The sequence below is a fragment of the Phaseolus vulgaris genome, chromosome 5 (assembly GCF_000499845.2).
Source record: "Phaseolus vulgaris cultivar G19833 chromosome 5, P. vulgaris v2.0, whole genome shotgun sequence".
NCBI lineage: Eukaryota > Viridiplantae > Streptophyta > Magnoliopsida > Fabales > Fabaceae > Phaseolus > Phaseolus vulgaris.
The window spans coordinates 22,066,344-22,210,522 of NC_023755.2; the positions used below are offsets into that span (position 1 = coordinate 22,066,344).

Below are 144,179 nucleotides of genomic sequence, written 5' to 3' on the forward strand. Positions count from 1 at the left end.
CTTGAAAAATTAAACTTTAAGTTTTCTATCAAGTCATAGTGTTGGAATCTAAATTTAAAAAGAAAACTATTTTTACAATTCTTACATTGTGACGCTTTCTGAAAAATTCCATTTAAATCTCTTAAAGATCAACTTCAAGATTTCAAATGGTTAAAATTGATTTTGTCTAAGTGAAGTTACTGCGAAATTACAATCTGTTTGTAATTACACTCTGGTTAAGAGATTTGAATATGTTGTTTCTTGAAACAGTTTGTTCTTTACTGTCAACATTGCTTAAAGTTTGTCTTAGCGAAAATTATCCTAAGTACAATCCCCCTCCCCTGCTCTTGAACTTAGACTCCCATAAATTCAACAACCTCACCCTCCCATAGCCTCACAACGACATGATTCGTGGAACTTACTAGGAGAGAAAGGTTTGAAGGTCCTCCAAGGAATCCTTCATGCATATCATGTTGGGTCTTCCTGTGCATCCATCATATTAACACCAGTATGATCACGTGCTTGTTGATGATCTCCTCTACCGACTGATGTCACACCTATGCATTACCTCTCGTCCTAGTCATAACTCAATCCACAACATCATCCTTACATTAGTAAAAACCAAAATGTAATATAAATTTTAAGACATACTTACATCATGCTAGACGATCCAATCCAAAAGGTATTTCTGGATCCATAAGTAGTTTCAATGAGTAGAAAAGAAATTTTTGAAGGTTCATGAAAAAAAATCAACCATAGTTCATCACTAAAACCCTAAAACAAACATTGATTTTCATATAGGCTCGTCATTTTACCATAACACCATGAAAAAGGTCAACAAAAATATGTTATAGCTTTAATTTAAAGAAAATTCTTTCTGAACCTCCATATATTTCTCCTCCATCCTTATTAGCATAAAAGTTTCGATTTTATTCTTTTTGGATTATACATTTCAAAAATCATTTTTTCTCTAAGAAACAATTTTTATATTACATAATTTGAAAAACAAATTTTAAAAAAAATCTTATAAATTGAAGAATTTGAAAGTCATTTTTAACTTATGGATTGAAATTGTTCCATCTGAAAGCCTTTTATAAAATAGAAGTTATCTTCTAAATTCTATAATCTCAAAGTTAAAAATAACTTTTGTGCAATCTAAAAGTCTTTTTAAGAAAAAATATTTTGATTGTGTAATCCAAAAACTAAAAGTAACTTTTATATTATTTTAAATTGTGAAATTCATAAGTCTTTTTTAAAGAAAAAGTAGGGATGGCAAAGCGGGGCGGGCCATGCGGGTCGGCCCGCGGCCTGCTGTTAAAAAACGCGGGGCAGGCTGATCTTTTCAACCCGCTAACCCGCATTAGCCCACGGCCCGCTCTTATGCGGGGCGTGTCGGGAATTCTAGCCCGCAATAACTTTGCGGAGCGGACCAACCCGACCAACATTTTTGCGGGCCAAGCGCGGGGCGGGTCAATGCGGGGCAGGCTGACCCGCTTTGCCACCTCTAAGAAAAAGTTCATTCAAATTATAAAATCTGAAAGTTAAAATCGATTTTTATATTATATAATTTTAAATTTTTAAATGACTTTTGGACTATGAAATGTACAAATCAAAAATAATTTTCGGATGGTATAATTTAATTTTTTTTAATTGCACAATTTTTTTTTTAAATTACACAAATTAAAATGATATTTTTGAGATGTCGGAAAAATGTGAAGGACGATTAGGCCTTAATTTCATAATGCACCAGAAACTGAAAAGCATATTAAAGCTAGTGGCCCAAGTCACCCATATATATTATGCTTCTACAAACCCTTCAATATTTTACCGTAACACATCTCAAATTTATGAACAACTCTTCGTGTCTATTCATCCTTCTAAGTAGGGATGGCAAAGGGGGCGGGCCGTGCGGGTCGGCCCACGGTCCGCAGGTAAAAAACGCGGGGCGGGATGACCTTTTCAACCCGCAAACCCGCATTAGCCCGCAACCCGCGCGAGCCAGTAGCGGGGCGGGGCGGGCTGGCCCGCAAACCCGCAAGAAAAAAATATTGGCACTTAGTAGCAGCTGGGCAACCTAAATTGGGTCATGCCAATTAAATCGATTTCAAACACGATAAAGGAGCAAGACACCAGTCAGAGAAGGAGAAGTAAGCAGAGTGTATTTTAGAAGTTACCCATGACCAAGCTTTCAATTGAGCCAAAAGTTATCTTATTTTTATTGTATTATTTTTATGAAAAATTAATTAATTAATTGTCATTGTTTTAATATATGTAGATGACGGGGAAGATTATAATTATGAAAAAATGGATGAAGGTTCTACTAGGTGACATCCAATGTTATTGAAATGGAAGAATGTCAATAATGTTTATATTTAATGTTTTTGAATTAATGTTTATGTTTAATGTTTTGGAATTAGGTATTTTTAATGTTTTGGAAGTGGAAGAATAGTGATATTTGATATTTATCTTAATGTTTTGATGTTTGACTATATTTGAAAAGGAAGGAAAAAAAAATTAGATTTGATAATAACAAATATATAGGTTTAATTTGACAATTTTTTAATAAAAAAATATAAAAAAATAAATATTTAATTTTAAAAAAAAGAACGCGGGCTGGCCCGCAAACCTGCGGGCCAGTTCTTATGCGGGGCGGGTCGAGAATTCTAGCCCGCAATAACTTTGTGGGGTGGGCCAACCCGTCCCGCATTTTTGCGGGTCAAGCGCAGGGCGGGCTGGTCCGCTTTGCCATCCCTACTTCTAAGCTTTCCCCAGCGCTTAATCCCGCGCCAAATGGTACTTTTGTTTTTTATTCCATTTTTTTAATACATTTACATTTTTTTACAGAAAGGAAAAGTAAATGTTGTTATATTTGAAAAAAAAAAACTTTCTAAACAATTTTTTCCAAATGTTTTTGAGTTGTTCTCAGGTTAAACTATAATAATAATTCTGAGACTTAAACGCCCGTGTGAAATAAACGAATTTTAGTTTTGGTCTCAACAGTTTTTTAATATTTTTATTAGTCCTAAAATAAATGCGAAAGATCGAAAATAGTAATTTCAATTTATGGAGGGAGAATAAAACAATATTTTATAGTGAATAAAATGAAAAAAATTATTATTTTAGAAGGGTTAAAAAATAATTTCAAATTTTACAAGAATGAAAAACTGAAAAAGTTATAGAAATAAAAAAAATCGTTCATTTTCCAGTAACTAAGAAACATATTTAAGTTTAACTTTAAAATTAGATCATTTCTAGAACCCACAACACCATTTTCAAAGAAATGAATGGTACATGTTTTGAAATTGTTTCTATTGCAACAGCAACTACAGATTCTACAGAAGCAGTAGAATATATACGATGATATAATTGAAGATCGCATGCATCTTCACGTTTGAAGAAAAAGATAAGGTGATTATGTGATTAAAAAAAACAGTTTCCCATGATAGATCTGTAGCAGTAAAAAATGAGTAACATCATGGAAATAAACTTCTTAAAAGCTTTGAAGAAACCTATGTGCGTTAATATTATGAGAAATAAAGAAATGAATTGGTCAAAATGAACCTAATATATATATATATATATATATATATATATATATATATATATCCATATATACATGATGAAATGATGAGTTTATTTACCAAAAAATGGATGTAGGAAGTTAACCTAGTGCGTGTGAGTAATGAGAAGCTATATAGACGGTAGCAGCTAGGTATATCCAATAAGGTTAAGGATGTGATTTAAAAGCAGAGCAGGCATATTATACATGCATATAAAATATATTTAAGGAGCTAGAGACCCTAATCTTGGTAATTAATAGAGAGGAAGAAAAGGAAAAAAGTTTGAATGCAAATACAGAAAAAATAAGATGACATTGTTCTGAGTTCACATGATAATTTTGATGGTTAAGACATAGTAGCTTAATTTGTGGCCATGTTTGGTTGTGTTTCCTGTTTATAGATTTGTCTTGTTCCAGAAAATGGCAAGTGATCGGCATTTGCAAACAATGTGAGCAAAATTTGACTTAAAAACAGCTACCAGTGAAAGCAACCCTTAAACAATTGCATTTTCTCTCACATTCTATATAAAGGGTAGGCAGAACCATGCCCTAATGCACCCTTGATTGCCTTTCTCAAGCTCTACTTGGTGAGTCACCACTCACCCTTTGTTCTTCTGTTCAACTGTATCTTTCGGATATGAAAGCGAAATGCAATTCAAATTTTCATGCCATGGAATTAATAATTATGTGGTACCAAATTAATAATAGTGGGATTCCATGTTTTATTTGAATGGAGAAAAAATGTTGTTATCTAAATCACCCCGTACTAAAGGGGAGTCAAAAAGGATTATCAAAAGATTAAAGATGATGTGATCACGTATAAAGAATGTAATTAAATCAATGGTTATTATTTCATGCTATTTGCTTTGGCCACGTGTGTTTTACACTTGGTCGTCATTCAACCTAGATAAATTCAGAAACTCATGATCATCATCTACATGCACAAGAAAATAAGAGAGTGGTGCTTCTGATTTTTCAATTTGATCTCTTTTTCAAGTGGTAATCTATAATGCATGAAAGGAGCACACATGAAGCATTTATTACGAAAAGAAAAGAAAATATGCAAGTTTGTAGAGGGAAAGTTAATAGGAAAAATAAGAATGCGTTTTTGTTTGTAAGTGTATTTTAGAATAGATTACATTCTTTAATATTTTACATTTCGATATCCTATTACCCTTTTATGCGTACAAGCATCATTTTGGGGCCTTTTATCTTCAACTCCACGTGCACAACAAATCCCACTTCAACTTTTTAATACGGAAAATTATTAAATTTAATATCAATTCACTTTTTTTTCATCCTCACACTATTACTATTTTTATTTAATATTCTTTTTTTAATTTCACTTCTTCTATGCAGACAATTTCAGGTGCAAAGATCACAAATTAATTAACGCTGTTTTCTTTAATCTTTTCCTTTCTTTCACCCACTTCTACCTTAGTCTTAGTGCAATTCTACGTTTGTTTCTGGAAAGAGATTGAACAAAATAAAATAAATCACTTGCTTGATAAAGAGAAAAGAACAGAAAAAACCATAATAAAAAACTTCACAAGATTTTTTGTACCGATCGACCATCGAATGGGAGTGCTTGATTTTATTCCTTTTCTTCTTCTTTTGGTTCTCTTTTTTTTATTCAACACAGGAATATACCGTGCCAAAAGACTGCAACTTCTTATTCTATCTTGCAAATTTATGATGATATAAACAGATTCTTTTGTAAAATGTAATTCTTTTATAAATTAAAATATATTTTTATTAAAAATATTTTTTTCTTAAATAATTAACACAACATAAATTTGTAACTACCCATTAAATTCAAATAAAATAACATTTTGTGATCACTACCAAAAAAAAATATCTTTCAACGGCACCAAAATCATTCCCTATGATTTAAAGATCAATCGCTAACTTGATTTGCGATCAAAATAGCGACCAAACACAGGTGATAGTAAAAATCTTAGTCACAAACCATTAAGCAACCACTTTTTTTGTCGATTGCGATTTTATTATCGAAAAAACTGGTCGTGTTATTGTAGTCGTTGAGGGTTGGTCACCCCAATTTAGCAACAAAAAATTAATAACAAATTCGGCCGCTAAATCAAGGGTAAATTTCTTATCTAGCACCATTTACACTTTTATTTCCCTCTCTAGCACCCTTTTGTTTTTATTTCTCTATCTAGCACCCTTTTGTTTTCATTTCCCTATCTAGCACCCTTTTATTTTTTATTTCCCTATCTAACATCATTTCAAAAATAAATAATAAATTTAAAAAAAAATGATAATCTTAATTTTGAATGCATTAAAAAATAAATATTTTTAATGTTTAAAATAATTAGAAATATAATTAATGAATAAATAAATGAGTTTTTACAAAATAAAAATAAAAAAGTAATAAATTTGAAATGTTTAATTTAAAATTGTTTTTTTTTAGAATGAAGAAAATAAAAAATTAAACTTTTTATTATTATTGATGATGTAATCATGTTAATTTCAAGTAAAACATACAGGACATAATTATAAAAAAACCAAAGTCAATTAGTATTAATTAACAGTGGACACACAAATAATATTGAAGTGTTTACCTTAAATGCAAAATCCTAAAAAAAACTAATGCAAATGTTACACTTAATGCTTAAAAATGAGAAGAAAAAGAATGCAAAAATAAATAAGTCTAGAAAATAAAAACAACAACAATAAAATAAAAACAAAAAACAGAAATAAATAAAGAATGACAAAAAAAAACTAAAAACATAAAAGATATAAAATAAAGGCAAAACAAAATAAAATAAAGATAAAAGATATAAAAAAATCCAAATAAGATAAATATAAGGCGATACTAAATAAGTATATGTTGATCATAAAAAGGAAAATAAATGAAAGATGATCATTCATTTAATATTTTCTTCAATGGTATATTAAATAGTTTGTGCGAAATAAAACATAATTAATGACGAGAAGTGCACAATCTAATAATGTTACGACATGTTCTTTATGTGTGTCCTGGTGTTTGATAATATGAACATTTTTTGTTCGATCATGTTGTTCTCTTATGTCCATATCAGTCCTTATTCAACTTGTTTTTTTTATAATTACGTCTTGTATTTTTACTCGAAATTAACATAATTACATCATCAATAATAATAAAAATAAATACTAACTTATGTTCATAGATTCAACTTTTATGTTGTTGTAAAGTTTAATTTTTTATTTTCTTCATTTAAAAAAAAAAATTAAAACTAAACATTTTAAAATTATTACTTTTTTATTTTGTAAAAACTCATTTCTTTATTCATTAATTATATTTTTATCTATTTTAAACATTAAAAATATCAAAAAAATAATAATTTATTATTTATTTATTTATTTTTGAAATGGTGCTAGATAGGGAAATAAAAAATAAAAGGGTGTTAGATAGGAAAATAAAAAATAAAAGGTGCTAGATAGGGAAATAAAAACAAAATGGTGCTATATGAGGAAATAAAAGTGTAAATGGTGTTAGATAGGGAATTTACCCCTAAATCAGTCTCTAATGGAGTTAAATTTAATAATCAAAATTAAAAAAATTTTAATGACTAATTTGAGACTATTATTATTAATATTAATAATGTGTTAGAGAGAATCGAACTCAAGTGCTATGAGTAGACATAAAACCTATAACCACTAACTAAAGAATCATTGTAATCATATTATGACTATTATTACTATTACTAATTATAATTATTCTTATTATGTTTATTATTATAATTAGTATATATTTATTATAATTATAATTATTATATTAATATTATTAATTTTATTATTATTAAAATTAATATTATTACTATATTAATAATAATCGAAACAATAATCATATTAATAAATATAAAAATAAAAGTAAATTAATTATAATTATAATAATAAAATATTTATAATTTGCTCACTAATTTATAGTGATATATTTGTATTTATTAATCAATTTGATTTTAGTCACTAAATCAGTGTAAATTAGTGTCAATTTAATCTCGGTACTAAATTAGTGTTAACAACATAAATCAAATATAATTGCTGCTTTGTATTAATTTAACGATCGAAATCAAATCAATCGCTACTTTTTAGTGATACATTTATATTTAGATTCCAATTTGATATCAGTTGCTAAATCAATGTAAATTAGTGATGAAAACCACGTTAAATTGTGATTTTTAGGAATTTAACAACCAAAACAAATCAATCGCTAATTTATTGTGGTAGATTTGAATTTAACAATCAATTTGATTTCGGTTGAAGTTAAAAATATTTTTTTAAATAGTTACTTAATACATTATAATGAAAATATTATAATAAAAAATATTAACATTTTAATGATAAATGTGGATTATATCACAACAACAAGTAGCTTATATAATAGGCACGGTATCTTTATTGTTTTGTAACTAGAACTCGGGTGAATTTTTTTGGTGCAAGTTCAGGAGAGATGGAACAAACTGAGAAACGATTTCATTTTGTGTAAATATGTTATTCTTTAATTTTAATTTTTTATATGGATTAAAATATTTCAATTTATTTAATTGTATTATTGTGGATAAAAAAAAAATTATAATTGACATAGGAGTGATGATTAAACTAACAGTTATGGTGAAAATGAAAATGATGAAGTGATGTAGGTTGGTTATGGGAAAGGCACAAGTTCCATGTTTTAGGTCATTGAGATATTAGAGGATTTATATTAGGTAGGTGAAGAAGAGATTAAAGTAAGCAATTTCATAGTTTTATAAATTTGTTTAGCATCTCATTGCTTAATTTATTCCTTTTGACAACGATGGTAAACATGATTTGATAAATGAAGAGTTGTTTTGATTGATTTCCCCGTTGTTAAAGGTGTGTTTTTTCTGATTTAGAGAGTCTGAGAAAGAACTTTGGCCTGCCACAGAATGATGTTTAAGATGCCAAACTTATGGGTTATCTTAGAAAGATGGATAGAAGCGCAAGCCAACCGAATGAAAAGGTCCCAATCACATGTGAAAGGGTCATGCAATAGAGCTTCTCTTCAAATCAGTTACAATGAAGGATGGTATTAGGCATTATTTGGTGCCATTCTCCAAAGATGCTTCTCTCATACTCTTTATTGCTATCCAAAACAACCAATCACCAACAAAAGGAGTAAATAAAAAGGTTATGTAAGTGAAAGTCACTGAATTAAGTCATCACAAATAGTAAAGTAACGTGCTCAAGGTACCTTGCAATTAAGGGGTGACCCTTATAAATATATTTTCAATGCAAGAGAGGGAAATGTCATAAAAAACATAACAAGTATATATGCTTACTATATATCACATTTTTCTTTTGTACTTTATTTTTTTTCCTTGTTAATGCACGAGCTAGCTCCATAATTTCTCTACTTACCTTCTCCTACATGATTGAAAAACTTCCATGTGTTATCTCTTAATATAGGTAAAATGGTTGAGGGGCATCTACAATATTTAACCATACGAATGAAGCATTAATGAAAGATGGGGATGGCACACATATAATGACATAAATCTACTATCTATTCTAATAAGTTCGTACGTGTTAGGTGAATTTATTACATCTTATTATTCACTCCATGAACCGTATCCAATAGTTATGTATCCGTGACTATCTAAGTGCCACTAGGAGAAAACTCAAGTAAAGTTACAAAAAATAAATAAATGAATGTTATGGGAAATAAAAGGAGAAGAGGAAAATGCAGTTCCTATCTAGGGTTCACACACAATGTTTTTACCCTTTTTTCTGTTTTATGCACCCATAAAATAAAGGAGAGGTTGCGTTTACCACAAGAGATGGATAATGATTGATACATGATACACATGTAACATGCTATATTGTTATGGACTGCATGCATGCTTATGTAATTCACATGCATAACAACTATACAAACCATGATATATATATATATATATATGTTAAATTCATAGTTAATTAAGTAATTCAAAAATCTTTTACTCCTTTCATTTTTTGGTGTATTAACTATGGATAACACCTATTGCTATAAGGGTAAAACAACTAGTTTTTTTTAATTCAAACACTTGCTTCAAAAAATCTACCTATATATTTCCTAAACAAATATAAAATTGAATATATATATATATATATGTGGGAGATGCTGGTTTATTTTTGTAAAATTAGGCAGTAATTTAAATTGGAGGAGGAAAACTCTATAAAATTGAAGAAGGAGTTTAAACTATTTTCTAATTTTTGTAAGCTATAATGTGTTTTGTTTAGTCAAACTTGAATATTTTGTTTAATGTTATTATTATCTTTTGGATAAAAAAAAATAACATTGTTGTTATTGAGATTATTTTTAATGGTTAAGAGTTTGTCTAATATATAAAAAATAGACTATAATGCAATCCCTACATACTAATTAATAAAGTAAAATTTTTGGTATAGAAGTTGATACATATATACACACATTGACAGATAAGTTTGTAAGCATGTTTGTTCTAAGATAATTTTTGAAAGGAATACATTATGGGCTTATAATTATGATTTTTTGAAAGTACATTATTATGTGAAGGTTCCTTTCTACTTGGAGATGCATTTGGGGATAACATGGACATAGACGTGCTCCAACATACATACAGCAAACACTCGTTACTATTCTTTTCACCAATTGAAGACAAAGAGTAGTGGAAATTAATGTTTATAACCACCATAATAAACCTTCCTCTTTATTCCAAACTTCTACACCCATGTTAATAAAAATTATCACTCTCTGGAAGTTTTACTGTGGCTGAGGAGGATATTCCAGAAAAGAAAGGTGATAAAAAGTAAAGATCTTTTGGGTAAGAATATATACTTCATAAGAAAGAGTGAAAGTTTTGTGGGTGACCAAAATAACCTAAATGGATAAACAAAGTGGGAAATAAGATCTGATACATGCCGGAGAATCTTTCATGAACATATCTCTCAGCTACAACATTCAAATGGTATCAAGTCAATCGTCAACATCATCTTAAGCTTTTTCTTCTCGACTTCAAATAAATACTTCCTTCCTTTTACTTTTTTTCAAACATCAATAACATATGCCTTTTCTCTACTTAATTACTATTTTTCCATCATTTACTTCAATTAAAGATTATAATATAAATTTATTTGCTAATGTAATATTAAATTACTCTATTCTATTAACATTACTTGAATTATTTTCTATCCAATAATTGAATTATTGCGTCATCATTTGCAAATATTTAATACTATTTGTTGGAGATATATATCTCTTATTTGATGTTGACGTGTAAGGGAAATCCATATCATATAATTAAGCTTTAATGTTTTGACATTTATGGACTAGTTATTTGAAAGAAAAAATATATAAAACAGAAATTATTTTTCTGATAAATTAAATAATTATAATTATAATTTAACTTTAATCTATATTTTTTTTTGAATTTCTTATTAAAAAACTTACATTTTATTCTCTTATCATATGTTTCTCTGCCCACAACTTGTTTATGAGGTGAAATGTGAATGCTGCGTAGAACAGAAAAAGTTAGATGGCTTTACGGCTATAAGGATCTGTCACACACATGCATGTACATGTTTCTTTTGAAAAATTTAAAATCTCTTTTTCTAACAGTTATAGAAAATTTCCTAAAAAATTATACTTTTTGCATTCATTTCCTACCAAATACATCAATTACCTAAATCTCAAAAAACTTCAAGAGTATACCAACAAAAAATAGTATAATAAAAAGAAGTAAGATATTTGTTCCAAATCATTCTCGCCTTTTTTTTTCAAATTTGTGTTCAACACAATTTGTATGTATTTGTATGTGTGAGTAGTTTTTTTTTTTTTTAAATAAAATAAAATATATTTTGTATAAAAAGTATTCTTCAATAAATGATTAAGAGAGTCTCTTTTACTGGTTTAATAAGTTTTTTTTTGTTATTATGTTTATTTATATAATTTTGATAAACTTTTTTTATTGTTGAACCGAAATTAACGTAAGTACTACAATTAATACTGTATTATATAGTTTTTAGTACAATTTAATATATGTTAATATATTTTAACTTTTAACACATTTTCTTTTATAGGTAGTCATCGATATCACAGGTGTCTAAGAACCGTCTAAATGTAATGGTATACAATTTTTTCAATATTTATTAATCAGTGAGTATATATTGATGGCATTTTCATGTGTTCTTCTTGAATCAAAGTAGAAAATAAGGTGCGGAAACAATGGGTGAGATGATCAAGACCCTCCTAGGAGTTGTGTTGGCCTTGTAGGTGCATGATGAGTATGGTGTTTGAGTGGTTCGGCCAGCTCAAGGGAGAAGGTGAAAGGATTGAAGTTTAGAGCCTAGATTTCTAGGAGAAGGTGAAAGGATTGAAGTTTAGAGCCTAGATTTCTAGGAGAAGTAAAGCTTGTGCACAAAAATGGCAGCATAACCTTACTCAATTAAACTTGAAAATACAAGGTGTAGGCTCCTCCTTTTATAGGCTAAGGAGGACCATAATGCAACCCTAATGCTAGCCAAATGAAACGTAAATGTGAAGCACATGGGTGCACATGGCACATGGGTGCACATGGGGAGGGGTGTGTCTAGTTTTTATGCTCACCCCCTCCATGGTCTTTCTAGAATGTTTCACACAAATATGCTTTCTACACTACTCTAATTACTAAGCACCCCTAATGGGCCTTTATGTAACAATTACAAAGGTCTTCTCTTCCCAAAACCGTAGCTTTGACCCATGTGTATGTGAAGCTAGACGGTCTAGAAGGAATCCTCATCATGGCCTAGACGCTCCTTATGTAGCCGCTCCTCATCATGGCCTAGACGCTCCTCTTCATGGGCTAGACGCTCCTTTTTGAGTCTAGACGCTCCTCATTATAGGCTAGACCGTCTAGTCTTGGAGGCTTGGCTTTCATCGTGTGGTGAGCTTGGGCCCTCCTCCATCATCCCCTCCCTCTTGGAAAGGATTTGTCCTCAAATCCAAAGCTTTTGCTTTTGAGGGGGCTTGTTGTGGCTGGATGGTGTGCATCATCTCCTCCTTCGGGAAAAGATCTATCCTCAGATTTGCTAACTTGATCTCGGATAGCAGCCTCTTGCTTCGTCAAGGTGTGTCCTCCCGGATCAAATATCAACCTATGAGAATCTTGAAACAAAGCAAAGGAGTTAGAATGAGTATTTGGAGAACAATTAATTGTGTGAAGTTGCCATCTTTGTTTTTCTCTTGTTTTGGTCAACTTCTCACAATGCTTCCCTTTTGATGGTTGTAGGTGCCTTCTAATCCTCTTATGTTTTCTAAAATTTCCAAAAGTAGTTACTTTTTCCTTAGGCATAATCCCTTTAGGAAAAGGTGACAACTTTAAAAAGGCAAGAGGACTGTGTTCACATACAACTTCAAATGGAGAGATATGAGTAGTTTTGTGGACTACTCCATTGTATGCATGCATAAAAGGAAAAGGATTCTTATCCCAAGAATTGTGGGTGTCCCTCATGATTTCGTGAAACATAGAAGGGAGAGCTATGTTTTCAAATTTTGGAGCTCTATCCCTTATTTTTGAAAATAAATCATGGAGGCTTGTCACTTTTCTTAAGAAGAGTTTATCCACTTCCATGAAGAAAGAATCAAGACCTTTTGTCGTCCTAGGAAGCTCTAATTTGAAATGTGTGTCTTCCCATGGATCTTTTGTAAAAGGTGAATGAGTATAGAGTTCATGAGACATCGCCTTAGATGTATTTTTAAAACACGGAATGTATCTAGGGTAATGTCTTTGAACATCTTTTCTCATGGGTGACAATAATTTTCCTTTTAAAAGCTCTAGAGTTTTATCAACTCTAATTTGACCCATGAGTTCTCCTTGATGAAGAATTTCTCTTTTATGTGTGAAGGTAGTCTCGTTGATACAACCTTTGTTCATGGAAATTTCAATTTGTTGCAAAGGTTGTCTCCATAAGACATGACAAGTTTCTTTAGGCACTGCTTCACATAAAAAATTGTCTTTGTAGATGCCTATAGATGACTTGACCTTCACTTGGTGATATCTTGGCATGTATGTAAAATAATCTACTATATTTTTATCTATGCAAGCCTTTTTTAAGGATTCTTCTTTTTTTTCTAGACTTGCAAGTGTTCCTTTACAAAAGGTAAGGCTAGGTTGTTCAACAAGAGGTATATTTTCAAATGTATTTTCAACTTTTCCTTCTTGTTGAATGACCTTGTGGGAAGGAACACTCTTCTCCCACGCCTTTTGTTTCCCAAGGGTTTTCTCTTGCTTTTCTATTTTTACATTTTCTTCACTCTCACTAGCTTCTTTTTCTTGGCTACTATTCTCATCTTTGTCCCTTAAGATCAAAGATCTTTCATTGAAACATTGAGATGCTAATTGATCATTGCCAAGGTATTCTAAACATGGAATTTCTCTAGCTTGAGTGTGAGAGATATGCTTGGTTAGGTTTTCTTGTCTCTCTTTCCTAGCTCTCCTAGGGAATTGTTGATGATATTCATTTTTCCTAAGACTTTCTTCCCCAAGATAATCATGATGTTTAGAGCTAGATGCATGAGAATGTAATTTTTTTGAAAATTGAGACTTCTCATTCTTTGCTTTAGTCAAAACATTAAGTTTAGTCTCACTCTCCAATTGTCTATAAGCAATTGATTGCACAGTTTGTGAAACTTCTTTCAAAAGAGTTTTTAAAGATTTTAATTCACTTCCAATAGACTTTGTAGAATGAGAAGAAGAAGGCATGGCTAAAGCTTTGTGTATACAAATATTTTACCTTGAGAAAACTTAGGAAAGTCAAAGAAGGTAGTTTTCCAGGTAAGGGAGGTGAGTCACAAAGGACTACTTAAATACCAAGCCTTTGCCTTAGCCAAAAACTATCCCTCAATGTCTTCACACAAAACTTTCTCTTAGTAAACCACTTAGAACACAATTAAGTTGAGAAATCAAATTTTCAATGAAAGAAAACAATGCAAGCTACTAATCAACAAAGCTAGTCGGTTTAACACAAACTTAAAAAAATAACCATGCAAAGCGTCACTAACTAAGCAAAAGAAAAGGCAATTACAAACAATTAACAATTGCTAATTAAGAATTCTATACTAGTCGGCCCTAGGTGAGGCTTCTTGGACACTTTGAGCCCTTGAAGACACACTCACCGTCTAAAAACGTAATTAAGAGGTAATTAACAATAAACCGAGTTGCAAAGGAAATAAGAGAACTCCCTTTGTTGATCCTCTTTTTGGGTTAGTGCACTTCCTTGTTGTCTTTGCTTGTTGATCTTCCAAGTGTTTGTAGTGTTTGTTTCAAGAAAGCTTGTTTCGGCTTTGGCTTTGTCTCCTCCTTAGAATGTTGGCTTTAATTCTCCAATTTCCAGCACCTATTCACAAGGGCTAAACCTTAAACCAAGTCAAATTCCATGCACATAAGCACCAAGGGAGAAATTAAATTCCAGCACCCAAAAAGAGAGGTCAAGGAACAAAAGCAAGAAACAAATTTAATTGAAAGAAAACAGTACCACCAAAAGGATTTATAATATGACAACTTAGAAAGAGATTCAAGAAATTAAAGCAAACAATTAAAGGTACTCAATAAAAGGTTGGCACACAAAAGAATTCCTAAAGAGAAGCACTAGATTAGATGACCAAATAAAAAAAACAGCACCACTAGAAAATGTTGTGGGCCAGAAAACGTGTTTGTTCCCCGATTTATGCTGAGCTGTAATTGTAAAATTTGTTTCTGAAATTTGGATGCAAGAAAATTCAGGATCTTATCTAAATTTTGGCTTTGGAATCACCTAAAACGCATGCACCATTTTTTTTTAATAATTTTTGCAAATTTGGTGTGCAGTTAGGCCAGCTGGAGCGCTCAAGATTTGCACTCTGATTTTGTAAGATTTATCATTTTTTTTCTGTTGCTTCTTTTGACCTCATTCTTTTTTTTGTCTTTTCTATAACAGTTTAAACTTGCATTTTCCAGAAAATCAGAATTTTCCTATGGGTGGAAATATTTTTTTAAAACAAAACAGCCCAGAACAGAGAGATGATACAGGGGAAATCTGGAAAACTGGAAGAAAACAGCAAGGTAACCAAAATTAACACAATGGAAATGTAAGAAAGGAAATTGTGTAAGAACTAAGACACAATTATGAACTCAAACTAAAAATAAAAAGCACCAAAGGATCAAAATAACAGCAGATTAAAGCAATATAAAGAGACCCAAAAACAAGAAACAATCAAGCCAAAAAATAGGACTACTAAGAATTGTTGACAAATATGGATTCACATGACTTGACACAACATTTATAGATTCAGAAAATAAAGACTCAAAGCATAAAATGAAGCAAAATTAAGAAAGCAATAAGGACTCAAATTCCTAAAAGAAAACAGCCACACAATGGTGTAAGGAATCCTATCACAAGCTGCACAGAATTTGTTCAAGATCAATTGAACAATTGTGCTTTGGTTGGATCTTCCATAAGCACACCAAGAACAATTTAAAATATAAAAACAGCAAGACAAGTAAGGAATTGAAATGACAAAGATGAAATAAAGAAGAACTGAAATTAAAAGACCAAGCTACTCATCTTGAAGAACCAAAAGCTCATGATACCAAATGATGGCATTTTCATGTGTTCTTCTTGAATCAAAGTAGAAAATAAGGTGCGGAAGCAATGGGTGAGATGATCAAGACCCTCCTAGGAGTTGTGTTGGCCTTGTAGGTGCATGATGAGTATGGTGTTTGAGTGGTTCAGCCAGCTCAAGGGAGAAGGTGAAAGGATTGAAGTTTAGAGCCTAGATTTCTAGGAGAAGTAAAGCTTGTGCACAAAAATGGCAGCATAACCTTACTCAATTAAACTTGAAAATACAAGGTGTAGGCTCCTCCTTTTATAGGCTAAGGAGGACCATAATGCAACCCTAATGCTAGCCAAATGAAATGTAAATGTGAAGCACATGGGTGCACATGGCACATGGGTGCACATGGGGAGGGGTGTGTCTAGTTTTTATGCTCACCCCCTCCATGGTCTTTCTAGAATGTTTCACACAAATATGCTTTCTACACTACTCTAATTACTAAGCACCCCTAATGGGCCTTTATGTAACAATTACAAAGGTCTTCTCTTCCCAAAACCGTAGCTTTGACCCATGTGTATGTGAAGCTAGACGGTCTAGAAGGAATCCTCATCATGGCCTAGACGCTCCTTATGTAGCCGCTCCTCATCATGGCCTAGACGCTCCTCTTCATGGGCTAGACGCTCCTTTTTGAGTCTAGACGCTCCTCATTATAGGCTAGACTGTCTAGTCTTGGAGGCTTGGCTTTCATCGTGTGGTGAGCTTGGGCCCTCCTCCATCATATATAAGATTAAAAAATGTTTTATTGTTATGGGAGAATATCACCAAGCTTACTTTTTTTTTTTTTTGCTTTCTTGTTTTTGTATTTTGTTGTATAATTTTTAAAGCAGGAATAATTGCCCAAATAAAATTTCTAGACTTTTGTTTTAAAAAAATTAAAATATTTTTATAAAACTATAATCAAATAAGACCTTAATTCCGAAAAAAATGAACTATACTCCTTCTAATATTAATTACGTTGTTTTAGGTTTTATTAAAAAATTATATAAATTTTACTTTTTTCACCCCCAACAAATAATTGAAATGGGTGTTTTCTTTTAAAATATACATATATCGTTTTGAATAACCAATATCAATAATAAGTAAAATCGTTTCATCCTATAATGATTTCTATATTGCTATTTATATTATTTTTTTCGAAAAGAAATCTAGAAAATTGAAAAAAAGACAATACTAAAGATAAAAGAGGAGTGCATTAATGAGTTTTTATTAATTCACATCATAGTCTAAATCAGAGTTGTTGTGAAGAAAAAGAATGGATTATGCGGGATAATTAGACAAACACCAATGGTGAGCAAATCAAATCATGTTACCACAACAATATCCCTACTAATATATGGTCTAGATATTAAAGAGGCGAGGTAATATCATGTTACAAAATTTGTTTTCAACCACCATGAACAACACCACCTCAAAAAGAAAAAAAGAAAAGAAAAAAAGAGTATTCTTATTACTAGAAATTAAATAGTTGATATTGTAAAAATTTTAAGTTTTATAAATTAAGTTATGGATTGTAGTGAGAAAATTCAATATTATATATAAGATATTTAAGTTACATATTTATATTAAAAATATGGGTATCTATACAAGTTCTCTAAATTTGAAATTAAAAAAAAAAAGTTCTTAAGTAGTGTTTTTGTTAAACTAAAAAACATTTTTTTTAAAAGAGAGAAATATGATAAACACATATGATGATAATACTAATTGCACCATTAAAGAGGTCAAGTATTGTTATAAGTTTATGTTCTTTGGTCTTAAAAATGTTGGAACAACTTACTCATATTCATTGGATGAAGTCTTCAAAAAAAATATAGTTGGAAACATTTTTTAGGTGTATGTTAATAGTTGAAATCACGTAATATCGAGAACCATCCATAAAATTTTGAGAACATCTTTGTGGAGGTCAATAAACATAACATGTGCTTGAATCTTGTGAAATGTGTGTTCAAAATTTGAGAATAACATTTTCTAAGCTTTATGATCACCCTAAGGGAGATTAAGATGAATCCTAACAAGTGCCATGCCATTATTTCCATGTGGAATCCCCATGATATCAAAGAGTTCCAATGACTAAACAAAAAACTAACTTCCTTAGATTATTTTCTCTCAAAGTTAGTCGAGGAGCTGATGAGAAAACAAGAGAAATCGTTCTGATATTCAGTTTAGGAAAGGATATTGGTGTCACACACAAGAAAGATGAGATGGTAAGTGATAAGTCGTGATGTTGATCATCATAGGTTACCCTAATAAGATTATATTTGAGTTTTTATAACTCAAAACTCCATAAAGTTATCACAAAAGAGAAAACTCAATTTTCTTCTAAATTCATATTTTTTTTTTCATGATTCCTCTTTCCTTTCAATTTCTTCTCTTTTTATTTCTTTCTCTTTTAACTCCCTCTCTTTAATTTCTTTCTCTCTCAATTCCTTCTCTTTAATTTATGTTTCTCTTAACTCCTCTTTTATTTCTTTTTTCTCTCAACTCCTTTTTTCTTCACTAATTTTCTTTTCTACTAACTCTATGTTTTCCTTTTTCTCCATCTCTCTCTCATCACAATTACAACATGTCTTTTTCAATACCCATAAAACATTTTTTCCTTATTTACCTTTGCTCTTTCTTTTCTTTCCTTTTTTTCTCCTTGAAAATTTTCCTTTCAACTTTTAAAACAAATTCATCAACAAAAAATTGTGACATGCATTGAGTTAAGGAACACTTTTAGCACTAGTTATTGGGTTTATTAGTATCTAAGTTCAAGAGGGGGTCTGAATTGGACTTATAAATTTTTTGCAAATAAAACTGTTCAATAGATTCCATAAAGATTTTCATTCTAATTTCCCAGAATGCATAATTCACTCCACCAAACATGGGAGGTCTATTTATAGACCCACCCTCAGCAAAAGGCAATTTAAACTCAGACATATTGAAAAAAAAAAACTTGAATAAGTTCAAAGTCCTAGTTCTTAATACCAATCGTTGGGTTTATCAATGTCTAAGTTCATGGGGGAGGGGGAAGGGGTGAATTGGACTTATAAAATTTTCACAAATTGTTTTAAGAAAACATGGCAGAAAAGAACATATTGATTTAGGGAAGAACAATTTTTTTTATTTATTTAAAAGTTCTAAACACACGCAAATTAAAAACAATCCGTAATAGAGATATTAAGTGCAAACCTTAATTCTGAAAAGCAATTTTCAAAACCTTTTAAAAGTAGTTTCAAAACGATAAGGATCCTGAAAAGATTGCTTAGTTGATCTTTAACACTTGTATTACTCAGTCAAAGATTACAGATACTAAGAATGTTAAGCAAGATCAAAGCCTTATCAGAATCTTGAAAACCAAAATATGATTTAACCCAACAGTAGTTAAAACAACAGATTCAATTTTAAAACAAGAAATTCATTTTATCACAGATTACCAGATTTTAGATTTAAAGAAGTGATCAAGAAGAGATAAAGGCACATACAATTTTATACTGGTTCACTCAACAAGAGCTACATCCAGTCCCACCCTATACAAAGATGAATTTCACTAATGCAAAACAATCTTTACAAACACTTCTTGGTTCTTGAACTGTCCAAGAACAAGATTACAAGCTGAAAAACTCTATTTCAGCATCATACACACTTCTAGAAACACTATGAAGAGACAAAAATACAACCACTATTACAAAAGAAAAATATAGGAAGCAAAACACCTGAACTGCAAATACAGAAAGTTCAAAACAGGACTCTCACAGCTGCAGCACAAGATTGAACCTTGAATCTTAAACTAAAGGCACCAACACAAGAGCACTTGAAGTTTTTTAGAAAAAACTTTCAAAACTAAAACTCACTTTAAAATCTCAATGAAAGCACTTGGAAACTATATGCAAATCGTAATTGCAAGGTGTGTTTTGACCTGAGATCAACCCTTCCTTTTACAGGTTTAAGATCAAAACAGATTTACAAAAAGCAGTTAAGAACTGTTATAAAAATAACAGATTGAAGTTCCAAAGAACAATTTTTTTTTTAAATACTCATGGTGGTAACATAACTACTTTTGGATAAGTTGAAAACTGAAATGTGAACAAAATAGAATTTGAAATAAAAACTGAATTTCGAAAAGAGTCAGGCAATTTTGATCCAGTACCAAAAGAATCCATTATTTTGTCAAATAACATATTAAAATTTGTGCAGAAAACCAATTTTGAAAAACTAAAAACAAATTTTTGAAAACACTTTTTAGGAGACCCTTGTGCTTGAGCTGATTACTGTGGCAATGAGATATAAGATAGAATCACAGTGCAAAATGCTATTTAAACAAAATTCTAACCTAATAAGGACCATGAATTACAAAGTACTTAAACCTTCAAGCATATTTTCTTCATCAAACACTTCCTTATCTAAGTTGAGCAAAGTCTTCAACTATCTTCAACACTAGTAATTGCCATAAGTCTAAAAAAAATGAAAATAAAAATAAAATGAAAGTAAAATAATCTCATTAAATATCAAGAGTTGAAACTATGATACATTATCTGATGAGAAAATCGGGGAGTCGTTTTGATATTTAGTTTGGAGAAGGATATTGACGTCACGATCAATATAGATAAAAAGGTGAGTGATAAGTTATAAGGTTGATTGTCATATGTTACCTTGATAAAATAAGATTTGGGTTCTTATAATCAAAACACCATAAAGTTTTTAGAAAAGAAAAAAAATCAAATTTCTTTCAAAATTCATCTATATTTTTTCTTGATTTTTCTTTTCATTAAACTTTTTCTCTTTTATTTCTTTCTCTCTTAACTCCTTCTATTTAATTTATTTTTCTCTCAACTCTTTATTTTTAATTTCTTTTCCTCTGAACTTGGTAACAAAGCTTTGACTCTTGATATTAAGTGATTTTTTTAATTTCAATTTTATTTTATTTTAATTTTTTTGGGACGTATGGCAGGGGCTCGTGCTAAAAGTGTTTCTCAACTAATTGCATCTCACAAATTGTTTGTTGATGATTTTGTTTCACAAATAAAAAAGAAATTGAAAGGGAATTTTGAGAGAAAAATGAAAGAAAAGAAATGGAAAATGTATTAGATAAAAAGAAAATGTTTGATGAGTATTGGAAAAGACATACAATAATTGTTAACCTAGGACATCTTAAAAGACATTTGAAATTTTTTAGTAAAAGGAAATACAAAAATCACATTAAAAATGACAAAAATGAGCTTAAGAAATTATTTAGCCCAACTACTTAAACTCTTGCTCATCAATCATTTTTCTACATTATTTGGATTTGTACTTCATATGTCAAAGAGGAATTCCAAGCTAAAGAATGTCTACTACAAGAGTATTATCATGTTGCAAAAAAAATAAAATATTACATGTTCCCATATGGTAGAGTGATGAAGTCGACATTCTCCCTAAGTTGGATAGTACAAATAACTTGGACAACATCACACACTTATTCAAGAAACCTTGACTTCATCAAGTTTTGACCATGATGACATGTTCCATATGAGCTTAGCCAAACGAACATGAATGAAATTACTTATCTTGTAATATTTCCCAATTACTTATCACACATCCCATTTGTTCACACGCTTTGATTTGTATTGTTCGAATTGTAGAAGTATTTTTAGAGTACATCCAAGAGCAAGAAATGTAGTTGCTTGGGTACTTTGCACAAGGTTGGTATTATTTGTTGAACAATGTGCTTTGATGTTTCAAAATCTACTTTGAAGACTTGAAGAACCTATTGCAGTGTTTGTGTGCGTTGTTTAGTAGAGTTTGTATTCTCAATTCACATTTAGTATTGATCCAAGCTCACTTGACTCTTTATGTCCTTTGAAAGAAGTATTTTTCTAAAAATTTGTGAAATTTTTAGTCAGTTGTTTTTCAAATCAATTTATTGAAAAAAGCTGTTGTTCAGGATCGTGTGACTACAACAAGTTTTTTTATCTAGTTGATTTGTCGAAACAACTGGTTGTTTGACACTTAGTGTTTTTCAAAGGTTTTGAAAATCTTTGTTCTCTTTTTTATTTTCTATCAAGAAGAAACAATTGGCTATTTTGATAAAAGAAATGGTTGTTTTATATGAAATCCTTAACAGAAAAATAAATTCAATCATTTGTTTCTTAAAACAATATGTTGTTTTTCTTACATAATTCTGTTAAGAGTTCCAAACAGTTTTGAAATGTTTCTAACTACTTTTGATATATGATATAATAGTTTTAACCACTTTTTTGAGTCTATATAAAGATTGTTTTTTTATTTTTTCAAGTACCTAAAAGAGAGCTTATTAAAAATGTTTTCAAGAGAATTAAACCTTTGGATCATGGCTTGTGTGTGAAATAGGAACTGGGTTTTCTATCCACTTGTACTACTTCTTTATAAAGCCAAGGTGTATTCTATTTCTTTCCTTGAATATTGTAAATATGTGTAAACCAGTTTCAGAAAGGGTTTCTGGAAACTAAGATGTTGCCAAAGAGTGTTGTGTGTTCTTAAGGGGTTCAAAATCAATATTCTTGGTGTGGTTTTGGCTAAGAAGTGTTGTGTTTTCTTGAGGGGTTCAAGATCAACATTCTTAGTGTGTTTTATAATCTAGATTTGATTTCATTATGAATTCTCAGTGGTTAGATGAGGCTTGGATGTAGCTCTTGGTTAAGAGCGAACCAATATAAATATCTTTGTGTGAATCTCTCTATCCCTACTCTTATTCACTGCTTTGTAAATCGTTCTTTGTTCTCTAGTATAAACAATTTGTTGTTTCGAGAAAACAACTGGTTGATATTGTATAAAGAACTATAAAACTAAAATTTTATCTAGTTGAACAGAAAACAATTGGTTGATTTTTCAGAAATTTTCACTCTACTTCAATCTTTGTGAAAATCTTGTGAAAATTATTCAATCCCCTCTTGTGTTGGCCACACATTCTTAAATTATTGGACTACCTTAAGGCAATAATGTCAGAGCATTTTACCCTAAAGGAAGATAGTGAAAAAAAATTGGTCATATAAATTAATTACCTTGTGAATAATTGTGTAACACAACTACACCTTTTTCATTTACCATTTTGGAATATGCACATCCTTAGACCCTTTTTTATACAAACCACCTAAACAAGCAAATGACTAAGGACACAACGGACGCTTCAGAATTAGGTCAGTCATCTCAGCATACAAGACCAGGCCCCACCAAACATCAGAAGGACCTCAACAAAAGAAGAACTGGACATAGGCCAGAGCATCAAATATTCTTTCTTCTGGTCTTCTTACAAGACAAGTTTTGTAAATAATTTTGGCTCTTTTGGGGGGTCCAAATAGAAGAATAAGCTATAGTAAGGTTAAGTGACTATCATTTTCCTTATGTTGTTCTTATTTCAAAAAATTTGCAATATTTTGAAATCGACCTTGAAGAAGAATTGTTTGAGGTGGTGAAGCCATCTCATGAAGTTAATAATTGATCTCTTAGCAAAATGGGATTCATTAAGGTTGGCGGAAAATGGGTAAGTAAAGATGAAGAACAAGTTGGTCCTTCTTGTGGAAATAGAGCTGAAGCAGATGATGAAGATCAAACTGCCCCAAATACTGGATTGGATGATTAAGGCAATGAGATTCCAAGTGAACATGCTCCAGGTGAAGCCTATGGAGTTTGTCCTAGTACTGGAAATGTAGATGATTATGCTGCTTCTATGTCACCTTTTGAGAGGTTGATGATCAATCACTTGGATAATATGGCCCATGCATCAATTTATATTTTTGTTTAAGCTGTTGTACTAGTTCTTTATTCTGTTTCTAGTGTTTCTTTTTAATTTTGTTTTTGTCCATTCTCTTAGCCTATTTGTGAAGAAAAATAGGGCAAGAAATTGGGATTTATGTATTGTAATCTCTAATACTCTATGGTGCTTTAAATGGTTTAATTCTGCTATTGCTATAACTCTGCTACACATCATAGTTCTACTGCACACAACACTGATTTTTCTATCACTGGTTTGAGGGTTTTATTACTGGTTTCCTACAAATGAGTTATGCAGAAAATTGGATTCGTGTGTGCCTTGTTATCTTGTTGGTATACTTGCTTTGTATGTGTACACATTTTGTTTTGCAGGACTTTTCAAGTTCAAAAACTACAACACAAGAAAATCAGAGATTTGTCTTCATCTTGTTGAACAATATGTTTTGATGTCTCCAAATCCATGAGGAAAACTTAAAGACCTTGTTGTTTGGTGTGTGTGTGTGGTGTCTTGTAGTTTTTAACTAGTTAATTTACTCCTTAAGATGATCCAAGTTCATTTGAATCTTTATCTTTTTGAAAAGATGGGTTTTCTAAAAGGCTGTGAAATTTCAACCTGTTGAAATGTCGAATCAACCTGTTGTTTGACACTTAATGGTTTTTAAAATGGTTTGGAAAAACTTAACTTTGTTGTGGCTTTGCTGTCAAACAAAATCAACCAGTTGTTTTGATAAATCAACTAGCTGCTTTTTGTGAAAACCTTAACAAAATTCTGTTAAGTGGTTTAAACTGTTTTAAATGATTTCAACTGCTTTTGGTTTTTGATTTAACTACTTTGACCAATTGATTGAGGTCATATAAAGATTGTTTAACACTCCTTAGCATTAAATATGAAAGAGAGATTAATAAAAAACGTATTCAAGATTTAAAAGTTTTGGATAATCTTAAGTGTGTGGAATAAGATTGGGTATTGTACTTCTGAATTTTAAGCTTTGATTTACCCAGGTGTCTTCTATTCCCTTCTTCCTTGAACATTGAATTTTTATGTGTTCTTCTGTAAGTCAGTTTCAAAAGGTGTTTATGGAAACTGTGTTGTTTGCCATAGAGTGTTGTGTTCTGGAAGGGTTCAAGATCATCACTCTTGGTGTGTGTTTTTTAATCTAAGGTTGATTACATAGTGAATTCTTAGTGATTAGCTGAGGTTTAGATGTAGCTCTTGGTTAAGAGTGAACCAGTATAAACATCTTGTGTGATTCTCTCTATCCCTACACACATAAACTTTTTTAAAATTGTTTTTCAATTCTGCTGTTATAAATAATCGATTGTTTCGTGAAAACAACTGGTTGATTTTCTGGAATCAAACTTAAAACAGTTTTTTATTGGTTGAACAAAATTTTAAATTGATTAATTCTTCATAACTTTTCACTCTACCTTCTATCCTTTCGAAAATCTTTCAAAAATAATTTACCCCCCTCTTGTTTATCCTCTAATTCAAACAATTTTGAATTTCTCGCCTTAGCCCACTCACAAATCTAGCTACCTTTGACTCTTCACTTTCATGCATATTAATTTTAGTCAAAGTAACTTCTAGATCTTTAAAATATTCATCCATCGTCATCGATCTTTGATGAAGTTGTTGGAGCTTCAACAACACTTCTTTCCTATAATGAGGAACAAACCGCGCACGCATTCAAACCTTTAAATCATTCTAAAATACCACAGTTAGCCTCTAATTTAGGCAAAGGTACATTACAAGTTGATGTCATCATTGCATGGAATAATCCTCAAACTTTAGGAAGCTATTTTTTTTCCATATATAATTTTACTCATATTTGCTAATATATTATGCATGCAATATCTAATTAACATATAAACATATATTGTTTTCTCATATTTGTATCTCAAAACAAAAGATATCCCTCTTCATAGGGATTTAATATATACATAAAAAAGTTTAAAAATAAAACAAAGCAAAACATTTAATTTAAATCTATCTAATCCTTCTACTGCTCACTGAGGAGCTCTATTACCTGCAATCTCATTTGTTCTTGTGTAAAACACGATCATCACAGATAAAGAAACAAACACAAACAAATAACAAGGTAAGCTAGATAAAATTATATAGTTTCAATTTCAAAATAATCAACATCATTCATCAAGTCACATAAAAGTTCTCAACCATCTAATTTCTATTAAATCTTTGCAATTCATCTTTCATATATCACACTTCTATTGACTCATATCACATAGACACTTGACTCTACTTCCGAAAGACTCGTGCGTTGACTTAGACTCAGAGATCGACACCTGTCATACTATATCACTGTGAAATTCACACAGTTATGCGCATATATAATTTCAATATCATATCTCTCCTAGTATGACAGGGTTAACTCATATAACAGGTCTAGTTAGTTATCTTTCAAACAACTTACCCATTCATATGAACCTCCTTCGACTCTCACCATCTGAATAACTTCATCTATATGATTCCATTATCTCAGTAGAGTAAGGATATCTCCTTCTAGACGAATCCCTAATCAATGCATATCCTAAACAATCTTAACATGGTATTTTTTTTCCTGAAAATACTATGTCTTGATCTTACTTTCACAACATTGTACACTTCATTTAACACATCAATACACCATAAAATCATAACATATAATTTAACTTTCTAATAATGTAAAATAAACTATACTAAAATAATAATAATAGTAATATCCATATATGTATACAAAATTTTTGGATTGATCGGAAATATTTTAGGTTGATCTAAATGACACCAGAGAGCACCCAAAATTTTGGATTGATCGAAAATATTTTAGGTTGATCTAAATGACACCAGAGAGCACCATAAATTTTGGATTGATCGAAAATATTTTAGGTTGATCTAAATGATACCAGAGAGCACCAAAATTTTTGGGTTGATCGAAAATATTTTAGGTTGATCTAAATGACACCAGAGAGCACCATAAAATTTGGGTAGATCGAAAATATTTTAGGTTGATCTAAATGACACCAGAGATGATGTGATTCCAATAGCAAAGAAGAGAATGATTCTTGACATTCTTAGGAATCAACTTGAGTTGGACAATTGTTAGGCACTTTTTCTTAGAATTGGATCAATGTTCTAAGTCAAGAGCTCACCAAAACTAGCACCAAATCCAAACTCATATGGAAGTTCCTCATATTGTCAAATTGAACCAACAAAAAGAGGTAAAAATCAAAAGCACCAAATAGAATTGAACAAGAACTAAAATGAATCGAACAAAATGAATTAAAAGGCAAGTGAACTGAAAAGGAGTGCTGGAAACAGAAATGCACCGAACCAAAAACAGAGAAGAAGAAGAACAACTGCTGGAAACATAAAATAACCGAACCAAAACTCAAGAACACAAGCTAAACTTGAACAATTGAAAGAGAAGGAAGGAAGGAGAAAAAAATGCTCATGAAGATGGATGTAAGGTTGGATGATCACGCCACTAGAAGGATGGATGAGTGTACTGCTGCCACTTGAGGACACCATGAATCCTTCAAGATAAGACTAGAGAAGAAGGCTCAAAAGCTCTCCAATGCTCACTCAAAAATTGAGTATAGTTTCTTTAGTCTAAATTCAAATCTGAAATGTACAAGGGCAGCACCTATATTTATAGCTTAAAGGTGTTGAAATGCAAGCTAAATAAATTCAAAAACTCCCCCCAAATTCAAATGAAAATGGCGCCTAAACAAGTCATGAGGAAGGTGTGATCCCTTCTCTCACTTTGGCACCTCCTTGTTTACTCCTACACCTATCTACTAACGCATCCCCCCTAATACTCCTAACTAAGGAACTAAAGATGCTTTAACAAAAGAGGTTTCTTATGTTTTCCTCTAAACACCTTCAAACAATATTCTTTATTATTTAAAACTTGGCCTTGCCCTTCATAGGATGCACTTGGGCTTGGGCTTGGGCTTGGGCCTCTCTTTATTTTATGTCTTCTTTTAATTTTGAGAAGACTAGAAGGAAGAACTTCAAGTGTGATGGTGAATGGCCTCTTCCTTCCTCAATAAAAACCTCCTTTTCTTGATTCTCATCAAGAGAGCACCAAAAATTTTGGGTTGATCGAAAATATTTTATGTTGATCTAAATGACACCAGAGAGCACTAGAATTTTGGGTTGATCGAAAATATTTTAGGTTGATCTAAATGACACCAGAGAGCACCATAAATTACAAAGTCCATGCTATAGCTGAAAATTACTCTAAATCAACTTCAAACAACCAAAAATCAACAACATTATAATTTTATAACAGCAATCATATCAAATTTCACATTCAAATATGAGTCAATTACTAATATACTTAAAACAAACAACCATGGAAGAAAGTTTGAGACTGGTGACCACATCACCCTCACATCCAGATCTTCTAGCCTAGTGTTCTATTGGAAATTAAGGCTAGCTTCCCTTACCTGAAATTTAGTAGATATTCACTAAGAGCTCCAAAACCACCAAGAACTCAAAGGTAACTTAACCTGCACCACAGAATCCTAATAAAAAATCTAACTATATCACTAGAACCCTGAGCTAACAGAGATTGACCCTGAAGCTAAAAGGGTCACATGCAAAGCAAGGACAAAAACAACCTAACAAGTTCAAAATTTGACTCAAAGAGAAGAGCAAAAATGAACTTACTCTTTTAGAGATTCTGATCGGGCAGTCTTGCAGTACTCACTGCCAGGAGTCTGATGGTGGACTCTGATCGTCGAACTGATGAACGAGGAAGTCATAATTGTAGAGAGAAGGGAGAGGAAAGGAAAAGAACTTTCTAGAGAGATGGTGATTCTTTTTAAAATGAAACCTGAATAACTGAATTTCTATTTATATGCCCTTTTCATTTAAAAATTATTCAGGAGTCATTTAAAATATACCACTTCTACTCTAAAGTAATTTTCTAGATCCTTACATTCTCCCCAATAGGAAAAATTTTCGTCCCCGAAAATTGACTTACCAGAAAAGAGATAGGGATAGGTTTTCCTAATGGTTTCTTCTAATTCCCAAGTGGAATCACCAGATCTATCATCCCACACCACTTTCACCATACTGATGGTCTTGCCCCTAAGTTGTTTACTCTGTTGATCTTCAATCCTAACTAGTTTTGCTTGAAAAGACAAGTTATCCTTGATTTGCACATTATCCACTTCCAACATGTGACTAGGGTCTGGAATATATTTTCTTAGCTGTGATACATGAAAAGCATTGTGCAGGTCGGCTAAATGAGGAGGTAGAGCAATCTCATAAGCCACTGGACCTATCTTCCTTAAGATTTGATATGGTCCATTAAACTCAGGAGATAACTTCCTTGATCTGATAGCTCGTCCTACACCCTTGGTTGGTGTCACTCTCATGAATACATGGTCTCCAGCTGCAAACTCCAAAGGTATTCTCCTCTTATCTACATAGGATTTTTGCCTACTTTGAGAAGCTTTCATTTTATCTTGTATCTGCTTCACTTTCTCAGTGGTCTGTTGAATTAACTCTGGCCCAACCAAAACTGTTTCACCATCCTGATACAAACATAAAGGAGTTATGCACTTCCTCCCATATAGAGCTTCATATGGTGTCATCTCAGTACTGGCATGATAACTATTATTATAAGTGAACTCCACTAGAGGTAACATCTCATTCCAACTTCCCAGATGTTCCAAAATACATGTCCTTAACAGATCTTCTAAAGACCATCTGTTTGAGGATGATATGCATAGCTCATTCTCAACCTAGTTCCCAAAGATTCTTGTAGAGTTTTCCAAAACCGTGAAGTAAACCTGGGATCTTTATCCGAAACAATACTGGAAGGCACTCCATGCAATCTCACAATCTCTTTGATGTACAACTGTGCCAACTTGGCCATAGATATCCTTAAATTAAATGGAAGAAAGTGAACACTCTTTGTCAGTTGATCAACTATTACCCAGACTGCATCATGACCTCTTACTGATCTTGGTAAATGAGTAACAAATTCCATAGCAATGCTATCCCATTTCCACTCAGGAATATCCAACTGCTGTAACAAATCACCAGGTCTCTGATGCTCTACTTTTGCCTTCTGACATGTCAAGCATGTACCAACATACTGAGCTATTTCTTTCTTCATGCCTAACCACCAAAAGGACTCCTTCAAATCTTGGTACATCTTATTCATACCGGGATGTAGACTAAGATGACTCTTATGACCCTCTTCTAGGATCATTCTCTTTAGCTCTTCATTTTATGGTATGCAAATCCTGTCATTAAATCTCAAGATCTCATGTTCTCCCATCACAAAGTCCTTAACTTGATTTGTACCTAGTAACTCCACAATACGCTTCAGACTAGGATCCTCTAACTACTTTTCCTTTATTATTCCAAGGAATTCATTAGTTATAGTTAACTTACTACAACTAATATGATTAATATGGAATTTCACTCCCAAATTTAAATCCCTGAACTGCTCAATCAATTTCTGCTCTTCAATCATCATAACTAACACATGTACTGACTTTCTACTCAAAGCATCTGCCACCACATTAGCCTTCCCTAGATGATACATTAGTTGAAAATCATAATCCTTCAGAAACTCCATCCATCTTCTTTGTCTCATATTCAACTCTTTTTTATCAAACAAATATTTTAAACTTTTATGGTCACTGAACACTTGAAATTGAGCTCCATACAAATATTGCCTCCAAATCTTCAAAGCAAACACTACGACTGCCAACTCTAAGTCACAAGTAGGATAATTTCTCTCATGAACTTTGAGTTGCCTCGAAGCACATGCAACTGCTCTTTTTTCTTGCATCAAGACACAACCCAAACCCTGATAGGAAGCATCACAGTAAACCTCAAAAGGTTTTCCTGTATCAGGAATCACTAACACCAGAGCACTAGTTAACCTTTTCTTCAGCTCTATGAAACTCTGCTCACATCTGTCAGTCCAAGCAAAAGGTTGATCTTTGCGAGTTAACTATGTCAAAGGAGCTACTACCCTAGAAAAATCATCAATGAACCTCCGATAGTAGCTAGCTAGACCCACAAAACTTCTTATCTCAGTGACTGTCTTAGGGTGTTCCCACTGAAGCACTGCCTCCACCTTGGCTGGATCCACTGAGATCCCCTGAGCTGATATTACATGCCCTAAGAAATTGACTTCCTCCAGCCAGAACTCACACTTAGAAAACTTAGCATATACTTGTTTTTCCCTCAAAATTTCCAACACCATCTTCAGATGTTCTTCATTTTCTTTCTCGGTCCTTGAATAAATAAGTATGTCGTCTATAAAGACTACAACAAACTTATCCAAGAAAGGATGGAAAATTCTATTCATGTAATCCATGAAAAGAGCTGGAGCCTTTGTTACTCCAAACGGCATCACCACATACTCATAGTGTCCATAACGAGACCTAAAAGCTGTCTTCTGAACATCTTTAGCTTTTACTAAAATCTGATGGTATCCAGATCTCAGATCAATCTTTGAGAACACTGAGGCTCCATGTAACTGATCCATCAAATCATCAATTCTGGGCAGAGGATACTTGTTCTTGATGGTCAACTTATTCAACTGCCGGTAATCCACACACAACCGAGACCCTCCATCCTTCTTTTTAACTAGAAGCACCGGAGCCCCCCATGGAGATACACTGAGCCTGATGAATTGTTTCTCCAATAAGTCTTCAACTTGCTTCTTTAGTTCAATTAATCAGCTGGAGCCATTCTGTAAGGTCTCATTGACACTGGTCCAACTCCAAGTACCAAATCAATAGAGAATTCTACTTCTCTCTTGGGAGGTAATCCATGTATTTCTTCTGGAAATACATCCATGAAATCCTTCACCACATGTATACTACTTATTTCTTTATCATTCTTAACTCCCATATGAGTTAAGATTACAAAGCACCTTGATCCTTCTTTCAATTCCGACCACACATGCTGAGCAGACATCACATATGACTCCTTGGAATCTGAAAATACTATTTTCTGTTGACTACAATCTATGAGAATGTGATTGGCAGATAGTCAATTCATTCATAGAATAACATCCAGGTCTTGAAGAGGTAGACAGATCAAATTTATTTTGAACTTGCGTCCCTCTACTATTAATGGACATTCTAAGCAAATTATAGAGGTCAATACTTTTCCTGATGCAGGTGTAGAGACCAGCAGTTCAAACGACAACTCTTTCACTAAAAGACCCAACTCATCTACACACAAACTTGATACAAAAGAATATATCACTCCTGAATCAAACAAAACTTTCACACATCTACCAGCTATATAACATAGACTTTGTACCAAGTTACCTGACTAAGATGCTTCAATTCTTGACATAGCAAAAACTCTCCTTGTTGCATGAGGTCTACTGCCTTCACTCCTAAATTGTTGAAAACTGCCTGATGGAGTCATCCTATTCTTGTTAGGACAATCTCTAGCAAAATGTCCCATCTTTTGGCATGTAAAACATCTTTTCTCTGGAGTTCCCTTGGTGCACATATTGGTGGTATGTGGTCCACCACAATGGAAACATCTAGGTTTCCATGATTGTTGTTGTTGAAACTGAGGTGGAATTGCTCCTGCCCTGTGTCGTGGAGGTCTAGCATAAGGCTTGTGTTGTTGATGTTGTACCTTGGCCTTCCCACTATAAGACCCTCCTGATTGTGATCTCATTACCATGGAATCACCCTTTTCCAAGGTCTCCACCATCTTCGCCTTCTCCACTAAGGCAGGAAACTGCCTGATGCACATAGGTGATATGGTCTTCTTCAACTCATGTTTTAAACCTTCTTAAAACTTCCTACACCTCCAAGCCTCAGAGGTAGCTTGGGTGTAGAATTTGGCTAGGTACTCAAATCTAGCAGCATATGCATTCACTGACATCTCTCTCTGCTCTAACCTGAGGAATTCAGCTTCCTTTGCAAACCTTGCACTATCTGGAAAATATTTCTCCAGAAACTTCACTCTAAAACACTTCCAGTCCAAAACTTCAGCTCTGGCTTCCATCATCTGTTGAGCTCCCATCCACAAGAACTCTACTTCTCCAGACAACAAATATATAGCAAAAACCAATTTCTTATCCTCAAGGCAGGAGGTTGCCCTAAAGATCTTCTCTAGCTCTCTTATCCATTGGTCTGCTTGATCAGGAGTGGCATTCCCACTAAACTTAGGTGGGAGACCCATATGCTCCTGGGACAAACTGACATGGGAAGTTTTTGCAACAAATCTAGCATTCTCCCAATGATGCATTGTTGCCTGGTGATTCTGAGCCATTGCCATATTCTGTTGTTGGATAGCATTTGCCATCATCTCAATAGTCCTGGCAATCTGGTTCATCTCAAAAGAAGGTTGGGGAGGGGTAGGAGGTCTAGGAGTCATTCTATAAAACACACAAGAAAGATTTATGATAAATCTTTAGAATTTTAAACTATGTAGTTTTTACTAACAAACCAATTAAAGAACACAAAAACAACCCCATAACCCTTAGGTCTCCTAAGGTTCGAACAACTCTAATACCATAATGTAACATCCCTAATTTTACTCATATTTGTTAATATATTATGCATGCAATATCTAATTAACATATAAACATATATTGTTTTCTCATATTTGTATCTCAAAACAAAAGATATCCCTCTTCATAGGGATTTAATATATACATCAAAAAGTTTAAAAATAAAACAAAGCAAAGCATTCAATTTCAATCTATCTAATCCTTCTGCTACTCACTGAGGAGCTCTATTACCTGCAATCTCATTTGTTCCTGTGTAAAACACGATCATCACATATAAAGAAACAAACACAAACAAATAACAGGGTAAGCTAGATAAAATTATATAGTTTCAATTTCAAAATAATCATTCATCAAGTCTCATAAAAGTTCTCAACCATTAAATATCTATTAAATCTTTGTAATTCATCTTTCATATATCACACTTCTACTAACTCATATCACATAGACACTTGACTCTACTTCCGAAAGACTCGTGCGTTGACTTAGACTCAGAGATCGGCACCTGTCATACTATATCACTGAGAAATTCACACAGCTATGCGCATATATAATCTCAATATCATCTCTCTCCTAGTATGACAGGGTTAACTTATATAACAGGTCAAGTTAGTTATCTTTCAAACAACTTACCCATTCATATGAACCTCCTTCGACTCTCACCACCTGAATAACTTCATCTATATGATTCCATTATCTCAGTAGAGTCAGAATATCTCCTTCTAGAAGAATCCCTAGTCAATGCACATCCTAAACAATCTTAACATGGTATTTTCATTCCTGAAAATACTATGTCTTGATATTACTTTCACATCATTGCACACTTCATTTAACACATCAATACACCATACAATCATAACATATAATTTAAGTTTCTAATAATCTAAAATAAACTATACTAAAATAATAATAATAGTAATATCCATATATGTATACAAAATTTTGGATTGATCGAAAATATTTTAGGTTGATCTAAATGACACTAGAGAGCACCAAAATTTTTGGATTGATCGAGAATATTTTAGGTTGATCTAAATGACACCAGAGAGCACAAATTTTTTTGGATTGATCGAAAATATTTTAGGTTGATCTAAATAACACCAAAGAGCATAAAAAATTTTGGATTGATCGAAAATATTTTAGGTTGATCTAAATGACACTAGAGAGCACCAAAATTTTTGGATTGATCGATAATATTTTAGGTTGATCTAAATGACACCAGAGAGCACAAATTTTTTTGGATTGATCGAAAATATTTTAGGTTGATCTAAATGACACCAGAGAGCACCAAAAATTTTGGATTGGTCGAAAATATTTTAGGTTGATCTAAATGACACTAGAGAGCACCAAAATTTTTGGATTGATCGATAATATTTTAGGTTGATCTAAATGACACCAGAGAGCACCCGAATTTTTGGATTGATTGAAAATAGTTTAGGTTGATCTAAATGACACCAGAGAGCACCAGAAATTTTGGGTTGATCGAAAATATTTTAGGTTGATCTAAATGACACCAGAGAGCACCAAAAATTGTGGGTTGATCGAAAATATTTTAGGTTGATCTAAATGACACCAGAGAGCACCAGAAATTTTGGGTTGATCAAAAATATTTTAGGTTGATCTAAATGACACGAGAGAGCACCAGAAATTTTTGGTTGATCGAAAATATTTTAGGTTGTTCTAAATGACACCAGAGAGCACCAGAAAGTTTTGGTTGATCGAAAATATTTTAGGTTGATCTAAATGACACTAGAGAGCACCTGAAATTACAAAGTCCATTCTATAGCTAAAAATTACTCTAAATCATCTTCAAACAACCAAAAATCAACAACATTATAATTTTATAACAACAATCATATCAAATTTCACATTCAAAACTCAGTCAATTACTAATATACTTAAAACAAACAACCCTGGAAGAAAGTTTGAGACTGGTGACCACATCACCCTCACATCCAGATCTTCTAGCCTAGTGTTCTATTGGAAATTAAGGCTAGCTTCCCTTACCTGAAATTTAGTAGATATTCACTAAGAGCTCCAAAACCACCAAGAACTCAAAGGTAACTTAACCCGCACCACAGAATCCTAATAAAAAATCTAACTATATCACTAGAACCCTGAGCTAACAGATATTGAACCTGAAGCTAAAAGGGTCACATGCAAAGCAAGGACAAAAACAACCTAACAAGTTCAAAATTTGACTCAAAGAGAAGAGCAAAAATGAACTTACTATATCAGAGATTATGATCGGGCAGTCTTGCACTACTCACTGCCAGGTGTCTGATGGTGGACTCTGATCGTCGAACTGATGAACGAGGAAGTCAGAATTGTAGAGAGAAGGGAGAGGAAAGGAAAAGAACTTTCTAGAGAGATGGTGATTCTTTTTAAAATGAAACCTGAATAATTGAATTTCTATTTATATGTCCTTTTCATTTAAAAATTATTCAGGAGTCATTTAAAATATACCACTTCTACTCTAAAGTAATTTTCTAGATCCTTACAGAAGCTTAAAATGGTAACATTATATCTGGGTTTTTGAGTAAAGTTGTCATCATTCTATTGAAATTTGAGTATTTCTTGACAACCATGAAATCTATATGATTGACTTTGACGATAATTTAAGTGTAATGTTTTTCCCTAAAAATAAATACTTATAAGAAAATATTTTTAATTATTTGATTTAGACCTGTTAAAATAATATTAATAGGGTCAATTATCATATTTAAGGTGTTGTCCTCTTTGAAATTTAATACTTTTGTCATAAATTCTTCATTAAAAGACATTTTTGTAAGTTAAGACAAAAGTATCTAAATAAACTATCATTAAATTGAACTAAAAGTCAAAATATTGATGTTATTTGTGAAAACAAAAAGGAAGGTTTGAAGTCCTAATAATGCTTAGTACTCTAATGTTTTAGTATACCCAAAGATCTTACATTTGAATTACTAATGATTTATATACATCATTTTCTCTTAATCTAGTATATTATTTCCTTATAATAATTTGTAACAAAATAGAAGTATTAAAATTCTAAATAGAGAATACCTTAAATATAATAATTATATAATAATATTATTTAAACTAATTTAAAGTTAAAAGAATTAATATTATAAATATTTCATGTGAAAATTATTAATGAAATAATTTTCAAAAATTCAAAAAGTTATTACTCCTACTCGTGCGGTATGTTTAATGGTACATGTATAAAAGTAATTTCTAGTAAATAAAAAAATAAGTTTGGTTAATTAGATAACTTAAAGGATATTAATTGTGAATTGATGAGATTTATATATTTATATTTTTTTTATTTTTTTATCTTTTATTTTTATTCTTATCAATTATATTTTATTTCTCAATATTCTTTATTTTTATTTATTTTCTTTCATAAAAAGGATAAAATGATATCATGTATTTCCGTTGATTATGTTGTCATGTCTCCCTCTTGTTAATCACATTATTTTCATATAGAACACATTCTCATTTATATTGAAGGAGTTTGGCTCATTTTTAACATTTTATCTATGTAAGAATAATTTATTAAAAGGATAAACATGTTTTTCTTCCCATACTGAAATTGATTTTTATTTTTAGTTTAAACTTTAAATCTTTCGAAACAAGTTTTTATAATTTTTTTAAGAGGTCTAAAATTTGAATTAAAAATAAAATTAATTTTACATAAGATTATAAGGATAAAAATATATTTAACTTTTTTATTAAAAAAAATAAATGAAATTAAATTAATTAACATCCAAAAATAAAAATGAGTTGATGATTAATGAAAAAAAGTTGTTAGATATTTTGACCCTAAGTTGAAGTAGTCTCCACCTTGGTTGTGTCAGGTGATGGGATGTAGGAAGTGAGTGATAGTAGGACCCTATGGTCGCTCATAGATTTAGCATTTGACCCCACATCATACTTTAACTATCCCTTCTTTTCTCGTGTGTCAATCAAAAATATTATTTAATTAGAGGTGTTCTATATTTACCTAATTAGAAAAAAATAAAAATTTGAACACAGATTAAAATCGATTTTTATTCTTTATTTATTTTTTCGACTAAATGATTTAGTTGAATTAACAATTAAGGGACATAAATATACTTATAATATATAGAAATTAAAAATATTTAATAAAAATCATAAAAAGTAACATTAAGTTTTTTATTTGAAATTTTTTAATATGTAATTATTGTTAAAAAGTGATTTTATATGTTAAAAAAAAGTTATTACAAACTAAACGGCAAAACATTAATTTAGTTTTAAATTTTATACTAAACTAATAAACTGAAGTGAATGGAGTAACCAACACCCTATATATCTAATTACAAATTACTGTATAGTAAATATTTTGACTTTTATATAATTAGTTTTAAAATTATCTATACCTATATATAAAGGGAATTTCCCTCTTACTCTTAATTTTTTTCCTATTTTATTCTTATATTAATATTTAATTTTATTATTGTATTATGGTCATTGTGTCATTTCTTATTTCCTCTTAACTGCTCTTAATTTTTTTTCTATTTTATCCTTACTTAATAATTTATTGTATTAATTTATTTTGGTTATTTGGACATTTTATAATTTCAAAAATTAATAAAATAATTTTAAAATTTATTTTATTTGTTATTATTTAACTGGAGAGTGGAGATAGTGGAGAGATTGATTAATTACTTTTCTGTTTTAAAGATCTTCTTCTCTATTAAATAAAAAATTAAAAATATTTGTAATATTTTGTGGACCACTTTATCAAGAGAGTGGTTTTAAAATTGATTTAAGAAACGGATTTTATGATTCTCCACTACACATGTAACCCACCTATCCTACTTCAACTTTCTCTCATATTTATAGGTACCTACTCCCCACTTTCTCTCTCCCCTACACATAATACATTCTTTTTTTACCATACTTCTCACTTTCTTTTATCTTTTCCTTTTCACTTTTATGTAAATAAATAAATTCATTCATTCTCTTTGCCATATGTAACTTTTAATTACCGTTTTCCACTATTTTATTAACCTACTATTTAACAGTATACTCTTTAACTTCTTATTTTAATGTTATTAAGAGAAATTGTTTTTGAAGAATAAAAAAATACTAAAGAAAGAGAAATAAAAAATGTAGATACACACTACTCTTTAATTGTATACTCTTTAACTTCTCATTTTAATTTTATTAAGAGAAATTATTTTTGAAAAATAAAAAAAAATACTAAAGAAACAAAAATAAAAAATGCGGATACACAAACACGTCAATGTCTGGAACCTGTGTTCCCACTAGTATTTATAATAGTTTTTAACTAATTAACCGTGTAGAACTATTATACAAGACCATTAAACTCAATAAAATTTCACTTCAACAATATTTACATTTTAAATGAAATTAATTCTTAGTAGTATTTTTATGTGAGGATATTTATTAGCACGCGTATATCTAAAGTAAAAAAAAAAAAAAAAAAAACTTGGAACATATTTGTGTGTAAGATTTTCTTGAACCCTCCTTTCCCTTAACAAACTGTTTCTTGGATTTTCAATTTTTACTCCTATAATTAATTAAGCAATTAATAAGTTTCTAATTATATACATACAATTTCACACCCGTAATCTGTTGTGACTACTATTAATCAGTATCACCATGTTGAATATTGGAGTTGAAGGTAAATGGTTGAAAATTAATTATTGACTAAGGAACAATAAGCACTGTGGTTTCATATATGATTTTCCAATTTTCTTAGGATGTGCTGGATTTTGATCTATATGATTTGAATCCCAATATTAAATAGGAAATATCAAAATATAATAAATTAAATCAGTATTTCATTTTTAGCATTAACCACTTTGGTGCTAATAGTAATGAGGGTTAAATTAGTATAAGTGGAATATATACTTTTATAGCAATATATTAAGTATAGCCTATACAGACGAAAAACAAAGAAAAACAATTCATAATTTCATGTGTCAAAACAAGGACGCCCAAGCCTTAATTAGATCTCATCTTCTCACAATAAAAATTCTAATACAGTTTGTCCCATGCAGCTCATAAATTTATATATATATATATATATATATATTTTTTTTATTTATTTTTTTTTATTTTTTCATATCCTAATTAATAATACACATTTGAACACTTTTACTATAATAAAATTATGGTGTGACTTCTAATTATATATATATATTTTATTAACAAGAAAGAATGAATAAATAGAACTACTTCAAGGTGAATTAATTAGCGCCTAACATAAAAAATCAAGAGAAATTGTCTTAACTTAAATCAACTAAATTAACAATCTAGTCCAACAAAAACAAAATAAAACGCACCTCCAAACAATTACAAATTAGAAATTAGCAGACACAAATACAATTACAAATTATTTAAATATTACAAAAGATAATTGTACTGGGCAAAAGCTCGGTCTTCGGTCTTGGACCAGCTACTACTCAGTTCTCGGGTAGGGTAGAAGTCAGCTCGGCCATGGACCTGGAGTCAAGGTAGCGGTGTTGGGTCTGTTTGGTTAATGAGCCTAATTTTCTAATGATGCGCTATGATTTAAATTCAAGTTGCATGTGCTTAAAGATAAAATATAAAGAAATATTTTATAAAGATATAAGATAAAATATAAAGAGTTATTTTATCTGATGCGTGTACATGTTTGTTGCACGTAAAATACTTGTTGATAGATGTTGCTAACCCTAAAAAGATAGGGAGGTGTATGTATAACGAAATGTGGCTTGCAGTTTAGCACCTAAAGGTCATTGGTGCACGTGGCAGGTGATTTTCGGTTAGAGATATAAGATAATGTGCTTATTTTCAGTTAATATTTGGTTATCTCAAGTGCAATTGCTGCATGTGCGGTTATTAAAAGGGGTTGATACCCTATGTGAATGTACACTGTGTTTTAGACGCTGTTTTTACTCATTACACTGAGAATTATTGTTGCTTTTGTGAGCCCTTACTGACTTGAGCGTCGGAGTGCAAACGGCCCATAAGGACGCTCTCTGTCTCTACATGTAAAAGCATTCAACAACCAAGAAAAGTGGCAGATTCTAGAGGGGACAGACGGAGGTTGAACCAGTTGCCAGAGTCAACCGACGACCAAGTCAACCGACAAGAACAATAATATTGTTTATTATTATTTTATTAATACAAATTTATTTCAAAATATATAAATATAAGTTAAATCATAAAAAAACATATAGTTTCATTTATATTAGAAAACATCTTAATCCAATTTTAATAAATGGATTTATTAAGTTGTATTCAGTTATAAGTTATAAAATATTTAATTTTATTTATAAATATTTTACACATGTTGATATTTTTATATCAATTAATTTTACTTATATTATTTTAATTTCATTTTAATAAATGGACTTGTATTTAGTTATATATTGAATTTTATTTAAAAACATTTTACACATGTTTATATTTTGATATCGATTACTTGAATGTTAGTGTGTTTTACACAAAGATATAATTAAAATTTGTGAAAGTGAAAAGAAAAAAAATGAAAAGATGTATTCTTACTTACATTCCGATGGTTGGAGGTAGGAAGTGGGATTTGGAATGGGCCCCACGTGATTAGCATGGTAATTTTCTTGTTAGAAATGGATTGGTTGATCCAACAAAAGCAGAGACTAAAATCTTATCTTCAGCACCATACCTCACACTTATCATTCCACTGCACCCTTTTTCTTCCATGACACAAAGTACAACTAAAATCACCATCAGTGAAAAAAATTACAAAATAATAATAATAATTATTTTTATAAAAAAGAAAAGAAAAAGAAACTGTGTACCACACACACGTGTCAACTCCTCCTTCATTTGGAATCCCATGTGTCAACCTGTCAACGGCCAGAATTCCAGTTCACGTCATCATCACACACCCACCATTCTTCCATACACGCGCCGCCACCTCAGTCCACAGGTAAATCCATCTGGCGTGAAAGACAAAATTACCCCTGATTCTAGTCCATTGGATGGTACCATAAAGCCTTTCTCACTGGATCATTCTCTCTCCCGTACCAATATAAAAGATGGGGTAGCAAAAACAAAACATTTCATCCCAACTAATAACATGTTTTCTGTGGAAGCCATAGCCATAACATAACCACCACTTGAAACAACCCATCCTAGTGAAAACAAAACAAAAATAAGAAACACAAACTCCAGCTTTGCGTGGCTGACCATGGAGAGCACCGACTCATCAACCGGTTCACAACAACAACCGCAATTGCCACCTGGGTTCCGCTTCCACCCCACTGACGAGGAGCTCGTCGTTCACTACCTCAAGAAAAAAACAGCTTCGGTTCCTCTTCCAGTCGCCATAATCGCTGAGGTTGATCTCTACAAGTTCGATCCATGGGAGCTACCCGGTAATTGCAATTCATCCAAGGAATAGAAAGACTCACACTTTACGTTCAAAACCCAAATGGGTTTCTATTGATTTTTTTTTTTGTTTCTCTTGTGATTTTTTTTCTTTTTCTCTTATGGTTTGGCAGCTAAGGCGACGTTTGGGGAGCAGGAGTGGTACTTCTTTAGTCCAAGGGACAGGAAGTATCCGAACGGCGCGAGGCCAAACAGGGCGGCCACATCTGGGTATTGGAAGGCCACTGGGACTGATAAGCCTGTGTTGACCTCTGGGGGAACCCAGAAGGTTGGGGTGAAAAAGGCTTTGGTTTTCTATGGAGGGAAGCCCCCAAGAGGGATCAAAACTAATTGGATCATGCATGAGTATAGGCTTGCTGATAACAAGCCTAACAATAGGCCTCCTGGCTGTGACTTGGGCAACAAGAAAAACTCTCTAAGGGTAATTCACTACAATTTGATTTATTTATACATCTCACACCTTCAACAGAATTTCATCATTTTACCACATCATCTATTTGTTAATATGATATATAAGATGTGGTGATATGGTGGATTTGTCTTCAATGTCCGTGTAAAAATGTTTTACTATGATCGATACAGTTTTTTCAGATGTTGTTCTCCAATCATCAGTACTGGAGTTTTTTTCTATATAATTTCTGTAAAACAAATGTTTTTCATTAAAATATTGCACATGTTATCCATGTAACAACGCTTAAGAAACTTCATCTATGTTTCTCTGTCCTTTTCTGGGTTTCTGAATTTTGTGGTTTTGGATGTTGTGTTTGTTTAGCTCGATGATTGGGTGCTGTGCCGAATCTACAAGAAGAGCAACACGCACAGGTCTCCCATGGAGCATGACAGGGAAGATTCAATGGAAGACATGATTGGAGGGATTCCTCCTTCGATCAACGTGGGCCACATGAGTGGGAGGTATCATCTTTCAAAGATGTCCACAGGGTACAGCAGTGCATTGCTGGAAAATGACCAGAACTTGTTGGAAGGGATGATGATAGGGAACGGATCAGTGATGAACACGAGTACTGCTACTACTAATACTACACCTGGTGCCATGGCCTCAAACTCCAAGGCAGAGCTTTCTTTTGTGCCATCCATGACTCACTCTTCCAACACCTCTAAAAGAACACTCTCGTCGCTGTATTGGAATGATGAGGATGTGGCTGGCACCTCATCATCCAACAAGAGGTTCAATTTGGAAAGTGGGGACAACAATCATGGAAGTGTAGTGAGAACTGATCAAGAAAATGGCACTGCCACCTCTATTGTCACTCTGCTTAACCAGCTCCCTCAAACCCCTTCATTGCACCAACAATCAATGTTGGGATCAATAGGCGATGGACTACTTAGGACAACATATCAAATACCAGGAATGAATTGGTATGCTTAGAAGAATTTCAGGTTTATTTAATTATTGATGAACAAGGAGATATTTAATTACTATAAAGAAGGATATGATATGATCCTCAGCTGGTGGAACCTTACACTATACACTCTCTTGATGCTGCCAATTTGATTGTAAAGATTTTAATGGGATATTGAGATTTTGGTTGTTAGGATCTTGGAAGCAGTTGTTAGAGTTTGATCAATTAGATGGGCCTCATAGAATGAAAGATCATCTTCAACCCCCCATTGGAGGTAGCTGCAGGCAATAACAACGCGAAAGGTGAGGCCATGGGATATTTTTAGCTAAAATTAAATATAGCTTTATACTCATATATAGATATTTGCTTGTTCTATTGGTATGTAAATAAAAATGGTGGTGTGCTCTTCATGTACAAATATTTCAAAAGAGAAGAAGATTTCAAATCAGCTGTTATATATATACCTTGATTTAGGATACAAATTAATGAGCTTTGTGTAGATCATATACTGTAGAACACGATCTATTCATATATATATGTGAATTAAAAGAACACAATAGTGACTACCTTGTTTATCAATGTATTCTGTATTGTTCTCAAGAGGTTGATATATACATATATATTTTGATTTCATTTTATCTGCGCTATGAAGGCGATGAAGGTTTTTTTTGGCTGAATAGTAGCAAGATTTTATTTTGTTCAAGTGTAATATATGGTAACGAATTCTCGATCACGTCTCTGCATGTAACCTAGCTAGAAGGTTGTTTGTCTCACTCACATCTTTATCCTTTTGCCCAGAATTATTCCCCACGAATCTTATTGAGTTGGAACATGTGCATAAGCAAATAAACACATATAAAGTATGCAATATTAATTTGTTTGTTATGAAATTATTTTCACCATGATGTGCAACTTATTAGCTACGGGCTTTTCTGATTTATACGCACCAAGTCAGTTTATGAATTTTGTTCCAACGTGATATATATCGTGCTCAAACGTAATTTCAAAGCCAAACTTTTCTCACAAAATATTCTACATGATGGTATCTGTCTTATATTATGTCAATTAAAAAGCAGTAATTATGATTAAAAAATTAATTATCATTAAGTTAATCATTATAATTCATATTTTTTATGATTGACACGTACAGAAAATAAATATGGTAATCAATTTAATCGTATCCCTTCACGTATTTGATTTAGTATATGATGTTATTACTGTCTTGGGAGAGCTATGATCAAAGGAGTCGTAGTGGATGTTGATGCATCGCCTATTTAATTGCTTAATCTTATCACATTATCTTAAATCTTAATGTTATTAAATGGATTTTTGGCTTGTGATGCCATGACTCCATGATTATCCGGGACTAGTTTTCGTGCTGTCAATTTTTGTTTCCTTATTTTCTCCCTTCTAAAAATGTCATTGACTCGTACAACCCATATCTCAGGATAAGCTACCATTTTTCTTTTTTCACTACAAAACCAGTACAAATAAATTCACACAGATAATTCAAGTATACCTCATCTGCACAAAATCTGACACTCCACCTTACTTAATCATAATCAATTTAACATGCGCACATCAAAGTTCAAGATGACATGTGTTTAGTCACAAAATATCAAGTTAATTATTCAAGACTAATTAATTAACAACCAGATGGTAATTAGAAAAAGAGAATAACTACATGAAGCTTTTTAAACCGTAATCACTATTGATAATACTATAGAAGAGAAAAGTGATGTATATATAATATATACATGATAGGACTAGTCAAGAAGAGATCATAAGGCATATATATATATACATACGGGGTAATTAATATCATCACTTTATAGATATATTTGAAGCTGCAAAACAAAGAGATTCACATCAGCAAAACCAATCACTAAACACTTGCTTGATACATCTCTTTCGTGACAGATACCCAGATAACAGCAATAGGAAAATTTTCAAATGCACTTCAATGCAGGATTGTAACTAAGATATGGTCAATAATAGACACCATGACTATTGAGAATAAAGAATAATAAAAAAAGTTATATATAGGGAAGGGGTGATGAGAAAAAAAGTGATTTAGCTAATTAGCTTATAATATTATTATGATTTTTGCAGTGAGGTAGTAGGTTTGATTGAATCTGAAAAGGGTATGATATATTTGAGGATGGGTGTCATTTTCTTTCGTGGGAGTGATAAGACGTAGTTAACTATATTCCACCAGCCAGAGGTCACGCAAATAGACAACAAAGTCGACTTCACTAGCAGCTAGCTTTCTTTCTGGCTTGACTCTAAGGGACCATTCATGCTATCATCTAAAGGAATCATTATCCTAATACCACACAAATTTAATACCCTTTTAATTGCATTCCCTTCTCAGGAAAGAATACAAATCAACTTTATAAAATTTAGCATCATTTGTGCTTCGTTTTGGAATAGATATCATAACGATTTATTACACTATTATTGCTCTTGCTATGCATGCCTCACTCGTTTGTGCATGGTATATGCTTTCACATAGCCTAAATGCATCAAATCAATCTGATTCATATGCGAAATTTCAAAAAGAAATCAAAGAGACGCCTAAATACTTGCCAGGTCCCTAAGAAAGAGAGGAAAAAAAGAGAGAGAGAAAAACCCTAAAGCTATATAGTGTGAAACAACTTGTCAAGTAAAAAATATTTTATATATAAACTTGTATACTTTAAAAACACTTAGATTATCAGAGTACTTTTAAGATCTCTTAGATTATCAGAGTACTTTTAAGATCTCTTCTTATATTGTGGAAGTAATTTTATTGGACCCCTAATTAACTTTAACTTCTATTACTGCTAATTTTATGATTTCTCATATCTAATAATAATAATATGAATGAAATATTAAAATAAATATATAAATATAATACAAATATGTTTATCACTCTTTCTTATAATGTTTTAAAATATATCTCTCTTCATAGGACTTTAAATATTTACATAAAATGAAAACAAATATTTAAAATTAAACATTTTCATCATTCAGCTTCTCACTAAGGAGTTCTATCACCTGCAATATCATCTGCTCTCATGTAAATACACGATCATCACAGATTAAAGAAAACAACTACAAAACAAAGCAAATGGTAAGCTAACTATTTCATGTCATACTATTCGTTGTGAAATCCACACAGCCATGCACATAATCATCTCAACATCTCATTATCTCATATGACAGGGTAAATCCATTAGATCTGCTCTGATTAGTTCTTTCAAACCTCAGACTCAACCAAATCAATCTCCTTCGACTCTCACTAACTGAATAACTTAATCTATGTGATTCCATTATATTAGTAGAGTCATGATCGTCTCATTCATAGGATACTCACAAATCAATACACCTTAATAGAAATCTCAACATGGTATCTCCTTTCCTAAAATTACTATGTTTTGATCATATTTTCACATCATTCCATACCTCATATAACACATCAATACACCATTCAATCACATCATATTTTAAACTTTTCTAGACAATCCAAACATATCTCAAAATTCAGTTAAACACATAACTAAGTTCCTTTAACCATATTGTTAAATAAAATTTAGAATTTTTGCTGAAAAATAATAAGCAATAATAAAATAGACTTTCAAAAGAAAAAAAAATAATTTTTTTATGGTTATTTATTTATTTTTTACAGTGAGTCTAGCTTGAGCCAAAATTTGCTCGCTTGAACGAGAATGGGTCTCGCTCAAGCGAAACCCTAAACTCTAAACACTAAACCCGAGAGCAACCTCGAAATTTACTCTTGTTTGGGGTTTAGGGTTTAGAATTTTTGCTGAAAAACAATAAGCAATAATAAAATAGACTTTCAACAAAAATTTTATGGTTTTTTATTTATTTATTTTTTACCGTGAGTCTAGCTTGAGCGAAAATTTGTTCGCTTGAGCAAGAATGGGTCTCGCTCAAGCGAAACCCTAAACCCTAAACACTAAACTCGAGAGCAACCCGGGAATTTACTTCGTTTTCTCCTGAGCAAGATTCCTTCTCGCTTGGGTGAAAATGTACCCGGAAGTACCCCATCTTTCTATTCTATTCTTGCTTGAGCGAGAGTTAGCTCACTTGAGCGAGATATATAGATAAATCTACATAATTATGCCTAATTTCATCATTGATAGCCAAACAAAAACAATTTCAATAACTTATTTTACTTCAAAAGTAACTTACACTATATCAACTATATAAATCAACCAATTTCAGATTCAAACAAAAGCATCTACCATAAATAATCCATATCAAAATCAACATATTCACATTTTATTTCAAACAATATTCTACATTACTCATAAACAATCAATCATGCAAACAAAATTTGGAACTGGTGATCACGTCACCCCCACATCTAGATCTTTTAACCTAGGGCTCTATTCAAAATTTAAATTGGCTTCCCTTACCTGAACTTAAGCATATAGTCACTAAGAGCTCTAAATCTACCAAAAGCTTAAAGGTAACTTAACCTGAACCACTAAGTCTTGATAAAAAAATCTAATTTATCACTAGGACCCTGAGCTAATAGAGATTATCCCTGCAGCTAAAAGGGTCACATGCAAAGTCCAAAAAAAAGACAAACTTAACAAGTTCAAAATTTGATTCTAGGAGAAGAGTAAAAGGGAACTTACTCTATTTACGATTCTGATCGAGCAATCTTGTAGTATTTGCTTCCAGAAGTCTAACGACGGATTTCGATTGTCAAACTGATGAGCGAGGAGATCAGAATCTTAGAAAGAAGGCAGAGGAAAGGAAAAATGAGTTTTTAGAGAGATGATGGTTCTTTTAAAATGAAATCTGAATAACTGAATTTCTATTTATATGCTTTTTTAAATTTAATAATAAAATATTCAGATGCCATTTTAATTGCACTACTTCTACTCTAAGACTATTTTTCTCGGTACTTACAGTCTTGGTTTTAGTCTATATCTAAGTTTCGGTTCGGTTTGGTCTCGGTCTCAACGTTCTTGATATTCAAAAGTAATGAATTATAAGGAATCACTTAAAAGTGTTTTTACCTGGGAATATCTTCATATTTATACTAACTTTTATGGTCCTATACTTGTACGAAACTCTGCGTAAGGCCCAAGTGGGTCTTGATTGTGGTTTTAGGGCGTGTTTAGACATAATATATCTACTTAATTATGATTAATTATTTAGGAGGTCATGTTTCAGTCAAGTGTTTTGGGAATGCAGGGCACATCCACCTACTTAAGGGTAGTAGGATTTATTAAACCGAGAAGTATGTGGTTGGCTGAAGATTATTTCAGTTACTCTTGATTGACTAAGATGTTTTCAGTCTTATATAGTACACTGATCCTCGGTCTCAAGTGAGTTTACCTGAAAAGCCTTTAAAACAGAAATAATTTTTCTTTGTCAAAACACTATTTTTCTTGAGTGGTATACTTTCCCTTTAGGCTCGAGGAGAGTGAAACGCTTGAAGAGTCTAGAAGGTATCATGGTACATTGGGGAGTGCTCATGCTAGGAGTATGAAAGGTCTATATGTTATAGTCTTTGGGGATGACACAATTTGACGGTTGGGATGGATGTGATGTTTCATTTGCTTTGTGCTTTATCGCTTTTAAAAATAGTGAACCTTGTGGGACCTTTGGGTTGCTATCATTTGTATATATTTGTCCGCAATAATAACAATCCGACACAGTTTTTTGAGCATTTCCATTGAGGAAAATAATGTCTTCATTTTTTTTACACTTATTCATCTTCGAGGTTGTCGAGTGAGTCAAAGAGTTCATCGAAAAGAGCATTTTTGGGTGATGCGACGTTTATTAGTCTTATTGGTGAAGAGTTGGGTAGTTCTAGTGATTTTGTCGTGGTTATTTGGGAGTTTCCTGGTGTTGGGGAGGTTGGTGATGATAAAGGACATTGAGGGTCTGACCTATAATGACCCCCCTATAACGTATGATTATGAGTGGGTTGATTGTCGGGTTCAATAATATTTTTTGTAAAATAGGTAGTCTTCGTTCTTACGTTTGTTTGTCGATATTCTGAAGCTTCAAATACCCAATGGCATCATCGCACTTTGTCGATGTTCATTAATAAACAATGTTTGTCATGATCGAAGATTTAACCATAAATTTTTCTTCTTCTTTTATTTATGTTTTCATGTCTGATTCCCTTTAGATGATTTCACCATGGAAGTTTTTCAAGTGTTAATTCTGATGCAATTGCATCCCAACAGTTGGACATCCCTACAAGTCTTACGAATTTTGTGTTCTATGTTGTGTGTGAGGGCGATGCACCAAGCTTTCTTCCATTATTATAGTAGAAGATCGGGTGACCATGTAGGGTGGTTATCGTCAATTGGTCAATCGATAACTTTTCTTTTGGCTCTTATTACTTCATCATACAAATCTTTTAAGGGGATTTTTTCAAAATCTTGATTGAGAAATAGGTTCTGATAGGTGCCTTTCATCCGATTGCATATTTTACTAGATTTTTTAATGAACTTTGCGGAAGCTAACACTACAAAAAAACGTGTATAATGCGACGGTTATTTTTGCAAAAACTGGCGTTTTTAACCGCCGCATTATACGTCTGTGGCGGTACCGTGTACCGCCATAATTCTTGCCGCCACAAAGTTTAATGTGGCGGTCAATTGATGACCGTTGTAGCAGACGCCATATTATGCATTGTATAAAGTGACGGTTTTAAGCGTGTAATTAGCGTCAGTTATAAATGTCGTAATTTTAAAACTGGGTAAACCAATTTCAATGTAAATAACGACAGTTTTAAACGCCACTTAATACAGTATAATATAATATTAAATATTTAATTTTATTTTTAATAATTTATTCAATTATGTTCTTATAATTGATTTTTTCATAATATAATTAAACTTTATATTATAAATAAATTTCTTATCACAATTTAATTTCATAATATAATTAAATCATAACACAAATTAATTTTATAATATAATTAAACTTAATAAATATTAATAATTGAATGATAGAAACATATTTATAAAAAAAAATGACCTCATTCATTCATTAAGAGAACAAAGTTGATAATTTCAAAGGAATCAAAACTACAAGTAAATCAAAATGATAACATTAAATTGTCAAAATATCAATATTCATATTTGAACATATTACAAGTCACATCCTAATTTGTCTTGTTGTCTCCACTTGATCCTATAATATTTTGGTTTGGTGATGGAACATCACTTCCAAGGTGCCTGAAATAAATAAAATATGTTTAAAGATAATTTTTAGTTTTTAAAAAATAAATGAAAATTATACTATAATGAAAACAAATATGCAAGGAATTATATAGGCAGATGCGGAAGGAATTAAATAGGCAAATGTGCAAGGAATTATACAAATGGATAGACTATATCAAATATGAAAAAGTTATGCACCATAATTGCTAGAAATGTAGCACTGTTAATACAAGGAAAACAATGATAGTCCACCCAAAAGTAAAAGTGAAACAAATATTATAATTATAAATTTATTACCTGAAATGTGATTCAAAACTTTCAAGATGCTCTATGAAACAATTTCGAATAGAAAAAGGTAAAAAAAAAATGCTAAAATCAGTCTAACAAAAATAATAATAAAACATATTTTTGAAACATTGTCCACCTTCACAATTATAGTAGTAAAACATGTGTACAATGATACCACAAGAAATAAAAAAAATAAAAAAAATAAAAAAAATAAAAAATATATATATATATATATATATATATATATATATATACACACTTAAATTATGGAGCTAAAAAGAAAGTAGAAAGAGGTTATGAGAATGATATATACAATTGATATATGTTGCACATAATCTTGTAAGATATATAGATTAACACCTTTATTCTAAAAAGACATATTAAAAAACTGTTGTAGTATATATCATTATCCATTATAAATATTCTACTCTCATAAAGTAACTTTAGATAAGCTAATTAGAAATAATTATTCACAATTTACATTTCAGATAATTTCACAAACAACTAACCTGCGGCAATCTATCATAAACTCCTCAAATTCTAGAAAATTTTATTCCACCGAATTGAAGAGCTACGAGAGCAGCTGAAAATTCTTATTTACAAGTGAGTAAAACTCACAAAGCATAGAACTAAAAAGAGCTTCTTTGCCAAAACAATGATAGTCCACCCAAAACTGATATAGCAATAGTTTTCATTTTTGATATAACTAAAATATATTTCCAACATGACAAAGCATAGAACTAAAAAGAGCTTTTTTGCCTTAATTCCTTTTTATTTGTCCTTATACCACAATGTATAAAAGATGGCAACGAGGACAAGAAAAAATATTATCATGAGACCTGTCTTCACCTGATTCATGTCAATAGTTTGAACAGCTTCACCACGAGTGAAAATTATGGCATGGTTTTGGTTTTCGGGTTTTCCTTCTCCAAGCTTTGGATCTCCATGAAGTTTAATAGAATATATTTCCTATTTACAAGGTGAAAATAAAGAACATGTCAGAGAAAAGAAAAACAAGATAAAATAGTAAAAATTAAAATATATAAAATAAAACTAGTATAGATGGACAAAGCAAGAATATGGTATCCCAGACTAGCATGGATAGTTTTTCTCCACTTGATCTTTTCCATTTATATCTGCTTTGACAAGCTTTGAATAGAACACTTTCGAATTGTTTGTGTCAGATCTGAAGTACTTTCATCAGCAAGAATAAAAGCAACTCGAAGTGCCTCATTCCTGATAATAAAGAAAAAATCTTAATGTTTCATAATAGATAGCAGCAAAAAGTTTTAAAAAAATGAAACACCGAAATAGTAATCAAGAAACCCTCTATTCTTCACAGAAATAAAATAAGTGCTGGTCCAGTTGCCCTCACTTTACAAATTTTCAGTTTAGACCCAAATCTTGCAAAAGTCATTTATATTAGAAACAGAAAGTGAAAGTAGGGGTAGATTACATTATTTGAGAATAGATTTTTCTAGATCAGCACTTGGATGCCACAGTTGAACATGTCAAGTTGCAAAAGTAACAAATGGTTGTTTGAGGCATGGAAAGTCTGCTCAAAATCTCTTTTGACAAAATTTTAGCTAAACACTATAGTTAGGAAGAAAGCTAAATTGGTTTTAAAATTTCACATTTTATCATCAAATTATATTTTGAAGGAAAACCAATACCATTAATTATCATCAAAGCAACAATCTTTGGAGAACCAATCTAAGCTCACATATATCTTTAGAGGATCAAAATGAATGTTAATTATATAGATAATGAAAAACCTAACTTCATGGAAATTTTATATTGTAAAGGATAAACTAATACTTGAATTGCAATCGACCATAATGAATTTACGAAATATTAGTTGATACCTTCAACTATTCAAGGGGAAAGGTTCCTAATATTGCACCTGTGCTTCGTAAATTTTATTTTATAACCCAATCTAAATTCATATGCTATTTAAGAAACATGGGCATTGAACTAGCTATCCTTATCCTAGTTCACAACTATTTCATACTTCAATAGAAACCCATCCCTTCACATCATATGTATTAAAAGATAATACTCGTGTAACCGAGAAGAAGTTTTAAATCAATAACCATGTGATCATTCATCTCTTAACTGCATTAAGCAAATAGGGAATAAAATGTATTTTAGCAAGACAACTCACATAAAGAATGTTCCAATGTTTTAAAAGCAAAAAAAATGTCAGGCACACATCATATCATTCACGAGGATAGTGGACAACTTTATCTTAATATACTTTATGTTCAAAATAAAAGTATATGCCTGCAAGAGAAGTCCAGTGAATATTGAAAGCATCAAACACATCCAAAACTAAATTAACAAAAATAACTTCAACCTCAAATGGAACTTAAACAATAACTACACAGCAAAATAGATTCCCCTACATTACCTTAAATGATCCAAAAGTTACGCCCTTTTCTCGATTAGCTGCCTTGACCATGTCAAATTTCTCAATAGGGCTTACACCTAACACCTACATCACAGAAACTAAGATACAATTCGAACAACTTCAAATTTCAAAGTGTGAACTAATTACAGAGTAGATTTTACTCTTTACCTCATAAGGATTAAAGTCACCATCGGAATTAAAGCTCCCTGTCGCAGATGCAGCAACACAGATAATCTTTCTATCACTCCATGTTGTTGTCTGGGCAAACTTGAAAATCGACACTGAATTACATTTTATTAACCCTAGAAATGAGGTCCACGAAGATAACATAAGAAACGTGTGGTATGCGAAAAACAAATTAATTCGAACGAAAACTAAATTCGTTCTTCAATTCTTGCAAATGGATAGAGAGAGAAAATGGATGACCTGAGAGAGGTTGAAATTTTGGGACGGAGATTGTTATGAGAGAAACTCAATTTGGGGCAGTGCAGAATATTGGAGATTCCTAGAGCCATTGGGCGCGCCACTGCAACGATGCAATGTTATCTCTCAGTTAATGTCTGAAATTTGAGATAACGAAATGGGGCGGTGAGTGAGGGTTTACGAAATACAACTGCAGAACGTTTGTGGTGAGGGTGAGAGGAAGGGTTTACGATTGCGGTGAAGGTGAGAGGAAAGGGTTTACGAAATGGGATTGAGAAGGGAAGGATTACGGTGAGGGTGAAAGGGTTTACGAAATGGGGTTGAGAAGGTTTAGAAGAATGTGAAGACTGAAAGAGGATCAGGGTGAGAGTGAAGGTTTAGAGGTTGAGGGAAAGAGGTACATTTTCAAGAGTATCGAATAGGGAAAAATGAAAACTTTGGAAAAGATTAAGGTTATGGAGGGAACGAAAAGCGGAAGAAATTTTATTTTGAAGGTAAATTGTGGCGGTTCTAAATGTCACATTTCGAATGAAGATTATGGCGCTTACGAAAATGTCGTATTATACAGTAAATTGTGGCGGTTTTTAATAACCGCCATATTATAGCCGCCACCATATACATGTTTTTTGTAGTGTAATGGTAGCAGTGGATCAAGGATGGCTCCAATGGAGCTATGGATTTCTTGTAGGTGCATGAAGAGTAGGGAGAGTGATTGGTTCAGCCATATAACTTGGAGAGGTGAAGAAGAAGACCAAAGATGTCCATCCTAGAGAGGTTTAGACAAGAGAATGCTTAGGATTGCAATTTGACAACACAACACTCATAAAATTAATCTTATAAAACATGAATCAAGCTACTCCTTATATAGGTGCAGAAAGACGACCAATGGTTACAAAAAGGAGAGGGAAATTCAAATGCTAAATGGTTTAAAATTAGGTGCCAAATTAGAGTCACAAGGCAAGCATGATCAAGTGTGCTCCATGTGACCTAATTAGGTCTAATGACCAACCTAGGGTAAATGTGGGCTACAATTAAGCTCTAATTATACCTTAGGTTGGTTTTAGATGCCTAACCCTAACCCTAATTAACTTAAAGAAAAATTACAAGTAAATTTCATACTACACTTTAAGCAAGAAAATAAATTATACTCTAGAAAGAATAATTAGGTTCAACCTTATTTTTCTAACGATCACATCCCTAGGTTCCCTTTGTATTGGACTAAGGACGTCGCACCATATTGTGTAGGGCCAAGGTCGTGTTGACTAGTGAAGATATGGAGACCTTGGCTGTTTTGGATCAACTCTCTCATTAAATTGTTACTCGAAAACTCCTTGGTGCATACTTGTCCCCTCATTGCACTCATGATGTTGACAGTATGTTTGATACTTGTATTTGAAGTTTTTTTTTTAACTCGGTTGAGTTTGTTTTCTTGGTGTAGATATAATGTCGTCAATGAATCCTATGGGCAGTTAAAATTACGACAAGGATTTGCACATAAAGTAACAAGTTGAAACGGTTGAGAAAGGCAAGAGTGAAGCATAGGTTTTACTCTTCTACAAATTGTTCCTCTAGTCAATCTTCGCCTTTAATAAGAGCTGAGGAAGCATAAAAAGACAAGAATAGGTCCAAATCTTCCAAATGACACTCTAAAAAGTTGTCTTTTATAAGGTCATTCAACTTTAGAGGCCGATGCTAGCTCCTTGAGCTAAGATTTCCTGGGTCGTGGTTTTCATTGTCGAACAAGGTCACTATAGGCATTAGTGGCTCAGAAAAATGGATGTATACTTTGGTTCTACTAAAGAGTTGAATGATGTTTTTGATGAGCTATGCTATTGTGCTCTCTTTGTTGGCAAATGCTTGGGAAACGAGCTAATCAAGATAGGTTCCATGAAACTTAAGGGGCTGAAGTCTATATTGGTTGAATCTGCCACCTCTCTACAAGCGTCTCTTGATGCCAATTCATATTTTTCCAATAAGAAAAAATAGCTAGAGAACCATATTGAACAACTGAAGGTCGGTGAATGGTTGTGGAGATATAAAGGGTAAGGAAAAAGACTCATCGATTGAGTTGAAGGAGCAAGTTTATGAGATCGAGGGTCAACATAAGAGCTTGACCAACAAGACATTATCTCATCATGCCGAGCAGGAGCATCGAGAGAAGTTGGAGAAAAACCTTCAAGAGGCTCAGAACGTCATGTTGGATCAGCATGAGCTCGGGTTTAACAAGGACCTCCATCAAACTGTTTATTTCTATAAGATCCCTTTGGACAATTGAAAACTTGATGTTGGCAAGGATTTCTTTAATGGGAAATTTATTCTTGTTGAAGAGATTATAAATGAAGATGACAACACTCGTAGAGTAACTACTCCTAATGTTGAGGGTGACGGGGACGACATAGTTATCTTACATTAGTATTGGCTTGCTTATCATGTTTTTTTTTTATGTTTTGTTACATTTTTTTTTGTAATCGAGTCGTTAGTGCTTTATTATTAATGGAAGATAACCTTTTGATTTTGACATATTCATTTCTTCTTAAGTTTTTCTCTCATTTTATCTTTTCTTTTGTGTGAGACTAATTGACTTATTTATATTTTTCATTAAGTTTTATTATAGCCTTACCTATTAGGGTGTCGTGTTTTATCATAGTCATTTTAGTTACAAAGAAACTGAGTACACTTCTTGGGAGGGATTCATGTTTGTGAAAGCTTCCTTGACGGAGAAGTCCTTTCGGTTTTCACAAGATTATCAGTAGGGATTCACGTTTATGAAAGCTTCCTTCATTGAGTAACACTAATAGCTAGGTATGTTTGAGATAGACAAGAAAATGTTCAAAGATCATCTTTATTAATGTTCAATGCCTCGTTAAAACATTCACAACCAAAACCCTCATTAGGGAAAAAATGTTGGTGGTAAGAAAGAGTACACCTTAATTACAAGATTCTAACTGTAGTAAAACTTCAAATGACTTGCATTGCAAGTTCTTGGTATGGTGTTGTCGTTGAGTTGCTCAAGTCAGTATGCTCCATTTTCTAAGTCTTCTTTAATCTGAAATGGACCTTCCTAGTTTGATGCGAACCTTGTCATTTGCTGAGTTTCTTCTTACTTCATTCCTCATTCTCTATACCAAGTTTCCTTGTCAGAATAATCCCACTTTTACCTTGGTAATGTAGCGTTGAGCTAACCTTTGCTTGCATGTTTATTCTCGTATCTTTGCTCTATCTCGTAGCTCATTTAAGAAATCAAATTCAGTCATTAGACATTCATTGTTGATCTGCAGGTTTGTTAGATATCAACGAAGCATATGTTCCCTTACTTTAATTGGTAACATTGTGTCGGTTCCAGAGGTGAGGTTGTGTGGGGACTCCCTGGTAGTGGTGTGTGGAGTGCAACGATATGGCCAAAATAATTCTACAAGTTTTTCTGCCCATTTTTCCCTTTGTATCTCCCGATTACTTCTTGAGTTGGGAAATGATTATTTTGTTCACAACTTTGACATGACTGTTTATTTAGGGTGCTTGACTAAGATCATGACATCCTTGATGTCAAGGTCTCTAAAGATGTTGGTGATTTTCCGATCGGTGAACTATCGGTCATTGTTGGTGATGATGGTTTGTGCAATTCAAAACCAACATATTATGCTTTTTCACACACACTTTTGCACTTGTTTGACTATGATTTTGACCAACTATTCAACTTTGATCCACTTTGTAAATAAATTGACTATAATTAACATAATTTTTTTGTCCTAGTGCAAGTGGAAAGGGTTTGATTATTTCCATATCCCGTAGTGTGAATTACCACTAGAATTTATGTTTTGTAGCTCGACCATAGGTAGGTGTGTTATTTGGTTATTTTCTTGGCAACTTTTGGTTTTTTGTTTTGACATATTAGACGCAATCATTTTTTAGAGTCGACCAGTAATACCCTGCCTTAAGTATTCGTGAAACCATGATTCTTTATCTGTAAGACATCCCACATATCCTATGTGTAGTTCATTAATCACATATTTTATTTGTTCTTTCTTAATTAACACGTCTCTGTAATGACGTTGAGCATCCTCTTTTGTATAAATCTTGCTAAATGATAACAAATTGTGATGCATGCTTAGCCAAAACTTTGTTCAAGTTTTCCTTCCTTATTTCTATAGTTTTCAAATAATTTATGATAGGCTACATCCAATCTGGTTCATTAGTGGTCAAATTCATGCATTCGTCTTAGGTGACAGTTGGTGTCAGAATTGTTTGTTGTGTGATTGTATCTTCTTGATTTTTATTCTTACTAAATTCCAGTTTGGATAGGATATTGACTCTAGATTTTCTTCTCTACAAATGTGTCCAATTTTGACTTCTTCGAATTTTGACATTAGACCGATCACTTAGTGATAGTATTCAAGTAAGAACATATCTTTATCTTGGATTTGCTTATTGATGTGTCTGATTGTGAGTTGAGAATCACTTCGACATTTGAATCATTGTTCTTCCAAAGTCTTTTGCTAATAAAAATACTACTATGAGTGCCTCATACTCTGCTTTGTTTGATGCTTTGAACCTAAATCGCAAGAACGACTCTATTTTGATATCATACGGTCCTTCTAGTACTATGTTTGACCCACTATCTTTTATACTTTATTTGGCTTGAGGAGTGGATTTGAGGGAGAGGAAAATGATTGACTTGAGGGGAACGTAAAGAAAAAATGAGATTGTTTGGATTAAGGTAAATAAAGTGGAAAGTAAAGGAAAAAGAAGGCATATTTTATGAAAATTTGGATTGTGATCGGTGTGATTGAAATTTTAATTTTTTTATTTCTAAGAAATTAAGATTATAAATTTGCACTTGTTTTAAAAAATAATTGAAAAGACATATGGTTTATTTATTTATGCATTTTAGTTGTTAGTAAGACATTGTTTTTGTACTGTTCGAGAATTGAGTTCGAAAAAAATATGAATTATGTAACATTGTCTAAACATGCAAATTGCAAGATTACAATTTTCCCTTGTTGTTAAAAATAATTTAAAACAAAATATGATGTACATAGAACTCACTTGTGTTTAAAACATTATTGTTGCTACGATCCGTGAACTCAGTTAAAAGAAATATGAATTATTTGATATTGTGGATACATACAAAGTTATTGAAAATGAATTTTGATAAAAAGAAATGAAATGAAATTGAAAATAGAAATAATTATAAAATAGTTATGTGAAATTATAAATTTCATAAAATAATAAAATAAATCGAAATTGATTTAAAAATCCAACACCTACTTTAATGTTAAACATAGAACCGTACAATACAATATAATAAAAAAGAGTTGAATTACATCTTGTTAAAATAATTTTCTTGTACGATTCATGAACTCAACTAAAAAAAATTACATATTATCTAGCATTATCAATACATCTAAAAATATATAAAAACATTCGTAAATAAATTTAAAACTAAATTACTATTATTATTCACAAATTTGTTTTAATTATTACCCTTATTTTCAATTTTATTATTATTTATAATTTCCTTATTTTTACCACTATAATTATTATTAATGATTTATTATTATTTTATAAATTTATTTTAATTATTATTATTAATTTATAAAATTAATTTTATTATTATTATTTTAAAAAATATTATTATTATTATTTTATAAATTTATTTTAATTGTTATTATTTTTATCCAAAAACATATCAACCATATTGTTACTGTATTTTTTAATATTAATTTTAATTATAAATATAAAGTATGAAATATATTTATATGAAGAAGTTTAATGTGATGAAAAATAAGAAGAATGACAGCCACGATCTTATACTACCATGAAGCCAACATTAGCAAAACAAACCTTGAAGCTACCACATGCAACATGACAACAAACTAGGCAAAAATCATGCAAACCAAACATGCAACAAAAATCAACACACATAATTGATTATTCATCAAAGATTAACCTACAAAACAAATCTCATAATAAATTATCCTTTCATAATCGATTTCCACTAAAAAAAATCTATAACCGATTATCTCTTACTCCATAATCAATTATCATTAAAAAAAATCCCTAACCATTTTCATTCCTCCTTCATTAACCACCTCGACAACTACTAAAGTCAACCAAGAATGCAAACTGAACACCATGAAACCACTTCCAACACCCTCAACAATGAAAAATCACACTTGTCATGTATAAATAATGCAAGGCTAATTTTGTATTTTTATGTGGGCTAACATGGCTTTCTGCTTCTTTCTCACATGGTGAGCGAGGGTCTCATTTATTAATTTCCATGATTTTCCTTACGTCTTTTTCATCTACACACGACGTTGACTATCTAGATTTCTCTTAGGTGTCTCTTCTAGGTCGAGTTAGAGACTTCATGTTCAAGGAATTCGTCTGATAGTGTGCTAATTACCCCACGTAAGGGGGTATCTCGTCCCCTTGAAGTGTCCTCGCTTCGACAGGCTAACAATTATCTCCTATCTCTTTTATCTTCCCTTCACTGAGTCAACTTGGAGTATCTTGTGAGTTTCTTCATTATCTTCTCTTTGGAAAAAATGACGTAGATAGCCAGCTTGTACTAATTCCCCAATCTTTTAAGCCTAAACACTTTTAGGTATTGTGGTCGTAATTTCGGTGATATCGGCAATATTGCCTTTTGTCAACATGTGGTGGAGTAGGGATTTTCTATAGCATTGGAATAAGTTCAAAATTCAAGGCCTCTTCAAGTATTCAAGCATGATCCGTGTTCAAGGGAATGTACTTGTGAAATGTGGGGTTCGTGTTGTCTCCTTTAGTTTTTGCAATTAGATCGTGTGACGAGAGCGATCCCTATCCTTAGACTTTTGGCCTAAGGTCTCTTTGGTTCTTACCTAGCTTCAAAATTCCTTAAGCTCTTCAAATTGCATGAAATTAGGGGCTCTCTACTTGAGTTCATCAAATTTTAGTGCAGGTTTTTGGCATAGGTTGTCCGAAAATGGTCAAGGTTTAGGTGCGGTATCTATATGATGCATAACCACTTTTGGGCTAGGGTTTTGAATATTAAGTGCAACTCTTCTGAATTGCTCCATAAATGCTCAAAAGGATTCAATTTTTTCTTGTCTAAGGTTGACGAGGGCTATGGAGGAAAGATCATAGGGTCAGCTGGTGGTTAAATGTGTTCTGAACTTCATTACCAAGGTATCAAGATTGAATTTGGGGGAAGGTGAGTGAACCGAATTAATGTAGTTCCTTTTAAGGAAGTCGATAATTTTTTGTACAACATTTGAGGTATATAGACTAATCTACATGACATACACGTTGATGTGCTCATTAGGGTCCATGATACCATCATAACTGTCTAAGGTTGGACTATTCCAATTTGGTAGGAGAATGCAGTTTCCATTCTACCTTCTATCATGGGGGGTCAGCAAGAGGAGACACCGAAAATGTACGTAGAGATCAGTGGTCGGGATTGATCATTATGGAAAATGTCGGCCTCTTGAGCTTTTAGGATAATTGGTACATTGGAGCTAGCTGGATATTTGTGTTCGTTGTCGGCTTGCAGAGGTATGAGCCCTCTCCTTTCCAGTTTCTGCCTCATTCTTGCATTTTCATATCGGAGGTTAAAAGTTTATGCTCTTTTTCTCATGAGTGTTAGTATTTCTTTTCTCAACTCCATCATCATTTCCATTTGATTAACATGGTTATCACAGGGTTCCTCGTCCTAGCGTCTATCACTCGCCGTGTTTCGTGTGGTCACCATGTTTCATAGGGTTCCTTGTGCTGTTTTCTGAAGCCCCACGATTAGTGTCAAAATGTTCTTAAAGACCGAAATGACCTTATATAACCACTAACTTCAACTCCCACTACTTGGTTGATCTTGATCTTCATGATGCTCCATGTCTTGATTTTAGTTTATATCTTAATATCAGTCCGGTTTGGTCTTGATTGTAAGTCTTGATCTCAACGTGGGATACGTGAAACCAATCTGACGCTCAAGTCAATATAACATTAATGTTCAAATGTAATCAATTATAAAGAGTCACTCAATTATTTTTACTTGAGAGTACCTCCCTATTTATATTACTTTTTATGAATTTATACTTATACAAAATTTTACGAAATGCCCAAATAAATTCTAATTACAGATTTAGAATATGTTTAAACATAATATAATTTCTTAATCATGCTTAATTATTTATAAGAACATGTCTATGTCGAATATTTTAATTTTGATGTTACGACACGCCTACCTCACAAAACGATAATATAATTTAAAAAATATGTTGATTTTTGAAGATGATATTGGTTTTCTTTTATACGTATCATATTATTTATTTTTTTATACTTTTCTATTAATATTATTTGAATTTGAATGAATTTAGTCTTTTAATTTGAATTTTAACTTTAATTTTTACACACCTTATTCAATTAATACACATAAAATAATGCATCATTATTTAAATCATTCATATGTGTGGATGAAAGTTTTGTGTTATATATTTAGTTTATTCCTATTGAATAAAATATAATCTTCAACATTTTATAGGGATATATAATCAATAGTATGACAAACGTTCATACTCACACCACTCATTAACATTTTATTCAATACAAATTAACATCTCTTTTGAATTGAAAGTTGTTTATAAAATATATTAGGAATATTAAATTCCATGTCAACAAAAAAAAATATTATTGATACTTCATTCTACTACTACTTCATTATGGATAATAAATATTTAAAATATAAGTAAATTTTCATCATTATCTAGATAACAAAACAATTAATATATGTAAATAGAATGAAATTGAATATGCATAATTAAAAACATAATATCAAATTATTCAACTTTAGATTGGTTAGTTACGTACATTAAGTGTCATAAGTTTAACATCTAATTAAAGTGAATTTTTGTTTTCCAGTTGATAATAAAGACATCTTATAGAATATATTTTCTTAAAATAGGTGATTTTATTATTATTTAAGATTATGATTTCTTTATTTAATTTATTCCTATTTTATATATTTTTAATAAAAAATCTTAAATATTTTAAATATTTGTTCTCTAACGCTCTGTTTTCATCTAGGTAGATACTATTCATCAAGATGGATTTGTGGATGTGTTATGTGTTTGGATATGGTGATGTGCGAAGAAAAGAAAGCACGAAAAGAAAGTAACATAGTAAAATCGTTCCTCCTTTAAGTGAGAAGAAAGAACGAGAAAAAGAGTGTGTCACGTAAGATTTTACGTGATTAGCCCTTACATAAAATGAAGAATGATTGATGCATGAAAATAAGAAGTAATGGATGAAAAATGAAAAATTCATATACCATAAATGATTATAGAACATAAAAAACTGACTATTAGCGACATCATAGTATGTGACATAATCGATTATATTCACCACATAATCAATTATGAATTTATTTTTAGTGGATGAACTTATTTTTAATGGATAATCTATTATCCATTTCACATAATCGATTATTTAACATTTTATATTTAAAAATATTTAGCTTACTTATTATTATATATAAAATATAATTGATTATATATATATATATAATTAATTATATAATATAATAAAAAATATTAAATATCAAATAAATTTATATAATAAATATATTTAATAATTCTTAATAAAAATTAATAACAATAATAAAAATATAATTATAATATAATATAATAAAAATAAATATAATTATTATAATATAAAATAAATTTATATAATAATAATAATAAAATAAAAATATTTAAATTTAAATTTCAATTAACCTTAACCTTAAATTTAGTTCTAATCCTAATTTTAACCTTAATCATGAATGTAATCATAACCCTAATTCTAATCTTGCACTACAAGAAAATCATTGAATAGAAACCAATTTTAGAGACAAAAAATAATTAGTTCTTATAGTGACTAAATTAGAGACCACTTTAGAGACTAAAAAAAAATTTGTTTCCTAAATTAGTTTCTATTATGGTTAAATAGTTTCTAAATTGATATCTAATTAACTATCAAGGTTTTTGCTACCAAAATTAGAATCTAAATAATTAGTAATTAAAATATTGGTAGCTAATTAGTTACTAATTTAGAAACTATTTAACAGTCATATAAACTAATTTAGAAATAAAAAACTATTCATGAATGTAATCCTAACCTTAATTCTAATCTTATATACTACAAACCCTAATCATAATCTTAGCCCTAAATTTAATCATAACCCTACTCCAAATCCTAACGTTGACCATAAGTGTACACATAACTCTATACCTAGACCCTAACCCGAATCCTAACCGTAACCCTAAATCAATCACATTAATCTTTCAATCATTTTTAAATACAGGGACACATTTGTAATCGTACATTTTTATCAATTAAAAAAATAAAATTTCAATCACATTTATCACGACACTCACAAATTTTCATAAATTTTTCTTATACTTTTAACTTTATTTACCTTGATCCAAATAATATCATTTTCTTCTCACTTTGCCATTAAATCATCTCAAATTCAATATAATCTCAAATTCAAGTTATCCAAAATGTCTCTTTATATAAGTAGAATAAAAACTAAAGTCGTTTGTTTTTTTATGATAAGAAATCAGTATCAAATTTACATGATTAATAAACTAAATTAATGATTTTTTCTAAAACTCGGAAACTAAATGGATGAATATAAAACCTTTTATTGTTAAAAGACTATTTTGCTATTGGTTTTCCTGTTAAAAAAATCAAATTACGCGTATCCCATGGGGTAACAAAATTAAAAATAGTCACCTTTTGAGCTAATTGTAGGGCAATGAAATTTGAAAGACTAATGAAAAAACTTACACATGGAGACATTGTCTTTATCATGTTAATCAATTGTAGCAGTATTAAAAGAAGAGAACAAATTGGAAAAAAGTTTGAGAGGTGGAGTGATTTTGATGACCAGAAGAAAGATCTATAGAGGTTTTGACTTGTTGTATTGAATTTAATAATTGAGGGTATGAGTGTGTTCCTTTTCATAGATGGAACTTGCCCAAAAGAAAAGAATGAAGTTCTCTGAATGATGATTGCAATATGTTGTATATCCAGCTAAGTGTGCAAAATATCCATGCAAAAGATAATATAAAAATAATATGTGGCAAAAGACTGCGGAAAATCTTTGATATTATACATGAAATAGATGGAGCAGGATCTCCTCAAAATATGCACTTCAATAATGAGTTTTTAATACATATGTTGAGAAAAAAACATATTTATTAAATTAAATGTTGTAAGTTATTTCCCGATTATTACTTTTCTTTTGTCTTCGTGTTATTATAGTGTGGAATATCTCCAACTTTAACCTAACTTAATAAATTTGAAACTTTCACTCAAATAAAAACATATTCGTTTTTAGAATTATTTTCTTTTGTTTGAATAATTTGAAGATTCAATCAAATAAAATAAAATAAATTACGAGTCTGATGTGTTTGGTTGTTTGTATATGTTGAAAAGTTATTGTTAAGTTTTTAAAGCATTATCACTAAGTGATATATTATGTCAATTTGACTGTTCTTCAATCTACCAAAAAAGTACTCAAAGTTGATTTTGAGTGTGGAAGAAAAATCTTAATTTACGTGAGTTATGTGAGATTCTATTAATAATTACATTGTTATTAATCATTACAAGATAAATAAACATATATACTATATATAATATAGTTACATCACACTTTAAACATTTTTTCGTAGAAAATTATAAATATATACATCTAAAAAAAGGTAAAAAAAAATAAGTTTTTTCTTTTCCCTTTTAGATTATTTTTCTCATGAAATATTATATGTTTTCATGTAATACATAATTTTTTATTACTGTAAAAATGTTTTTAGACAACGTTTTAAAGGTCTTATGCTATAATTTTAGAGTCGTAGTGTATGCACACATTGTCAATAGTCTTGAATTATAGACGACAGTCATACAATTGTAGTCTATTAGACTACTATAGGTGACGATTATGCACAAAACAGTCACATTGCGTAGGTAACCCTAAAATATTATCTTCAATCTTGTTCTTATTTTTCATGCTTTGTTATTGTTGATAACCCAACAACTGGTATCGTCTATAGGGACAAGAAAAGAAAGTCAAGAAGATAAAGAAATGACCACCAAGTTTGATGTCGAGAAATTTTTGAGAGAGAACAACTTCAGGCTATGGGAACTCAAGATGGTGGACCGAGGTTATGGTAAAGGAACATAGATTATGGAGGAGCTTAAGAGCTTTAGTGGTGACACATAGCAATGACAATAAGGAGAATACGAGCAACAATTTCAAACTTGGGAACCATCATTTAACACTGAAAATGGAGAAAAACCCATAAAAAAAGCACAAAAAGTATGAAAAGTAACATAAAAAATAACAAGAAAGACACATTGCAAGGAATGAAAGCAATGGTACCAAGGAGAGGTTGCAGAGATGACAACAATGGGAGCAGTGGAGAAAAAAGTTCGAAGACGAAAAGGCCTGAGTGAAAAATAAAAAGTGTTTAGACCATGATTATGACCTAATAACCATAGTCTATATAGTAGACACGGGGGTAAGCGACGGTTGTCTAAAATATGTTCACTTGAGCAAAAATTTTGTAACAAAAGAAAAATTGAACAAAGAACAATGTAGTTAAAATTGTGATTTACATCATAAAATTGTTCGATCCTAAGAGCCTGTAGAATTGTTTGATCCTACGTGTGATAGTGGCACAGTGAAATTACCATATCATCGAGCAAAATCCTGATTAAAACAAAACCCAAACCCAACTAAAAAGTAAGGAAATTAAAAATTCACCTTCTTGTTTCATGTTTTTTTTATATATAAAAGCTTTTATGTTAGACATTACTATACAACTTGATATCTCATCTAGGCTGACACCTCAAGTAGCAACAATCATTTGCCATCATATGACAAAATTATTATTAAAAAAAAGAAAAAAGAAAAAAAATACAAAAAGAAAAATATGGGGGGACTAGAACAAAACCCATATGTTAACAAAAACGATACATAGGTAGATTATACCTATTCATAAAGAATTCTATGAACAGACTAGATGGAAACATATTATACCAATGAAATGATTCTCTATGAATAAATCTTAAATTAGTCAACTTATCAGCATACGCATTTTCTTCACAAAAAAAATATGACTAACCCTAAATCTGATTTTCCGATAGTAATCAAGACAAATATTCCATCGATTATGAAGCAACCACATAACATTAGTCCTAGTAGTAGTCTTGTTTCATGTGTTTTTTGTTGCACCGGTTGTTGACCTTCTTGGTTGAATAAATTTTAATTAAAATAAAACTCAATTAAGAAACTTGTAACACACATGCATCTCTTCAGTAATGTTCACGGGTTACATGCATCTTTTCATTAGAATCCAATTAAATATAAAATAAATAAAAAATTAGAAATGACAATGCACTACAAGAAAAGTTAGTATTACATACAACCAAAATCCGTATGTAAGACAATAAATCCATATGTAAACAAAGTTACATACGAAAAAAATCCATATGTAAAACTGTCGTATGTAACCATTACATACGGTGAAAAATGGTGGAGAGGTTAGAAGTTGAGAGAGAAAGCACAACCATGTTGGCCTTTGTTGTAATCAACAAAGTGAAAACAAAAAAAATGCCTTGCGTCCTAACCCTAATTGAATAACATGGTAGATGGGGTAGGTTGAAATTGGAAAAGTAAAGGGGAAACAATAAGAAGTAGAAGAAGATAACAAATTACTTTTATATTCTAGATGGAGATGGTTAGGGTTTTGAAGGATATTTTGAGAGGAGACGTTGGGAGAAGAACTTAGAAATTTATACACAAATTTTAACATAGGTAAGACAAAAACTTAAATTTTTTAATGCATTAAATATATCAATATAGGATAAAATTCATATGTAACTATTTTCATTTTTTTTAAATCCGTATATATACAGATATAATCTGTATATAAATATTTCAGTTTTTTAATTAAATATATAATACCTTATATACGAATTAAATCTGTATGTAACTATTTTCGTTTTTTTAATTAAATATGTAATACATTATATATGGATAGAATTCGTATGTAACAATTTCCGTTTTTTTAATTAAAAATGTAATGTTGTATATACGGATATGATTCGTATGTAATTATTCTCGCTTCATGGCATCAAAATTACATACAAATTATGTCCGTATGTAATTACTTTTGGTTTACATACGGAAAAATCTGTATGTAATGTGTATTAAATCCGTATGTAAATATCCGTATGTAACGCTCAATTTACATACAGATTCGTATCTGTATGTAATAATCAATATGTAAATAAATAATTTCTTGTAGTGATGGTTCATGTAATGTGCATCTCTTCTCCTCTTTCTTATGAAATTAAAAAATCGCAATCATAGACCCAAGTCAATGGCACTATACTTACAAATTGAGGAAACCAAATGGAGATGACGAGCACTTGTTTGAAGGTCAAGCCCAAGGTGGTGGGAAAGATGATAATGTTCTTACCATCCCACCTTTAGAGAAGGAAAATATTTTTATTAATGTGCTTCATGAAGGAGATACAACTTTTTGAAAAAAGTAAAGTTTATGATCTGTGTTACGATGTCATAATTTCCAATCTTGTAAACTCTCCATGATTCTAACCATAATGTAGATTTTAACTATCTTTCTAAACATTAACTCAAACTGCCAATCTCAATTTCGCTTAAACAACTAAAATCTCACTTTAAGTGAAAAATAGATCAATAGTACAATCTAAGTATTACTTAAGCGACAAAATCTGGTTTAAGCGAAAACTAAATCGAGATTTGATCTAATTTATTGTCAAAATTTTGCTTAGTTCGCTTTGAACAAATATTTCTTTATTTATAGCTTGATTATTGAATATTAACAAAACTCAATTTTCTAAACAAAACAACTTACGTATATTTCCACATACTAAAACAAACTTCTAAAGAATAAATTTCTATTAAATCATTACAATCTAATATGACAAAACAAAACTTATCTACACTAAAATTATTATATATTCAATCAATGCATATCTCAAAAAACTTAAATCAATTTCCAAATTAGTTTGAAACTCAATCCAATCAATTATATAAACATCTTCCACAATTATTCTATTCAGAAACAATTCACAACATAAATCAATACTTTTCAATAACATTAGTAGCATAAATCATAGTTAATTTATAAAAACCACCACATTGACATATTTTTAAATTTTCAAAATATACAATTCCAATTCCCATAAAAAATAATATTCATATACAAAATATATTATTATGACCAAATTAAGTTTAGACAATTCAGATTTTCTATCATAATGTGTAATCACAATTAAATTAACTTTCATTATCTTTTCAAGTTTACTTAATTAAAGCTTAAGCTTTAAATTTTAATACTCTCCCATGAAGACTATTGTATATCAAATATTTTGATCAACAATCTAAACATACCAAGACATTCTTGGACTAACAAAGATTCACATTTGTCTTAGAAATCTCACATGGAAAAACTTATCCTGCAAACTTTCTCTTAAAACCAACTTTAGATAATGAGATAAAGAGAAATTTACTCAAAAATAACTTTTGATAATACAAGATCAAAATTTCTAAGGTTGACTCGAATATATGAAAAGATCAACAACTATTTAATAAATCTAAAGAAAAAAAACAAAAAAATATCTTAGAGAAATATTAAATTTTTTGAAATAAAATTTCAATAGTTAACTTTTATATTTATAAGCTTTTAAACTTAATAATAAAATACCTTTTTATATTTAAAACACTTGTAGAGAATTTAACTCAAATATTACAAGTTTCACAAGTTATGGGTTAGATTCACGATCATAAATTTTGTTAGAGTACCATGTTAATTTAAAGAAAAATATAAAACTGAGAAAAATATATAAAATAGAGACTTGTGATTGAACTCACTAAATAAATGAACCAATAAAATATAAATAATCTAAATATAACTGTAATAACTATATTATTTAGTTTATTCAAATTTTTAAAATAAAAAATAAAATCAATCCTTCAAGGCCCAAAATGATAATATTTGGAGCACTTATTTCAATTTTTTATTTTCTGTTTTTACTTTTTAATTATAAAACAATCCCATTGCTTTTAATCTGTTTCTTATCTTCCATAAAATCTATAATGAAAAAATACAAATAGGAGAAAAAACTGAAGTACACACCCCGTTAATATTTTAGTTACTTAATACAAGTCTGTAATAACATAAAAACTAGTATGTTATAATAAATACAATAAAAATACCTCAACATGTTAACATAATATAATTCATGTTGAGTGAAATATTCAATATGTGGATTTTCAAGTAAATACATGAAAGTCATTTATATAAAAAAAATTCATACTACTTGTAATTCAAAATAAATTTATGAATTCTTTTTATATATTATTTATCTTGTTCATCGAGATTCCCAATTTTGCACTTAATCCCAAGAAAACATGAATACGATGTCATGGATAATATGAAAATCGTGATGTGTAATAATATGAAGATCTTCCAATAACAAATTATGAATGTGTAATTAGCATATTAAACGTGTCTTGAAAGTATTTTATGAAAATTAAATTAACATAAAGAAGAAGAATGAGAAAAGATTGTGTTAAGTGATCTACATGTGGAAAGTAATTATAATGAAGGAATGGTATGAATGCAGAAAATAAGAAGAATATTGAAGATAATGAAGGAATGGTATGAATGGAGAAAATAATAAAGAGGCAGAAGAGAAGTAGGTGGCATGGGTTGGATCCAAAAAGAGAAGAAGAGTGAGGAAATAAGGTGTTGGTTTTCCAAAGCAGGACCAAATGTGCACAAGAATTAGCCAACTAAGCTTCTGTGATGGGATTTAGCTGTATAGCGCATTTTGTGATCAAAATTTGGTCTTTATATGATATGTGGAAGCTGATTCTCCTCCATTATGATTAATCTTTTATCTCCATGTGCCCTCCATCAATGTCAAGTGGGCTTGGTGGCCCAGTGCCAGTTATCAACAATCTTTTGGGAACGTTCTTCTCACTTCCTCCACCTCCAAAGCGTGCCAAACAAGTCCTACCCAATTACACAATTAGTTTTAGTTTTAGTTTTAGTTTTCCACTTCAAACGTTACAATTTCAAATATGTGTGCAAAGCACTTGTAAATTGACCAAATTCCAAGCTTACACACGCCTCATAAGTATTGGTCAAATCAAGCATTTTGGTCACTCACCCCATTTATTATACACACTCCTAACCAACACAACAATCCCATTACCAATTCTTCCAACTGGTCAAGGATTCCTAACCCCTAAATCACAACTCAATCAAACCTCTTCCCTTCACCCACTTTCAATATAAAAATCCATACTTTCAAAAAACAAAATCAAAATCCACATCTTCAAAAAACCACATACACAGTTTTCAAATCCTCCTTCGGTAGGGAAAATGCAAGATACCCTTCAGCAACAAACCAAGGAAAGTTCGGAACTTCCACCAAAAATGCCTTTTGCCGGGCAAATGGTGGGTGATTTAAGCGATGGACAGCATAAAGGTGGGTACTTGGCAGTGGTTCCCCGGTCCAGACCGGCCTGCACCTGCGCGAACCGGCCTGGTTCGGTTCGGTGCGCGCGGCACGGATACGTAGTTCCAGGGGAGAAGAAGAAGCGCGTGGCGAGCAAAGAGATCCTGAGGAGAGCACTGACACCACCAAAACGTTTAGGACTTAGATGGTTGAATTTCAGACCAACCCCTAGTAGACTCTCTAACATGTCCATGGCTTGATTTTCTATTTCTTTTTGTTTCTTTTTTTCTTCTTTTTTTCTTTGGATGTTTTGTATAATCTAGTCTGACAATCCAATGAACTTAGATTATTCTATATTCTTTATGAATGGTTTCAGTATTTTTGCAGTTGAATGATCTGGTTTCAGATCATTGTCTCTTGAAAGCTGAAAATTTGTTGTAATAAGAAAACCGGTGATGTTTAGACAAAACTTAAACCAGTGATATACTTGTGTACTATTGCTTTGTCTGATGATAGTGATAACATTGGTATGCGGTCTGGCACTTAATCATAGGAATCGGAAATATTCTTGCAATAAAGTATTGAACTTTTGCTTTGTTTTCCATTTTGTGTGATTAATATGCTGTGCAATTAGGCTTTATTGCGTATCCATCTCATGGTTGTGATTTCTTGAAGTTAGACCCAACTGGGCAGTTTTCTTCATTCACTTTGTCAAGATATGTTTTGGTAGGCAGATACTAATAATATATGTGGTTTTTTGAGTTCATCACAATTCCAGATTTGTTCTGAATTCTTAACTAAGATTGTGATATCTGAACAAGAGGATGGGAGATAAGAATCTTTTGATTGCTGTTTTTAATCATGTTTCAATTTCACTTGGAAACCAGCATTTAAGGTTAATAAAGCCTCATTTACAGAGAGGCAACACAAATCACCCGATCAATTCAGTGACTAATGAGCATGTTCAATATACAGATACAACTAAATTTTGTAGTTGACCCATCTCCATGATGACATGAGTAATATTGAACATTTCTTATTTTTATATATTTGCAGTTACACCCAATGGCTTCTTATTTGGAAGCTTGACCACTTCAAAATACCTCATTTCCACCCATTTAGTGCATAGCAAATACCACAAATTGTTTTAACTTTTTTTTCCAATATCTACACACAAGCCCTATTTAAATAAACACCCAAATCAACTCCTAAAAGAAATAGTCACCTAATTTAGAAACCGTCAGGGTTTTTATTAAAAAATAGAAATTAAAACGTGGGAAACAAAATAAGGTTTGACCAAAGAAAAAAATGGAGTTTACTTCAATAACAAAACTATATTAACTAAGAATACATTATGAAAGTGATAATTTAGAAAAATTAAAAGGTCACACTATATTGCAATGCAAAAGGCCCTACCTATTCGTAATCGAGAATATACATATCTCTTTTCCAATCCCAACTAACAGATTGACAAATAACAGCATTCTAACATACTATAAGCTTTGATTGGTTCAATTGGTTGTGGAATCATCAACAGGATGCCAGACTCTGTTGAAAAACCACATGGAATCAGCTGTAACAGCAAAGTCATCTTCATTTCGGTGCCAGCTATAGTGAGCATGTGTTTTGTTCTTTATTTCGAAAATGGCATGCCCAAAACTTGCTTCCCTATATGCAGAGTACTCAGGTTGTGGATTTGTCATGCTGCAATGCAAAGAAAAGACACACATCATCGATCAAACTAAGCCTCATACAGAAGAGAATTAAGTTGATAATACAAAGAAGAAAAATTCTGTAGAGCTTACTTCGTTGCTAAGCCTTCAATGTTCCCTCCATCACCAATGTTTACGTATACAGGAGCTGACAGGTCCTTCACAGGTCCACATCGACCATTAACAAGGTTGTATTCAATGTTGGATATACGTTCCTGATGAGGGTGCATAATAATAGTGGTTAGAATATTCTGTGGCCTAATCATAAGCTGCGTATGTTTGTTCAAATTTTAAATTAGATGCCTGGCTTAGGGACAATTTGTAGCACTTACACTTCGTTCATAGGCATGGACGTGACCAGCGAACACAACATCAACCTTGTACTTCACAAACCAAGGCTCAAACATTACCCTCATGCTTTCCCCTTCCATGTAATGATAAGTATAACTATTATACCATGGTGAATGCACAAGAACAATCAACCAAGGGGTCTTGCTTCTATCAACCTTTTTTAGCTCTGCCTCAAGCCATTCATATTGGGGAGTATATTTACCTACGAAAGGAAAATTATATTAGTGCAGAAAAGGTTATGACCACTAAGCAAAACTTGAACGTTAAAAGGTAAAGTCAAGATAAATCTTTTTTAAGCATGACAAGAGAAAAAGGGTGTGTATTAAAAATGTTACCATATGCTGAATATGAAGCCAACACTATTATGTGCGCCGAAGCTATCTTGACAGAATACCAAAAGGGTTCAGTACTTCCTGATGCTTTGTAAGGGACATGATAACGGTGCTTGAAAGGTTTAAAAGGTTCCGTTTCACCCTGAAAAGTATCACAATTTCGCCCTTTAGAATTTACTTCTGAACTCAAATTAGCACTTGGTAGAAGAAGCATAACACGAGAGTCATAATTTCTAATTTGAGTAATTACTTTGTGATTAAAACTTCACAAATAATCCAAAGAAATAACTTTAGTGGTATGTGTTTGGATAGTTTAATGAAGTCTTAGGTCCTCAATTCATTAGAGAACTTACAAGCTCAGGAGCATAGTCAAGTTCATGGTTCCCTGTAGCCCAAATCCAGGGTTGATAAGCAGTATTTCTTTCTACGAATCGTCCCCATGTATCCCATCTGACATTATCATGATTTGGATGATTATCTGCATAAGAGAGATCTCCCACAAACAACACAGCCTGCCCTTTGTGAGGGTTTGATTCGTAGTGAGCAAGGGTCGTGTTTGAATCAAAAGTTTGACCTAGATCCCCTGCAAACAAAAGCCCCACCATGTAAAATTAACTGACATTCTTAAACCTCGATGTATAAACATTATAGTTTACTAAAGTACGTGTAAATCAAATAAACATTATAGTTTTGAGAGAACACAAAGTTACCAATGAGGCCAAATGTATAAGGTGCATCTGGGTGAACTTCAGGAGGGGTCATAAACCAAAATTGTCTTATTGTATGCCCGATTCCAATCTCATAATAATATTTTTTGTTAAACTGCGAAAATGAAAAAGTTGAGTTAAGAGTGGTACTCATAAAACATGGTGAATTCAATGAACAAATATTTGTCTTTGGAAGAACCATAGCATAGCATGCAGCAACCAATGATCTCTTACCTCTAAATCTCTAAGGGTGCAGTGATGAATAAAACCAGAGGAGTAATTGAAGAATCTATAGGTAACATGATTTCCCTTGGCCACCTCCCTCTTCTGCGAGCTATCCTCACTCCAGTACTGTACTAGACTGTTTCCTGGTTCGTCCACGGTTACCCATGATACAATCATGGCCCTTCCCACATGGTCACCTATTGTTATATGAACCTGCAAAACAAATTAAGCACACGAATGAAGGCCACATGTGTGAAATTAAGCACATGAATTAATGCCACATGAATACGATTATGACCCTTCCCACATGGTCTCAAATTATGCACATGAATCATGTTGTGTTGATTCATAGATAAATCAAAATTGGCTCTTATTTTTTTAATATATATTTATATATTTTTTAAATAAAATAAATAATACTATTAGACCAAATAAGCATAATATTTGTACTAATTTTTTCAAAACCTAACATATCGGAATAAATCAAATTATTCTAATTCTCTTTTAGGTTAAATTGTTTTAGTTCAAGAGACCCTTATAAGTGAATTGTGTATTTTTTATAAATACGAAACTCACGAACAATAGTTCAATAAACTTAGAAATTATATATTAAAAAACAATTAATATCATTTTAATATTTCTAAGTTGACTTACAGTTGTTGATCACTTTAGAGTTTATAAAAATATACGTAATCCAACTATAATACTTGAACTGAAACAATTTAATCCAAAATTAAACTAATTTGATTTATTCAGGTACGCTAAATTAAATTTGAAAAAAGATAGAAATATTAGTCTGACATTATTATTTAATTTACTATAAAATATATATAAATATAAATTTAAATTTAAAATATAAAAGACGCCCTTTTGATTTATCTATGAACTATTATATCAAATAGATAATTTTTATTTATCTATGAATTCTTATATCAAGTAGATAAATCAAAGTTGAGTCTTTTATATTTTTTAATCTATATTTATATAAAATAAAATAAATAATAATGTGAGATGAAATAGTTGTAATATTTGTATTTAGGTTAACGTTTTTTTAGTTAAAGTAGAGGTTTATAATGAAGAAAGAGAAGTGAAGGTGTTTTGATTTAAAAATATATGAGAGAGTTTTGAAGTTGTGTTTTGAAGTTGTGATTGAAGTTATTAAGAAAAAGTTGAAGCTAAGAAATTGGGAGTTATGATAGTAAAAAAGGAAGAAATGAGAAGAAAAAGAGATACCTGCTGAGGAGCATTGTAGCCAGAAGGTGCGGCGAAAACATCACTGTGAAGCGGCATATCCTCTGTTCTCCTTACCTTCCTCATGAAAGGGCTTGTCTTTCCTCCATGAGCCACATTGAGAAGGATCAGAAGCAACGCTGCTGCACCAAAACTCTTTCCACCCATTATGAATCTGTTCAACACTCTCGCTTCTTCTCACCTTATTTATAGCCATAACACACCTAATCTTTTTTATCTTTTCAAAATTTACTTTTCATACCATTATTAGTTACAAGATTAGATCTACTTACGATTCATTCAAAATAATAACGGACCCCGAACATCGCGATTTCTTACACCCATTATTTTTAACTTTAAATATTCAAATTTCAATTTATAAACACAATCACTTTTTTAATCCTCAGACTGTGTTTTTTTTTTTTATGTTTATGAAAAGGTTAAATTTTTCAAATAAATTATTTTCATTTTTTTAAATAATGCATTCACGGTTTTCAATGCTAGAAACTGAGTGTTCCAGGAACATTTTTCCAGAGATCTTAAATTTGATAGAGGTTTCTTGTATAAATATTTACAAAATTTAGTAACAGTAACTATGAATATTAACAAACTAATTATCGCTGAAATATAAACAGTTTAATTCAATATATAATAATTTAGATTAATATTTTAAAATAAATACTCAATATTTTAAATATTTTATTAATTCTATCTTAACATAATTTAAAAATAAATAATATTTATTATCACTCCTAATTATATTTTATATTATTTTTGAAAAATACTCATGAAATTAAAGATTAATTACAACTATTCCATTCTTATTAAAAACATTTTCCAATAATCATGAAATTTATATATGTTTTTTAAAATTATATAATTATATATTAAATATTAATCAAATGTATCAAATATTTTTTAAATTTAATTTCTCAGCTTTATTATCTATTTATAGTTTAAAAACGTAGATTTGGAATTTAACTTTCAAGAAACCAATTTCTAGTAGCGAGGAGTTATATTAAAATGTAATTAAATTTAAATTTAACATTTTATATCAGAGTATATTTAAATTAATACAATTAATTATTAATATTGATAATTTTAATTTTATTAAAAATCGTAATTTTCAAATATTACATTATAGTAATTCGAGATAAGAAAGAATACGGAGCAAAAGATTGTTGGCAATTTAAATTTCGATTTAAATACGTTATAAATTTTAAAAAAGATTACTTCGTTTAATTCTTAGCAAATTTTAATTTTTGAAAATAATTCATTTATTTAGAAAAGCATATTATCATAAAATTTAAATTATTTTCATTAAATCTCATACATATAAACTCAAAAGATATAAATTTAAATTCAAAATCAATTCGTTATTTATTCTTACAAAAACCACTGTTTAAAAAATCTAATTGATTGATCTTAATAGTAGGAAAAAAAAATAGTAAATCTATCAAATGACTTATTTTAGTAAACCGATAATCGACCTAATAATTTGTTAAATATTTGAAATAACAGATAAAACATGGTTACGGGAGATTTTTTTACACGCTGTGAATAAAAAGGATCAAGACAATATATTAGTTCTTCATTTTTCAGAAAATTAAATAATAATGCATTATTTTAATTAATTTTTTTACGGTTTCAAAAAACTTAGTAATAGTAATACGGGAAATTCTAAAAATAATGATAAAATAAATTTCTATAAAATATAGTTTTTCTTTAAAAAAAAGAAGAAAGCCAGATAATTAAAGTTATACTATTACGTGCTCTCAAAAGCTAGAAGAAAATTCTGTACTAAATGTTCTCTGTTTTTATTCCTCCCAGTCATTATTCTGAAAAGAAATTTAATTTATCATTATTTTGAATTTGACAAAATTTAGAGTATGACTTTGACCATATGTTTTGAGGAATTTTGGTGTATAATATATGATTTGATTTTGGAAAACAGGGTAACTAATGCGCCTCATTTTTTATTTTGCTTCTTTATAAAGCATTGTCATCGGTGGAGACTCAAAGTTCCTAAATGGAATGTCAATGGTATTACATAGCATAATAAACAATTATAATTATTAAGTGAAAAGGAAACCAAAGTTATACAAATCATCATTACAAAAGATTACAAAAAATTCAAATTAAATATTAATTGTAATTAATCAAAATTATTTGAAGATATTAAGATTTAGTGTCTTATTAGTGAAGTGCAGACACATAGAATACTAAACAATTCAACATCTTATCAAGTTTGTAAAAATTCATTAACAAAAGATGTTCATGGATCAAATCAACTTGTAATTATCTCTCACGTAAAACACTAACAGATGAACAATGTTGTTTTCATTTCATATATGTTACATTTGATTTAACAAAATGTTAAGTTCAACACTACACCTCACTTATTACTATTAATACATGTGATATACTTTTATAATTAGTTTTTTAGTATATACATTTTTTACAGTTTTATTTTCAACGTTATGGTCATTATTTTTATCTTAAATGTTATATGGTAATTATTTTTTAATTGAATTAACTGTTTTTTCATTACTGTAAAAAAATTAAAGATGCATGCCGACGTGTCTATCTTCCACTTTCCATTAGATAATGGCAATGCCATATGCAACTAACTATGCGTCTTTCAAAATGAACAATGACTTGACATAATTCAACATTACTAAGACCATTTTAAAATTTCTGAAATTAGGTAGAATAAATTAACAAAAGAAATTAAAAGATTAAATCACACAAAACTCAAATACTTTTTTTCTCCTATTGTTTTGTTAGAAGGTCAAAAACACTCGATAAATGATCCTATTAGCTGAAAGCATTATTCAACAAATCAACATATATTCTTTGTGTAAGAGTTCTTTTTGTATATACCTTTTGTTATCAATAAAATTGTTTCTTCAATATTGTTCTTGTTTCTTGCTTCGTTATTGTTGAGAATCCAATAATTGACGTCGTCTATAAGAACAAGAAATGAAAGTCAAGAAGATAAAAAAAATGATCACCAAGTTTGACATAGAGAAGTTTTTTGAGGAGAACGACTTCGGGTTGTGGATACTCAAGATGGAAGCCATCTTAATTTTGCAAGGTTGTGTTGATGCTCTGAATGGTGAGACAAACATGACAACATCTATGTCACAGAAGGAGAAGACTAACATGGTCAATAGAGTTAGGAGCATCATTGATAGCATCCTCTTCTTCCGGTTTGGCTCCAATGATGAAATTGAATGAGGTTAGCACAATGGATGAACGAATCAAGGAAGAACTTCTAAGAGGCCATGAACCCTTGCAGTAGCCGTGAGGTATAGGGAGAGTGATAGGCGAGGCTTAATCACTTAGAGAAAGATGGAAGAGATCAACAAGGTGTCTATCCTAGAGACACTAAACAAGGAGAGTTATTAGCATGCAAATTGGCAGCATAACTCTATATTCATTGATCTGAAAAATACAATGCCTTACACCTTTATTTAGGTGACATGGCCGGCAAAATACAAGGCAATTTGGAGGGTGATTTAAATTCAAATTTTGGGGCCTATTCTTGATCACATTGCAAGTGTGATGGTAACAAGTTTAGCATGTTTAACCTAGGCGTGTAAAACCCATATGTGACCGTGATAAGGTTTAAGATAATTGAGCCTAATTAAATCCTAATTAGGTTTAGGAACCCTAACCTAATTCTATTCTATCTGTGGCCCAAATACAAGCCCAAATTCTTATGTTACTTGGCCTAATTTAAGGCCGAATTATTTTACAAGAACTAAAATTATATTCTAATTTATATCACTAGGTTATGCCTCATTCAAACATGTATAAAATTGTACCTCTACTTGAAGTAGTTGAGTCCCACCCATCTTATATTCTTCTAGCCATTGTCCTAGTGGTTGGTCCTTGGCTAGGGGTTCTACCATCAATCATAATCTTGTGCCTTGGAAATAAGTCACTAAGAGAAGTCGCGAAGGAGAAGACTATTGAGTGAATATAGGTGAAACTTGAGTAATTGTATATGAGCAAGTCATTGGCAAAAAAACTTTATCTGAAGCAAAAACTATATTCATTTAGAATAACCGAGTCAAAAGCAAGGGTGGAACAAATGACAGATTTCAGTAAGATCGTGGATGACTTGGAGAATACTGAAGTGAAATTGGAAGATGAGGATAATAATTTAATTCTTCTTAGTGCCTTACCTAAGATGTATGAACATTTTAAAGACATTTTTTGATTCAAGAAGGAGCATACCATTATCCTAGAGGATTAAGGAGCATCAAAAGTTTAAAGAATCAATGGGGGTAAGAAAATGGGTTGAGTTTGAACGTGTCAAAGTCGAAGGGAAAGAAAGAGAATGAATTCAACAAGAAGAAGTTTAATGTTTAATTGCTACAAGAAAGGTCATTATAAGTCAACTTGTCCAAACAAGAAGAGGAATGGAAAAGACAAGAAATCTCATTTCAAGGAGTGTGCTAATGTTGTTGTAACATTTGATAACTACAAGTCTGCAGGGGTGTTTGTGTCTGATACACAAAGGAGTTGGGTCATGGACTCAGGTTGCACATATCGCATGTGCCTAGTGAAGGAATTCTTTAAGACCTTGTGATGGCAGAGAGCCCAAATTAGGACTAATCACTAGAGCTATGACAAGGAGGATACAAGAAGATTGAGACACTACTACTAATTGTAGAGACACCCTTTTATATATATTAAAAAATGTCATAACCTATTGCAATTTTTTCTAGAGTAGAATTTATTTTTCTTGTTAAAATTATAGTACAAAATTTACTTGTAATTTTCTTAAGTGAATTAGGGTTACGATTAGGGATGTAAAACCTACCTAGGGAATAATTAAGGCTTCATTGCAACCCACATTTACCCTAGGACGGTCCTTTAGACCTAATTAGGTCACACATGTTGAATAAGATGCTTTGATGTCTCCAAATTCACGAGGAAAGCTTGAAGACCTTGTTATTGGGTGTGTGTGTGTTGTCTAGTAGTTTTTGAGTTGTTAATTCACTCCTTAAGATGATCCAAGTTCATTTGAATCTTTATCTTTTTGAAAAGATGATTTTTCTAAAAGGCTGTGAAAATTCAACCTATTGAAATTTCGGATCAACCTGTTGTTTGACACTTAGTGGTTTTTAAAATGGTTTGGAAAAGCCTATCTTTGTTTTATCTTTGCTATCAAACAGAATCAATCGATAAATTAACTGGTTGTTTTTATGAAAACCATAACAAAAAAAATTATTTCAATCGACTGATTTGGAAAACAACTGGTTGTTTTCATAACAAAATTTTGTTATGTGTTTTAAACTATTTTAAAAGATTCCAACTACTTTTGGCTTTTGATTTAACTGCTTTGTCCACTTGATTGAGGTTATATAAAGTTTGTTTAACACTCCTTTGTATTAACTAAGAAAGAGAGATTATCAAAAAGGATTTTCAAGATTTCAAAAGCTTTGGATCATCTCAGATGTGTGGAATAGGATTGAGTTTTATACTTCTGAACCTTAAGCTTTGTATTACCCAGGTGTATTCTATTCCTCTTATTCTTTGAACACTGTATTTCTGTATTGGAATGTAAGGCAGTTTTAGAAAGGTGTTTTTTTGGAAACTGTATGTTGCCAAAGAGTGGTGTGTCTTATTGAAGGATTCAAGATCATCACTCTTGGTGTGTGGTTTGTAATCTAGGTTTGATTACATAGTGAATTCTTAGTGGTTAGCTGAGGACTGGATGTAGCTCTTGGTTAAGAGTGAACAAGTATAAACATCTTGTGTGATTCTTTCTATCCCTACACTCATAAACTATTTTAACACTATTTTTCAATTCTTCTGGTATAAACAAGTGGTTGTTTCGTGAAAACAACTGGTTGTTTCGTGAAAACAACTGGTTGATTTTCTGGAAACAAACTTAAAACAAAAATTTTATTGAGTTGAACAGAAAATCAATTGGTTGATTTTTTAAAGCTTTTCACTCTACCTTCAATGTTTGCGAATTGGTTCGATCCTAAAACCTTTTCTAAAATGACCGAAAAACTACCCTTTGGGGAAGGTGCTTCTATAAATAAGCCACCTTTGTTTTGTGGGCTGAACTATCAATTTTGGAAGGTTAGAATGAAAAATATTTGTTGCCAAAGAGTGGTGTGTCTTCTTGAAGGATTCAAGATCATCACTCTTGGTGTGTGGTTTGTAATCTAGGTTTGATTACATAGTGAATTCTTAGTGGTTAGCTGAGGACTGGATGTAGCTCTTGGTTAAGAGTGAACAAGTATAAACATCTTGTGTGATTCTTTCTATCCCTACACTCATAAACTATTTTAACACTATTTTTCAATTCTTCTGGTATAAACAAGCGGTTGTTTCGTGTAAACAACTGGTTGATTTTCTGGAAACAAACTTAAAACAAAAATTTTATTAAGTTGAACAGAAAATCAATTGGTTGATTTTTTAAAGCTTTTCACTCTACCTTCAATGTTTGCGAATTGGTTCGATCCTAAAACCTTTTCTAAAATGACCGAAAAACTACCCTTTGGGGAAGGTGCTTCTATAAACAAGCCACCTTTGTTTTGTGGGCTGAACTATCAATTTTGGAAGGTTAGAATGAAAATATTTGTTGAATCAATTGATAGAGGAATCTGGAATGCTATTATAAATGGCTCTTTTGTACCTAAATTTGAAAAAAGATGATGTTTTCATTGAAAAACCTTGGTCCCAATGGATTGAGAGTGAAAGTAAAAGAGTTCAATATATTGTATTGCCAAGAACATCATCACTTTCCGCTTTGAATTCTGATGAGTTTTTCAGGGTCTCACAATGTGCATCTGCAAAGGAGATGTGGGACATCCTCGAGGTTACCCATGAAGACACAACTGATGTGAAAAGAGCAAAGAAACATGCCTTGATTCAAGAATATGAAATGTTCAAAATGCTTAAAGGGGAAACCATCTTGTGATGGAAGAGTGCCTTCATGCTTGGAGGATTGTTGGTGATCTTTGTAGAAGCTTAATGGAAGTCTACGGACAAGGCCCTCCTAGGATGTGTGGTGGCCTTGGAGGTGCATGTTAGGTATGAAATGAGAGAGGTGAGGTCATCTCTCTTTGGTAGGATGAGAATTGAAGATCAATAGTCTAACCTTGAGAGGTTTTTGACAAGTAGTGATATTGGCTCAAATTTGGCAGCAATTCACTATTATATTAATCTTGTGAAAACATGAGCCAAGCCACTCCTTATATAGCAAGTGAGGGTCGATTTACATCAAAGCAAAAAGGAGGGAAATTCAAACTATACTACTTTGAAGTTGGCGCCTAAATGGAAACACATGGAAGGCATGTTCAAGGATCTAGAACGTGCACTCCTAATGGGCTTGCTTTGGACCGGCCTAGGTTTAATTAGAAGTTTAAGAAACCCTAATTTAAACCTAGGTTGGTAATTTAACAAAAATTACAAATGAAATTTCCTATGCTAATTTTGATAAGAATTTAAATGCTACTCTACACTAGAGTCTATGGCGACTTGAACATGTATAAAAAAGTTTCTCTGCCACCAGTGGCAGTATTCCAGTCTTCTTGAAGCTTCTTAGCCATGGCTCTAGTGGTTGGCCAAATTCTACACTTTGGTGGGCTTGCATTTGAGTTCGTGCTTGGGTTTCTTCCATCATCCCCTCCCTCTTGAAAAGGATTTTTCCTCAAATCCAATGCTTTTTCTTCTTCATTATTACCTACAAAAGGAGACAAATCAACTAAATTAAAAGTATCATGCACTCCATATTCCGTAGGTAAATCAAGTTTATATGCATTGTTATTGATTTTCTTGAGGACTTGGAAAGGTCCATCACCTCTGGGACTAAGTTTAGACTTTCTCTTAGTTAGAAATCTATCCTTCCTAAGATGAAGCCAAACTAGGTCTCCTTCCTCAAAAATGATTTCTCTCTTCCCCTTATTGTTATGTTTTATATATTTCTCAATTTGTTGTTGTATTTGTTCTTTAACCCTCTCATGCATTTTCTTAACAAATTCAGCTTTTGTAGTTCCTTCCCTATGCACAAAAGTTTGTGGATTAGGAAGGGGTAACAAATCTAAATGAGTAAGAGGATTAAATCCATATACAACTTCAAATGGAGAAATATTAATAGTCTTGTGAAGTACTCTATTGTATGCAAACTCAATATGGGGAAGGTACTCATCCCAAGACTTATGGCTACCCTTCATGACCGCCCTAAGCATAGTAGAAAGAGATCTATTGACTACTTTCGTTTGTCAATCCGTTTGAGGATGACAAGATGTTGAAAATTGAAGCTTAGTGCCAAGTTTCTCCCAAAGGGTTTTCCAAAAATGACTTATGAACTTTGGATCTCTATCCGATACTATGCTCCTAGGTAACCCATGAAGTCTTACCACTTCTCTAAAGAAGAGTTTGGAAACATTTTGAGCATCATCCACCTTGTGGCATGGAATAAAATGTGCCATTTTGCTAAAACGATCCACAACCACAAAAATGGAGTCAAAACCTCTTGCAGTCCTAGGGAGTTCTAGAATAAAATCCATGCTAATGTCTTCCCATGGAGCACTTGCAATAGGTAAAGGAGTATCGAGTCCATGAGGCATTGTTTTAGATTTAGCTTTTAAACATGAAATGCATCTAAAACAATGTCTTTGAACATCTCGTCTCATATTTGGCCAAAAGAATTTTCCTTTTAAAAGATCAAGAGTCTTATCAACTTCCAAGTGGCCCATGAGACCTCCTTCATGAGATTCCTTTACAAGAAGTTTTCTATGTGTTCCTTGGGGTATACAAAGTTTTCCTTCTTTAAAAAGATACCCCTCAGACACATAAAATCCTTCTTGTGCTTTATGTTCACACTTAGCAAAGATGGATGCAAAATCATGATCTTCTTTGTAAAGTTCTCTTATGTTGTCAAATCCAAGAATTTGGGCTCCAAGTTTTGACAAGAGCACATGTCTCCTTGAGAGAGCATCGACCACTATATTTGTACTACCCTTCTTGTATTTGATGACATAAGGAAATTGTTGAAGAAATTCCATCCATTTTGCATGGCGTTTGTTCAACTTATGTTGACCCTTCAAGTATATTAAAGACTCATGATCACTATGAATGACAAATTCTTTAGAAACTAAATAGTGCTCCCAAGTCTTTAAGGCTCTCACAAGTGCATAAAGCTCTTTGTCATAGGTGGGATAGTTAAGGGTGGATCCATGAAGTTTTTCACTAAAATAAGCAATGTGATGCCCTCCTTGCAACAAAACCACACCTATGCCTACTCCCGATGTATCACACTCTAGCTCAAAAGTTTTTGCAAAATTTGGTAAAGCTAGAATGAGTGCATTAGTGAGTTGTGCTTTTAGCCTCTTGAAGGCTTGTTCGTGCTTCTCATTCCAACAAAATGGAGTGTCCTTCTTCACTAACTCATTGAATGGTGAAGCTAGACTTGAGAAGTTAGGCACAAATCTTCTATAAAAGCTTGCTAAACCATGAAAGCTTCTAACATCTCCTACATTTTGTGGTGTTGGCCATTCTTGGATGGCTTTGATTTTCTCGGGGTCAACATGTACCCCATTTTTGTTAACTACAAAACCCAAAAACATTACACTATCAACACAAAAGGTACATTTATCACTATTAGCAAACAAACTATTAACTCTAAGCACTAAGAGAACTTCCCTAAGGTGTCTTAGGTGGTCTTCTAGGCTTTGACTACAGACTAAGATATCATCAAAATAAACTACTATGTATTTACCTATACAATCCCTTAAGACATGATTCATGTACCTCATGAAAGTGCTAGGTGCATTAGTGATGGATATCCAATAGGAGAGGATTTTATTAATGACGGAAGAGGATTTTCACCTACACATTTGAAGTTCTTCCTTCTAGTCTTCTCACAAATTAAAAGAAGTCAAAGAGAAGATCAAGCCTAAAGATAAAGAAGTCTACAAACTCTCAAATAATAGGCTTCATTTTGAATATCTCTCTTTAAGTAGAAAATATATAGAATAGTCTTTAGGAAGGTGCTTAGAGGGAAACATAAGAAACCTCTTTTGTAAAAGCATCCTTAGTTGTAGTTTAGAAATAGTAGAAGCTTAGGGGGGTGTGAACTTAGTAAGGGATGCTAGGGGGAGTGTAGATATGAGTTAGGAGGTGCCAAACTAGGAAGGAAAGTCACACTTCCTTCATGCACTAGTTGGCGCCGAAATTACATGTCATTTAGGGGCACACTTGCATTTGATTAGCTTTGCATTTCAGCACCTTATAGGCTATAAATAAAGGTGCTTAGCTTGTACAAATCAGATTTGGAATTTGAAGTAAGAAAACTCTACTCAATTTGAGAGAGAAATTGGAAGAGCTTTGGTGCCTTCATCAAGTCTTATCTTGGGTGTCTATGGTGAACCTCAAGTGGCGGCAACACACTAATCTTGGAGTATCCACACTCTAAGTGGCGTGATTACTCACCTACTCTTCCATCTCCATAAGTTTTCTATTCTCAAGCTTTGTTTCTTCTTCATGTTCATGTTTTAGTTTACTTGTTCTTCAATTCCATTCGGTATTTTCAGCTGTATTTTCAATTCTGTTCGGCTGTTTCCTTTAATTGGTTGTAATCAATTGTGTTTTCTTCCATTCTTGTTGTTTGATTCAATTTGACAAAACATGGACTTCCATGTGAGCTTTGGTTCGGTGCAAAGTCTTGGTGAGTTCTTGAATTAGAACCTTGATCCAATTCTAATTAAAGTGCCAATTCATGACCAACTGAAGTTGTTCCTAAGAATGTCAAAGAATCATGTATTCTTGCTATTGCATTCACATCAATTAGTGAGACCAAAAGGCATCACTAACCATTCATATAGTCCAAATTTAGTTTTAAAAGCAGTTTTCCACTCATCACCTTCTTTATTTCGAATTTGATGATATCCAGTTTTAAGATCAATTTTGGAAATTATGATGGACCCATGCAATTCATCAAGCATATCGTCTAGTCTTGGAATTGGATGCCTATACTTGATGGTGATGTTATTGATGGCTCTACAATCACAACACATTCTCCACTTGCCATCTTTTTTGGGCACCAACAAGACAGGTATATCACAAGGGCTTAAGCTCTTTTGAACCCAACCTTTCTCCAACAAGTCTTGTACTTGCGATTCTGTCTCCTTAGTTTTCTCAGGATTAGTTCTATAGGCTGGTCTATTTGATAGCTTAAGCTCTTCATCTTTGCGTTTTTGATGTGGAATTGGCGGAAGCATCCATGGATTGTTGGTGGACAAGGCTCTCCTAGGAGTTATGGTAGCCTTGGAGGTGCATGAGAAGTATGAAAGTGAGAGAGGTGAGGCCTACTCTCTTTGGAGGTTTCGGTTTTGGAAGATTAAAGGCCTAAATCCTAAGAGAGTTTAGGCAAGGAGTAAGAATGACACATTTTGGCAGCATTTCATTACTCAAAATAATCTTGAGAATACATGAGGTAGGTTCCTCCTTATATAGGCTTGGAGGACCGGAAATGAAGAGTCAATGGCAATGGAATGCTAGCCAAATGAAATGCAAATGTGACGCCTAAGGAGTTCACATGGAAAGCGTGAACCAAAAGTGACTAATGTGATCCTTTTAGCGCCAAAAATGACCGGCCTAAGTTAGATTAGGAGGTTCTAGAAACCTTAATCTAACTTAGGTTGGTTTTTAGGAACCAAAATTCATCCTAATTACAATTTAAACAATTTTACAAAATTAAAATTCCTATACTACTTTGACAAGAATTTAAAGACTATGCTACGCTTGATTTTGGACCTCTTGGAACATGTAGAGGTAAGTTTCTCTGCCATCAATGGCAGTGTCCCAATCCTTATCAAGCCTCTTAGCCATTGCCCTTGTAGTTGGCCCAATATGTCTTTGTGTTTTGCTCTCCCTTGAAGTGGTGCTTGGCCCTCTTCCATCACTATTGGGTAGACTAGCCCCCGGAACTAAATCAATTTGATGTTCTATACCTCTAAAAGGAGGAAGTCCTATGGGGCCTTCCTTAGAGAATATATCATCAAACTCTTTCAAAAGCTCTTTTACTTGAAGAGGTAAAACACAAGTCTCAAGAAGTGTGGCAATGCATGTAAGTGTTCCTTTACAAATTATAAGGCTTTAAGGTTGTTCAACAAGAAGCATATTTTCAAATGTATTTTCAATTTTTTCGTCTTGTTGAATGACCTTGTGGGAAGGAACACTCTTCTCCCACGCCTTTTGCTCCCTAAGAGCTTTTTGTTTTTCTAATATTTTTTTTTCTTCATCCCTCTTTTGTTTCATTTGTACTTGATCTTTTACCACTTGTGAATGTGATAAAGGATTGAGTATAAATTTCTTTCGTTATGGGTGAAGGTGATCTCATTGGTGATACCATTGTGCATAGTTTTCTTGTCAAATTGCCAAGGTCTACCCAACAAGATGTGACAAGCTTTCATGGGAACTACATCACATAAAACGTTATCCTTGTAGTTGCCCACAAAAAACTCGACTTTCACTTGCTTGTATACAGTTAGTTCCCCATCTTCATTGATCCATTGAATTTTGTAAGGTTTAGGATGAGGGACTAATTGTAGATTTAGCTTTTCAACCATTCTAGTGCTACAACAATTGTAGCAAGAACCACTATCCACAATGAGAGAACAAACATTTTGTAAAACCTTGCATCTTGTATGAAAGATGTTCTCTCTTTGTGTTTCTAAGTTCACGCTAGATTGATTGTTGAGGGTTCTTCTAGTCATCATTAACTCCCCCTCACATGGATATACTCTCTCATTGTTCTCCTCTTCTTTCCCACTAGGTTCGTCATCACAGCTACTATACTCATCTACCCCTTTTAAAAACAAAGTTCTTTGGTTTGGTCATTGAGATTGAACATAACCTCTTCCATAACATTTAAAGCATTTGACATCCCTAGCGCGGATAGGTGGAGTGAGCATATCTTTCCCTACACTTTTGGGAGTTTCTCTTGGTTTTTCCTTAGGTACACTTTCCTCCCTTTTAAACTCTCTTTTTGGTTAAGAGTTAGAGTATGAGCCTTCCCTACGACTTGAAGTTTTCCTCAAATTTTGTTGTTCAACCTTGATACACAATTGAATTAAATCATTCAAGTCTTGGTAGGGTAAGAGTTCAACTCTATCTCTAATATCAAGATTAAGCTCACTTAAGAATCTTGCTATGGTGGTAGGTTCAGACTCCCTAATGGAGGCTCTCATCATATACCACTCCATTTTCTGCCTATATTCCTCTACACTCATGGTCTTTTGTTGGAGTCCTTGGATCTTGTCCATTAACTCCCTATTGTAGTAGGAGGGAATATGGCGGCGTTTTAAGGCTCCCCTAAGATCATTCCAATATTCTATGGGAGAGTCCTTATGAAGACTTTGAGTGGCTAGGGGTACTTTTCTCTCCTCACTTACCCTATGGCAATCAAATAATTTTTCCACCTTCATCTCCCAATCTAAATACACTTCTACGTTTTCTTTTTTATGGAAATGAGGCAAATCTACCCTAACCTCTTTTAGGCTTTCTTTTTCTTGTCTTTCTCTTCTAGTTCGCCTAGGCGATAATTGATAATATTCATTTATCCTAAGACTTTCTTCCCCTAAAGATTCATGATATTTAGAACTAGATGCATGTGAACTTTTTTTTAGATTTGCTAGAGTTTTCATCCCTTTCTTTAGCCATTTTCAGCTCTTTGATTTGTTCCTCATGTTCCAAATATCTACATGAGAGTGATTGAAAATCCTTTGATAATTGTTTTAAAAGAGTTTTAATGGACTTTAGATCACTTTCACTAGAATTAGTAGAATGGGCTGACATGGTTAAAGCTTTGTGTTAAATGCAATTTACCCCAAAAAAGACAAGGAGAGTAATGAAGGTAGCTTTCCAGGAAAGAGAGGTGGATCACTAGGATCTCTTAAGTACCAAGTCTTTCCTTGCCAAAATCTATCCCTCAAGACTTTTCACAAATCTTTTTCTAAGTAATTTACTTAGATCACAATTAAGAACAAAAACACTATTTTATGCAAGAAAAATGCAAAGCAATTAAACAATACAAAGCAAGTAACAAAGCAAAGCAATTAACTAAAACACAATTAAAGATTACTAACTAAAAAGCTTTAAAGCTAGGCGTATCCTAAGGTGAGGCTTCTAGACACTTAGAGCCATTGAAGACACACTCACCGTCTAATGTGTAATTATTCCACTAATTAATCAAAGTTTAATGCAATTACAATTCAAAAGAAATACAATAGAAATTGATTTACAAAAGTAAAATTTAGAATTCCTATTCTATGCATTTCTTTTGGTTTTGGTACTCCTTCTTGTTGTGACTCTTTCTATTGGCACCCACTCTTTGTATGTTTTTGTAAACTCACTTGCTGCAACACCCTTGCTCAACCTCTCAAGTTTAGTCAATTTAAATCTTCAAAACAGTACCTACTAAGTAGTAATGGACTCACCACAGAGGTTAATTCCAAACTTAACCAAGCACCACTTTTGAAAGCTTTCACCAACAATAGAGGTCAACAAGTTTAAAGTAAAGAAACAATTCAATTTGAAATAGGACAACAATAAAGGGAGTAATTATATGACACAACTTGAAAGAGTATTGAATGAATATGACAATCAAACAAATAGGGCACTCAACAAAAGGTGGCACACAAATTGAACCTAAGGAATGACACTAGAATTGATTAATAAAACCAAAATAGTATTACTGGAATTTTGAGGCACAAAATGCGTGACTTAAAATATTTATGCTGAGCTGTATATTTTGAATTTGAATTTGAAATTTAAATCACAAGCAGTTCAAGATCTTATAAAAAATTTTGGCGTTGGAATCACACCAAAACAATACACCAATTAATTGTGATAAATTTTTCAAATCTGTTGCCAATTATTGTTTCTGTTCGCGCCAAAATGCACACTTTTTTCATTTGATTTATCATTTTTTTTCTATTTTGAATTTTTGAATTACTTTTTTTTTTCTTTTTTTTCTAACACATAAACCTGTTTAGATCCACAATTTCACAATTTTTCTCCAACAAATTTTAATTTGATAAGCAAAAACAGTCAGCACATAATTAAAAACAAAGGAATCCTAATTTTGGAATTAAAAACAGTTTGAAGAAACTTTGAAAACACAATGGAATTGATGTATAAGAATTTCTATGGATCTATCACACAAATATGAACTCAAATCTAATAGAAAGATGCACCAAAGGATCAAACAATTCAGATTAAAAATTGGACTCAAAATAAATCAAGAAACCAAATCAATCAAGAAAAGTACTACTAGGATTTGATGATAATTCTTGGAAACACATGACTTGACATAACATGTATAGATTCATAAAATCAAAAGACTCAAGAACCAAAACAGTTTGCACTGATTGAGTCACAAAGAAATACTCAAATCCTACAAAAACAAAACAGTTTACCACAACACAAATGGATCCTACATAAAATTTGCAATATAGAAGCTCAAGATCAATTTGAACATGATTTCATCGATTGGATTGAACCAAAACAACATCTAAAACAAAATCAAGACTCAAAACAATAAGACAATCAAGAACACTTGAAGAACAACACGGAATTGAAATGAACACAAAATTAAAATCAAGATAAGGCACTTATCTCTTGAAGACCATGGCTTTAGATACCAAATGATGGAAGAGTGCCTTCATGCTTGGAGGATTGTTGGTGATCTTTGCAGAAGCTTAATGGAAGTCTACGGATAAGGCCCTCCTAGGAGGTGTGGTGGCCTTGGAGGTGCATGTTAGGTATGAAATGAGAGTGGTGAGGCCATCTCTCTTTGGTAGGATGAGAATTGAAGATCAATAGTCTAACCTTGGGAGGTTTTTGACAAGTAGTTATATTGGCTCAAATTTGGCAGCAATTTACTATTATATTAATCTTGTGAAAACATGAGTCAAGCCACTCCTTATATAGAAAGTGAGGGTCGGTTTACATCAAAGCAAAAAGAAGGGAAATTCAAACTACACTACTTTGAAGTTGGCGCCTAAATGGAAGCACATGGAAGACATGCTGAAGGATCTAGAACGTGCACTCCTAATGGGCTTGCTTTGGACCGACCTAGGTTTAATTAGAAGTTTAAGAAACCTTAATTTAAACCTAGGTTGGTATTTAGGTACCAATTTTCATTTTAACAAAAAATACAAATGAAATTTCCTATGCTAATTTTGACAAGAATTTAAATGCTACTTTACACTAGAGTCTATGGCGTCTTGAACATGTATAAGAAGGTTTCTCTGCCATCAGTAGCAGTATTCCAGTCTTCTTGAAGCTTCTTAGCCATGGCTATAGTGGTTGGCCAAATTCTACACTTTGGTGGGCTTTCATTTGAGTTGGTGCTTGGGCCTCTTCTATCATCAGCCTTGGCAAGATCTTTGAAAGGAAGGAGCTGAAGATTAAGTTCCTCAAATGCTCGGATAAATCTTGGCAACGAAAGGTCACTGCAATATCAGAATCCAAGGATTTGACCACCTTGACCACAACCTCTTTGTTTGGAAAGCTAAGGGAATATGAGCTTGAGATGAACCAACTTAACGACCAAGAAAATGAAGAAAAGCATGTGAAGAACATTGCTTTCAGAGCTGCTGGTCACAAGGATGGGCAGAATCAAGTGGGTGTAGTGATGGTGAGACTCTCAACTTGCTCACAAGGAAGTTTAGCAAGTTCTTGAAAAAGAACAACCGGGACAAGAATCAACCACCAAACATGTATAATAGTAAGAAAGTGAATGAATTCAATTCTATAAACTATAATTGTTTTGGATGTGGTAAATAGAGTCATATCAAGGCCGATTTTCCAAATAATGAAAGCAAGGAAAGAGGGGCAAGCAAGAAGATTGAAAAGAAGAACAAAGAAAGAAAAGCCTACATAGCTTGGCAAGATAATGATGATTCATCTTCAAGCTCATCATCTAAGGAAGGTGAAGAAGCCAATATGTGTTTGATGGCAAAGGAAGAATCCGAATCAAGTAGTGTAAGTTCAAGCACTTCCATTGATTTTGAAAATTATAGCCAACTTCTTGATTCCTTCAAAGAAGCTCACGAGGAAGCTAATAGGTTGGCCCTTTTGAATAACCGATTGAAAGGTTTAAACAACTGGTTGGAAAATAGAGTCAAGAACTCGGAAGAAGAGTTGAACAATTCAAAAACTGATTTTGAAAACCTAGAAATGATTTATCAAAACTCTTCTTGCAAATGTGATTCTAGCTTTTGTGAAAACTATGAAGCTCTTCAAAAGAAGGTCCTCTATCTTTTAAAATCTGTGGACAAGTTTTCCAAAGGCCAATCAAATCTTGAAATTATTCTTGCATCACAAAAATGTGTTTTTGGAAAGGCTGGACTGGGAATTAACCCAAACGGCAAGAACAAATCAATTTCAAAACCCTTTTCCATTTTTTTTTTAAAAACAATCGATTGTTTTTTCAAAACGACTGGTTGAAAACTACTTTTACTGCATGAAAACGGGTTATATTGTTAGATTTTGTAGAGTGAGGAGGTTTTCTATTCCCCAAGGTATTTTAAAATGGGTTCTTAAGGTTTCTAAGGTTCCTACTAACATCATTGGACCCAAATTCGTTCGGGGATCAAATCTTGATCCTTGATCTTGTTTCTTGCAGGGTTGACAACAAACTAGCACTTATGATACCTGGACTGTGGTTGTTCTAAAGCACATAAAAAAGAATAAATTCAAGCCTGTCAAATCTACTCCTGAAGCAATAAGGTCATGAGAAATATGGGGATAACAACAAAGGTATTCTTCGGAATTAAGGAAACTTTGGGTTAAAGAAGAAGTGCTCTGGTAAAAACTCATCAAAGTGAGGTCTGTTCTTATGGTTCAGAAGTATGCATCTTACTCATACTCTTGACAAGTCAAAGACTCATGACCCATGTAAAGTAAGTTGTATATTCTCATCCTATGCATGTGCCTCATATGACCAAATGAACATTTAAACATTTTTCTCTTAGTTAAACCTGTTGAGGTTGTCTCTGTGCAAAGGTATGACCGAATTATATTATGCATTTCCCATCACTTTGAAAGATTATTTGTTATGGAAATATTTTCACCTTGCTGTGACAGTAAAACAATCGGTTCAAAGAATATTGGCAAAAGATGGTGTTATATATAATAAGGGCATGGATTAACGAAGATAACCATACCACTATATCTAGGTTTTTAAGTGGTCTCAAACTTGAGATAAGAAAAAAAAGTTGAACTTTTACCTTATAAAGATTTAAATGACTTGATTCAACTTAGCATTAAAGTTGAAAAACAAATTTATAGAAAACAATCAAGTCAAAAACAAAGTTCATACTTTGTATCTTATGACAAGGAAGAGGTCCAAAGAGGGAAAAAGCATATAAAAGAAACATCTTTAGAACCTTCCCAAAACCTACCCAAATACGAGCATATCTCACACACTCAAGCTAGAGAAATTCAACGCGTTAAATGTCTTGGTAAGGGTCATTTAGCATCTCAGTGTTCCAATGAAAGATCTATGATCTTAAGGGACAAAGATGGCAATAGTAGCCAAGAAAAAGAAACTAGTGAGAGTGAAGAAAATGTAAAAATAGAAATAAAAAATCAAGAGAAAGTCCTTATGGACCAATCTGAGGTGTGGGAGAAGAGTGTTCCTTCCCACAAGGTCATTCAGAAAGAAGAAAAATTTGAAAATAAAATTGAAAATATACTTCTATCTGAACAACCTTCAAACCTCCTTTCTTGTAAAGGAACACTTGCATGCACTGCCACACTTGCTGAAATTTGTGAGCTACCTCCTTAAGAGAAAAAGTTTTTAAAAGAATTTAATGATATATTCCCTAAGGAAAATCCCATTGAACTTTCACCTTTTAGGGGTATAGAACATCAAATAGATTTAGTTATAGGGGCTAGTCTACCAAATAGACCAGCTTATGGAACTAATCATTACGAGACTAAGGAGATAGAATTACAATTTCAGGAACTGTTGGAGAAGAGCTGGGTTCGAAAGAGTCTAAATCCTTGTGCAATACCTATTTTGTTGGTGCCAAAGAAAGATGGCAAATGGAGAATGTGTTATGATTGTAGAGCCATCAGTAATGTCACCATCAAATACAGGCATCCAATTCTTAGACTTGATAATATGCTTGATGAATTGCATGGGTCCACTACATTTTTCAAAATTGATCTTAAAAGTGGATATCACCAAATAAGAATCAAAGAGGGTGATGAGTTGAAAACTACTTTTAAGACCAAATTTGGACCATGTGAGTGGTTAGTGAAACCTTTTGGACTCACTAATACACCTAGCACTTTCATAAGGCTTATGCATCATGTCCTTAAGAATTGCATAGGTAAATATGTAGTAGTTTATTTTGAGTATATGTTAAGATATCACCAACAAGTGAAGGTCAAGTTATCTATAGGCATCTACAAAGATAAAATTTTATGTGATGTAGTGCCTAAGGAAACTTGTCATGTCTTATTGAGACGACCATTGCAAATTACTAAAAAGTCCATGAACAATGGTCGTAACAAGACTACCTTCACACATGAAAAAAATAAATATCTTTTTTGTCCTTTAACATCTTTTTGGGTGTTAGATGGTAAAAAAAGATTAAAACATAAAATAAAAACTGAGAAATCACTACCTCTTCTAGAACAAAAAGTAGTGTCTAAAGAGTTTAGTAACAAAAATTTAGAACAAGGGAGGAAAAAACTTAGAAAAGAAAATTTTGTCCTCCTCTCTAAAGAAATCTTGTGAAAAGTTGCCAAAAAATAGAAAAACAAGAGGAATGACAACTTAATAAGATTGATTTTTATACAACTGCTCAAACTAACTCCTTTGCTTTGATTGATGACTCCCAAAGATGGACATTTGATCCTGGAGGATGAGCCTAGTTTTCAAAGCAGGAATAAGGCTGTTGTTCGAGATCAAACCTGTAGAACTGAGGACAGATCCTCTCAAGAAGGAGGGGATGATGGAAACCATCCAGCCACATATATCCACATAATGATGATGAAGAAGAATAATTGGCGTTGAGGACAAATCCTTTTCAAGAGGGAGGAGATGATGGAAGAGGCCCAAGCCCATGATAGAAAAAGCCCAAGCCCAAGCCCAAATACAAGTTCAAGCTTCGGCTCAAGCCCAACAAATAGAAGATCTGGGCCACTAACCATCATTGGAAGTCTCTTTTTGTAATTACTTTTGAGTAGTTTTTAGTAGAACATAAAGGGAGGTGTAAATATAAATATAAGAGGTGCAAATGTATAAAGATAAGTCACACCTTCCATGTGACATAAAAAGAAGGTGTAGGTGTAGATTTAGGAGGTGCCAAAGAAAGAAGCCAAGTCACACTTCTCTTGTGACTAGGAATTGGCGTCCCTCCACTTTCATTTGAATTTTCAGCCCTCTAAACACTAAATAATAGGGTTTGGCTCATGTAATTGCAAGATTAATCATATACTGAATTAATACCAATTTTGTGCCAATATCACTACTTGTCTCCTACCTCTCTAGGATAGACAATTGATCTTCAAACTTTCATTCTACCAAAGTGAGATGGCCTCACCACTCACACTTCATACCTAACCTTCACCTCGAAGGCAACCATCATCTCCTAGGAGAGCCTTGTCCGTGCACATCCATTGAGCTTTCGCAAACTCCACCAACAATTCTCCAAAGGATTAAGGCACCCTTCCATCAGACATGATTCATGAGCCTCATGAAAGTGCTAGGTGCATTAGTGAGACCAAAAGGCATCACTAACCCTTCATATAGTCCAAATTTGGTTTTAAAAGCAGTTTTCCACTCATCACCCTCTTTAATTCCAATTTGGTGATATCCACTTTTAAGATCAATTTTAGAAAATATGATGGACCCATGCAATTCATCAAGCATGTCATCTAGTCTTGGAATTGGATTACTTGATGGTGATGTTCTTCATGGCACTACAATCACAACACATTCTCCACTTGCCATCTTTTTTTGGCACCAACAAGACAAGTACAACACAAGAGCTTAAGCTCTTTTGAACCCAACCCTTCTCCAACAAATCTTGTACTTGTGATTCTATCTCCTTAGTTTCCTCAGGATTAGTTCTATAAGCCGGTCTATTGGGTAGACTAGCCCCCGGAACTAAATCGATTTGATGTTCTATACCTCTAAAAGGAGGAAGTCATATGGGGCCTTCCTTAGAGAATATATCATCAAATTCTTTTAAAAGCTCTTTTACTTGAGGAGGTAAAACACAAGTCTCAAGAAGTGTGACAGTGCATATAAGTGTTCCTTTACAAATTAAAAGGCTTGAAGGTTGTTCAACAAGAAGCATATTTTCAAATGTGTTTTCATCTTTTTATTCTTGTTGAATGACCTTGTGGGAAGGAACACTCTTCTCCCATGCCTTTTGCTCCTTAAGGGCTTTTTGTTTTTTTTTTCTCTTCATCCCTCTTTTGTTTCACTTGTACTTGATCTTTTACCACTTGTGAATGTGATAAAGGATAAAGTAATCTTTATCACTTCTTTTCTTTGTGGGTGAAGGTAATCTCATTGGTTAGACCATTGTGCATAGTTTTCTTATCAAATTGCCAAGGTCTACCCAAAAAAATATGACAAGCTTCCTTGGGAACTACATCACATAAAACTTTATCTTTGTAGTTTCCCACAGAAAACTCGACTTTCACTTGTTTGTCTACAGTTAGTTCCCCATTTTCATTTATCCATTGAAGTTTGTAAGGTTTAGGATGAGGGACTAATTGTAGATTTAGCTTTTCAACCATTCTAGCGCTACAACAATTGCAGCAAGAGCCACTATCCACAATGAGAGAACAAACATTTTCTAAAACTTTGCATCTTGTATGAAAAATGTTCTCTCTTTGTATTTCTAGGTTCACGCTAGATTGATTGTTGAGGGTCCTTCGAATCATCATTAACTCCCCCTCACATGGATATACTCTCTCATTATTCTCCTCCTCTTTTCCACTAGGTTCATCATCATAGCTACTATACTCATCTACCCCTCTTAAGAACAAAGTTCTTTGGTGTGGGCATTGGGCTTGAACATGACCTCTACCATAACATTTAAAGCATTTGACATCCCTAGTACGGATGGGTGGAGTGAGCACATCTTTTCCTACACTCTTGGGAGTTTCACTTGGTTTTTCTTTAGGTATACTTTCCTCCCTTTTATACTCTTTTTTTTGGATAAGAGTTAGAGTATGAGCTTTCCCTACGACTTGAGTTTTTCCTCAAATTTTGTTGTTCAATTTTGATACAAAGTTGAATCAAGTCATTCAAGTCTTGGTAGGGCAAAAGTTCAACTCTATCTCTAATATCAAGGTTAAGCCCACTTAAGAATCTTGCTATGGTGGTGGGTTCAGACTTCCTAATTGAGGCTCTCATAATGTATAATTCCATTTTCTACCTATATTCCTCTACAATCATGGTCTTTTGTTGGAGTCTTTGGAGCTTGTCCATTAACTCCCTATTATAATAGGATGGAATATGGCGGCATCTTAAGGCTCCCTTAAGATCATTCCAATACTCTATGGGAGGGTCCTTATGAAGGTGCCTTTCTTGCTCAAGGGTCGTCCACCAATACATAGCATTGCCTTGAAAACTTAGAGTTGCTAATTGTACTTTTCTTTCTTCACTTACTTTATGGCAAGCAAACAATTGTTCTACCTTCATCTTCCAATCTTGATAAGCTTCTACATTTTCTTTTCCATGGAAATAAGGTAGATCTACGCTAACCTCTTTTGGGCTTTCTTTTCTCTCATTTCTAACTCTCCTAGGGGGTGGTTGATAGTACTCATTAATTCCAAGACTTTGTTCCCCAAAAGATATCCCTAGAGCTAGATGCATGAGAACTTTTTTTAGATTTGGTGTATTAATCTCTTTCTTTAACCATTTTCCACTCATCTTGTATCAAAGCAAATTGAGCATCCCTTTCTTTGAGTTGGGTCTCATGTTGCAATTGTCTATATGAAAGTGCTTGAACGTCTTGTGCTATTTTTTCCAAAAGAGATTTGATAGACTTTCCTTCACTTTCATTAGAATGACAAGAATGAGAAGACATGGTTAAAGCAATGTGTTGTAAGTAATTTACCCCAAAAAAGACAAGGAGAGTAATGAAGGTAGCTTTCCAGAAAAGAGAGGTGGATCACTAGGATCTCTTATGTACCAAGTCTTTCCTTGCCAAAATCTATCCCTCAAGACTTTTCACAAATCTTTTTCTAAGTAATTTACTTAGATCACAATTGAATGAAAAAAATGCAAGAAAAAACATAATTTTATGCAAGAAAAAATGCAAAGCAATTAAACAATGCAAAGCAAGTAAACAATGCAAAGCAATTAACTAAACACAATTAAAGTTTACTAACTAGAAAGCTTTAAAGATAGGCGTATCCTAAGGTGAGGCTTCAAGACACTTAGAGCCATTGAAGACACACTCACAGTCTAATGCGTAATTATTCCACTAATTAATCAAGGTTTAATGCAATTACTATTCAAAAGAAATACAATGGAAATTGGATTACAAAAGGAAATTTAGAATTCCTATTCTATGCACTTCTTTTGCTTTTTGGTACTCCTTCTTGTTGTGACTCTTGCTATTGGCACCCATTCTTTGTGTATTTTTGTAAACTCACTTGCTGCAACACTCTTGTTCAACCTCTCAAGTATATTCAAATTAAGTCTTCAAAACAGCACCTACTAAGTAAAAATGAACTCACCACAAAGGTTAACTCCAAACTTAACCAAACACCACTTTTGAAATCTTTCACCATCAATAGAGGTAAACAAATTTAAAGCAAAGAAACAATTCAATTTGGAATTTGGACAACAGCAAATGGAGTAATAATATGACAACTTGAAAGAGTAATTGAATGAAATTGACAAGCAAAAAAAAAAAAAAGCCACTCAACAAAAGGTAGCACACAAATTGAACCTAGAGAATGACACTAGAATTGATTAATAAAACCAAAACAATAGTATTACTGGAATTTTGAGATGTAAAATGCGTGACTTGAAATATTTATGCTGAGCCATATAGTTCGAATTTGAATTTTAAATTTAAATCACAAACAGTTCAAGGTCTTAGCTAAATTTTGGCGTTGGAATCACACCAAAACAATGCACCAATTAATTGTGATAAATGTTTCAAATCTGCTGCCTAATCCTTGTTTCTGTTCGCGCCAGATTGCACTTTTTTTTTAATTTGATTTATCATTTTTTTTGTATTTTGAATTTATTCACTTCTTTTTTTATTTTTTTTAACACTTCAATCTGTTTAAATCCAGAATTTCATAATTTTTCTCCAACGAATTTTAATTTCATAAGCAAAAACAGTCAGCACATAATTTAAAACAGAGGAATCCTAATTCTAGAATTAAAAACAGTTTTAAGAAACTTCAAAAACACAATGGAATTGATATATAAGAATTTGTATGGATCTATCAAAGAAATATGAACTCAATTCTAAAAGCAAAAAATGCACCAAAAGCTCAAACAATTCAGATTGTAAATTGGACTAAAAAACAAATCAAGAAACGAAATCAATCAAAAAAAGTACTACTAGGATTTGATGACAATTCTTGGAAACACATGACTTGACAAAACATGTATAGATTCATAAAATCAAAAAACTCAAGAACCAAACAATTTGCACCGATTGAATCATCAAGAAATACTCAAGTCCTACAAAATCAAAAAATATACCATAACACAATGAATCCTACATAAAATTTGCAATATAGAAGCTCAACATCAATTTGAACATATTTGCCCCGATTGGATTGAACCAAAACAACAACTAAAATCAAAATCAAGACTCAATACAGCAGTACAATCAAGAACAATTGAAGAACAACACGATATTAAATTGAAAAACATAATCAAAATCAAGATAAGGCACTTATCTCTTGAAGACCATAATGTTAGAAAGAATGGCTTTAAACTAAAGGGGGGGGGGGGTGAATGGTTTAAAGAGGGTTTTCGCAAACTTTTAAGTCAAGAATGAAATTACTTCGAGAAACACTTGAATTAGAATTCAGTTTGCCAAAACACAAAGCAAATAAGCACAACACCAGAAAAACAATCGGTTGTTTCGCAAAAACAATCGGTTGTTTATACCAGTTCACAAATATAAAAACTGAATTTAAAGAGATTAAGGATAGAGAAAATGCACACACAGGTTTATACTGGTTCACTCTAAACCCAGAGCTACATCCAATCTTCCCAAAAACCACTGGGGAATCCACTAAGCAATCAACCCTAGATTACTTACAACACAACCAAAGAAGTGACCTTGATCCCCTCAAGACACACACTTCCTTTGGCTAAGCACAACAACACTAAGAATGTTGATCTTGATCCCCTCAAGAACACACAACTCTTCTCAGCAATACACACAAAGTTTCTTTCAAAGATACTAAGGATTACACTTGTTATAGAACAAATCTGAAATCAATACAAGATGAAAACCTATCTCACACTATTTGATCAATGCAATCTCTAAGCAATTCTCAACTTTTCAAAATCTCAAATCAGTTGAAAAACTCAAATATGTTTTTTTGTATATAATCAAAGTTGTTTGTTGCATAATCTTAACAAACTATTAATTGCATTTAAAGATAGGTCCAACCATTAAAAATTGGAGCGTAAACAGTTAGAAAATCATTTAATGCTCAGTCAAGGCACAAAACAGTTTTCTGTTATGGTCCCAAAACAAACAATCGGTTGTTTCCACGAATCAATCGGTTAAGTCAACCATTTAAAAACAGTTTTCAACCTTTCTAAAAACACCAAAGTATAAAACAATCGGTTGTTTCGACAAAACAACAGGTTGTTTTTCACTTAGTTTGAAAAACACTTTTCCTTTAAAAAGGTTTGAGAATGCTTATGCTTTGGATTCAATCAAGAGTGGATTATACATAAAGTCTACCCCAGATCCTATCTAAAGACAACTCAGCAACAACAACCACATCTAGCCTTTCATCAACCTTCAAAGGGTTTGGATTCTTCAAAGCTTGAACACACTTGGTTCAACACATAACTCTGATACCAAATTATGGAAGAGTTCCTTAATTCTTTGGAGAATTGTTGGTGGAGTTGTGAAAGCTCAATGGATGCTCACGGACAAGGCTCTCCTAGGAGATAATGGTTGCCTTGGAGGTGAAGGTTAGGTTTGGAATGTGAGTGGTGAGGCCATCTCACTTTGGTAGAATGAAAGTTTGAAGATCAATTGTCTAACCTAGAGAGGTAGGAGACAAGTAGTGAGATTGCCACAAAATTGGCAGCAATTCACTATTAGATTAATCTTGTGAAAACATGAACCAAGCCACTCATTATATAGCAAGTGAGGGCCCGTTTGAATCAAAGAAAAATAGGAGGGAAATTCAAACTAAGCTACTTTAAAATTGGTGCCTAAATCAAGCACATGGAAAGCATGTTCGATGACTTAGAACGTGCATTCCTAATGGGCTATCCTAGGACCGGCCTAGGTACCAATCTTCATTTTAGCTTCCTATGCTAATTTTTTTATAAGAATTTAAATTCTACTGTACACTAGAATTTATGGCATCTTGAACATGTATAAAAAGCTTTCTCTGCCATCAGTAGCAGCATCCCAATCTTCTTGAAACTTCTTAGCCATGGTTCTAGTGGTTGGCCCAATTCTACACTTTGGTAGGATTGCATTTTAATTGCTGCTTAGGCCTCTTGCATAACTTCAACTGGCTAAAAGAGCACAATCTCAATGATTTGAGGAATGCTTTGAAAGAAGAGAAACTTAGAAGGTTTCTTAAGATTTCTAGGAACACATATTCAGAGCTTGTAAAAGTCTTTTGTTGAACATGGGAGCTTTGATGTGTCAAATCCACATGAAGCCTAAAGCTGTGCTGCTTTTTGGGTTTGGGTTTAGATTAGGTTGTTTAGAATCTTTGTTAAGATCAGTCCTTAAGCCTATGCAAAGCTTGATTAAAACTGTTTTAAGAAACTAAGTGTTTTTCCAAGTAAAGGGAAAACAACCGGTTGATTTGTCAAAATAATCGGTTGTTTGTCACTTAGCTGGATGGATGTTTTGAAACTTCTTTTTGAATCAGTTGTGCAACTGCTTGACTCATTGAACCGGTTAAATCGTGGTTTCAAACAGTTAAATGTGTGTTTTCATAACAACTTTTTGAGGAACTAGTTTTAACTGATTTGGTTGTTCAAAACTGCCTACAACGACTACTTTTCAAAGGCTATAAATAAAGCTTTCGTTCAACTCAATTGATATACAAAAAATATAACAAGTATTGATTCAGATTAAGAAAGAGATTTGGTTTTGAAAGTGTTTACAAAAAGAGTAAGATTGCCTTTAAGCTTTGCTGTGGTGACAAGTACTGATCATAGGATCTTTGGTTCTATAATTCCAGGTGTTTTCTATCCTTGTTTAGTGTCTTGTAATTGTACTTTGTTTACATACTGTTTGTTGTTGAAATCCTGTAAAGACAGAGGTTGTTCTGTCTTGAGGTGTTAAGTTTGCAAAGGTGGTGGGTAGGCTTTGTGGGATTCAAAGTCACCTCTTTGTGGTGTGTGTTGTAATCTATGTTGATTACTAGTGGAAACTTAGAGGATTGTCTAAGAATTGGATGTAGCTCAGGGATTGAGTGAACCAGTACAAAATCATTGTGTAAATCTTTCTTTCTCTCAAACTCTCAAACTGTTTTATAATTCTGCAGCTATAAACAACCGATTAAAATGCAGTTTTAACCGGTTAAAATTCGGATATCTGTTTCTTTTGGATTGTTTGATTGCCTTCCTTTAAGTTCTTATCTCAGTTGTTTGTTAAAGATTCATTCTACACCAAGTATTTGCAAAAATATTTTATAAAACAATTCAACCCCCTCTTGTTTAAGCCATCATTTCTTACAATTGTCATAAAGAGCTAGGTTCTTGAAAAATACACAAGTTCCTATTTTTTGGTTTTCTGAAAATCTATTCTATATGGCTGACAAAATGCATTTTGGGGAAGGTGCTTCCATAAATAGGTCACCTCTGTTTTGTGGGGTTAATTACCAGTTTTGGAAGGTAAGAGTGAAAATCTTTATGCACTCAACTGATAAGGGTATTTGGGAATCAATTCAAAACAGTCCCTTTATACCTCAAGTCAAAAGAGATGAGGTTTTAATTCATAAACCTTCATATGAATGGACTGAGGCTGAAAGTAAAAGAGCTAAGTTTGATTGGATTGCAACATAATAACATATACTTTAAGCTGTGATGAATTTTTCAGGGTGTCACAGTGTAGCTCTGGAAAAGGAAATGTGGGACATCTTAGAAGTCACACTTGAAGGTACAACTGATGTCAAGCGAGCTAGGAAGCATGCTCTGATTCAAGAGTATGAACTCTTAAGGATGCAAAAGGGAGAATCCATCTGTGATGTGCAGAAAAGGTTTTCTTACATTGTGAACCATCTTATGAGGCTTGGTAATACGTTTAATAAGAAAGAGCTTAACATCAAGATACTAAAGTGTCTTGATAGAACATTGCAGCCAAAGGTCACTGCCATCTCTGAATAAAAGGATTTCACCTCAATAATGTCTGTTGCATCTCTGTTTGGTAAGCTTAGAGAACACGAGCTTGAAATAAATAGGCTTGCTATCAAAGAGAGTGAAGACAAGCACAACAAGAGCATAACTCTTAAAGCTTGCAAACAACAACCAGATTCTAATGGAAGTGATGAGGGAAACATAAGTTTGTTATTAAGAAAATTCAGCAAATTCTTAAAGAAAAGACAAGCTTCTAAAAGGTATTGATCCTGCCTGTTGACCAGAACGTTGGAACCTGCCTCGTCAAAGGATCGACGTGTGCACCGCTTCAAACCTCCGTCCTTCTTCAAGATCCACCTCAAGAACCTGCAAAAGAACAGAGCGGCGCCGCTGCGGCCGATCGCACTCCAACGCCCAAGTCAGTGACCGAACCACCAAATACTAAGAGCAAGAACACTCAAGAAATCTCAAGGAACCGTGCAATGTTCTCTCTCACAGTAAGCTCTAGAACTCGCAAGCGTAAAGAGTATAATCTGAACGTGCGTACCTCAGAAAGTTCGTTGAGAACTCTTATATACCTGGTCACTTTCTCTCTCCTGGCAGTTACAGACCTGGACACGTGGCTCGCATCCAGTCGTACACGTGCCATCATCTGGAACCTCCTTGACTTGGGCGCTGCTTCTGACTCTCTTTTTGGCTAAGTTACTTATGCATGGTACTGCCCAGTGCATAGCTAACTTGGGAGCGCGATCTCTACTGGAATTGGCGAGTTAGGGTGCTCTCGTACACCTTCCCTGTGGTCTCGCCGGCCGCCTTCATAATCTGCACCTCCTTCATCTTCGGCGATGTGCTTGCTCTGGCGATCTCCAATCACTTGGTCGCCTGAGTTTACATCTGGCGATTTCATCTCCAACTGGGCGATCGCCTGGTATGCTGGAGATCGGAGGACGCCAACTTAATAACCGGCGACTGCACGAGCCCCCCCGACTCCCTTCACTTCTGTGAATCTGGCGCCTTGTCAACACGCCTACACTGTAGCTTGGTGCCACATCATCACTTCCGACTACCAGAGCGGTACAGGTATAGTTCAAAGAAACCCAATGAGTTTAATTCTAATAAATATACTTGCTATGGATGTGGAGAACAAGGTCATATCAAGGATGGATGTCCCAACAATGAAGTCAAAGAAAAGGGAGACTTCAAGAAGGAAAAGGGAAAAGCTAAAAGGGCCTATGTAGCATGGGATGACAATGATGTCTCATCTTCAAGTTCTTCAGATGATGAGGAAGCTAATTTGATGTGAATGCAACAACAAGAATACATGATTCTTTGACATTCTTAGGAGCAACTTGAGTTGGTCATGAAATGGCACTTTACTTAGAATTGGATCAATGTTCTAATTCAAGAACTCACCAAGACTTTGCACCAAACCAAAGCTCATATGGAAGTCCATATATTGTCAAATGGAATCAAACAACAAGAATGAAGAACAAGAAATGAAAGCTGGACAGAAATGAAAGATTAAGCTACTGCACCAAACAGAACAATTGGAAACAAAGCTGGAAATGGAAATTCAAACGGTAGAAAAGCAAGTAAAACACTAGAAATTAAAAACTACCGAATGAAAATTGAAGAAAAGGAAGAAGGAGCACTTATAGAAGGGAACTTGCTAGATTTGAGAATTGGAAGAACCATTCACGCCACTTGGAGCCTTGATCCAAGATAAGTGAAGGAGAGCCGCCACTTGAAGCTCACCATTGCACAAAAGATAAGGCAAAGGAAGAAGAAGACTCAAAACTCACAATTTCTCTCTAAATTTGAGTATAGTCTCTCTACCTCAAAATTCCAATCTGAATTTTACAAAGGCAAGCACCTTATTTATAGCCTAAGAGGTGCTGAAAAATGGGTGGGAAAATTAAAATGAAACTCATTTGAAATTCCCACAAAAAACAAGTCACATGGGAGGTGTGCCTTTTTCTACTATGACACCTCCTAAAAACTACACCTACACCCCCCGACTAAGTCACATGGACAATGTGACTCTTTCTAATACATTCACACCTATTTATTTAATATCCACACCTCCTACAAGAGTCATTCAAATGATGCTCTTTTATTTAATGCTTGGCCTTGCCCCTCATGGTTTGGACTTGGGCTTCTTGGGCTTGGGCTTGGGCTTGGGCCTCATCTTTTGCAAAGACTAATAAGAAGAACTTTAAATGCTTTGGCCCTTGTCCATTTTGGTTCTCATCATACTCCCCAAGTTGGAGAGAATTCGTCCACGAATTCAGGACTCCTGCATAAAACAAAGTCAATTTGCAATTAGATAAGAGAATACAAGAAGAAATAGGCAAACTTGACTTATCACTTTGAAACGTTGGGAGTTCAGAAAAAGATGTCCTATACATAGCCCATGTTGGAAAAGATTGTTTAGAAATGATATTATTTGGAAAACTAGAAGGTATGAAAAAATCATCCTTAACATTCTTTATCCAATATGGTGTATAAGTAGGAACCGTGGGTAATGAACAAGACAAAGAAGAAGGATACTGATAGCTATCGTTTTGCTATCAAATTAATATGATTCTAGCGTAGACTTGTCTAACACTAGAGAGATGATAATATAGTTGTGGTCAGATGACCCCAAGTCGTGATGTGATTCCAATAGCCACATAGAGAAAGGTTCTTGACCTTCTTAGGAATCAACTTGAGTTGGACAATAGTTAGGCACTTTTTCTTAGAATTGGATCATTGTTCTAAGTCAAGAACTCTCCAAAAACTAGCACCAATTCCAAACTCATATGGAAGTTCCAATTATAGTCAAATTGAACCGAACAAAATGGAACAAAAGATAAGCAAACTGAATTAGAAGTGCTGGAAATTAAAATGCACCGAACCAAAACAGAAAAGAATAAGAACAGCTGCTGGAAAATGAAAAATAACCAAACCAAAACTCAAGAGCACAAGCTAAACATGAACAATTGAAAGAGTAGGAAGAAAGGAGAAGAGAAAAGCTTATGGAGATGGAAGAGAAGGTGAGTGATCACGCCACTAGAAGGATGGTTGCTCCTAGATGAGTGTGCTGCCGCCACTTGAGGACACCATGGATCCTTCAAGATAAGACTAGAGAAGAAGGCTCAAAAGCTCTCCAATGCTCACTAAAAAATTGAGTATAGTTTCTTTACTCTCATTTCAATTCTGAAAAATACAAAGAGAGCACCTCTATTTATAGCCTAAGGTGCTGAAATATAAGCTACACAAATTCAAAAACTCCCTCCCAAAAAGCTTCTAGAATTTGCGCCTAAAACAAAGCATGAGGAAGGTGTGACCTCTTCCTTCACTTTGACACCTCCTTTTCTACTCCTACACCTATCTACTAACACCCCCCCCCCCCCCTAAGACTCCTAACTAAAGACTAAAAGATGCTTTAACAATAGAGGTTTCTAATGTTTCCCTCTAAGCACCTTTCTAAACAATATTTATTTAAAACTTGGCTTTGCCCTTCATGGGATGGTCTTTGGGCTTTTGTGGGCTTTGGCCTTCTTGGGCTTGGGTTTGGGCTTTATCTTTTGCAAAGATTAACAAGAAAAACTTTAAATGTGAAGGCGAATGATCTTGTTCTTCATTATAAAAAGCCACATTTAGTTGATTCTCATCAAGTCGTCTCCCAACGAATCCAATAGTAATTTCAGTGAATAGAATTCAAAACCTATCTGCAAACAATGAAAATTAGCAATAATGGTGAAGAAACAGAGGGGTTGTGATCGTTTAGCAAGAAAATATAAATGATGATTTGAATCAGTAAAGAATGCAGATTGACTCCCAAGTTCTTCCACCAATGAATTCTTCACAGGCTCTCTAAAGATTATTCTTTTCTCAATCCTCAGCAGAGCTAAACTAGATTGAACATGCGCCAAACCTAATTCAACTGAAGCTCACTAGTAAAGCATGCGTCTACCGGTTTAATCAATACCCACTTTGTTCCATGCGTATACTCCATGGGAATGGTTATCTCCTCTCTCTTGAATCATGCGCCCAAGAAATTAATTAGAACAATACGAACTAACTAAGAAACCAAAGTTTAAGATAAGGAAGACTCTCAATCATGCGTTCAAGTACAACCTCTCACAAAAACTAGTTTTCCAGGAGATTAGACAATAAAAACAACTGCTATAGAGAATTAAAAATAGAAACTTTTATTGATCAAAACCTCATAACTCAATGGGGAATCACAAAGGAACAACCAAAAGGTTTAGCTTTCCATGCGGAGACAAAAGAATTACAAATAAGAAAAGAAACTAAGAAACCCTATGAAGCTCTCTCCCTTTCTACTTGATGCTTGTGTCCTTTTATAAGGCTTTTCTGCTCCAAGGATCTTGGGAAAATATTACAGTGTAGATTTTGTAAACAGTTTCCACTTTCCATAATTTTTTTTATTTTGCAGAAGATTTGCTTCCAATTCTGTTTCTGGAATCTTGTAGCTTTTATTTTCTCTTTCTTCTCCTCAGAATTTGTTTTTTGTTTTGATTCAAAGAAGCAACTTGGACTTTCGCATATTTGACCCATTCACAAGGGTAGATGCTTCAGATCATTTACCCTAAAAACACAAAATTAACAATAATAATATATAAGGCCCAAATAAACCCAATTATAAGAATATTAATTAAAACAATGGATTTATTTATTATTATAGTCCAATAATCTATGATTAAGGCTATTGAGTGTGAATAAATATATGCTCATCAGATACCTTGTAGGCGTAGCACGAGTCAAAAAAATTGAATTAGTTGAGAAGGTATTATGACTCGATTTATCATGTACTTCATTTGTTTTTTCATTTCCTCTTTTAGTTTCTTTGGAATTGGTCCTATATGTAGGGCTATTTGGTAAAGAAACCCCGGGCATGAAGTCTATTTGGTGTTCAATCCCTCTTAGAGGTGGTAAGCCTTTAGGAGGATCTTGAAACATATCGTCATATTCTTTTACCAAATTGTCCAAACATGTGGGACTATCCTTAGCCGACTCACATTCAATAGTCCTAGGAATAGCTAAAAAAATAGGCTTGTGAGTAACTATTACCTTTTGAACTTGTTGTGTGGACATGAGAAGGCTTCTCTTGGAATTTTTTATATCATTTTCTTTCTCTCTCTTTTCTCTCATTTTAACTTGGTCCTCATGAACTTCCTTTGGAGAGAGAGACTTAAGAATGACTTTGTGCCCATGGAAGTTAAAAGACATTTTGTTAGTAAAGCCATCATGAAAAACTTTTCTATCAAATTGCCATGGCCTACCTAAAAGAATATGAGTGGCTTCCATTGGGAGAACATCACACAAGACCTCATCTTTATATTTACCAATAGAAAATGTAATGAGGACTTGCTTGTTAACAACAATCTCACCTACCTCACTTAACCATTGTAATTTGTAGGGCTTGGAATGAGAGATGGTAGGTAATCCAAGTTTGTCTACCACTCTTGTGCTTGCCACATTAGCACAACTCCCCCATCCACAATCAAAGAGCATACTCTATCATTAATAAGACACCTTGAATGAAAAATATTTTCTCTTTGAGTTTCATCAAAAGGTTTTAAAAATTCTCCAAGCATGCGTCTTATTACTAATAGGTCACCCTCATGTGGGCTTTCACTCTCACTCTCACTTGGGGATCTAGAAGGTGAGGAATATCTAGAAGATTCGGACCCATGCTTACTACTATCTACCCCATCATGCATATACATAGCTCGTTTAGAAGAGCAATTAGAAGCGATATGTCCATAGCTTAAGCATTTAAAACACTTCTTACTAGACGATTTAGGTGGTGATTTAGGCCTAGAATAGGAAGTGGAAGGCTTAGACTCTCTAGATTTGAAAGTAGAGTCCTTTGAAGGGATAGTTGAAAAAGAGTTATTTGTATTTTTCCAAGAAGAGTGGTAGTAGTTATCCTTAGAAGAATTTCTGAAAGCATTTTTCCTTGCAAGTTGATTTTCAATTTTACTAGCAAGGTGCACCACATTTTCCAAAGAAGAATATTCATGTAACTCTACCACGTCTTGAATGTCCCTTCGAAGGCCACTCACAAACCTAGCGATCTTAGCTTCCTCACTCTCATCCATATTAATTCGAATTAAAAGCGTGTCTAGTTGTTTAAAGTAATCATCCACACTTAGCGTGCCTTGATGAAACCGTTGGAGTTTCAACATAAGGTCTTTCCTAAAGTGTGGGGGTACGAATCTAGCGCGTAAACATGCTTTCAAATCGTTCCAAGAGACCACGGGCGGCTTCTTGTGTAGGTCAATGTCCATGAGATAATGATGCCACCATTGTGTAGGTATAGTTTCTTTAGAGTGTCCCAATACAGCTCAGCTAAAGAGATGTGGGAAGTAGGTAACCCATGAGGGCACAGATGATGTGAAACGTTCGAGGAAGCATTCACTCATTCAAGAATATGAGTTGTTTAGGATGCAATCAGAAGAAAGCATTGCAGATGTGGAGAAACGGTTTACACATATTGTGAGTCATCTCACTGGTCTTGGTAAGGTCTTTGACAAGGAAGAGCTCAACATAAAGGTGCTGAAATGCCTTGATAGGAGCTGGCAGCCTAAGGTAACAACAATCTCTGAATCCAGAGATTTATCCAAGATGTCTACTGCAACAGTGGAGAAAAGAGCCAAAGGAATTGCCTTAAAGACTACCATGGAACATGATACAAGTGAGGAAGAGAAGAATTCTGAACATGATGAGACCTTGAGTCTGCTCACCAGAAAATTCAGCAAGTTTCTGAAAAGAAAGAACCGAGACAGAACTCAACAAAGAAAAAGGTATTCTAAATCCAATGACTCAAATTCTTCTAGTTATACTTGCTTTGGTTGTGGCAAACCAGGTCATATAAAGGTTGATTGCCCAAACAATCAAAACAAAGAAAAATCAGCAAGCAAGAAGAGTGAAAGAGGCAAAGGAAAGAGAGCTTATATCTCTTGGGAAGAGAATGATGTATCCTCAACAAGTGACTCTTCAACTGGAAGTGAAGAAGCAAATTTGTGCTTCATGGTGAATGATGAAGGATCAGCATCTGATTCAGTAAGTGACTATTCAACTGATTCTGAAAATTATGATCAGTTGTTAATTGCCTTTAAGGAAACACATGATGAAGCAAACAGATTAGCTGTCCTTTGCAACAAATTGAATAGAGTAAACATGGTACTTGAACCTAAGGTCAAAGCTCTTGAGGAAGAACTGCACAAAGCTAAAACTGAATTGGTTAGCCTTGAATTAACATGTTTGCATGCATCAACAAAAACCTGTGATAATTGTAAGAAGCTGGAAAAACAGATTGAATATTTGTTAAAAACACTCTCAAATTTCACCAAAGGAAGAAAAAATCTTGAAACTTTATTAGGTTCACAGAATGCTGTTTTTAATAAAAATGGTCTAGGATATAATCCTGGAATGAAAAGCAATGTGAAAAAGCTGTCCAGTTTTTTTGTTCCTTCCAAAACAGGTTTTTCTTCTTTTAGCAGTTCAAATACTATGCATACTGCATCTTGCTTTTACTGTATGAAAAATGGTCATATCTTTAGAACATGTAAAGCTAGAAGGTACCTTGTTCCCAAAGGATTAGCCAAATGGCTTCCTAAGGAAGGGTATTAATCATGCTGGACCCTAAACTAGAAAGGGGTACCATATGTGTTAAATCTGTTTTGTTTTGCAGAAAAACAGCAGGAAAAATCAGTGGTACTTGGATAGCGGGTGCTCAAAGCACATGACTGGTGATGTTACTCAATTCACAAATCTGAAACTTAAAGCTGAAGGACACGTCACATATGGAGATAATAATAGAGGAAGAATTCTTGGAAGAAGAGATGTTGGTCTGCAGAGTCAACCACAATTGAGAATGTCCTATACGTGGAGGGACTAAAGCATAGTCTCCTAAGCATTAGCCAACTGTGTGACAAGGGCTACAAGGTCAATTTTGAAACCAACACATGTACAATCTCAAATGAAATTTCTGGTAAGGTGTTTTTCACAGGAAAAAGGGTAAACAACATCTATCTCTTAAATATTATGAATAGTTGTTCTGAAAATGAGTGTTTGTTGTCTAAAAGTGATGAGTCCTGGCTGTGGCATAAGAGGCTAGCTCATATCCACACAAATCATTTGAATAAGCTGAAGTCTAAGGAACTTGTTTCTGGTTTACCAAACATAAAATTTCAAAATAACAGATTGTGTGATGCTTATGTAAAGGGAAAACAAATAAGAACCTCATTTAAATCTAAAGATGTGGTTTCTACGAATAAAGCTTTGGATGTTTTACATGTGGACTTGTTTGGACCATCTAGGACTGCTAGCTTAGCTGGAAATTACTACGCTTTGGTGATTGTTGATGACTTCTCAATATATACATGGACTCTGTTTCTTGCTTCTAAAAATGATGCATATAAGGCCTTTAAGAAACTAGCTCAGGTTCTGCATAATGAAAATGAAAATAGAATAAAACAGATTCGTAGTGATCATGGGGGAGAGTTTCAAAATGCAAAATTTGATAGGTATTGTGAAAAACATGGGATCACACATAGCTATTCTGCTCCTAGGACACCCCAACAAAATGGTGTAGTTGAAAGGAAGAGTAGGTCATTAGAGGAGTTAGCTAGGACCATGTTAAATGAATCTGGTTTACCTAAATATTTTTGGGCTGATGTAGTATACACTGCTTCTTATGTGCTTAACAAAACCTTGATTAGACCAATTCTTAAGAAAACTCCCTATGAATTGTATAAAGGTAGGAAGCCTAGCATTAGTCATCTTAGGGTTTTTGGCTGCAAATGCTTTGTTCTAAATAATGGTAAGGACAATCTGAGGATATTTGATCCTAAATCAGATGAAGGAATACATATTGGTTATGCTATAAATGGACATGCTTATAGAGTTTATAATAAAAGATTGCTTGCAGTAGAAGAATCTATACATGTTGTATTTGATGAAACAGATTGTACTGTGCTTAAACCTGTTCTGGATGAACTTGGTGTGGATGATTTAAGAACCATTTTACAAAAGTGTAAATCTAGTGAGCTTGATGCAACTAATCCAAATACTGTCAAAGAATCTACTGTGAATGCAGGACTACCTAAAGAATGGAAGACTCCAAGGGATCTCACACTTGACAATGTAATTGGTAAAATTGAGGAAGGAGTCTCAACAAGGAATTCACTTAATAATTTCTGCAGAACAGTGGCCTTTGTTTCACAGATTGAGCCTAAAAGTCTGGAAGAAGCACTACAAGACAACAATTGGATAACAACAATGCAGGAAGAACTGAACCAGTTTGAATACAATGAAGTGTGGACTTTGGTTCCAAGAAGACATGAGATGAATATCATAGGAACTAAGTGGGTGTACATGAACAAGATGAATGAACATGGGGCTATCACTAGAAATAAAGCAAGGCTGGTTGCTAAAGGCTATAACCAAGAAGAAGGAATAGATTTTGGTGAAACCTATGCACCAGTAGCACGTCTTGAAGCTGTCAGATTACTCCTAGCATTTTCCAGCATACAAGGTTTCAAGCTGTTTCAAATGGATGTCAAGAGTGCATTCTTAAATGGTTACATTAATGAAGAGGTGTTTGTATCTCAGCCTCCAGGGTTCGAAGATCATAAAAATCCAGAGCATGTGTACATGCTCAAAAAGGCTTTATATGGATTGAAGCAGACACCTAGGCAATGGTATGAGAGGCTAAGTGAGTTTTTGCTCTCTCAAGGATATAACCGTGGCAATTATGATAAAAATTTGTTCATAAAGAAGAAAAGAGAAGACATTATACTTGTGCAAGTCTGTGTGGATGATATTATCTTTGGATCCACAAATGAAGAGATGTGTGAAGACTTTGTGAAAACAATGAAGAGTGAGTTTGAGATGTCAATGTTAGGGGAAATGAATTTCTTCCTTGGACTACAAGTGAAACAACTCAAGGATGGAATTTTCATAAGTCAATAAAAGTACTGCAAGGAGCTGCTTAAGAGGTTTAATATGGATCAATGCAAAGCAATCAACACTCCTATTTCAACAAGCTGCCAGTTGGAACAAGATTGTGCAGGAAAATCTGTGGATCAATCTAAGTACAGGGGTTTAATCGGTTCTTTATTATACTTAACTGCTAGCAGGCCTGACATTATGTTTGATGTGTGCTTATGTGCTAGATATCAATCTGATCCAAAGGAATCACACTACAATGCAGCAAAGAGAATTCTGAAATACTTGCAAGGGTCTAAGAATGTTGGATTATGGTATCCTAACAATGTATCTTTGAACTTAACTGGTTTCTCAGATTCTGACTTTGCAGGTTGCAAGGTAGATAGGCAAAGCACAAGTGGGACTTGTCACATGCTTGGATCAAGTCTAATCTCTTGGCATTGCAAGAAACAGGCTTGTGTTGCTCTCTCTACAACAGAGGCAGAATACATAGTTGCTGGAAGTTGTTGTGCTCAAACCTTATGGCTAAGGCAGCAGCTAAGTGACTTTGGGATTCTATTAAACAAGATACCTATAAATTGTGATAACACTAGTGCTATAAATCTGTCTAAGAATCCTGTCATGCATTCAAGAACTAAACATATTGAAATTAGACATCACTTTCTAAGAGAACATATTGCTAATGGAACTTGTGATATCAAATTCATTGGCACTGAATTTCAATTGGCTAATCTTTTTACTAAACCTCTTGCTAAAGATAGGTTTTATTTTCTTCTAAATGAATTGGGTATCATTAGCTTAAATTGTCCTCTGCAGTAAAAATTTCAATCTGTTATTTTATATTTTAACGTGTTCTCTCTCTGTTTCAGAATTACGGTTGTGACTAGGAAAGAGAAATATTTACTTTTCTCTCTCTCCCTGATCTTTGACTGCTTTTACGGTTTTTAACAGCAGGTCTATGACAGCCATATGTGGATATTCTAACTGATTGGGTATCTTGTAGGTGCAACAGATTTGATTTGCTAAACAGAAATCTGGTTCCAATATATACTTGCGTCAATCAACACCTGCACCTACTGTAGAAGATCTGATTGAATTGATTTCTTTTAAAACTTGTGATTTTTGAAATTTGATTTAAGCTCTACATAAATCTGGCACTAATCAATTGTTTTTTCACACCTTCTCATTTCTACTACGAACTGTCTAGGTTCAAATGAATTACTGTGTTTAATTTCTATCTTCAAATGATCATGTGAACTGTTACTAATCCTCCTTCTAGCTGGATTTTTTTTTTTTTGGTGAATAGGTGCAGGTAACAACAGATCAAGCATGACATCCTCATCACACAGAAAGAAGAAACTCAAAGAGCAACCTAACAGCAGCCAAGGCATTCTAGAAAATTGGTTTGCTGGAGATTCTATAGCTATGACAAGGTTCATATATGAGACAAGCAGAAAGCAAGTCAATGTGCCCAAGGTGCTAGAATTCTCATGGTTGCGGGAAGAAAATCTGACTGAAGCAAAAACTCTGCTCAAGCATCAAAAACTGAAAAGCTTATTGGAAATGACTGGAAATGTCTATCCAGACCTAGTGAAAGTGTTTTACAGCAGCCTCATTCAAGATGGCAAGGACCTTGTTTCCCATGTGAAAGGAGTGAAGCTGAAAATTACAAGGGAAATATGGAACAATGTGGGAGGAATCAAGTATTCAGGAATGAAGGTTAGCAAAGGGAATACTGCTGGAATTCAAGGATTCAACAAGATGCAGTTTTATAGGAGTTGTGTTAGAAATCCTACTGAACTAGTAGCTAGATTTCATGCTGGTAATTTGACCTTAATTCCAAGACTCCTAGCCTACATAATTGCTTGGCATCTTACTCCTAGAGGAAGCAATCATGCTACTCTTCATGAAGAGGATTTGATTATGCTATACTGTATAATGAATCAACTCAAGGTAAATTGGGTAAGTACAATGGTAGAGCATATGCTCAAATCCACAAGGCTTCCCGATTATCGTTTTCCATATGCAATTTTTGTATCAAAACTAATTGACTATTTTGAAGTTGATACTGCAAATGAGAGAAATGACACCATTAATGATGGAAGAGGGCCAAGCACATCTAACCATGAAAGCCAAAGCCCAACACTAGACCATGAAGAGCGTCTAGACCATGATGAGCGTCTAGCTAGAAGGATGGAGCGTCTAAGACGTGAAGAGGAAAGGCTACCCATGGAGCGTCTAGGAGGAGACCTAGACCGTCTAGGACCTATCACAAGGTCAATGGCTAAGCATATTCAAGCCCAATTGAATGAAGCCACGAATGGAAGGGAGAAAGCTTTGTACATGTTGCATAAAGGCCCATTAGGGGTGCTTAGTAATTAGAGTAGTGTAGAAAGCATATTTGAGTGAAACATTCTAGAAACTCTCTAGGTGTGGCCGGTCATGAGCACATGGCACATGGCTTTGTGAATTGCATTTAATTTGGTTTTCATTTCATTAGGCATTAGCTTAAAACTTACGGCCAAATAGCTTATAAATAGGGAGGCCTACACCTTGTATTTGCAAGTTTATTGTGAGTAAAGTTATGCTGCCATTTTGTGCCAAGCTTTGCTTCTCCCTAGAATTCTAGGCTCTAAACTTCATCTCCTTCACCTCTCCTTGGGTTGGCCGAACTTCCCTAGCTTCATACATATCATGCACCTTCAAGATCAACACCACTCTTAGGAGGATCTTGCTCACACACCTTCATAGCTTCCGCACCACTTTTTCTCACATGATTCAAGAAGACCTTCATGAAATGCCATCATTTGGTATCATGAGCTATGGTTCTTCAAGATGAGTTGTTTTTGGTCTTTCATTTTTAGTTCTTCTTTACTTTCATGTTGTTCATCTTATTTTCCATAATTGTCTTGCTGTTTTTTACATTTTAATTGTTTTGGTGTGCTTTGTGGAAGATCCAACCGAAGCACTTTTGTTCAATTGATCTTGAACAAGTTCTTGTGCAAATTGTGATAGGATTCCATACACCTTTGAGTTGCTATTTTCTTTTAGGCTTTTGAGTCTTTATTTCTTTCTTATTTTGGTTCATATTATGCTTTTGAGTCTTTAATTTCTGAATCTTATATGTTTTGTCAAGTCATGTTCATCCACATTGTCAACAATTCTTAGTAGTCCTTTATTTGGCTTGTTGATTGTATCTTGATTTTGGGTATCTTTAATTGCTTTGAATCTGCTGTTCTTTGATCTTTTGGTGCCTTTTTAATTTTAGTTTGAGTTCATATTGTGTTTAGATCCTACACAATTCTATTTCACATATTTCCTTTGTGTCTAAACTTTGGAATCTTGCTGTTTTTGTTTCCAGTTTCCAGAATCCCCTGTTTCAGATTTTCTGTGCTGACTGTTTTGATCCAGAAACATATTTTCACTCATAGGAAAATTTTGATTCTCTGGAATTTGCAAGTTTGAAGTGTTATAGAAAGGACAAAAAAAGAATTAGTCCAAAAGAATCAACAGAAAAAAAATGATAAATCTTTTAAAATCAGTGTGCAAATCTGAGGCGCTACAGCTGGCGTAACTGAACACCAAAATTGCAAAATTTATTAAACAAAATTGGTGCATGCGTTTTGAGTGATTCCAAAGCCAGATTTTAGCTAAGATCTTGAATATCTTGCATATCAAATTTTAGAATCATATCTTAAAAACACAGCTCAGCATAAATTGGGGAAAAAACACATTTCTGGCCCACAACATTTTCCAGTAGTGCTGTTTTTTTTATTTGGTCATCTAAATCTAGTGCCATTCTTAGGATTCTTTTGTGTGCCTACCTTTATTTTGGTACCTTTTATTTGCTTGCTTAATATTTCTTGAACCTCTTTCTAGTTGTCATAATCTAACTCCTTTTGGTGGTACTGTTTTATTCAATTAAATTGTTTCTTGCTTTTGTTCTTTGACCTCCAATTTGGGTGCTGGAATTTATTCTCCTTTGGTGCTTATGTGAATGGAAACTTGACTTGGTTAAGGTTTAGCCCTTTGATAGGTGCTGGAAATTGGAGAATCAAGACCTTCATTCTAAGGGGAAGACAAAGACAAAGCCGAAGCAAACTTTCTCAAAACACTACACACATTTGGAGGGCTAACAAGCAAAGACAACAAGGAAGTGCATTTAGCAAAAAGAGGATCAACAGAGGGAGTTTTTCTTAATTTCCTTACAACTTAATTTTTGTTAATTACCTCTTAATTACGTTTTAGACTGTGAGTGTGTCTTCAAGGGCTCAAAGTGTCCAAGAAGCCTCACCTAGGGCCGACTAGTATAGAATTCTTAATTAGCAATTGTTAATTGTTGGTGATTGTCTTTCTTTTTGCTTAGTAGTGACGCTTTGCATGCTTATTTTGTGTTAAACCGACTAGCTTTGTTAAAATAGTTAGCATACATTGTTTTCTTGCATTGAAAAACAAGTTTTGTTTTCTCAACTTACTTGTGTTCTAAGTGCTTTACTAAGAGAAAGTTTTGTGTAAAGGCATTGGGGGATAGTTTTTGGCAAGGAAAAGGCTTGGTACTTAAGTAGTCCTTTGTGACTCACCTCCCTTACCTGGAAAACTACCTTCTTTAACTTTCCTAAACTTTCTCAAGGTCAAACACCTATTTACACAAAGTTTTAGCCATGTCTTCCTCTTCTCACTCTCCAAAGTCTATTGAAAGTGAAGTAAAATTTTTGAAAACTCTTTTGAAAGAAGTATCACAAGCGTTACAATTAATTTCTTTTAGACAATTGGAGAATGAGAACAAAATCAATGAGATGGCTAAATCTCAAGAAGAGAAATCACAAAAATCACAAAAAAAAAAAAAAAAACTCATACTCATGCATCTAGGAGTAATGAGTCTCTAGGGGAGGGAAGCCTTAGAATTAATGACTACTACTAACCACCCCCTAGAAGGAATAGGCAAAGGGAGCAAGAGGTGCCAAGGGAAACTAGAGTAGACCTACTTTCATGGAAAAGAAAATGTAGAAATCTATCTAGATTGGGAAATGAAGGTAGAGCAACTCTTTGCTTGCCATAGGGTAAGTGAGGAACGTAAAGTACCCTTAGCCGCCCTTAGCTTCCAAGGGAACGCCATGTATTGGTGGACCTCTCTCGAAAGAGAAAGGCGTCTTCATAGGGAACCTCCCATTACATATTGGAATGACCTTAGGGGAGCCCTAAGACGCCGACACATACCTTCCTACTACCATAGGGAGTTGATGGACAAGCTCCAAAGACTCCAACAAAAAAACATGAGTGTGGAAGAGTATAGAAAAAAAATGGAGCTCTACATGATGAGAGCCTCCATTAGAGAAGAGGAGGATACCACAATAGCTAGGTTCCTTAGTGACCTATCACTTGAGATAAGAGATAGAGTGGAGCTCTTACCTTATCAAGACTTGAATGATTTGGTTCAACTTTGCACTAAAGTTGAGCAACAAATTTTACGCAAAACATCAAGTCAAAAGGTGAGCCCTTACTCTAACTTTTATCCCAAAAAAGTTTAGAAGGGAGGGTAGTACATCCAAAGAAAAACCAAAAGAACCTACCAAACCTTTTACCAAAGAAACCTCCACCCCACCCATCCGAGCTAGAGATGTCAAGTGTTTCAAGTGCTATGGTAGAGGGCATGTGCAAGCACAATGTCCAAACCAAAGGACTTTGTTTCTTAAGGGTGTAGACGAGTACACTAGTGGCGAGGATGAGCCTAGTGAGAGAGAAGAGGGGGGAGAGGATGAGAGGGTAGCTCCACTAGAGGGAGAATTGCTTATGATTAGGAGAACCCTCAACAATCACCCTAGCACATCCATTGAAACACAAAGAGAGAACATATTTCATACAAGATGCAATGTTTTAGAAAACATATGCTCTCTCATTGTGGATAGTGGATCTAGTTGCAATTGTTGTAGTGCTAGGATGGTGGAGAAGTTTAAGCTACAAGTAGTTCCTCACCCAAAACCTTATAAACTTCAATGGCTTAATGAAAATTGATGGAAAAGGCCCAAGCACAAGCCCACATGCAAGCCCACCAAAGGGTAGATTTGGGCCAACCATAGAGTTATGGCCAAGAGGATCCAAGAAGACGTTCTTTTACATGTTCAAATGCCATAAACTCTAGTGTAGAGTAGACTTTAATTTCTTGTCAAAATTAGCATAGGAACTTTATTTGTAATTTTCTTAGAATTAATTTTGGCACCTAAAACACCAACCTAGGTAAACTTAGAGTTTCTAAAAAAACCTCTAAATTTACCAAGGCCGATCTAGAAAGCCCATGGAGGGGGTGAGCATAAAAACTAGACACACCCCTCCCCATGTGCTCATTTGTGCACCCATGTGCCATGTGCACCCATGTGCTTCACATTTACATTTCATTTGGCTAGCATTAGGGTTGCATTATGGTCCTCCTTAGCCTATAAAAGGAGGAGCCTACACCTTGTATTTTCAAGTTTATTATGAGTAAAGTTATGTTGCCATTTTGTGCCAAGCTTTGCTTCTCCCTGGAACTCTAGGCTCTAAACTTCACATCCTTCACCTTTCCTTGGGCTGGCCGAACCTCCCTATAATCATACCTATCATGCACCTTCAAGATCAACACCACTCCTAGGAGGATCTTGCACACACTCATACATAGCTTCCGCACCATATCTTACATGATTCAAGAAGACCTTCATGAAATTTGCCATCAAAAATAGGGAACTGCATGTAGACAAGCAAGTGAAAATCAAGTTTTCCATAGGGAACTACAAAGATAAGGTTTTATGTGATGTAGTACCTATGGAAGCTTGTCATATTTTATTAGGGAGACCATGGCAATTCGATAAGAAAACCTTGCATGATGGTCTCACTAACGAAATTTCCTTCACCCACAAGTATAAAAAGTTTGTACTTAGTCCTTTACCACATTCTCAAGTGGTAAAAGACCAAATACAAATGAAGCAAAAGAGGGATGAGGAAAACAAAAAAAAAAAAAAGCGCTAGAAAAAGAGAAAATCCTTAGGGATAGGAAGGCGTGGGAGAAGAGTGTTCCTTCCCACAAGGTTGGTCAACTAGAAAAGCCTCTTGAAAACGTTTTTGAAAATTTGCTTCTTGTTGAACAACCAAGCCTTATCTTTTGTAAAGGAGCACTTACATGCACTGCCACAAGTAGTGAACTTATGAATTTACCTCCTCAAATAGAAAATCTTTTAAGTGAATTTGAAGATCTATTCTCCCATGAGGGGCCCATTGGGCTTCCTCCTCTTAGGGGGATAAAACATCAAATTGACTTCATTCCGGGGGCAAGCCTACCAAATAGGCCTGCTTATAGAACCAACCCCGAGGAAACAAAGGAGATAGAATCACAAGTTCAAGACTTGTTGGAGAAGGGTTGGGTTCAAAAGAGCCTAAGCCCTTGTGTTGTACCTGTCTTGTTGGTGCCCAAAAAGGATGGAAAATGGCGCATGTCTTGTGATTGTCGAGCAATCAACAACATCACCATCAAGTATAGGCATCCAATCCCAAGGCTTGACGATATGCTTGATGAATTGCATGGGTCAAATCTATTCTCCAAAATTGACCTTAAAAGTGGATATCACCAAATTCGAATCAAGGAGGGTGATGAGTGGAAAACCGCTTTTAAGACCAAATTTGGATTATATGAGTGGTTGGTGATGCCCTTTGGGCTTACTAATGCCCCAAGTACATTCATGAGGCTTATGAATCACACCTTGAGGGATTGTATAGGTAAATATGTAGTAGTTTATTTTGATGATATCTTAGTATATAGTAAAACCCTAGAAGACCATCTAAGTCACCTTAGGGAAGTTCTTCTAGTGCTTAGGAAAAATAGTCTTTTTGCAAATAGGGATAAGTGTACCTTTTTTGTAGATAGTGTAGTTTTCTTAGGCTTCATAGTAAACAAAAAGGGGGTGCATGTAGATCCCGAGAAAATCAAAGCCATCCGCGAGTGGCCAACTCCACAAAATGTAAGTGATGTAAGAAGTTTTCATGGGTTAGCTAGCTTCTATAGAAGGTTTGTGCCTAATTTTTCTAGCCTAGCTTCTCCTTTGAATGAACTTGTTAAAAAAGATGTTGCATTTTGTTGGAATGAAAAGCATGAGCAAGCCTTTCAAAGGCTAAAAGCTCAACTCACCAATGCACCCATTCTATCTCTCCCAAATTTTTCCAAAACTTTTGAGATAGAGTGTGATGCATCGGGGGTAGGCATTGGTGCGGTTTTGTTGCAAGGTGGACACCCCATTGCTTATTTTAGTGAAAAACTCCATGGTGCCACCCTCAACTACCCCACCTATGACAAAGAGCTCTATGCTCTTGTGCGAGCCCTAAAGACTTGGGAACACTACCTTGTCATCCATAGTGATCACGAGTCTCTAAAATATTTAAAGGGCCAACACAAGCTCAACAGGAGACATGCTAAATGGATGGAATTTCTTGAACAATTTCCTTATGTAATCAAATACAAGAAAGGAAGCACCAATATAGTGGTCGATGCTCTTTCAAGACGGCATACACTCTTTTCAAAATTGGGTGCCCAAATTCTTGGATTTGACCACATAAGAGAGCTTTACCAAGAAGATCAAGAACTCTCATCCATCTATGCCCAATGTCTACATAGAGCGCAAGGAGGTTACTATGTGTCCGAGGGATATCTTTTTAAAAAGGGAAAACTTTGCATTCCCCAAGGAACACATAGGAAACTCCTTGTCAAAGAATCACATGAGGGGGGACTCATGGGCCATTTTGGAGTTGATAAGACTCTAGATCTTTTAAAAGCAAAATTTTGTTGGCCACACATGAGGAAAGATGTCCAACGACATTGTTCTAGATGCATCTCATGTTTAAAAGCAAAGTCTAGAACAATGCCGCATGGACTCTACACCCCTTTGCCGATTGCAAATGCTCCTTGGGAAGACATTAGCATGGATTTCATTTTAGGACTTCCTAGGACTGCAAGAGGCCATGACTCTATCTTTGTGGTAGTGGACCGTTTTAGCAAAATGTCCCATTTTATTCCATGCCACAAAGTAGATGATGCTCAAAATATTTCTAAACTCTTCTTTAGAGAAGTGGTGAGACTCCATGGTCTCCCTAGAAGTATAGTGTCCGATAGAGATCCCAAGTTTATAAGCCACTTTTGGAAAACTCTTTGGGGTAAACTTGGAACAAGACTACAATTTTCAACTTCTTGTCATCCTCAAACGGATGGGCAAACCGAAGTAGTCAATCGATCTCTTGGAACTATGCTTAGGGCTATCATGAAGGGCAGCCACAAATCTTGGGATGAGTATCTTCCCCACATTGAATTTGCTTACAATCGAGTGGTTCACAAGACTACTAATGCTTCTCCTTTTGAAGTAGTATATGGTTTTAATCCTCTCACACCCATGGATTTGATACCTCTTCCTAATCCACAAGATTTTGTGCATAAGGAAGGAGTAATCAAAGCTGACTTTGTAAAGAAAATGCATGAGAAGATTAAACTCCAAATACAACACCAAAATGAGAAGTATACAAAATACAACAATAAAGGGAAGAGAGAAATAATTTTTGAGGAAGGAGACTTAGTTTGGCTTCACCTTCGCAAAGATAGATTTCCAACTCAAAGGAAGTCCAAACTAAGTCCCCGAGGTGATGGACCCTTTCAATTCCTCAAGCGAGTCAATAACAATGCATATAAATTGGACCTACCTCTTGAATATGGAGTACATGACACTTTTAATGTAATTGACCTTTCTCCATTTGTAGGTACCAATGACGATGACGAGCTGGATTTGAGGACAAATCCTTTCCAAGGGGGAGGGGATGATGGAAGAGGGCCAAGCACATCTAACCATGAAAGCCAAAGCCCAACACTAGACCATGAAGAGCGTCTAGACCATGATGAGCGTCTAGCTAGAAGGATGGAGCGTCTAGGACGTGAAGAGGAAAGGCTACCCATGGAGCGTCTAGGAGGAGACCTAGACCATCTAGGACCTATCACAAGGTCAATGGCTAAGCATATTCAAGCCCAATTGAATGAAGCCACGGATGGAAGGGAGAAAGCTTTGTACATGTTGCATAAAGGCCCATTAGGGGTGCTTAGTAATTAGAGTAGTGTAGAAAGCATATTTGAGTGAAACATTCTAGAAACTCTCTAGGTGTGTCCAGTCATGAGCACATGGCACATGGCTTTGTGAATTGCATTTAATTTGGTTTTCATTTCATTAGGCATTAGCTTAAAACTTACGGCCAAATAGCTTATAAATAGGGAGGCCTACACCTTGTATTTGCAAGTTTATTGTGAGTAAAGTTATGCTGCCATTTTGTGCCAAGCTTTGCTTCTCCCTAGAATTCTAAGCTCTAACCTTCATCTTCTTCACCTCTCCTTGGGTTGGCCGAATCTCCCTAGCTTCATACATATCATGCACCTTCAAGATCAACACCACTCTTAGGAGGATCTTGCTCACACACCTTCATAGCTTCCGCACCACTTTTTCTCATATGATTCAAGAAGACCTTCATGAAATGCCATCAATTAAGGCAGCAAGTGAAATAGACAATTCCACTCTCTTGGAAATGGGGTTCCAAAAGGAGGAAGACAGCTAGATTTTTAGAAGGAATGCTGCAAATAGAGCTGAGAATGAAGCAGCTAATCCAGGAAATGAAGAAGAAGAAAATGTTGATGGTTTGCAACACATGGATGAGTCACCAGTTCACTCCTTCGCAAATGAGGATGTTGCTGCTACAAGCCATAATGCATTGGTTGCATATCAGGAACCTGTGCATAAAGGTGAACCTCTATCCATGTTCGAAAGGCAAGTTCTAAGCAGACTGGATACACTCACATACGACCAAAAGGAATACTATGAGATGACTCAAGCCAGGTTTCAACACTTGGATGACCAAATTGAAGGAGTTCAGGAGTAGCTAGCCGAGCTCTACCACTATAACAAGTGATCTTTTCAAAGTTTTTATCCTTTAGGTCTTGTTGAACAATTGGGTTTTCTGTCTTTTTTTTCTGCACTGGTTTCATTCTGTTTTGGTTTGTAATGGACCTATAAACTGGTTTTAGTTCGAACTGTTATGCATGTCTATGGTGTGCTTCTTTTATTCAATGTTCTACTTTGTTTGATGAACCCAAAGGGGGAGAAGGACAGATGAAAGATTGCTCACATAAGTTGATGATTTGGCTCAAGCTGCAGGGAGGTAGCACAAAACTCATATACTGTTATATTTTGGTTTTATCTTTAAATGTTGTTGTGCAGTTTGCTTGGAAGCTAGTACAGTGCAGTTTTGATCATCAAGTATGCAAAACAAAGGGGTTTTTGTCTCCATCAAACAGGGGGAGATTGTTGGAGATGGATGAAGCTCATCTCTACCTTGCATTGGTGTGTTTGATGTAGTCTTTAGCTAGTTTGCTTTGAGGGTTGCAATGTGTCTTAGATGATTCTGTATTTTAGGCTTGTGTGTATTCAAGGTTGCCTTTTGCTGCATGACCCATCCTAGATGCCAAATCAAGGTAGTAAGATCAAGCTCATGATGTGGTTAAATGGTTTTGGAAAAGCTTTTTAGAGTTTTCTTAAAAGGTTTCATTCAGTACAAAAATAAATTTGTTTTCTTGAGAAACAATAGGTTTATTTTTGCTATGTTGAAAGGCTTTTCGAAATTCTATTAGGGCACCAAAGGTAAAGCTCAGTCTGTTATTTCAGTTAAGTTGAGCTGGCAGTTTTGTTAACATTTAACCTGTTGTTTATAAAATCAATCTGTTGTTTTTAAAACTGCTCTAAAACTGTTTTTTGAAAAGTGGTTAGAAACTGCTCTCTATAAAATAAAATGCCCTTCTCACATGAAGGGATGCTGAACAATCATAGTTTTGACAGAGATACAACATTTCGTGTGTGAAAAAGAGAATTGAAAAGGTTTTGCAAAGGTTTTTCAAAAGAGAAATACATGTGAGCTTGTTCTTGAAGAACCTTGTGCTAGATGAAGGTGTTAGTACTGTCTTGGAGCAAATAGAACAACTGGTTTATGTTCTTGTAACACAATCTCAGGTGTAATCTTTCCCTTATTCATTCTTGTAATAGGTATAAGTGTTAGTCACTCTTGATAGGGTTTCTTGGAGTGCAAGGTGTGCTGGAATAGTGTTTTTCAGCATTGTTTGTTGAAGTTCTTGAAGGGTTCAAGAACTGCTGTGTATGTTGTAATTGATTGTATCTGTTTTAGTGGATTCCACCTTGGAGTAAGGTGAACTGGACGTAGCTCTTGATGAGTGAACCAGTATAAAAACTCTCTTGTGTTTCTCTTCTCATCCCTGCACTTGTTTCTGGTTTTGCTTAATTCTGTCAAGAACGAAATCTGTTCATTTGAAATCAAATCTAAAATTATGGGCTTAATAAAAACTGTTCTTCTTAATCTGGAAAAGTTCTCTAATCATAAACAAAGCTTTTGAATATAAGTTTGTAATTGAATTAAGAACCAATAGGTTTCTTCATAAAATTCATGTAAAAGATTCATTGTCTTTAAAGCTTTGGGTTGAATAAATTTGATTGTTCTTTTGGTATAGTGTGTGTTCTTCAAAACTGTTAAAAGTGAACCAATCTGATTTAGCTATCTTTCACTATCTGGTCTTAATCCCAATCTGGTGCAATTCTGTTTGTGTTAGACTGTTTTGAAGAATCAATCTGTTCATTCTAAAATCAATTTGTTCTTTTACCTCTGATATACTGAAAACAGTGTGTGTTTGCGAAAATTTTATATGTTCAATTCACCCCTCCCCTCTTGAACTTAGACATTAATAGACCCAACACAAATGTCTTGGTAGAGGTCATATAGCATCCCAATGTCCAAATAGGAGAACCACGATCCTAATGGGCAAAGATGAATATAGTAGTCAAGAAAATGAGTCTAGTGGGGGAAAAGAAAAAGAAAAGCGTGAGGGGGCATATCCTTGTGAGGGATAATTATTGATGATTAGAAGAACCCTCAACAATCAACCTAGCATAAAGCATGAAACACAAAGAGAGAACATCTTTCATGAAAGATGTAAAATTTTAGAAAATACTTGTTCTCTCATTGTGGATAGTGGTTCTTGTTGCAATTGTTATAGCATTAGGTTGGTTGAAAAGCTTGATCTACAAGTTATACCCCACCCAAAACCTTATAAATTGCAATGGACGAATAAAGATGGGGATTTAACTGCAGATAAGCAAGTAAAAGTCAACCTTTATGTGGGGAACTATAAAGATAATGTTTTATGTGATGTAGTACCCATGGAAGCCTGCCACATCTTATTGAAACCATGGCAATTTGATAAGAAAACCTCCCATAATGGTCTTACCAACAATATTAATTTTACCCATAAGGAGAAAAAGTTTGTACTTTATCCTTTAACACCTTCACAAGTGATAAAGGACCAAGTACAAATGAAAATGAAAAGACAAAGTGAGAAAAAAAATCGAAAATCAAGGGATAGTCCTCTGGGACAATGCTGAGGAATGGGAGAAGAATGCTCCTTCCCATAAGGTCATTCAGATAGAACAAAATCTTGAAAAGAATGAAGTTGAAAAAAATACTTTTATCTGAACAACCTTATTTGTAAAGGAACACTTACATGCACTGCCACCCTTTCAGAATCTAGTATTCTACCTCCTAAAGTCAAAAGCCTTATAAAGGAATTTGATGTTGTATTCTCTAAGGAAGGACCAACTGGACTTCCACCTTTCAGGGTATAGAATATCAAATTGATTTAGTACCGAGAGCTAGTCTACCAAATAGACCGACATACATGACTAATCCTGAAGAGACTAAGGAGATAGAATCCCAAGTTCAAGAATTTTTGGAGAAGGGTTGGGTCCAAAAAAGCCCAAGTCCTTGTGTTGTACTTGTTTTGTTGGTGCCTAAGAAAGATAGCAAGTGGAGAATGTGTTGTGACTGTAGAGCCATCAATAATATCACCATCAAATACAGTCATCATATTCCTAGACATGATGATATGCTTGATGAATTGCATGGGTCCACAATATTTTCCAAGATTGATCTCAAAAGTGGTTATCACCAAATAAGAATCAAAGAGGGTGATGAATGGAAAACTGCTTTTAAGAACAAGTTTGGACTATATGGGTAGTTAGTGATGCCTTTTGGACTCACTAGTGCATCTAACACCTTCATAAGGCTTATGAATCATGTCCTTAGGGATTATATAGGTAAATATGTAGTAGTGTATAATAAGAGTTTAGAGTCTCACCTATGTCATCTTAGGGAAGTCTTATTAGTTCTTTGGAATAATAATTTGTTTGCTAATGTAGATAAATGTTCTTTTTGTGTTGATAGTGTAGTGATTTTAGGATTCATTGTTAACAAAAATGGGGTTCATGTTGACCCCGAGAAAATCAAAGTCATCCAAGAGTTGCCAACCCCGCAGAGTGTAGGAGATGTTAGGAGATTTCATGGTTTAGCCAACTTTTATACAAAGAATTGTTCCCAAATTCTCAAGTCTAGCTTCACCACTCAATGAGTTAGTGAAGAAAGACACTCCATTCTATTGGACAAAGAAATATGAGCAAGTCTGTCGAAGGTTGAAAACTCAACTCACTAATGCACCCATTCTAGCTTTACCAAACTTTTCAAAAACTTTTGAGCTAGAGTGTGATGCATCAGGAGTAGGCATAGGTGCAGTGTCATTGCAGGGTGAACACCCAATTGCATATGGAGATATGAGGCCCTTAAATACCCACCTATGATAAAGAGCTTTATGCACTTATGAGGACCTTGCAGACTTGGGAACACTACTTTGTCTCAAAAGAATTTGTTATTCATAGTGATCACGAGTCTTGGAAATATTTGAAGGGTCAACATAATTTGAACAAAATACATGCAAAATGGATGGAATTTCTAGAACAATTTCCATATGTTATCAAATACAAGAAGAACAATACTAATATTGTGGGAAATGCTCTATCTCGTAGACATGTCCTCTTTTCTATTGGAGCCCAAATTCTTGGATTTGAAAACATAACTGAGATTTATGAAAATGATCTGAATTTTGCACCAATTTTTTCTAGTTGTAAACATAAAGCACAAGGAGACTTTTATGTTTCTGAGGGGTATTTATTTAAAGAAGGAAAACTTTGTATATTTCAAGGAACACATAGAAAACTCCTTGTAAAAGAGTCACATGAAGGAGGTCTCACGGGCCATTTTGGAGTTGATAAAACTCTTGAGCTTTTAAAAGGAAAATTCTTTTGGTCGGACATGAAAAAATAAGTTCGAAGACATTGTCATAGATGCATTTCTTGTTTAAAAGTTAAATCTAAGACAATGCCTCATGGTCTTTACACTCCTTTACCTTTTTCTTGTGCTCCATGGGAAGAAAATAGCATGGATTTCATTTTAGAGCTTCCTAGGACACAAAAAAGTTTTGATTCCATCTTCGTGTTAGTGGATAGGTCTAGCAAGATGGCTCATTTTATACCCTATCATAAAGTGGATGATGCTAATAACATCTCTAAGTTGTTCTTTAGAGAAGTGGTAAGATTTCATGGTCTACCTAAGACCACAGTTTCAAATAGAGATCTTAAATTTGTTGGCCACTTTTGGAGAACTCTCCGGGAAAGGCTAGGAACTAAGTTGAATTTTTCAACCTCTTGTCATCCTCAAACGGATGGACAAACCAAGGTTGTAAATAGATATCTATCAACTATGCTTAGGTTGGTCATGAAAGGGAACCAAAAATATTTGGATGAGTATCTTCCTCATATTGAGTTTGCATATAATATAGTGGTCCCTAAGACTACTAATATTTTTCCATTTGAGGCTATATATGGATTTAATCCTCACACTCCCTTGGATTTGCTACCTTTTCCTAATCCACGATAGTTTGTGCATAAGGAAGGGATAACAAAAGCTGAGTTTGTTAAGAAATTACATGAGAAGATTAAAGATCAAATACAAAAACAAACTGAGAAATATATAAAACATAACAATAAGGGGAAGAGGGAGACTGAGTTTGGCTTCACCTTAGAAAAGATAGATTCCCTAGCCAAAGGAAGTCTAAGCTTAGTCCCTATGGAGATGGTATTTTCCAAGTTCTCATGAAAATCAATAATAATGCATATCAATTAGACCTGCTTGAGGAATATGGAGTGCATGCTACCTTTAATGTTATAGATCTAACACCTTTTGTAGGTAGTACAATTGATGAGGCACTGACATGTGATTTGAGGACAAATCCTCTTCAAGAGGGACATGATGGTGGCAGAGATCCCACTTCAGGACCAATCACTAGAGTTATGGCAAGAAAGATACAAGAAAATTAAGACTCTGTTACTAATGACATTATTTTATTAATTTTTTTACGGTTTCAAAAAATTTAGTAATAGTGATACAGTAAATTCTAAAAATAATGATAAAGGAAATTTCAATAAAATATAGTTTTTCTTAAAAAAAAAAAAAAAGCAAGCCAGATAATGAAATATTATACTATAACATGCTCTCAAAAGCTAGAAAAAATTCAGTACCAAATGTTCTCTGTTTTTTATTCCTCCTAGTCATTATTCTGAAAAGAAATTTAATTTATTATTATTTTGAATTTGACAAAATTTAGAGTATGACTTTGACCATATGTTTTGAGGAATTTTGGTGTATAATATATGATTTGATTTTGGAAAATAGGGTAACTAATGCGCCTCATTTTTTATTTTGTTTCTTTATAAAGCATTGTCATCGGTGGAGACTCAAAGTTCCTAAATGGAATGTCAATGGTATTACATAGCATAATAAAGAATTATAATTATTAAGTGAAAAGGAAACAAAAGTTTTACAAATCATAATTACAAAAGATTCAAAAAAATCGAATTAAATATTAATTGTAACTAATCAAAATTATTTGAAGATATTAAGATTTAGTGTCTTATTAGTGAAGTGCAGACACATAGAATACTAAACAATTCAACATCTTATAAAGTTTGTAAAAATTCATTAACAAAAAGATGTTCATGGATCAAATCAACTTGTAATTATCTCTCATGTAAAACACTAACAGATGAACAACGTTGTTTTCATTTCATATATGTTACATTTGATTTAACAAAATGTTAAGTTCAACACTACACCTCACTTATTACTATTAATACATATGATATACTTTTATAATTAGTTTTTTAGTATATACATTTTTTACAGTTTTATTTTCAACGTTATGGTCATTATTTGTAATCTTAAATGTTATGGTAATTACTTTTTAATTGTATTAACTGTTTTTTCATTACTGTAAAAAAATTAAAGAAGCATGCTCACGTGTCTATCTTCCACTTTCCATTAGAAAATGGCAATACCATATGCAAATAACTATGCGTCTTTCAAAATAACAATACTTTAACATAATTCAACATCATAAGAACATTTCAAAATTTCTTAAAATTAGGTAGAATAAATTAACAAAAGATATTAAAAGATTAAATCACACAAAACTCAAATACTTTTTTGTCCTATTGTTTTGTTAGAGGGACAAAAGCACTAAATAAATAAATGATCCTATTAGCTGAGAGCATTATTCAATAAATCAACATAGATAAGCTTTTACAAATTTATTTTATAATTTAGTGGGTGTGGGACTCTTAATTTTATTCATCTGATACCATTTATTATTGACAAACATATATATATGGTAATGATTGACTCTAAATATAATAGCTTACTCTGATGGTTAAACTGTCTCATGTGAAGGAAAAAAAACTGTCTATTAGAGATCATTTGATATTGTTCAGACAAGTTAATGTTTTTAGTGTTGAGAAAAATGTTTTTCTTTTTTTGTTTTGAATGGTCTTCTGTTACTTTTTCAAGTTTAAGTCTATATATAGAGTTCTTGCGATCTTTGTAAAAACACCATTGTGCGAGAGTTCTTTGTATACAGATATTTTGTTATCAATAAAATGTTTTCTTGCTTTGTTATTGTTGAGAACACGACAATTGGTGTCGTCTGTGAGAAAAAGAAATGAAAGTCAAGAAGATAAAAAAATGACCACCAAGTTTGACATAGAGAAGTTTTTTGGGGAGAACAACTTCGGGTTTTGGATACTCAAGATGGAAGCCATCTTAATTTAGCTAGGTTGTGCCAATTGAATGAGGTTGGCGGAAGCACAATGGATGAACGAATCAAGGAAGAACTTCTAAGCAGCCATGTATCCTTGGAGTTGCCGCGAGGTGTAGGTTGAATGATAGGCGAGGCCTAATCACTTAGAGAAAGATGGAATAAATCAACAAGGTGTCTATCCTAGAGAGGCTAGACAAAGAGAGCTATTAGCATGAAAATTGGCAGCATAACTCTATATTCATTTATTTGAAAAATACAATGCCTTACACCTTTATTTAGGTGAAATGGTCGGCCAAATACAAGGCAATTTGCAGGGTGATTTAAATTCAAAATTGGGGCTTATTCTTAGTCACATTGCAAGTATGATGGCAACATGTTTAACATGTTGAACCTAGGCGTGTAAATCCCACATCTAACCATGCTAGGGTTTAAGATAATTGAACTCGATTAAACTCTAATTACCCTAATTAGGTTTAGGAACCTTAACCTAATTCAATTCTATTTGTGGCCCAAATACAAGCCCAAATTGATGGAAATCGTCCAGCCTCACACAACCATATAATAAGGAGGATGAAGACCTAGAGGTTTTTTATTGATTTAATTGCAAATATGGGTCTAATTGGGCTTTTGTTTATTTTTGTAGGCCCAATCAAGAGGACAACTCTAGGGTGAAGGAATGTACAAACATATCCAAGAAGACCTCCAAGTCATCAAAACATAAACTAGAGCTTTGGCCAGAAGAACACAAGAAGACTGGGTTTCTGTGGACTGGTCAACATTTTCTCATTTGCGCAGCGTTTTTCTTCCTCTCCCAGAGCAGCATAGCAGCGACACCTCCACAACATTTTTCTTTCAATCTTCACAAAGAGGTAAGTAAATTTCTTTGTTTTTCGGATTTACAGATCCGTTTTTTCCATGGATTTATGTTTCCGTAATCAATTTTTCACATTTCGAACTTATGGATCTGGTAAAATCCCCAATTTCTGATTCTGGGAATGTTTTGGATTTCGGGATCCGGTAAGCTTCCGAATTTATGGATCCGGTATTGTACTGGATTGATGTGTCCGAAATAATGAGTTGTTGTTTGTGTTTGTGTTACTCAAATTAGTAAACAACAATTATATTGGCTAAAGGTTTTGTAGTGTTTTGCTTGGTATTATATTTAAATTTTATTTAGTGTTTGGGTCAACAATTATACTAGGTTTTGTAGTGTTTTGTAGTAAACTTTATTTAAATTTGACATTGCAGTTGATACCCAAGGATAAAGATGATCAGTGATGGTGGAAATGCAGAACGGTGCCCTTTTCAAATTTTAGGTTAAGGGTAATGTTGGAATTTTTAAAATTGTGGGGTGCAAGAAGAAAAATGTGGGGGTGCAGGAAGAAGAAGCCTAAATAAATTGTATAAAGTTGTTTAGGATTTCATGGGCCATGTATTGGGCCTAGTAGCATAAAATAATTGGACCAAATAAATGGGTCAAGTAGTATAGGTTTTTGGGCTTGTATTTGGGCCAAGAGTAAAATATGACTAGTTAAGGTTAAAAGTGACTAGTTAGGGTAACAATTGGGCTTCTTTGAGCCCAATGTAACCCTAAAACGTCTAGGATATATTGGAGAATCGAAAATACCTTGGCATGGAGCATATGGATGTCCACATGGAAAAATAAGAGTGGAGAGGATTTAGCATGGAAGGTGTGAGCTAAACATGGAAAGCATGACTCCACATGGCACCTTTTCATTGGAGAGTTTTATTTTGAATTTTAAACTTTTGGCTCCAAAATGTTCAGCCCTCTCTCATATAAATTGAGGTGCTTGGCTCTCATTTGGTAAGATTAATCATAGAGTGAAATTGCTGCCAAATTCTTGTGCCAATATGTCACTCTTGTCTACTTCCTCTCTAGGATATGCAAGCTTAGTCTTCAACCTTCACCTTCCAAGTGAGCCGACCGAACCACTCACCTTCCATACATTACATGCACCTTCAAGGAGTCCACACCTCTCAGGAGGTCCTTGCACGCCTTTTTCATAAGCTTCTGCCAATCCACCAAAGAAATCACAACGGATGAAGGCACACTTCCATCATTTGGCATCATGAGCTATGGTTCTTCAAGAGCTAAGTGTGCCTTCTTCTTTTCATCTTAATTTTTGTGTTTGATTCTGGATTTCGTATTGTTCTTAATCTCCGTCTTGTCTTGCTATTTTTGAATTTTTAATATGATTTGGTGTGTTGTTTGGAAATTCTAATCGGTGCATTGTGCTTAATTGTTCTTGAGCAATCCTTGTGCAATTTTGTGTAGGATTCCATATAGTTTTGTGTTGCTATTTTAATTTTTCTTTATTTGAGTCTTTCTTGCAATTTTAATCGGTTCATATTGTGTTGATTTGAGTCATTTTGATTTTTGAATCCATATATGTTTCTTCAAGTCATGTTTCTCCTAAATTGTCATCAATTCTATGTAGTACCTTTCTTGATAATTTTGGTTGTTTGATTTTAAACTTGAGTCCAGTTTTATAAATCTATGTTTGATCCTTTGGTGCATTTTTAATTTTAGATTTGATTTCATGCTTGTGTCCTAGATCCACACAAGTTCCTATACATAAATTCTATTGTGTTTTTGAAGTTTCTCAAAACTGTTTTTAATTCTAGATTAGGCTTCCTCTGTTTTTGTTGAATTTGTGCTGGCTGTTTTTGTTTATAGAATTTAATTTCGTTGATGAAAAATTGTGAAATTCTGAATTTGAACAGATTTAAGTGTTAGAAAAAAATTGAAAAAAAAAACAGTGAATCAAAATTCAAAATAGAAAAAAAAATGATAAATCAAATACAATCAGTGTGCAATTCTGGCGTGAAAAAAAAAACAGTGAAGTGGCATCAAATTTGAAAAATTTATCAAAATTAATTGGTGCATTGTTTTGGTGTGATTCCATCGCCAAAATTTAGATAAGATCTTGAACTGTTTGTGATCTAAATTTCAAATTCAAATTTGAACTATACAGCTCAACATAAATATTTTAAGTCACACATTTGGTACCTCAAAATTCCAGTAGTACTGTTTTGGTTTTATTAATCCAATTCTAGTGTCATTCTTTAGGTTCAATTTGTGTGTCACCTTTTGTTGAGTGCCTTATTTTGTTTGTTTGTCATATTCATTCAATACTCTTTCAAGTTGTGTCATATAATTACTCTCTTTACTGTTGTCCAATTCCAAATTGATTTGTTTCATTGCTTTAAATCTTGTTAACCTCTTTGATTGATTGGTGGTAAAATTCTAAAAAGGTGCATTGATAAGTTTGGAGCTAATATCTTTGGTGAGAGCTTTATTACTTAGTAGGTGCAAATTTGAATACCAAATTGAATATCCTTGGGAGGTTGAGCAAGAGTGCAGCAACAAGTGAGCTTAAACACATACACAAAGAAGGAGTACTAAAAAGAAAGAAGTGCACAAAATAGGATTTACTACCAATTGTGATCCAAATTTTTCATATTATTTCTTTGAGTTGTAATTGCATTAAACCTTGATTAATTAGTGGATTAATTGCACATTAGACGGTGAGTGTTTCTTCAATGGTTCTAAGTGCCCAGAAGCCTCACCTTAGGATACGTCTAGTTTAAAGCTTTCTATATAACAATTTTTCAATTGTGTGTTTTCTTGCATAAAATTGTGTTTTCATTCTTGATTGTGCTCTAAGTGAATTACTTAGAGAAAGGTTTGTGAAAGTCTTGAAGGATAGAATCTGGCTAGGAAAGGCTTGGTACTTAAGTGATCCAAGTGATCTACCTCCCTTTCCTGAGAATCTACCTACATTACTCCACTTATCTTTTTTGTGGTAAATTGATTTTAACACATAACTTTAACCATGTCTTCTCATTCTCATCATGCTAGTGAAAATGATAGAGAGTCTATTAAATCTCTTTTGAAACAATTAGCTCAAGAATTTCAATCATTTTCATATAAACAATTGCAACATAAGGCCCAACTCAAAGAAAGGGATACTCAATTTGCTTTGTTACGAGAAGAGTTGAAAACGGTTAAAGAAAGGGATGAATACACCAAATAAAAAAGATCTTCAAAAGCATCTAGCTCTAGGTTGATTGATTCATATGATGAAAAAAGTCTTAGAATGCATAAGTATTATCAACCTCAACCTAGGAGAGTTAGCAAGAAAAGAAAAGAAAGCCCAAGGGAGGTTAGGGTAGAGCTACCTCATTTCTATGGAAAAGAAAATGTAGAAACATATCTAGATTGGGAGATGAAGGTAGAACAATTGTTTGATTACAACCATGTGAGTGAAGAAATAAAAGTACCCTTAGCCACCCTAAGTTTTCAAAGTAATGCTATGTATTGGTGAACTGCCCTTGAGAGAGAAAGGCGCCTTCATAAGGACCCTCCCATAGAGTATTGGAATGATCTTAAGGGAGCCTTAAGACACCGCCATATTCCCCCTACTACAATAGGAAGTTAATGGACAAGCTCTAAAGACTTCATAAAAAAAAATCTAAGTGTAGAAGAATATGGGCAAACGATGGTGTTATATATAATAAGGGCATGGATTAATGAAGAAAATCATACCAACATATCTAGGTTTTTAAGTGGTCTCAAACTTGAGATAAGAAACAAAGTTGAACTTTTGCCTTAGAAAGATTTAAATGACTTGATTCAACTTAGCATTAAAGTTGAAAAACAAATTTTGAGAAAACAATCAAGTCAAAAACAAAGTTCATACTCTGTATCTTATGACAAGGATGAGTTCCAAAGAGAGGAAGAGCATATCAAAGAAACATCTCTAGAACCTTCCAAAAACCTATCCAAATACAAGCATATCTCACACACTCGAGCTAGAGAAATTCTCTGTTTTAAATGTCTTGGTAAGGGTCATTTTGTTGAACCAAGTGGTGTTCAAGCTTTGAAGAATCCAAAACCTTTGAAGGATGATGAAGGCTAGGTTGTGTTTGCTGTTGCTGAGTTGTCTTAGATAGGATCTGGGGTAGATTGTTTATGTAATCCACTCTTGATTGAATCCAAAGTATATGCATTCTCAATCTTTTTAAAAGAAAAGTATTTTTCAAACTAAGTGAAAAACAACTGATTGTTTTGTCGAAACAACCGATTGTTTTATACTTAGGTGTTTTGAGAAAAGGTTGAAAACTGTTTTTCAAATGGTTGAGCTGTTAAAACCAAAACAACCGATTGATTCGAGGAAACAACCGATTGTTTGTTTTGGTACCATAACAGAAAAATGGTTTGTGCTTTGACTGAGCATTAAATGTTTTTCTAACTGATTACGCTCCAGTTTTTAATGCTTTGACCAATCTTTAAATGCAATAAACAGTTTGTTAAGATTTGATAACAAACATCTTTGATATAAAACAGTAAAACAGATTTGAGTTTTAACAAGATTATGATTTTGAAAAGTTGAGATTGCTTAGAGATTGAGATTGATCAAAGAGTGTGTGAGATAGGATTTCTGCTTGTATTGATTTCAGATTTGCTTTTGTAACAAGTGTAATCTTTGTATCTATTGAACAAGAACCTTGTGTGTGCTGAGAAGTGTTGTGTGTTCTTGATGGGACCAAGATCAGCATTCTTAGTGTTGGTGTGTTGATCAAGAGAAGTGTGTGTCTTGAAGGGATCAAGGTCACTTTCTTGGTTGTGTTGTAAGTGATCTAGGTTTGATTGCTTAGTGGATTTCCTTAGTGGTTTCTGAGAAGACTGGATGTAGCTCTGGGTTTAGAGTGAACCAGTATAAACATCTGTGTGTTTTCTATCTCCCTTAACTCTTTAAATTCAGTTTTAATGTTTGCAAACTGGTATAAACAACCAATTGTTTTTCTGGTGCTGTTGTTTTTGCTTTGTGTTTTGGCAAACTGAATTTCTTATCATTTGTTTCTTGAAGCACTTTCATTCTTGACTTAATTTTTTTTTCGAAATCCCTCTTTAAACCATTCACCCCCCTCTAGTTTAAAGCGATTCATTCTAACAATTGGCATCAAGAGCTTGGTTCTTGAAATTTATTCAACTGTGATGCTAAAATTGTTTTTGATGGCTGATAGACTACCTTTTGGGGAAGGTGCTTCAATCAACAGACCACCTCTGTTTTGTGGTTTGAACTACCAATTTTGGAAAGTGAGAATGAAAATCTTTATGGAATCACTTGACAAAGGAATTTGGGATGCAATTGAAAATGGTCCTTTTGTCCCAAAGTTTGAAAAAGATGGATCTTACATTGAAAAGCCTTGGTCTCAATGGACTGATTCAGAAAGTAAGAAGGCCAAATTCGATTGCATTGCCAAAAATATAATAACCTCTGCTTTAAATTCAGATGAGTTTTTCAGGGTCTCTCAATGCAAATCATTAAAAGAAATGTGGGACACATTGGAGGTAACTCATGAAGGTACAAATGAGGTAAAGAGAGTTAGGAAGCATACTCTAATCCAAGAGTATGAGATGTTCAGAATGCTCAAAGGTGAAACAATTGCTGAGGTGCAGAAAAGATTCACGCACATCATCAATCATCTCATGAGCCTTGACAAGACCTTTGAAAAGGAAGAGCTAAACATCAAGATCTTGAAATGTCTTGATAGAGCATGGCAACCCAAGGTAACTGCTATTTCCGAATCTAAAGGTTTAATATCATTGAGTATGGCTTCTCTATTTGGCAAGCATAGGGAACATGAGTTAGAGATGAATCGACTCAATGTTCAAGAAAGCGAAGACAAGCACGTAAGAAGCATAACCTTAAAAGCTTCCAAGCACAAAGGCAAACAATAATCCAGTGATGATAGTGATGAGGAAAACCTTAGCTTGCTATCAAGAAAGTTTAGCAAATTCTTGAAGAGGAACCGCAACAAGGACAACAACAAAGATAGGTATGGAAACAAGAAATCGAATGACTTTAATTCAAATAACTATACCTGTTTTGGTTGTGGTGAGCAAGGTCACATAAAGGCAGATTGCCCAAACAAAAGCAAGGAGAAGAAGTCTAGCCACAAAGACAAGAAGGGGAAAACAAAGAGAGCCTACATAGCTTGGGATGAAAATGAGGTATCATCATCAAGTGAAGATGAGAAAGCAAACATCTGCTTGATTGCTGAAGAAGATGATGAATCATGTAGCTCAAGTGAGGTAAGTTCATGTGCATCTTTAAATGAACAAAATTAAAGTGAATTGCTTGAAGCTTTTCAAGAAACTCACGATGAAGCTAATCGATTGGTACTTTCAAACAACCGATTGAAAGAACTTAACAGCTGGCTGGAAAAGAGAGTGAAAGCACTTGAAGATGAGATTGAAAAATCCAAAAATGATTTCAAAATCTAGAAACACATTTCAAAAATTCTTCTTGCAAGTGTGACACTCTCATTTGCGAAAATTGTGAAAATCTTGAGAAAAAGGTGCATTATCTTGTTGATACTGTGGACAAGCTTTCAAAAGGAAAATCTAACTTTGAGAATGTCTTGGCATCTCAAAGCTGTGTTTTTGGAAAGGCTGGTTTAGGCTTTAATCCACAAAACAAACAAGATAAGTTTTCAAAGAATATTTTAAGAAAGTCAGTAAAACCACCAATTGTTAAGTCGAAACAACCGATTGTTACATGCTTTTATTGCATGAAGAAGGGCCATTCGGTTAGATTATACAAAATAAGAAATTTTTTTGTTCCTAGAGGCTACATGAAATGGATTCCTAAAAGATGTGAGGTTCCAAGTGAGAAAAAGAAATCAATTGGACCCACATTTGTGAAGGGACCAAATCTTGTTGCTTAAACTCATGCTTGTGCTTTCTATAAACCAGTATAAACATTTGTGTGCTTTCTATCTCCCTTAACTCTTTAAATTCAGTTTTAATATTTGCAAATTGGTATAAACAACCGATTGTTTTTCTGGTGCTGTTGTTTTTGCTTTGTGTTTTGGCAAACTGAATATCTTATCATTTGTTTCTTGAAGCAATTTCATCCTTGACTTCAATTTTTTTTCGAAATCCCTCTTTAAACCATTTACCCCCCCCCCATCTAGTTTAAAGCCATCCATTCTAACACATTTAGCATCTCAATGTCCCAATGAAAGAACTATAATCTTAAGGGACAAAGTAACCAAGAAGAAGAAACTAGTGAGAGTGAAGAAAATGAGAAAAAAAAGAAAGAAATAGAAAAGCCAAGTGAGGGGTTGTTTGAAAAAGAAGAAGAGGAATCTAGAAAGAATGAGAAGTATCTTACAACACCTCCTACAAACATAGTAAAAAAAGAAGAATCCTTAAAGGGGGATTTCATAGGTAAATATGTAGTAGTTTACTTTGATGATATCTTAGTTTATAGCCAAAGCCTAGATTTCCACCTAAGTCGCCTTAGGGAGGTTCTTTTAGTGCTTAGGGACAATAACTTGTTTGCTAATATTGATAAGTGTACCTTTTGTGTTGATAGTGTAATATTTTTAGGCTTTATAGTTAATAAAAATGGCGTACATGTTGACCCCAAGAAAATCAAAATCATCCAAGAGTGGCCAACTGATGGAGATCAAGCTCAAGAGGAAATAGAAGTCGAAGATCAAGGACAAAAGGAGGTAGAGGCCGAAGTTGAAGAAGCTCAAAGAGACACTACTTTACCTGATGAAAATCAAATAAAGGAGGCTTTTATTAATGAAGGAAGAGGTCATTCACCTTCACATTTGAAGTTCTTCCTTCTAGTCTTCTCAAAATTAAAAGAAGACATAAAATAAAGAGAGAATCAAGCCTAACACCAAAGAAGTCTACAAGCTTTCAAGAATGGGCTTCAATTAAATATCTCTCTTTATAGTTTCTTTTAAATTGTAAATAATATAGAATAGTGTTTAGAAAGGTGCTTAGAGGGAAACATTAGACACCTCTTTTGTAAAAGCATCTTTAGGCTTTAGTTTAGAAAATTCTAGAAGCTTGGGGAGTGAGCTTAGTAAGGGGGGTGTGATCTTAGGAGCTTTTTGGGTAGCTTAGGGAATAAGCTATGTAAATGACCAGCCCTTGCTCCTATAAAAGGAGGGCTTAGGTCCTTCACAATTCAGATTGGAAAAATAGAGTAAAGTTACTATGCTCCATTTGTGAGTGATTGTGAGACTAGTTCTCCTTTTCCTTGTCTTATCTTGTGATGCATTGGGAGCATTCAAGTGGCGGCAAATCTGCACTTATCTTGGAACATTCATCATCCAAGTGGCGTGTCCATTCCCAATCCTTGCTTCAATCACATAAGTCATATTCCTTCATCTTGTTCTTCAATTTTATTCGATAGTTTCCATGCTTAAGTGTTTTCCATTCATTTCCACCGATTGAAATTGTGTTTTTTCTAGCTTTGTTTCAATTTTCTGTTACAGTAGCTGTATATTTCAATTCTATCCAGTTTCAATTGTTGTTCTTCCTTCCTTGTTGTTTGATTCCATTTGACAATATATGGACTTCCATATGAGCTTTGGTTTGGTGCTAAGTCTTGGTGAGTTCTTGAATTAGAACATTGATCCAATTCTAAGTAAAGTGCCATTTCATGACCAACTCAAGTTGCTCCTAAGAATGTCAAAGAATCATGTATTCTTGTTATTGCATTCACATCATTACCTCAAAGGCTTACAAGGAGCAAGTTTAAGGAATTAGGAAGTAGTGGTAAATTGTTCTCTCTTTTTATAGTGTCTCTTGTATAAAAAGTAGAATGTTTAATACATAGTCTTTAGGAAGGTGCTTAGAGGGAAACATTAGACACCTCTTTTGTAAAAGCATCTTTAGGCTTTAGCTTAGAAAATTCTAGAAGCTTAGGTGATAGCTTAGGAGGGGCGGTAGCTTAGGAGACTCTTGAGTAGCTTAGGATGCAAGCTTTGTAAAACTAATGACCGGCCCTTGCTCCTATAAAAGGAGGTCACATCATCTTGGGTCTTTCATAATTGAGAATTGATATTTGAAGTAACAAAACTCTCTCAAATTGGTGATTGAGTGTAGTGAGAACTTGCCTTCTCCTCTTCCTAGTCTCATCTTGAGAGCCTTGGTTCCCTCAAGTGGCGGCAATTCACACTTATCTTGGAGGATTCACACTTCAAGTGGCGTGTTCATCAACCAAGAACTACAACCACATAAGTCATCTTTCTTCTTCATCTTCTCATTCCATTTCCGTGCCTATTTGAATTCCTAAACATGTTTTAGGTTCCTTTCTTGCTTTCTATTCGGTGTTCTTGTTTAGTTTCATGTTTCAATCGGTTCATTTTCTTCCTTCCTAGCTTTTTTTTCGGTGCATTTCATTTGTGAAGCTTTTCAATCGGTTCCTTTCATTTCTTTAGCAATTTAATCGGTTCATTTGCTTTCCTTCATCTTTTAATCAGTTCAATTGACAAGAAATGGAACTTCCATGTGAGTTTGGTGTTTGGTGCAAGTTTTGGTGAGTTCTTGAAACATAGAACATTGATCCATTTCTATAAAAGTGCCCCTTCATTCTCCAACTCAAGTTGATTCCATAAAATGTTAAAGAATCATCTATATATTGCTATTGGAATCATATCACCAACTCTACAAAATGAAGGAGATGTTAGGAGTTTTCATGATCTAACAAGTTTTTATAGAAGATTTGATCCTAACTTCTCAAGTCTAGCTTCACCACTCAATGAGTTAGTGAAGAAAGACACTCCATTTTGTTGGATAAAGAAGCATGAGCAAGCCTTCCAAAGGTTGAAAGCTCAACTCACCAATGTACCCATTCAGCTTTATCAAACTTTGCAAAAACTTTTGAGCTAGAGTGTGATGCATCGCGAGTAGGAATAGGTGTTGTGTTGTTGCAAGGTGGGCACCCAATTGCATATTTTAGTGAAAACTTCATGGTGCAACCCTCAACTACCCCATCTATAACAAAGAGCTCTATGCACTTCTGAGGGCCCTGCATGAGTCCTTAAAATATTTTAAAGGTCAACACAAGTTAAACAAAAGACATGCAAAGTGGATGAGATTTCTTGAGCAATGTCCATATGTTATCAAATACAAGAAGGGTAATACAAATATTTTGGCAGATGCTCTATCAAGGAGACATGCCCTCTTTTCTAAACTTGGAGCCCAAATTCTTGGATTTGAAAACATACCTGAACTTTATAAAGAAGATCAAAATTTTGCACCCACTTTTGCTAAGTACCAACATAGAGCACATGGAGGGTTTTATGTTTATGAGGGGTACTTATTTAAAGAAGAAAAACTTTGCATAGCCCAAATAACACATAGAAAACTCCTTGTAAAAGAATCACATGAAGGAGGATTCATAAGTCATTTTGGAGTTGTTAAAACTCTTGAGCTTTTGAAAGAAAACAAAATTATGAACTCCTCCCTAAAGAAATCTTGTAAAAAGTTGTCAAAAACAATAGAAAAACAAAAAGAATGGCAACTTCATAAAACTGATTTTTATACTGCTGAAACTAACTCATCTGATTTGTTTGATGACTTAAATAAATGGACATTTGATCCTAGAGGATGGGCATAGTTGTCAAAGTAGGAATAAGGCTATTGTTTGAGATCAACCTTGTACATCTCAGGACAGATCCTTTCAAGAAGTTGGGGATGATGGAAACCGTCCAGTCTCACACAACCATATAATAAGGAGGATGAAGGTCTAAAGATTGTTTATTGATTTAATTGCAAATATGGGTCTAATTGGGCTTTTGTTTATTTTTGTAGACCCAATCAAGAGGAAAACTCTAGGGTGAAGGAATGTACAAATATATCCAAGAAGACCTCCAAGTCATCAAAACATAAACTAGAGCTTTGGCTAGAAGAACACAAGAAGACTAGGTTTCAGCTGACTAGTCAACATTATTTGTGGGCCAAACTTTAACTTAAATAAATTGTATAAATTTGTTTAGGATTTCATGGGCCATGTATTGGGCCTAGTAGCATAAAATAATTGGACCAAATATTTGGGCCAAGTAGTATAGGTTTTTGGGCTTGTATTTGGGCCAATAGTAAAATATGACTAGTTAGGGTTAAAAGTGACTAGTTAGGGTAACAATTGGGTTTCTTTGAGCCCAATGAATCCTAAAATGTCTAAGGTATATTGGAGA

The 144,179-nt window shown here is 33.4% G+C and overlaps 5 protein-coding genes and 2 long non-coding RNA genes across 7 annotated transcripts; 2 read left to right on the top strand and 5 right to left on the bottom strand.

Moving 5' to 3' along the window:
- Nucleotides 1-28,403: 28,403 nt before the first annotated feature.
- LOC137834130 (uncharacterized) lies at nucleotides 28,404-29,456 on the bottom strand. The gene is made up of 2 exons (XM_068642194.1): nucleotides 28,761-29,456; nucleotides 28,404-28,475 (listed from the first exon to the last, which is right to left on the bottom strand). The coding sequence occupies exons 1-2, from the start codon at nucleotides 29,454-29,456 to the stop codon at nucleotides 28,404-28,406; spliced, it is 768 nt and encodes a 255-aa protein (XP_068498295.1).
- Nucleotides 29,457-32,646: 3,190 nt separating this feature from the next.
- LOC137834131 (uncharacterized) lies at nucleotides 32,647-33,234 on the bottom strand. Its single transcript, XM_068642195.1, has one exon. The coding sequence runs from the start codon at nucleotides 33,232-33,234 to the stop codon at nucleotides 32,647-32,649; it is 588 nt and encodes a 195-aa protein (XP_068498296.1).
- An 8,170-nt stretch (nucleotides 33,235-41,404) lies between these two features.
- LOC137835301 (NAC transcription factor 56-like) lies at nucleotides 41,405-43,754 on the top strand. Its single transcript, XM_068643749.1, has 3 exons — nucleotides 41,405-41,742; nucleotides 41,869-42,176; nucleotides 42,528-43,754. The coding sequence occupies exons 1-3, from the start codon at nucleotides 41,556-41,558 to the stop codon at nucleotides 43,140-43,142; spliced, it is 1,110 nt and encodes a 369-aa protein (XP_068499850.1). The 5' UTR covers nucleotides 41,405-41,555; the 3' UTR covers nucleotides 43,143-43,754.
- A 6,430-nt stretch (nucleotides 43,755-50,184) lies between these two features.
- LOC137835303 (uncharacterized) lies at nucleotides 50,185-52,144 on the bottom strand. Its single transcript, XR_011085066.1, has 2 exons — nucleotides 51,456-52,144; nucleotides 50,185-50,333 (listed from the first exon to the last, which is right to left on the bottom strand). It is a non-coding gene; the product is annotated as an uncharacterized lncRNA (long non-coding RNA).
- A 179-nt stretch (nucleotides 52,145-52,323) lies between these two features.
- On the bottom strand, nucleotides 52,324-53,876 carry LOC137835302 (uncharacterized). The gene is made up of 3 exons (XR_011085065.1): nucleotides 53,443-53,876; nucleotides 53,185-53,318; nucleotides 52,324-53,100 (listed from the first exon to the last, which is right to left on the bottom strand). It is a non-coding gene; the product is annotated as an uncharacterized lncRNA (long non-coding RNA).
- Nucleotides 53,877-70,744: 16,868 nt separating this feature from the next.
- On the top strand, nucleotides 70,745-71,328 carry LOC137835305 (uncharacterized). Its single transcript, XM_068643752.1, has one exon. It carries the CDS (start codon nucleotides 70,899-70,901, stop codon nucleotides 71,232-71,234), a length of 336 nt encoding a protein of 111 aa, XP_068499853.1. The 5' UTR covers nucleotides 70,745-70,898; the 3' UTR covers nucleotides 71,235-71,328.
- A 937-nt stretch (nucleotides 71,329-72,265) lies between these two features.
- LOC137835304 (purple acid phosphatase 2-like) lies at nucleotides 72,266-75,706 on the bottom strand. Its single transcript, XM_068643751.1, has 8 exons — nucleotides 75,535-75,706; nucleotides 74,311-74,514; nucleotides 74,080-74,191; nucleotides 73,723-73,952; nucleotides 73,373-73,511; nucleotides 73,019-73,239; nucleotides 72,780-72,901; nucleotides 72,266-72,678 (listed from the first exon to the last, which is right to left on the bottom strand). The coding sequence occupies exons 1-8, from the start codon at nucleotides 75,697-75,699 to the stop codon at nucleotides 72,486-72,488; spliced, it is 1,386 nt and encodes a 461-aa protein (XP_068499852.1). The 5' UTR covers nucleotides 75,700-75,706; the 3' UTR covers nucleotides 72,266-72,485.
- Between the last annotated feature and the right edge of the window lie 68,473 nt (nucleotides 75,707-144,179).

Excerpts from the sequence above, each read along its gene's own strand:
- LOC137834130 (XM_068642194.1), bottom strand. The coding sequence starts at position 29,456 with ATGACACCATATGAAGCTCTATATGGGAGGAAGTGCATAACTCCTTTA. Across the intron at positions 28,476-28,760 it reads ATTACTTTAGAGTAGAAGTG|GTTGTTTTTGTCCTTGCTTT; the intron begins GTATATTTTAAA and ends TGAACTTGTTAG.
- LOC137834131 (XM_068642195.1), bottom strand. The coding sequence starts at position 33,234 with ATGACTCCTAGACCTCCTACCCCTCCCCAACCTTCTTTTGAGATGAAC.
- LOC137835301 (XM_068643749.1), top strand. The coding sequence starts at position 41,556 with ATGGAGAGCACCGACTCATCAACCGGTTCACAACAACAACCGCAATTG. Across the intron at positions 41,743-41,868 it reads CGATCCATGGGAGCTACCCG|CTAAGGCGACGTTTGGGGAG; the intron begins GTAATTGCAATT and ends ATGGTTTGGCAG. Across the intron at positions 42,177-42,527 it reads ACAAGAAAAACTCTCTAAGG|CTCGATGATTGGGTGCTGTG; the intron begins GTAATTCACTAC and ends GTGTTTGTTTAG.
- LOC137835304 (XM_068643751.1), bottom strand. The coding sequence starts at position 75,699 with ATGGGTGGAAAGAGTTTTGGTGCAGCAGCGTTGCTTCTGATCCTTCTC. Across the intron at positions 74,192-74,310 it reads GCACCCTTAGAGATTTAGAG|TTTAACAAAAAATATTATTA; the intron begins GTAAGAGATCAT and ends TCATTTTCGCAG. Across the intron at positions 73,240-73,372 it reads GGCTTCATATTCAGCATATG|GTAAATATACTCCCCAATAT; the intron begins GTAACATTTTTA and ends TTCCTTTCGTAG.
- LOC137835305 (XM_068643752.1), top strand. The coding sequence starts at position 70,899 with ATGCAAGATACCCTTCAGCAACAAACCAAGGAAAGTTCGGAACTTCCA.